This window comes from Hemicordylus capensis, chromosome 2, assembly GCF_027244095.1.
Source record: "Hemicordylus capensis ecotype Gifberg chromosome 2, rHemCap1.1.pri, whole genome shotgun sequence".
Taxonomy (NCBI): domain Eukaryota; kingdom Metazoa; phylum Chordata; class Lepidosauria; order Squamata; family Cordylidae; genus Hemicordylus; species Hemicordylus capensis.
In genome coordinates, this window is record NC_069658.1 from 298,450,556 (window position 1) to 298,564,520 (window position 113,965).

A 113,965-nucleotide genomic window follows, 5' to 3' on the forward strand; every position below is an offset into this window, starting at 1 on the left:
GGACTTTTGAAGGCCTTTAACTTGCATCTCCTCTAGAATAGAAGGTGTGCGTTCACATGTCGGGCAGATTTATCCTGAAGTCCCTGTGAGCTATTGGAGAGCACTTCACACACACTTTGGGTTTCTCACTGCGCATTAGAGTGCAGTCTCATTTATATCCAGGTTTAAAAAAGCCCACTTTAGTTGTTGGGTTTTTGGGATAACTTTGAGTTTGCAGTAAAGCCTTGCAGAAAACATATGGTAAAACTTGCTGCATGGAGAACTCCCGGGTAGCCACAGCATCCTTGAACAAACTGAGTCACTTCTGCATGCCAGTCTCAAAGACTTTGATGAGATGTACATGTGCCTAAATGATAGGAACTAGTAAAAGAATAGGAAATAAATGAAAGTAGAAAATACCCCCCTCCCCCAAAATAGAGACCCTCTGTAAATAAATGATACAGGCACACTCAAAATGTGTCTCGTGGTTTCAGTCCAGAAAGCATTGGGCTTGGATATATGAAGGAACAATGCCAATGCACACTTAATCAATGGCTACATAATATGTGCCAGATCCACTAGGAACTTCTTCTGTGCAAACCCTATTGAAACAAGTAACAGCAACACAGGAGAACATTTCACTTGGTTTTGAATTATTCCTGTTTAAAGCAAAAGCTTGGAACCTTGTAAGCCTAGATGTCTCAATTGCCAATCAGTTTGTTATGTTTCTTTTAGAGTTGGTTTGGACCAGATTTCATGCTCTTCTGCTGCCACCTACAGTCAGAACTGGGGCTCCACACATTTATTGAAAAGTTAATATTGACTTAACATCAAAAGCAAAATAGGAACATAGGAAGCTGCCTTATACCAAGTCAGATCATTGGTCTATTCTAGCTCAGTATTGTCTACACAGACTGGCTGGCAGCAGCTTCTCCAAGGTTTCGAGCAGGAATCTCTCTCAGCCCTATCTTGGAGATGCTGCCAGGGAGGGAACTTGGAACCTTCTGCATGCAAGCATACAGATGCTCTTCCTAGGACAGCCCCATCCCCTAAGGGAATATTTTACAATGTTCACATGTAGTCTCCCATTAAAATGCAAACCAGGGTGGACCCCTTTTAGGTGAGGGAACAATTCATGCTTGCTGCCACATGACCAGCCACTGCAGTGGGGAAGTAACTTGCCTAGGGAGCAAGAGGTTGCTGGTTCAAAACACCTATATCGGGCAGCAGCAATATAGGAAGATGCTGAAAAGCATCATCTCATACTGCATGAAAACCGCAGTTTTCCAAAAACCACATGGCTCTGTGGCTGCCAGGAGTTGACACCGACTCAACGGCACAACTTTACCTTACTTTACCACAAGAACAGCTCTCCTCCCATCCAGTGAAGAAAATGAGAGCATTTAAAAGCAGCAAAAGAGAAATAAAATCTAGTGCCTTGTGGATACATACGGTATGCATTATTATATTGACTGCAACTTATATTATTGGTTTAAAATGTTGAAAATCAATAAGGCTATGCACATGAGCAGCCAAACCCAGGCTAGGGCAGCCCTGCCTCAGTTTGGCAATCCATGTGCACCGCTGGGATTGAACCCAGTCCCGGCACTGCCCTCAAGGGTAGCCCGACTTGTGGTGCATGAGCATACACAGAGTCCCCCAATGCTACAGAATATCATATACATCTCATCAGTCTTGCATGCACAGAGGTGGCCCAGTCTGTTGAAGGATGCTGTGGTGAACCGGGAAACGTTTTCTTGCCCTGGACCTCCCACAGGTTTGTTTAAAAATCCTGCTGTCTCCTATGAAAGAAAACTAACTTTAAAACCTTTGAAAGAGCATGTAGGCCGAGCAGGCACATAGGAGACAGAATGGAGCACGTTTCCAGCCCAGATCAAGTTTAAAACAATCAAAATCAAATTTATTGAAGTAGATATGAAAAGCAGGACACTTTACAGGCAAACAAGGCAAAGTGGTTGAAATGCACACACGGGTTAGCTCTCATCCTGTCTGGTGTTCGGCAGGAGGCTCGGTAGATCTTAGCTCTTAAGTTGCAGTTCACAAAACAAAAGCTTGCACCATGGTGAACTCTGCATGCAGCCTGAGCAGACACTGAGTCCGGCACCTAGAGCACCTGACCCAGGGGAATCCCCCAGTGCACCACACTCATCACATGGTACATTATGGGATTCCTGGAGACTAGGAAAATGAGCCCTGGCCTCCACTGATCCACACTGCCGGGAGCAGCACAGATTGTGTGGGCATGCAGCAGTGCAACACAGAATTCAATTCAGCCATTGTCATCTGGGGGGAAGGTAGGTTCATCCCTGCCTTCCCCCCTGCCCACCTGCCCGGTTGTGTGAATAGCCATAATATTTCTCAAAACATCATCTTTTCCAAGTCTAGGTTTAAAAGGCTTTCTGGAGGGGTGCTGTTATAGAAACCTAGTTATGCCCCTGCTAACTTGGCAAAGAGGCACCTTTTAACATGGTGATTCTCTTTATTTAGCAGGGGGAGAGTAACAGGCTCTATCCACTCCCAGTACAGTACTTCCAGTGACTGTTGCTGGTGTCTATCTTATGTTTCATTTTAGAATGTGAGCCCTTTGGGGACAGGGAGCCATCTAAATTATTTATTATTTCTCTGTGTAAACCGCCCTGAGCCATTTTTGGAAGTGCAGTATAGAAATCGAATAAATAAAATAAAATAAAATTGTGAGGTGGGCCTCCCTAGGACAGTATGGACAAGCTTCTTCCTGAGCTCTCTCCAGAGTATGTCCACACTGAGACAAGGGACATAATTCCATTCCACCTCCTTCCAAAATGTCACCAGTCTGTAGCAGCCGTTGAAAAAGGTAAAGTGCATGCAAGGGATCATTAGAAAGTGGATCACAAATAAAACTACCAACATTATAATGCCCTTCTACAAATTTATGGTGCAGGCACATATGGAAAACTGCATATAGTTCTTGTCACTGCAGCTCTAAATGGGTATTATAGCGCTGGAAAAGTGTAGAAGTGGGGAACCAAAATGATCAGGGGACTGGAGTACCTTCCGTATGAGGAAAGGCTAGAATATTTGTGGCTTTTGGCGGGGTAGTGACTAAGGAGGAACATAACTGAGACTTACAACATAATGCATGATGTGGACAAAGCAGATACAGATGGGACTGTAGCTTAGTAGTAGAACATCTGCTTTGCATACAGAAGTTCCCAGGTACAATCTCTGGTCCCTCCAGGTAAGGGTGAAAAAGACTCCTGCCTGAAACCTTGGAGAAGCAGCTCCCAATCCGTGTAGACAAAACTGAGCTAGATGGACCAAGGGTCTGACTCACTATCAGGCAGCTTCCTGTGTTCTTTTGCTCTTTCTCTCTCTCCACAACCCTAGAACCAGGGGTCATCAAATGGGTTTTTATAGTTCTTAGTTTTTAGCTTTAAGGTTTTAATTCAGAATTTTAAAAGCTAATTTTGATTGTGGTTTTAACTTGGATTTTTAAACTTGTTTAATTGGGTTGATTTTATTAGTCTGGTTTTATATTGTAACTTTATAAAATGTTGTGAGCCGCCCCGAGTAGTAATGTACTGGAGGGGCGGGATATAAATCTTTTAAACAAACAAACAAACAAACAAACAAACAAATAACATGAAAATGACTGGCAGGAGATTAAGGACCAACAAAAGGAAGTACTTCTTCATACAGTGCATAATTAATTTATGGAATTTGCTGTCACAGGATGTAGTGATGGACACTAGCCATTCAGAAGCAGGATCCCAGTTCCCGGGGAGCAATGGTGGGAGATGAGCTATACCTTCACCTCCTGCTTTTGGGTTTGCCCAGAGGCACTGTGGGAAACAGAAACCTAGACTTTATAGGCCCTGACTTAATCCAGCAGAGCTCTTGTGTTCTCAGATACTTCATCTTTTCTATTGCAGGATGTGTGTGTGTGTGTGTGTGTGTGTGAGAGAGAGAGAGAGAGAGAGAGAGAGAGCACTTGAGCTTTTTCCCAAGCTGAAGACAAAAGTTAGTGCTGTCAGGTTGTCTTGTTTCATTTTTGTCCTCCTTCAGTACAAGCAGCAGGCTTCTCTTCTAGTGCTTCACTGCATAGCCTGTAAGCTGTATTTGAAACAAGAACCAGCAGAGTCTTGTCAATTTCATTTCCTTCTTTTCACAAAGAAGAGTGAAATCAACAATGCCCCACTGCAAGCTATTAATTTCTTCTGTTCTGGCTCTTGGGATCTGAGGAAGTGGGAACGTGCAAAGGATTTAAAAATACAGTCATGACGTGCTTTGTGCATATGTCCTTGTAATAAGCCTACCTACTAGGAGGAAATACAGTATGCTCTGTACAGAATAAAAATCTGAGTCACCCACCACCACCAACTTCTACTTGCTAAGAGTCTGCCCCTTTCAAGGACTGTTGGGAAGTAGACAAAGGCCGGTTCACACAGTCATTTGAATCTAGTTTTAATGTGCATTACCGACATTAGTGTGGATGTGTGAATCTAAGGTGAGAATATCAGATTCATCTTGGGCCATAAACCACCTTGGCATGGGTTCACACAATAGCTAATGTTGGTAACTCACATTAAACCTAGATTCAAATGACTGTGCGAACCAGGCCAATACCATTCTGTGGGCTAGACAATGCTGATGGTTGGCCATCTGTGTCCTAGTATTCCACAGCTTATCTGAAGTGTTAATGAACTGGGTCATCATGTTACCCAAATCCTGGGGAGCTGATCCAGTTCCTTCAGATGAGCAGCAAGCAGTAAGTGCTAGCAGATGGTGCACACTCCACAAAAAAAAAATAAAAAAAATCTAGTATACATTTTCTGTTTCCAATCATATAGAAAATATCATATTCATAATTTTTTCAAGGATCAAGTTCACATGATTTCAAATAGTTCCCATAAGTGGTAGCTTTCATGTGCTATAATGTCCACATGCTTAAAAGCTAATCCAAATGGATACTGTAGTGCCTGTGTCTGACTTGGTTAGTGTGACTGGAAAATATAACTCAGCTCAAGCCACTCACTAGCTCTGTGAACAGGGTTCTCTTCTTTCTTCTTCTTCACTCCTTCGAGATTTCCATGGCTTTACAAGTTTCCTGCTCATGTAAGAATTAATTGTTTAAACATGGTTGAGGGCTTGATCAGTGTAAAAACCTGATGGGGAAATGCCTCTGAAACAGATACGTTTTCTAGAGTAAGATACCTGATGCCCTTCCAAGCCCCTTCAGAGCAAAACAAAATTGGTGTCTTTCCAGTTCATGAAGGGAGATCTCTTACACTGTATTACAGGGACAAAATTTATGCTAAATAGGGGTCTTTCAGTCCAATTTGTGCCTGAAATTGGACTCAGAAAATGCTGACTTTTCATAATGTTGAGCAAAAGGAGTTTGTGTATGTGTTATACCTAATAGCGCATCAGGGAAATGACTTGCCTAGCGAGCAAGAGGTTGCTGGTTCGAATCTGATAGTATGGTTGATAGAATGATAGAAACGGGAATATCTGATAGAATATGAGAAACACCTATATCGGGCAGCAGCGATATAGGAAGGTACTGAAAGGCATCATCTCACACTGTGCGGGAGGAGGCAATGGTAGACCCCTCCTGTATTCTACCAAAGACAACCGCAGGGCTCTGTGGGCGCCAGGAGTCAACACCGACTCGAGGGCACAACTTTACTTTACTTTATAGCATCTAAAGAAAGAGGTCAGTTACAGGACAAACTGTTACTTGTACCTGATACTTGTAAATAATAATATGCCTCTTCTCATGACCAATGAGAAGGGCTAGAGGGTGGGCTGCAGGGAAGGCTCCCTTCCCCTCAGACGAGCAGTCCTCCTTCCTTGGGTGAGTGGATCACCTGCCCAGACAAGTACTGGCTTCTGCCAGTAGCTCCAAGGGTTGGTATGCCAGGACATCCTCCCCCCCACCATATCTCCCCACTCCCCGGAGCTCCAAGAATGCAAGTGTGCAGTGCATTATTGGGACCCCCCTCTTGCCCGAGTCTCCCAGCCATGGCTGCAAGCAGCCACAGCTGATACATGACTGGCAAAATGGGGTTAGGAGAACGCTCGCTCTCCTAACCTCATATTGAGGGGAGCCTCCACAAGTGGATTTGCTGCTGTGGTGCTGCCAGGACTGGGCGCGATCCCGGAGGTTCACACGCACATGCAAAACCAGGCTGGGCTCCCTTAGCCCAGTTTTGCACGTGCGTTTGAATAGCCTCAGTAAAAGACTAAAGCAATGAACAATTGTGATTAATGGGGCCCTGTTCTGTTCCAGTTCTTGTCTGTAATTCTTCCCCCAGCTGGTAAACAGGCCAACAGATTGCTCTGCACACTAGTGGGACAGGTCTACATGATCTAGAAGTCAATACAACAATACCCCATTACCACCACCACCACCACATGTACAAGCGGCTGTTCTCACTCTTGACAAGTAGCTGCCTTGTATATACTGGTGTGACCTGGGGCTACAGCACTGGAGCATCAGTGTCTCCAGTGAGAGAAGTAGCTCCATGGGAAGAGTGGAGAACAGAATTAACAAGTGTATATGAAATTTAAGGGGGAAGGATCCAAGTATCAAGATTAGTGATAGCTAACATCTTTAGCCTAAGTGTGCAGATTGGAGGTGGTGCATGCACACTAGTTAGCTATCTCTGGCACAGTCCATTGCACAAGCGCAATCCAGCCCACAGCTATGGCTGAGCCAAAAGTACTCACTGCATGTTGAGCATATTTTGTTGAATAGTATTACTTCTTCTTGAAATGGTTTTTCAGCAAAGACTCCCAGAATGTTGACCTATCCATTTGCATTTTCCCCTCTTGTTGTCTCTCTCAATTGACTTCATTGCGCTCAATGATGCAGAAGAATGATGCTACATGTTATTAGCTATGAAGCATAATGTTATTGTGTTCAGAACATGATCCTTGATTGGTTGAGAATGAGATCACTTCATTCTCAGCTCATTTTGTACGTCCTCAGTGAAGTCAACACATGACCAAATCCGACTGGATACATAACATCATGGTGCCATTTTATTGACTATGTAATTCCTGATTGGCTGACATCCCCCTAGGACTAATCTAGGAAGAAGAAAGAAGTGATAGCTAGAAGGAAATGAATGCAGATGGAGCAGCAGATATAGCAAACAATGGCAGTGAAAGGGGTTTTTTTAAAAAAGCTGAAAATTCTCACAGATAAGGAGTTTATACCCTCCTAAAACTAGTAGCTAATCTCCAGAGCAATGGAGCACTTGTGGGATGAGCACAAGCACATTTGCGGTCACACATGTAGTTAGCTTAGTTGTGCTAAAAAACAGAATTTGTGCAAGAGCACTATTGTGCTCCAGCCCTGTAGTGTTCTTGTGCAGAAATCCCAGTTAAAACAAAACAGGCATGACACACTTGGACAACTGCAAGCTAGGGATGTGCACTGACTGTGGTTCGACCCAGATTCAAGCACAGTTCAGGATTGCAGTACAGGAGCTTTAAGAAAGAGGAGAGCAGGTCCTTATCTGCTCTCTGCCACCCCATGCAGCTTCCTGCTGGGGCTGTATGCTTCCCCAAAAGCCCTGCACAGCACCAGCTCGCACATGGCATCCGTGCATGCGTGGTCAGCAACACCATACTGACCACACAAATGGCACCCACACATGCGTGGAGATCATGTGCATGCTGGGACCTGCTCTCCTCTATCTTAAAGGGTAAGGACCTGCTCTCCTCTTTCTTAAAGCTCTCAAACTGCAGTCCTGAACTGTGTTCAAATTGTGGGTTGAATCGCGGTCCGTGCACATCCCTACTGCAAACATGTTTGCAGTAGTGCAAAACTAGTCAGGAGTGTGAGCTCCAGACATTATGCAAGTAATAGCTGCAGTTTTGCACTAGCCCCGCATCCTCCCGCAACCTCTCCATTACGCTGGATGTCAGCTAGTATTTATCCCCCACACCGAAAAATATTTGGTACAATCCTATTTTGGAAAAGGGGGAGAGTGTGCGTGTCTCATCTCTTCATCCCTGTGGCCACACACATGCACACAATGCACATTTGAACCATTCGGGTCACCAGCTGGTTTAATGTCAGTGTGACAGTAATATAAATACCCCCAACAGTACATGTGGTGTTTGCATAAAGTCATGTTATTAGAGAACAACCTTATTGCTCTGCAGTATTGTGGATACAAAAAGTGTTGTGATGCCTTAGAAATGTATTGGGCATGAGCCTGTGTTAGCAGATGTGTGAGCTAATCTGAGAAGCTGGTAGGCATACATGCAAATATGTTGAGGTGTGCTAGATGATAAACCACATCAACAAGGTGAGCATTAAAGAAACTGGATTAAACACTACTGGACCCAGTTAGTGTGCTCCATGGGATTCAAGCAGCCTAACTGTGTGCAGAATGGGAGCCCATCGGGATAAAGAATACATTCTGCTTGCTGAAGTACAAAGATAAGGCATAGCCTGAAATATTGAATATGATACTACATCACTGCAGGAACATTTAGCATGGATAAGCTGCATAAGCAAATGGGAAACAATACTTTTTATAATGAGACCACAACAATAAGACTTGCTGAGACTCGGAGAAATGTTACGGAACTCCAGTTCTGCAGTCCCCGATTTGTTTTGCTTTTCTGAGAACCAGGATGGGGTTTCTAGGGACCATGTCACTCAGGGCTGATTCTCACTTGACATTTTGTATTTCTGCAGCAATGTTGCAACATTCAGTGGTTTGTATTTTAAATTGTTTTATTTCTGTTGTTAGCCACCATGGGAACTACTGAGGTGGGGTCAAAAGGTGGGGTTTAAATGTCTGCATAAATAAACAAAATACAGATTTACTAGCTGGGCTGGGTGCAGAGCCTCTGTGGCTCTGGCCGGCCCACCCATCCAAAGCTGCCTTTTTCTCCGCCCGCCCCCCACCTGCAGTTTTCTGGCCAGCCGGCCCGCGCTTCTTCTCTCCACCGCTTCTCACCCCCTAGCCGCTTTCTGGCTGGTGGCTGGCTGGCCTGCTTCTTCTTCCCCCTGCCTGCTTCTTGCTCCCCCACCGGCACTTTTTGGCTGGCAGGCGGGCCGGCCTGCTTCTTCTCCCCCCTGCCTGGCCAACCAGGTTTTCCGCTTTCCGGCCGGCCGCTCATGCCGTAGATATCATGCCGTTCATTGTTTAACGTCTAAACCTAGCAAGTCATCACAACTTACTGGGCTTGTCCATGGCCTTTTCCCCACTTACTATGTTTTGACATTTGCAAAATCAATATCCTAGATTTTGACACTGTATAATAAATAAATAAAAATTTTCAGAAACAACATGCTTTGATATGTTTTCGTTTTGTTTTGGCTGGATTTGCTCAATCTGGCATTGGTAGTACAGGTTGAGTATCCCTTATCCGGACATCCAAAATCTGGAATGCTCCAAAATCCAGAGACCACCACAGCGTGTGCTGTAACAAAACAAAAAACAAAACGCCTCAGCTCACTAGCTCACAGATTCCCAATTTTGCTGCTTTTAAACATGCAGTCAAAACTTAATTGTTTCTGAAGGCTGTTAGTGACAGGAGTTTTGTCTGTAATTCTCTCTAGTAGCAGCTCTGTTTTTATTGTGAAGCTTTTTTATGTTTTTTATGTTCTCTAATAGATCCATATTTGAACTTTATACACACTTCTAAAGTTACTATAAAGAACTACTAAATTTCAATAGGCTTTTCCTACTGAGATTTGGTAGTTTAGTAATTCCTGAGTAACACTATTGAGAAATTTAGTTAGGGTGTCAGCCATAAAATTTAAAACATAAAAATTAAAAGATGAGATTTGGCCCCCAAATGAGTAGAGTATAAAATTCAGGGTTGCATTTTAGTGGCGGAGAGAGAGAGAGAGAGAGAGAGAGACAGAGAGAGAGAGAGATTATCACCAGTTTTCTGGCTGCACTGTTGAGAGCAGAAATCACCCCATTTTCAACATCTACTAAAGCTGTTCTTATGTATTCATATTTCTATACCGCCCAAAACTTGTGTCTCTAGGCTCTGTATTGGTTAAAAGTCACCAATTTGGCAAAAGGTCCCAGGTTCAATCCCTGGCAACATCTCCAAGTAGGCCTGTGAAAGACCTCTTTCTGAATCCTTGGAGAACTGCAGTCAGTGTGGATGGGCCCGAACTAGATACAGCAAGGATGGGACTCAGTATAAGGCAGCATCATATGTTCAGTCTCCAAAGGAAGGATTTTGCATAACTATTGTATTGTCAACAGTGGCTGGCTGTGACCTTTTGTGAGCAGATGCTAAATTGCTAGTAAAATCCAGACACGAAGACCCCATAAGGCAACAACACTCATAGAGAGTGCCTTTTTTTACATGATCCCCACCACACATTAAGGTCATCTGAGGAGGTCTGTCTCCAGTTACCACTGGTTCGTTTGGTGGCGGCTCAGAGGCGGGCCTTCTCTGTAGCTGCTCCCGGGCTGTGGAATGCACTCCCAGCAGAAATTCGTAATCTTAATTCCTTACTGACCTTCAAGAGAGCCCTTAAAACCCATCTGTTTGGCCTGGCCTTTTAGGATTTTTAAATAGTTTTAATTGTTTTAATGTTAACCTGGTTTTCAGGGTTTTAATTGTTCTGATAGTTTAATTGTTTTTTAAGATGTGTTTTAATTGGTGTTCATATTTATATTTCTGTTTTAATTGTTATTGGTTTTAATGGTTTCTGTTTTTAATTGTAAACCGCCCTAAGCCATTTCGGAAGGGCAGTATAAAAATCAAATAAATAAATAAATAAATAATAACAAGACCTGGCTGTTGCATATTATTAGCAATGGACCAGAAATGGGCTTCTCTCTCTCTCTGCCTTTCTGGAGGTATTTCCTTCTTGGTTTTTCTAAAACTCAGTTGAAAACTGATAGCATAAAGCATAACACTTCTAAAAAATTGTCTTGGTAAGACCCCCTACTATTTTTAACAAGGAATTTCTCTCTTCTCTTTACCTAAGCCAGTTCTCATAACAGCTCATGGAGCAAGATAGAAATATGTGCAGCCATTGGGGTCCAGTGAGTTCTCTGACTGATAAAAAGTTTCCCTTGCCTCAGATTACAAAGTGTGAGAGCATCACTTAGGACGATGTAATTATGTCAAGCGATGTGAAATCTAAGCTGTTTGGTTTAGAAGTGACGCTCCAAGATGATGCCCAGCTCCAGAACACAGCAGCTGCAGGGTTGAGTTACAGTCACTTCCAAACCTTGCAACTCTTTTGCGACTGTGCAGTTCAAGCCCTAATCTGAAAGGACCATGCGAAACACCACTTTGGCACTAAGAAAGAGCCTTGCTTCCTGAACTGGACTTCCTCAAGATCACAGTCAGATCTAAGGTAATGGCTCTCAAGCCTGCTATATCTAAAGAATATAAAAGGCATGACTCCATATCATTTTGCATGAGTATAGCTTTCAGAATGTTTCTCATGCTTAAACATTATTATTATTTATTTTACACAGTCAGACAGGTGTTATTGACTGCTTTATTTTTATCCAGACATCGAGTCCTTCCCAAGGACCAGGGATGGCTGAATTTTATTGTCAATGTTGTTGCTGTTGTTATAGATATCATCGCAGAATATAGGCTGTTCCCAGTAAATTTGCTTTTTGTAATTGGCTGATGGTGATTTCTGTGCCCCTATGGTATTGAGGTGCTCTTCAAGGTCTTTTGGAACTGCACCCAGGGCACCAATTACCACTGGGATTATTATTATTATTATTTCTTGTTTACACATTGTTGTTATTATTGTTATTGTTGTTGTTATTATTATTACTATTTTAAACAACATCTGTGAATGATGGGACAAGAATATCTCCTTTCAAATCTAAAGAGATACAAATTAGTTAGTATCTAATTTGTCAAAGATCGAATTTTGTTGTGGAACTGATACACATTGTTCCTGTTACTAAATATAATCTCCCATCAGGAGAGTGCGGGTGTTGGGTAGGTAGATTCACAATAGGTGTTTGGCTAGAGGGCCGGTTTGGGGGGGGGTCCAAGGAACCGCCCCTCAGGGTTTTGGCGGCCCGGAGGGCTGGGAATTATTATTTCTTGTTTACACAGTCAGACAGGTGTTATTGACTGGTTTGTTTTATCCAGACATCGAGTCCTTCCCAAGGACCTGGGATGGCTGAATTTTATCATCAATACTGTTGGTTATTACAGATATCGTCACAAAATATAGGCTGTTCCCAGTAAAGCTGCTTTTTGTAATTGGCTGATGGTGATTTCTGTGGCCCCTATGGTGTTGAGGTGCTCTTCAAGGTCTTTTGGAACTGCACCCAGGGCGCCAATTACCACTGGGATTACTTTGGTCTTTTTCTGCCACAGCCTTTCAATTTCAATTTGTAGATCTTTGTGATTTTTTTTTTCTATTTCTTTTTCTTCTATTCTGCTATCCCCTGGTATTGCTATGTCGATTATTTTAACTTGTTCTTCTTTCTTCTCAACTACAGTTATATCTGGTGTATTGTGTGGCAGATGTTTGTCTGTTTGTAGTCGGAAGTCCCATAATATTTTTACATCTTCATTTTCTACCACTTTTTCAGTTTTATGGTCCCACCAATTTTTGGCTACAGGTAGCTTGTGTTTTTTTGCAGATGTTCCAGTGTATCATCCCTGCTACCTTGTCATGCCTTTGCTTGTGGTCAGTCTGTGCGATCTTTTGACAACAGCTGATTAGGTGGTCCACTGTTTCATCTGCTTCTTTACAAAGGCAGCACTTGCTGTTTGTTGTGGATTTTTCTACTTTTGCTCTTATTGTATTTGTTCTCAGTGCCTGTTCTTGTGCAGCCAGTATTAAACCCTCTGTTTCTTTCTTCAAGTTGCCATTCTTAAGCCATTGCCAGGTCTTGGTGATGTCTGATTTTCCACTTATATTGTCCAAATATTGACCATGCAGGGGCTTATTTCTCCATTTTTCTGCTTGGTTCTTGACTTGTTCTTTCTTGTAGGCCTGCTTTGTTTCATTGGTGTTGAATAGTTTCGTGTTATTGACCATTTTAAGTGCATCTTCTTCACTGTCCTTTATATATTCTTCAAGGCCTCTTTTCTCCTCCTCTACTGTTTGATGGACTTGTAGCATTCCTCTTCCGCCTGAGCTGCGAGGGAGGTATAGCCTATCGACATCACTGTGGGGGTGCAGAGCATGATTGATGGTCATTATTTTCCTGGTCTTACGATCCAGCGTCTCTAGCTCTGCCTGGGTCCAGTCTATTATTCCTGCAGTGTATCTGATGACAGGTATAGCCCAGGTGTTTATGGCTTGTATGATGTTCCCGCCATTGAGTTTGGACTTGAGGATTTTTCTAACTCTCCTGATGTATTCATTTCCAATTTTTCTTTTAACTTCAGTGTGTGCGATGTTATCAGCCTTGAGAATGCCCAAGTATTTGTAATGTTCTTTCTCTTCCAGATTCTTGATGTTGCTTCCATTGAGCAGTTCTATTCCTTCTGTTTTTCTTATTTTCCCTCTGTTCATTATTAATGCAGCACACTTGTCTAGTCCAAACTCCATTGCTATATCGCTACTGAATATACGGAGAGTCCTTAGCAGTGATTCGATTTCTGACTGGGACTTTCCATACAACTTCAGATCGTCCATGTACAGCAGATGGTTGATTTTACTGGATGTTTTAGATGTTTGGTATCCAAGGCCTGTTTTGTTTAGTATTTGTGAAAGTGGGGTCGTGGCGATTACAAACAACAGGGGATAGCGAGTCCCCTTGGAAAATGCCTCTTCTAATGCTAACCTGTCCAAGTGTCTCCCCATTGATTGTTAACTGTGTACTCCACATGCTCATTGCTTTTTAAAATAAATATCTGAATGTTTTGGTTGATACCAGTAGCCTGACCGAATCAGGACCCAGCCCTTCGCCCTGGTGTAGGATGGCCCTCACTAGGAGGGTCCACCACACAAGAGGAGTACCCGCACTCTGATTAGTTAGGGACCTCGTTGCAAGTTTGTTATCACTGTACAATAATAAAGTGGCCCTTATTTACTCCAACTAAGCATGCCCTGTCTTCATTGGGGCCTGGGAGTTAAATCTCCCATTCACTGAGACTACAGCTACAGGCCTTTGTTACTGCAGCAGAATACTAGAATGTTGAGCTTTAAAATAGGCATTATGAAGATCCTATTTTGATTATTTTCCAGGGACAAGTATATCACAATGCTCCTCCCAGAATATGTTTTGGCACACAAAACAGCATAATTTTAAATGTAACTTATGAATTTCCCCTCATTCTTTGAAAAGACTACTATGTACTCTACTAGGATTACAACTATGGTTAAACATCATGCTGTTACTGGTGGATAATGTTTTCCTGTTATACAGGCTGCATCCTACTAAATGAACCATGCAACTCTGAGGTTAGAAAATGCTGGCTTGGATGGAGGAAAGTATACCCATTGCATAAAGTGCAGTTCATCTCATTCAGACTTCTAGATGAGATGGTCATGAACACTTGCAGAACAGCAATAATAATTTATACCAAGTGATTCCAGATTCAGTCATCAAATTCTACTACTACATGAATGCATATCAACAAAATGTGTGCACATTTACTTAGCTTGTATAGGTGTAATCAGCTGGATGTGGGTTATTTTGCTTATTTGAAGGTTTTGCTGTAACGTGTGGCTTTTGGACCCAAAGTAGGGTGATTTCATGAAGGGACCTTAAGTACGTAAGGAAGAATAGGGAGTGACTGAGGACTATGAAGAAACAGCTGGCAAGTAATAAATGCTCCTTTAATAAAGTATCTTTTGCAGACCAATACTGATAAACCTATGAAGCTTCCCTGCTGAGTCAGATCAGCATTTCAACAGCATTTCCCCCCTACACAAACCGTTTTGAGGATTTTTAAATTGCTTTTGAAAAGTGATACTATAGACAATATTACTAAAAGCACCGTCATACTGAACAGTGTGCAAACCACCCCACAGAGCTCCTGCAGGAATATGGGCCCCATGTCACTTCAATCCATGGATCAGCTTCCATGGATTGAAATGACTAGGGACCCATACACCCACAGGAGCTCTATGAGGCAGTTTGCACACTGTTAAATATGACTGTGCTTGTATTTGTATATAGCTTTTCAACAGCATGGAAAAAAATTTTCAAAACAGTTTCTGCAGAAAAAAATAAGATGTTTCCCTTTCCTCAAAGGACTTAAAAACTAAAAAGAAACACAAAAGAGACACCAACTATACAAAAGTGGCTATTGGAATGAATAGGGACAATAGCTTCCCCTCTGCTGGATATATGAGAGGCAGCTCTTTAAATATGACTCTTCTTTTGTTGTTGTTATTATTAACATTCTGTTGCGAGAAATTTCATAAACAATAAATGCATGTATTAATTTGACCAGTTAAAGTCCCTATACACACTACAGTGCCAATCCAATTCTAAAATCCTTCATCTGGAGAGAGGCCCTGTGGGTGCTGGAAAATGTGCTGCCATGTTTTTGCAAATCATCCCTGGGAAGCAGGGCTCACCCCTGACGTTCTCAATGTAGCTGCACCCATGGGGCCACTCTGTGCATAAGGTTTTAAAACAGATGAACCAGCTCTAGATTTGTGTCAAAGCACATCTGGTTTGTGGAATCAGAGCAAAACCTGCCTTTCCCCAAACATATTGCACAACCAGTTCCATAAATGCACAACCTGTTCCATAAAATTAATGTCCCTAAATACTTACGGAACATTAACTTTGCATCCTGGCTATTAACAAGGATTCTCCCTTAGAAAAAATTGTTGGCCTTCTGCTATAGCAGTACATCATTTCTTGTGCTGAATCTTTTTCTCAGCTTTAGCAACAGTCTAAAACATTAAGCTCCGTACTAGGCACTGTAGTGGTTGAAGTCGTGGGAAGCATTTTCTTTAGATAGTTTTTGCTTGGACCTTTTGATTTGTGTTGATTTTCTCTTTGCTCAATTGCAGATGAGTACACTAGTACAACGTCATAAACTTTCAGGGCTGCATTGGTTTTGGAGAGGACCAATGACATCCCAGCAGTGTGCTGCTATGCTGGCAATATTCATCATGGTCAGAAGCATTGCATCAGTACCGTGCAAAACCACTTTGTGACACAGAATTGATCCAAGATGGTATGGGGATCATCTACTGACATTTATCCTCATAGCATTGACTACCCTAGCTCCAGCTACATTGGCATAACCAGACACACCTGATAGCATTATTTAATGATGGAGTTGTTGCAAAGGTTACTTTGGCTCAGGAGGTCACTGCAGCCAGGCTGCAGCAATACAGCAGACACTGAACCCTTTCTCACAATCTGTAAGAAGGGCTTAAAGGGGCTAGGGGAGGAAGCCTCGAAAAACTTACCTCCCCTGCAGACAATCCTCTCCTTGTTGCAGGGCACCACTTGGGTGTGAGGGAGTGTGACTCTGTTGGTCCTTTTGGATCTCTCAGTGGCTTTCGATAACTATTGACCATAGTATCCTTCTGGAATGTCTGAAGGGATTGGGGGTGGGAGGCACTGCTTTGCAGTGGTTCCGCTCCTACCTCATGGGCAGGTTCCAGATGGTGTCTCTTGGAGACTGTTGTTCTTCAAAATCTGAACTTTGTATGGTGCCCCTCAAGGCTTCATATTGTCTCCAATGTTGTTTAACATCTACATGAAACCACTGGGAGAGATCATCAGGAGATTTGGCGCAGGGTGTTTATCAATATGCTGATGATACCCAAATCTATTTCTCTGTGTCAACATCATCAGGAGAAGGCATAACCTCCCTAAATGCCTGCCTGGAGGCAGTAATGGACTGGATGAGGGACGACAAACTGAGGCTGAATCCAGATAAGACGGAGGTGCTTATTGTGCGGGGTCAGAACTCTGGAGACAATTTTGATCTGCCAGTTCTGGATGGGGTCATGCTCCCCCGGAAGGAACAGATACGCAGTCTGGGGGTGCTTCTGGATTTGAACTGGTGTCCCAGGTTGAGGTGGTGGCCAGAAATGTTGTTTATTAGCTTCAGCTGATACTCCAGCTGCGTCCGTTTCTTGAGATGAACAACCTCCAAACGGTGATATATATGCTGGTAACCTCTAAGCTGGATTACTGCAATGTGCTCTATGTGGGGCTGCCTTTGTATGTAGTCCGAAAACTGCAGCAGTTGGTACAGAATACGGCAGCCAGGTTGGTCTCTGGGTCATCTAGGAGAGACCATATTACTCCTGTGTTGAAAGAACTACACTGGCTGCCGATACGTTTCCAGGCAAAATACAAGGTCCTGGTTATTACCTATAAAGTTGCAAATGAAGAGACAAAAGTCCCACGGTGCTGTAAACTTTTTATTTGAGCCCAACGCATTTCGGCCGGAGCTTTCTTCAGGGGCAAAATCTTACCCAATGTAATCCTGTTTAAAAAAAAACACCTTTCTTCAAAAACAGGAAACAATATCTTGGACTACCAAAGTTGATGGAGCACATTTGCTGCTGTTTTACTGAGTATCTTACTAAGTTGCTGCCCCTGGACTCTGGAATGCGCTCCCTGGTGAAATAAGAGCCTCCCCATCTCTGGCAACTTTTAAAAAAGCACTGAAGACATAATTATTCACCCAGGCTTTTAATTAGATTCATGATTTTAATTTTCAACGTTCGTTTTAAATGATTTAAATGTTAATGATTTTAATGTTTAAATGATTTTAATTGTTTTAATGTTTTTAATGATTTTAATTGTAAACTGCCCAGAGAAGGAAGTTTTGGGTGGTATGAAAATATGTTAAATAAATAAATAAATTATGGGGAGTCTTTCAGTGCCAGCTGGGAGGCTGCTCGTGTGTGGGTGCTGTGCAGAGCCACGCAGCACCGACACATAATCAGTTAACCCAGGCTAATGGCACGTTTGTGCCCTTACCTGGGCTAACAGCTGGGGCTCCCTTGTGGGCATGTCACTGCACTACTGCCAGGAGCTGTGCAAAGGCAAAACCAGGATGGCCTTCCTTAGCCATGTTTTGCCTGTGTGTGAGAACAGACTCACAGCCTCTATCGTCCATGCATCAGGCATATATTGTCAACTGTATTGTTATAGGTGGCTGTGGCAGCAGGAAAAGACAACAGCATGCCAGCAAGGTAACTGATAACAATTCGGCTAGGGATGTGCGAAACAGAACGATCCGTACCTGAAACTGCCTGTTTTGGGTGATTCGTTGCCGAAACGAATCACCGAGGTCATTCACACAATCAAAAACTGTGTTCTACCCAGGTTTGGGAGCTGTGTGTACTCCCAATTTTTGATTGTGTGGAAGCAAGGTTAGAGGAAAACCTGGGTAGAAGTGATTGTGTGGAAGCAAGGTTAGAGGGAAACTTGGGTAGCTTTTTCTTCTACCTTACTTCCACACAATCACTTCTACCCAGGTTTTCCTCTAACCTTGCTTCCACACAATCAGAAATTGGGAGTACACACAGCTCCCAAACCCAGGTAGAACACAGTTTTCAGTTGTGTGAATGACCTCACCCTTTTGCCCTCCCAAAATGTTTTGGAGCCAAAATGAATCATCCCCGTTTTGACTCAGAATTATTTGGCGTTTTGGCCCTCCATTTTGTGGCCAATAAAGTGTTTCTTCTTCCTCCTCCATTTTGAGTTCTGACGTCTATTTGAATTTCCCACCTTTTTACCTCCCATTGACTTCAATGCAAAAAGGTCCAATCTGATGTCTACTCGAATATTGGGTCCCAGGGCCAAAAGAGTGGGGTGGGGTGGTAGTGCCTAATGGGTGGAGGCTACCACCCAAATTGCAGAGGGATTGGGCAAAGGGCTGATTTTTGGTGAATTGAAGTTTACACGGCTTTAAGGGTTTTCCCCATAAGGTATAATGGAGGTGTATCGCTTCACGTCAGGGGCAAAGGGGTGGCCTAGAGCGGTGTGAGGTAGGTGATTTGCTGAAGTTTGGTAGCAAATGAGAGTGGATTCATGTTTTGTATTGAAAATCTCATTTGCTACCAAAGATTCTACACTCAGAACACCTCAGAAACAACAGAACCCTGTACCCCATGGGGTAGAAACCCATGGGGGTGGTTGGCACCCTATGTGCACTACACCACCACTCACTCTGGGCCGCCCCAGCACCCCACAAGTGCAGTTATGGGGCTGCTGAAACCTCCATTATACCTCATGAGCAAAAACCTTAAAGATGCATAAACTCCAACAAATCACCAAAAATCAGCTCTCTGCCTAAATCCTTTGAAAAAATTCTGGTAGTTTCCTTGCCCCCCTTGGGCACTACCACCAGCCCCACACCACTCTAGGTCACCCCTTTCCCCCCGACATGAAGCGATACACTTCCATTATACCTTATGGGGGAAACCTTTAAAGACGCGTAAACTTCAACAATTCACCAAAAATCAGCCCTTTGCCCAATCCCTCTGCAATTTGGGTGGTAGCCTCCACGCATTAGGCACTACCACCCCACTCCACTCTTTTGGCTGTGGGACCTGTTTTCTTGATCCGAATCTATTCCGATTCGGATTAATTCGGATCCGAATCGAATCTGGGTTGATTCGGATGGGTCAGATTTGGACCCAAAATGAATAGGGGGTGTTTTGTTTAGGATCCGAATTGAAACACCGAAAATCCAAATTGCATACCCCTAATTACGGCTGTTCAAAATCTACTGCCCCTGAAATTGCCCCAGAATCTACTGCCTAAAGCAGGGCCTTCATACTTTGCTTGGTTATGAGGCTGCCCTTGACTATTTGATGGCACACAAGTTGCTTTGGGTGTGACCCTGTGCCCAGTTAAGATTTCAGTAGAACTGAAGCAGTCTCTGAGCCAAGATGGGCTAGCTGGAGTGCTTGGTTGCTAATGATATAGTGGGCATAACAGAAACCTGGTGGAACAGTGAGAACCAATGGGACACTATTATTCCTGGATACAAACTTTACAGAAAGGGCAGGGAAGGGAGGATTGGGGGTGGAGTAGCTCTTTATATTAAAGAAGGGATAGATTCCAACAAGCTAGAAAACCTAGAAGGACCTGAGTCCTCCAGAGAAACATTATGGGTGACAATATGAGGACTGAAAGGAAATGTGTCACTAGGGACATGCTATCGTCCTCCAGATCAAAACGCTGAGAGTGACCTGGAGTTGGAGAAGGAAATCAGAGAGGCATCAAAGAGAGACAGAGCTGTAATAATGAGTGACTTCAATCAACCATACATAGACTAAGCAAATTCACATTCAGATAATGACAGAGAGGCCAAATTTCTAGACACATTAAATGACTGCACCAGTTGGTCATGGAACCAACCAGAGAGAAGGCAACCTTGGCTTAATCCTGAGTGGCGCCCAGGACCTGGTGTGAGATGTCAGAGTTATAGATCCATTGGAAGCAGTGACCATAGTTTGTTCCTATTTAACTTTTATATGAGTGGAGTATTGCCAAGGAAGTTCAACATGTATTTGTTGGATTTCAGAAGAGGAAACTTGGAAAGGTGCTGAATAGGGCAACCAAGATGATCAGGTGCCTGGAGCACCTTCCTTATGAAGCAAGGCTACAGCATCTGGGGCTCTTTAGTTTGTTACTGTGTGAAACAGGATGCTGGACTAGATAGGCCTTGGGCCTGATCCTGCAGGGCTGTTCTTATAGGCTGGCTGTTCACAGGATTACAGCCTAAGTCACAGTTCCCTGAGATCTATTGATTTACTTTTTAAAGATTTCTACACTGCTCCATTATTTGTTAATAATTTATAGTAATGCATTGTACAATTATTGCAGTGGGCAAACCGTAACTCATATTATACCCTATGTCTCTATAGGACTGGAGCAGTAATCTCATAAGTTCCAGATGTCCCTACTGAACCAGGGAGAGTCCTGCTGCAGGCCTGTAGTTAAATCTCAGAGTGACAGGTAGGATGGCTCCAGATGACATGGTAAAAATTGAACTGCTGGTTCCCAGAGTTAGATGGTGAGCCCAACATCACTGGTGGTGGTTGTGAGATAAGCTAACATTGGTCATAACTTCTGAGCCTGCCAATGTCAGTTTCCCCAGTCCTACTTATAGTTCCAGAGCTGATATATGTAACCCAGAGCTGAAGTTGGTTACAGGTGTTGGCTCACTGTAAGTAGGGCTGGGGAAGTCAACATTGGTGGGTTCAGACGACACAACCAATATCGGCTTATTGCTTCCCCCACTGGAAGTTTGGCTTGCTGCTGAACCCTAGGAACCAGAGGTTTGGCTTTTAGCATGTTATATGAAGGTGCCTGTAGATTAATCTTGATTTTAGTGTACATGCATGTAGAAGCACACAGATGGATCCAAAGGCCAGCACACTGCTTCCACTCTACCAACACCTTCACCCCTCGCCCATATGCAACATATACTATAACATACTAGCTGATCAGGCTCATAGTATCTGCGCCCCTAGTTTGACTCTTCCCACCCCCCCCCTTCAGCCTCTTCTCCCTGACTCTGTCTTCTGGTGGGTGTCTCTGATGCCCGCCTGCCCGGCTTCTCTCCCCGCTGCCTCGCCCATGGTTTCTCCTGCCTCCTGTCAGTTTTTCTGTCCCCTCTGGCCACCACCTCCTGACCCCGGAGGGCGCGCAGGCCGCCGCAGCTGCCTCACTGTGGCTGGGGCCGCAGCCACCTCCTCGCTGCAGCTGCCGCCATTTCCCCCGGCAGAAGCTCAACAGCCTCATGCCGCACATGAGCTCCCGCTGCCCAGCCAATCCGGTGCCTCCGCCGCCCAGCCAATCTGCCGGGCGCTGGGATGCATCCCCATGGGCACGTTTTCAAGGATTAATTATAAAGATAGCAGTGGGGAAGATCTTTTAGTAATGTGAAAGCTCAGACAATTGTCCTTGGCACGAGAATAGGAGGGTTACAAGAACATAAGAGTGTGCCCCTATTTTCGTCTGCAAAATGTTGAGGCTATCTCATCTGTGTTTAGCAGAATCCTAAAGACAGAGATTTTTTTTAGCCTACTTTCCAGTAGGCTTATGAGAGCACCTGGCACTCCGTGTGTGTGTGTCCCCCACATCCGTCCATGTGTCCGACTGTCCATGTCCCTCCCATCAACTTTGCAACGCCTGGACCAATATGAACCAAATCAGGTACAGTTGTAGGGACACCTCAATTGCGGTGTTTGTGATAATGTCATCCACCCCAATTCAAGATGGCAGACGCATAAACTTTTGAGGTGCAAGTGGACAAACGTGAACTGCCTAACTGATTTGAACCAAATTTGCTACAGCTGTAGGAACACATAGGGATCCCCAATGGCATAGTTTGTAATGATGTAATCCACCCCAATCCAAGATGGCAGACACGTGAACACTTCAGGTGCAAGTGGGCTAACGTGGACCATCTAGCCGATTTGAACCAAATTAGGTACAGTTGTAGCGAGTGGCATACAGGGACACCTCAATGGCATAGTCTGTGATGATGTAATCCACCCTGATTCAAGATGGCAGACATGTGAACATTTGAGGCATAAGTGGGCTGATCTGTGGACCACCTAAACGATTTGAACCAAATTTGCTACAGTTGTAGTGAGTGACACACAGGGACACCTCAGTGATGTATGAAATGTCATCCACCCTGATCCAATCTGGCGGATGCATGAACGCTTGAGCACAAGAGGTCTAACTTGTGGATCACCTAACCGATTTCAACTGAATTTAGTCCATTAGTAGGGATCGTGAAAGGAAAGCTGGCAGATTAATTATTAATTCTTACTAGAACAACTTGTTTTCTTTTGTTGGGGACTATGAGGAATAAAAAACTAAAAAGGGAGCAAAATAAACAAATTTTCCATAAGTTGTGACATGTGTAGCCTGAACTCGTGGTATAAATAGAAAGCCACTACTGGCTGTGATTCTCTAGAGGTGCCATAGACTTCATTAAGTTAGACGTGGTGACAATGTGTAACCCATCAAACTGAACACAGCCCCCCTCCACCATATACTGTGGTCTGCCAGCTTTTTGCAAGGGCGGGAGTGGAAAATGTAAGGCTGCACTACTAGCAAGAAAGATGCACAAGGTAGGGTTGACATGGTGTAGTAATAACTGAATAGATAATTCCCGTTGTAATTGGGGTGTCTTTTGAGACACAAAATTGCATTCCATCCTAATATACCACATGCAGAGATTTATTTCTTCCCAGCTTTGTACCATCAGGACCTTCTTCCAGTTTCTGCAGGCAGCAAAAGCAAGAAGTGCATTAAACTTCTTGGAACCTGTTGTGTATGGCTACGTCCATCTGCATTCACACAAACGGTGTGGCCTTACGTGGCTGCTTGTTATTTCATCTTTAGTGGGCTGTTTTTGTTCTTGTTTTTAAATTAATGGAATCCTCTGTAACACCACAACAGTGAAAATAACTTGCTCACTCCTGCTGCTACTCTTATTGGGGTGACTCAACATTTCACAGAATCAGAGAATTGGAGGAAACTTTGTAGGCTCTCTTATCCACCACCCTGATTGATACAGGAAAACGTCATTCAGTTCATTCACGCAAAAGGATGTGCTAGCCATGCAGTGATTACTGATCCCTTTTCGGGAAGGGCACCTATGTTCAATAAAAGATAACTTTTAAAAACACAGGTAAAACACCAGACAGTCCTGCAGAGAAGAAACAGGCCACCAAACATAACCTATTGGTATAATGGCTCATTAAATATAACAAATATTGCAGAACAACACAAATTATTAGTGAAGTGGGAGTTATGTGTGCGGTCAAAGAAGCATTGTCAGAGCTTTAACTTTTTTCTTCTTTTTGCATTTCCCCTTGGTATGTTTTCTTTTTTCAGAAGAGCCTTTAAACCCTGGGCTAGCACATGTGGATGTAATGTTAACAATTCAGAAGAGACACTGCTTCAGAGTTTTACCTCTACTGTTCTTGTGATTATTAATCCCATAAGGTTTGCAACACAGGATTTATTTGGCAGTGGTCTCCCCCAACCCTAATGTAAATGCTCCAAGAAAATTTATACATCAAATAAGAAGGAAAGGTTATGAATATAAAGTCTGTATAAGATTGCAACAAATACAAACCACAAACTGATACTATATTAAAAAAAATTGCCGATTCTGTATATGCAGTTTGAACAAAACATTTTGCATTTGGCAGACTTCTGTGCTGGCCAGCAACCAATATTTCAAGATCTCTGAATGTATTTATAAACATAGTCCCCCAAAGCGTGCTGTTCAGTTTAGCATGCACAGACACAAATGCTGTCCTGAAGCATTTGTAATAATGTGCCTAGGTAAGCATTTGTTCAGTGGACCCAGAAGAAAAAGCCTAGACTTATAGCCATGAACTTTCTGGATAGCTTTAGGCAAATAATTTCAGCCTTTTCCAGCCAATCAGTTTGCAATAGTTACACACATTCATGGGAGGATCCCAGGTGCCTTTGCTCAAGGTAATTTTTCTCTTGCATAGTCCAGAATATTGTATTTCCCCCAGCACTAAAACAACAACATGTTGCCACTGTAAAAATGTGATTCACATGTCCATTGTGATTGGTAGTGCTGTTCAAAATCAATGACTGTGCAGTTGACACAGGCTCCTCTTGGACAGTGCCTCTGACATCATGTGTGATGAGTAAAAGCGCTCCTGACCCCATGGTCCATACCATAACAGTGGCTTACATACTGCGCAGTATGGGTGTTTTATCATGTAGAAAGGCCTCCTCAGTCTCAGTTCCCATCTGATTATATGTCTGCTCCACAAAAGAAAGGGAGGGAAATACACACACACACACACACACACACACACACACACCCCTGCTGTAAAATGAGTCAGACCATTGGTCTATCTAGCTCAGTATTGTCTACACAGACTGGCAGCAGCTTATCTAAGGTTGCAGACAGGAATCTCTCTCAGCCCTATCTTGGAGAAGCCAGGGAGGGAACTTGGAACATTCTGCACTTCCCAGAGCGGCTCCATCCCCTGAGGGGAATATTTTACAGTGCTCACATGTGGTCTCCCATTCAAATGCAACCAAGGCAGACCCTGCTTACCTAGGGGGACAATTCATGCTTGCCAGGGGTATAGCAAGGTTGAAGCGGGCCCAGAGACAAGATTTTAAAAAGCCCACCCCCACTCCGCTGAAGCTTAGCTCATGAAGTAAAGAAATCTTAAATGAGGCTGAATAGTAGTAACAAAAAGCATAGTAATATATATATGTATGTATATGTATGTATGTATGTATGTGTATATGTATGTATATGTGTATATGTATGTGTGTCTGTGTGTGTGTACACACACACACACACACACACACACACACACACACACACACCCCTATGTGCCACAATAGAACATCATCCTAAAATTTTTTTTTAAGGTTTTGTAAATTGTGGACGATGCAAGTCATTTAATGGTACCAGAGAAAGACATGCTGTTCTGGTAGCTCCAGCTCTTAACACTCACATCAATTTCGGAGGATGAATACAACTGAAGGAAACCCGGGCAGGCGCATGGCTGGGGGAGTCAGTCATGTGACTTGCCTCGGGGGGGGGGCAAGGCAGTAGGCCCCCAGACAACTGTCTCCCCTTGCCCTATTATAGTTACGCCTCTGATGCTTGCTACCACAAGACCAGCTCCCCCTCCCTCCCTCCCTCTCTCTAATGAAGAGAAAAGCATGTTCCTAATGTTCTCAGTTCCTCCTTTAAGTGAATTCTCCCCTGAATGAGACATAAGACAGGGAATAGAATTAGATTAGACACAGTAACTGTGAACAGGAACAGAACAACTCGATCTGTTGTATTACATCATTTTTCTTTTAGTCTGTGCTTCGCCTTCTGTGTTTCCCTGTTTCCCCCCCGAATCTTCAGCATAAAAATGCTTTTTTAAACATGCTGGAAATGTTATTAAGGCTGGAAAGTTTAGTTTCCTCGAGAAGTAGCTATAGTATCAGAAGTCTTCATTAAATAATTTGAATTAAAAATAGTGTTCTACCTCACAAGCTTGTCATACAGATAAATAAGATTAAAGAATGTTGTAATTAAATTCTGATATGGAAGACATGTGTTGCTCTACCTACCTACCTACCTACCTAGTATCACTTGTCAGAAAATATTACTGTTATTTGCTTGAGTCTGAAAATAACACAAAAATATTGTCAAATCTATAAGAATCACCCACTTTGAGACTACTTAAATGGTTCATCCACATGGCAACTGCTACATGCCTCTGATTCAGTGTTATAACACACACCTGGGAGGATGGGAACAACATCCCTATAAAATAATCCTAATTGAAACTAAGAAACCAGTTATTAGACTTCATCACACACAACAGAACTGTCAACAATAAGTCAAGGAACGGGCATGGGTAAAAGCTCCCAGCAGGGGGAAACAGACATATTAAGGATGTGCACAAATCAATTTCTTGATTGATTTGTGCACAAATCAATTCCCCCTTATTTGTTTTGTGTCTGAATCTGTCCCCCCGAATCACCTGATTAGATTTGGATTTGATTAAATTCAGATTCAGATTGATTCGTAACTCTTATAATGGTCCTAGGGGCACCGAATTTTGGTAGTGGGTTGGTCCCCATGGGTGCTGCCTACCACCCAAATGTCACGGCAGTGGGGCACTAGGTTGATTTTTGTGCACACCTAAAAGAAAGTAAACTCAATTAAAGTCAGTGGGATTTGCTTCCATATAATGAGGGAAGAATTTAAACAATCCCTTTAAAAAGGGGTTGGAAGAGGGGAGAATAATGGTAAGGTCTTTTAAAATATGTGAGTGGAAAACAATATAAAAATCCTGTGAGGTAAACGCACCACCATCCCCCCTAGCACCCAGCACAAGGACTGTTCTCACAGAATCTGACATTAGCCAAAGCATCCCACAGGGCATAAGATCTGATAGTATATTTAAAACAAAAATGACAATATATCCTACAATGTAGAGAATACAGCAAGAAAGAGATAGCAACGGACATAATGAGGAACACTACACAAAGTTATACTACTGGAATTAAAAGAACATGTTAAAGAATGCCTAACGTTCTTTTAATTTCAATGAGAGTACTGTGAGTAAGAGCCCCCTAATGGTGCAGTGGGGAAATTACTTGACTAGCAAGCCAGAGGCTGCCTGTTTGAATCTCCACTGATATGTTTCCCAGACTATGGGAAACACCCATATCAGGCAGCAGCGATATAGGAAGATGCTGAAAGGTATCATCTCATACTGTGTGGGAGATGGCAATGGTGAGCCCCTCCTGTATTCTACCTACCAAAGATAACTACAGGGCTCTGTGGTCACCAGGAGTCGACACCGACTTGATGGCACACTTTACTGTGAGTAAGCCATTATCTTGTCAGTCATTAACCATTAAGCGGAGGCATGAGGCTTAAAGAGAAGAAATCTACTCTGTCTATGCTCAGAGGCTATGTCACTTTTGTACAACAATTAAAATATACTACTTTCTAGACAGAAGTAAGACAAACTGCCCAGAGACGTAAGTTTTGGGTGGTATAAAGATATGTTAAATTAATTTTTTAAAAAATAAGTATCATTAAAATATGCCACAACTTTATTAGAAGAGGAAGAAGAGCTAAGGCCAGAAGAGCTCATATCAGCTACCCAGGACTCTACTCTAGCCAGAGATCAGGCCCTGGAAAGGTGGGAGGAGGGCTGCTGCTCAAGGCCTGGGTGTCCTGAGTGAAGGAGGAAGGAGAAAAAGGAGAAAATAAGGGCTCCTCTAGGTTTCCATCCCTGGGCTTGCAAGAAATGGGCTTTTTTCTTCTTCTCTAGGGGGCTCATAAAGAAGAGTATGACTCACTATATATGTTAAAAAGGCACAATTCAGAGGCTTAATTCATTAAGGCTCTCCTCACCTACAGACAGCCTTGGTCGGCCTGATGTATGAGCTATATCAAAGAATTGACAGAGGGAGTACAACTTTGCTGTTTCTTTTGGATCTCTCTGCAGCTTTCAATACCATCGGCCATGGTATCTTTCTGAATCTTCTGAAGGATTTGAGATTTGGGTATACGACTTTGCAGTACCCATTCTGTTCCTTTCTCTCAGGCAGATTTCAGATGGTGTCACTCGGGGATAGTTGCTCTGTGAAAGGAGAGCTAATGTATGGTGTCTCTCAGGGCTCCTCCATCTTATCCCAGATGCTTTTTAACACCTACATTAAACCGCTGGGTGAGATCATCAGGGGATTTGGAGCAGGGTGTTATCAATATAATAACACCCTGCTCCAAAATAAAAATAAATAAATATGCTGATATGCATACAAATATGACAAATATCTATATACCACTTTTCAACAAAAGTTCTCAAAGCAGATAAATAAATAAATAATGCTGTAAAAAAACAACCATAAAAATATAAGCTGCAAATACTTTGTACAGTATGGTATATGATGATGGCTTTAGAAATGAGGCTTAATGCACCCACTTTGCCTTGGTCTTTCAGTTGGACAATGGGGCTGGGAAGAGAAGCATCCAGGAAGACATTTAACAAATGTGATTCCCCTAATAACTTCCTAGAGGTCCCCTAGAAATGCCCGATTAATTTCTGCCTGGATGCATCCACCTCTGATCAAGGCAAAGTGTGGGTGCATGAAGCCTCATTTCTAAAGCCATCATCTTATACCAGATTGTACATATGGTATGGTGTACATATTATATGGTGTGGAAGTTAAGATAGGCACCTTAAGTTGCAATTTGCATTCTTTTTAGAGCACGAGTGAAAATGTAAAGCATCTTAACTCTTATCTTAAACCTAAGGTTTTTCAATTACTGATTGTAGGGCAAAGGAGGGAAGACAGCAGGAAGACAGATTTGTTCAGAAATGATCCTTTTAAAAATTAATTATTGGAATGATAACCTCAGGATGATGCACAACTATTCATATTATTAGGAGCAATTTAACAAAAGGTTAGTTGCAGTGTAAAAATATTGTTTTAATTTAAAATAAGCATGTATGTTTTGGTGTGTGTCCCCCGCCCCCTCAATTTAAAATAATGCTAAGCAAATCATCTCCCCCCCCCCGTTTTACATTTGCATCTTTGTTTTGCATTCTATCTTCCTGTCCTTGATGATGTATTTTTAAATGTTTTGCTTAAAATGTATATATCATATTTACCCAAATCATATTTACCCTGAATTTAAGATGACTCCCTTTAAAAATATGGGTTAAATATAGGGTATACTATTTACTCAAAGAGAAGAGGGCCCTGAATTTATGGGCAATCATCCCCCATCCCCCAATTTCTAACATCAAAGAACTTGGGGAAAGCCTAGTCAGATTCAGGTAAATACAGTAATTGTAAAGGAGAGGACTCATCTTATTTCAGAACATCACTCTGCCATAACTCTTATCCAAAACACCATATCTCTTATCCAAAACACCACACAGTGTGTCTTTTATTTTGAAACTATGCTTCAGAAGCAGTTCTTCAAAGGTATGGAGAGTAACCAGAATTAGTGAGAGAAGACCTGTTTTCCAACAGCCAGAACTCAACCGTGGCATGTATGAAGTAATAAAAAAGAAAGCAGTGCCTCTGCACATATGAAAAGTGATTTTTCAGAACTAAGGATGGAACCACAATGTGCCTACAAAGCTTCCAGATCACTCAGGGTTGGAAGTCCAGCACGATCTCATTCCAGAAATCAAAACATGAAGTAACAAATGTCTGTTTTGAGAGCGCTACCCCTTCTCTTTCCATAGGAGAAGCCGTGTTACTGTACATCAGGGTTTCCCAACCTGTGGTACTCCAGGTGTTGATGAACTACAACTCCTGTCAGCCTCAGCTATAATTTATTGTGGCTGGGGATTATGGGAGGCAGGGGCGTAACTACTATTAGGCAAGGGGAGGCGGCTGCCTGGGGGCCCCCACGCCTCGAGGGGCCCCCCAGAGGCAAGTCACATGTGAAGTGTGTGTGTGTATCAACGAGGGGCCCATTTTAAAATTTTGTCTCTGGGCCCACTCCAGCCTTGTTACGCCCCTGATGGGAGGTGTAGTTCAACATCTGGAATATCACAGGTTGGGAAACCCTGCCATACATCCATGGTATCACCTTCTGCCAAAGGGCACCACTGGTTTTCATGTCAAAGCTTTTGACCATTGCCAGCAATATTATCAGAACATCTTCTCTCCTGAAACTGCTACATGGAGTTTTCTTGCATTGTGTTTGTCATGATTTGCAGGGGCAAGCTTTTCTTTTTGCTGTGGTATGACCAGGGCTTCAGCGGAGCAAAGGTGCATGTTCAAAATCTATGTTCAGTACTAGCCCAACTGTCTTACCAGCAGATTATGTGAGGCAATGTGAGCATGTGCAGAGTGGTCTCGCCTTCTCCGACTAACTATAGGCCGCCATTTGAGATTGAAAATAAGCTTCCAGTCCCTCAGGCTCTGGACCCGGCACTCGTCCTAGTTGAAAAACTGGCCTCCCGTCCCGATATGTCATTCAAAATATTGCATTGCAAGCCGGGCTGCCTGATTTAGCTTAGCTTTCCTTGTGGGCAGCTGCAGAGTCAGAGTGGTGCGGGGATGGGCGGGGGGGGGGGGCGTCCCAAGGCAAGCACGAAAGGGGCGGCACCTTCCCTCCTGCGCCGCCGTGCGTCCCTCTCAGCGTGTCCGCCCGTCCTCCCTCGTCGCCTCCCGCCTTCTGCTTTAGGGTGCTTCCTTTTCCGCTTGCCCTCGCCATGGAGCCGCCGGGTAAAGCTACGCTGTCTCGAACAGCATAGCGGAGGCAGAAGAATCAATGCAGGCCGGTCTTTCCAGATGTGGACGAGGCCACGCCCCCTTCATTTGCATGCCCGTCGCCCTGCTTTGCATGTGTTCCAGATGTGAGCGATGCCGGCCTTGGGTTCCAGGGGGCGATCAGATCCTGGCAAGGAAGGACGGAGGAGCTGGGTGAGTGCTCGAGGCTTTGGAGGAGCGTGTGCCTCTCTGTGGCTTACGGAAAGCGTAGAGGAGTGAGGAGGGGACCCTGGAGGGTTATCTGCTGTTATACCTCTGCTTTCTCACTGTTTGGTTCCTTCTTGCTTTTTGCCCACACAGAAGTGACAGTCGTGCCACCATAGTAACATCGAACTGTTGCCTGATTCAAGAAACCTTTGTCAGCTAATCATATGAGTTTTAGGCAATTAACTGATGAATGGGTTGATTAAATTTGCATATGATGCTAGGTAGTGTTGCTTGGGGATCCAGTGATCCAGGTGGAGGTGTGCAGCCTGTTTTGGACAATATTAGAACATGGCCAGCAATAGACTTGATGTGGGGCTGCCCTTACAGTCAGGATACTTCAGCTGGTCCCGAATGTGATCCAGAGTGTATTATTTGGGAGCAAGTGATTAGAGGGTTTCTTAACCTTGGGCCCCCAGATGTTGTTGGACTACAACTCCCAGAATCCCCAGACATGGCCTTTGTAGCTGGGGATTCTGGGACGTGTAGTCCAACGACATCTGGGGGCCAAGGTTCAGAAACCCTGGATTAGACTGCGTACCAGGTCACCTCGTTACCAACTTCATTGGTTTCTAGTTTGTTTCAGGGCTGAATTCAAGGCTCTGGCTTTTATCTTGAAATCCCTAAGTAACCAGCAATCAGAGTATCACAAGATGTACCTCATCCAGTGTTCCCTCTAACAGGGATTCCCAGATGTTGTTGACTACAACTCACATAATCCCCAAGCAAAAGCAATTGCAGCTGTGGATTCTGGGAGTTGTAGTCAACAACATCTGGGAATCCCTGTTAGAGGGAACACGGACCTCCTCCTTAACAAATCCCCCTGTGTACTGAAACCCTTCACTGTGTTTCCTATGACAGGCGTGCACAAGACAGGTTGTAGTGCCCAAGCTGTGGAATGGACTCCCTAAAGAGATGCACTCCTGGTCCCATCATTTCCCACTTTTCAGATGGGCAGTGAAGATTGCTCTGTTTCATCAAGCCTTTCAAAACTTGTTGCCTCTAGGATGCTTGTTCTCATCTGCACTTGTGAATGAGGTTGTTTTTACTGGTGTAGATGTTTAAGTTTTTATTTGAACTTTTTTTTGGTAAGCTGCCTTGCTTGTTTTATTATTCAGAAGAAGGGGAGTACATGTTATGCAAATAAATGTGGATTAAAAACAATTGTTCTGAGGCAAAAAGCATATATTCTTTGTTTTTCAATGATGCACACAGCAGACGTCATATGCTGTTGGTAGTTGTTGAGTACTTCTGTTCAAAAGAATACAGAATAGTCTGTTAAGTCTGTTAACAGACTATTAATGTTAACAGACTATTCTTAACAGACTAGTAATTAACTGTTAACAGACTATTCTTAACAGACTAGTAATAGTCTGTTAAGAATAGTTGTTTACTCCATTAACCTGACCAACTAAATGATTAAATGTGGCAGCCCTTCTAATGTAGGAATTGGTCCCATGAGATGAGCCACGAATTCTGCTCAAAATTTAGCTCTGTCCACTGGTTCATTCTCCGTTGGGATGCATAGGATTGCTTTGTTGGTGAATTAGAGCAAAATGTGATGTAAACTTTGGCATCCAAGGGGATGGCTTGTTTCCCACAGATGCATACATTTTCCGGGAATTAGTCATTCATACAACTTCATAAATGAGCCCATTCATGCAGTCTTGGGCTACATATTTAATTTAATTAGTACACTTCTGTGCAGGGGCGTAGCTAGGGGAGAGGGGGCCCATGTTCATCCCTCTCTCTGGTGGCCCCCCAGAGTGAGGGAGACAATGAAGAAAATAGGGAGGGATGGAGCTGGAGTGTCCCCAGGAGCTGGGGGCCCGTGTTCTTTGAACCCTTTTGCTCAATTATAGCTACGCCCCTGCTTCTGTGCCAGTCTTCCTTTGGGAAGTTCAGAGCAGCTTGTGTGGGACTCTTATTCGGGCAGTTTTCTATCCAAGCACAGACCAGACTAAAACCTGCTTAATATTATATGTTCAAAGATCAAGTTCACTTATGAGCATGTTGTATGAATAACTGTCTCTATTGAAATGTGTGCTCAATGGGAATCGCTATAGGAGCCAGGATAGTAAAATAAGCAGGGGGTGAGGGAATACCAAGATGCTTTTCTTCTTAATAAATGCTCCTCACTCCCCTTTCTCTCTGGTCTGTTTCTCTCATCTCACCCCTGCCCCAAAGGACTGCTGAACTGAAATAACTAACATGAAAGGTGAAGAAACTCGGCAGCGGCGGAAGGAAGGCAGGACTAGAAATGGAGAGCGTTCCAGGCACAAAGCAAAGAGCAAGAGCAAACACAAAGACAGCAGACTTGGCAGCCAGGGGACAGAGGATGGCCCTTTGCTCCTGCCTCAGAAGCAGCCTCCGGAGGCAAAAGTGGCTATGGCAAAGCTTCAGGAGGAATCTGCCATTACGATGGGCCTGCAGGTGGTCCTGCCTTGCCTACTAGCAGGCACGGGCATGGTCTTCGCAGGGATGGTCTTGGATTATGTTCAGGTAAGAAGTACAGAAAGTTCTGTGCATTTGCTTCAGTGTGTTCATTCATTTACTGCAGAACAGGCTCTGTTGTGTTTCTCTTGGAGGGGCCCTCAGCCTTAGGGCAGCTAAACAGCAAGGGCTTGTTGTCTTATTTTAGGTGGTGACTTCGCTCCCACCGCATTTGATAGAGTAACTCAGAAGTATTCTACGGAATGCCTTCACCTATAGCTCGTTCAAGACCAAGGGTGCAATCCTGTGCATACTTACTTAGGAGCAAGCCCCATTGAGGTCAGTGCGATTTATTGCTTAGTGAACATGCATAGGGTCAGGCTGTAAGAATGCAATCCTGAGTGTATTTTCTTGAGAGTCAGTCCTATTAAACTTAGTGGGACTTACTTCTGAATAGACATGCATGCAATTGGGCTGTTCGTGCATGTTCCAAGGACTTCCAAGCATCTTAGCTGAGACGTGGATTGGGACTCCCTTAGAACAGCGTTTGGCTAGAACTGATCAAAATTGATCATCATGTTACTTCCTAGGCTGTTAACAGATGCCTTTTAGTGATACTATAATCTGTGCCTTTCTCTCCTAATTTTACAGAACTATCCTAAACAAGTTTACTTATCCTACTGCTTATTTTTATTGTAAACAACCCAGAGATGCAAGTTTGGGCCAGTGTACAAATATACTTAATAAATAAATAAGTACTGATTTCAATGAGATTTTTGTACAAGTAAGTATTTAGGATTACAGTCTTAAATGAACAAGGCTTAAGACGTGCAAAATCAAGTCTCAAAAGTATAAAACCCTTAACCAGAGAGAACTGGACTTTCCCCAAGAATTTTATATTTTAAATTTAAGCTTTATTTTATTCTGTAACATTAAAAAAGAGCAAGTTTTTTCTAATAGCTATCTTTTGCTGTACTACAGTCCTCCCTACTCCCCACCCCCACCATGTTTTGATTTATTTACCCAGCAAACCAGGAGGTCAAGCTGCCCCTTTTTCATTGGATAGGATGACACTAAAAGCCCTGTTGCCTGCCCTGACAACCTTCAGAGACCTGGAGTTAATATTTCTCTCTTGCATCTGTCTTCAGTTGATAAAACAGGCCTTTTAAAAAGCCAGGTCTATGAAAATGAAGTTATTGTTAAATTCTCAAAACTCGCAAAATAATAGGATTACCTCCAACAAGATGGTAATCCCCTTAACATATGATGCATATTCCCCTGCGATTGAGGATGTGATTTGTCAGCATTGGCACCTATTACAAAATTTACCAAGGTGCGTGAATAAACCTCTGCTAGGTTTATTCACGCTAGGAAACACACTGTTAATTTACAAGACATGCTGGGGCACAGTGCCTTAGAGCAGTCATGTGCATAGACATCTAATACTCTTGATGCACAGATCCCAAAAGGCCAATATATTTGTGGGAGCTGTACTGTTTGTAAGAACTGTGTTAAATGTAAAGGTTTTTGTAACCAAAAGATTCAAAAGAATATCAATTGTGGGATTTGTTTACATGTAATAGCAGGGGGGTTATATATGCCATCAGGTGTCTGTTCTCTTATGTATGTTGCCGGTATGACCTTTAGGCAAATTAGGACTCTCATTATATAGAGCATAAGAGTTGCATATGCAAAGGTGGGGCACAGGCCCCAATGGAACATAACTGTTCAGCAGACCAGTTACAGTTCTGGTGTACTGAAAAGGTCAAGCCTGCTGCGGGTGATATGAATAGAGCCCTACTAAAACAAGAGTTGTTCTGGATCCGTACCCTTAAAACTGAGGCTCCTTGGGAGTTGAATGAAGATGCAATTTGGTACATTGTTATTAGCTAGATAGCTATATGAATTTGTGGATGATATTAATCGAGTTCTATTCGAACAGAAGCTGTTATGGCTTGCTCCATACCATCAAAACTGAGGTATCCTGAGGGTAGGAGAATGTAAACTGATACAGTGTTACCAACTGAATAGTTACGGATATATATGTAAATTGGTGTCTAAATATGTGGCCATTGTTTTTATCTTATATTGTTTATTGTGATTGGTACTACACTTTTGTATTTTCCTGTAATTTGATGTATTTGCAGAATTAGTTTTTTCAGACTGGAGTTAGGAGTCTCAGCTCATGAAAGTGGACCATAATATTATGATTTGTATTTAACTCTAAAAGGAGTGGAAAGTTGGTGTGATTATTAGGCTGAGATAATTACAGGAGAACCCTGTTATTCATGGGATTTCCGTTCTGTGAGGGGGCAGGGTGGATGGCAAATCCATGAATAATGGGGCATTAGGGCAATGGGAACTGGGGGATTAGGTTCCCGGATGCCCAAAATCACAATTGTTGCCCTGATTCCCCCCACTTACCCCCAGTTGACCCCAAATGACCCCAAAGTGCCCCATGGCACAGAAAATCAACAGAAAAGCATGGTTTTTATCCCATTTTTGAGCCATAAAATGGCTCCCAATATATTGGGCAGTCAAAATAGTGGCCAGAAATAACTTCCAAGGTCATTTCCAGCCACCCTGACCTGCGGATACATGGGTTTAATCCCCCCCCTTTCCCCCCACATATACCAGGTCAGATGTTAATTACCCAGCCACAGATACACGGAACCATGAGTGCTGGACCTGCAATAATTGAAGTCCCTCTGTATATAACCGAGTTTGCAATGTAAGAGTTTCTTCGTGGATATAAGATTTGTTGAGTGGTGGTTGCAGTATATTTTTGGGTGTGTGTGTTTATTTTTTTGGTAGATGTTATATTGGTTATGATTCGAAGCATCTCTTGACTGTTTGTTCTATTAGCCTTCCTTATTGTGATATTGTGAATAAATGATGCCACTGAGGAAGGCCTGAATAGGCCAAAATGCGTTTGGTGATCTAGTACTGCTGGCCATCAGATGATGCAGAAACCACAGGATCATAATGATTAAGTCCTGTGGCAATGAATACAGCTTTTACTTGAAGGATTTCTGTTTATTTATTTGCACTAGCTCCTGTAGAACATATCAGGAGGCTATATTTGAATATTAATGTTTTTGTGTTTTATAATGCTGTGTATATTATTGTATTTCTGAAATGTTTATCCATTTTTGTGAATAGAGTTGTATGTTTTTTTGGCCATATTGGTATTAATTTGTATTTGTATCATAATTTGAATGAGTTATTGTTTTATGGTTAATAATAATTGTTATTATTAATACAAATTTGTAATTATATCAATCTGGGTTCTTTTGGATTCTGTTTTCACCAGATAGGATCACACTAAAAGCCCTGTTGCCTGCCCTGACAACTTTCACAGAACTGAAGTTAATATTTCTCCTTTGCATCAGTCTTGTACTGCTCTTCAGGATTAAGGAGATCAATTTGATTAGCAGTTCTGCCTAGTTCTGACTGGCATTGTGTTCCACAACTAACGCTATTATACTAGACTGTGAGGAACATACTGTCCGTCCTAAGAATGTTCAGAATAAAGTAGCATGCTGTAGTGCCTGGTAATAACCAGGCACCAAAATTTTAACATATACCCCTTTAAGACCATTAAATCAACATTCCTCTTAGGTCTCTGTTCATTGTTCCCTCTAACAGGGATTCCCAGATGTTGTTGACTACAACTCCCATAATCCCCAAGCAGAAGCCAGTGCAGCTGGGGATTCTGGGAGTTGTAATCAACAACATCTGGGAAAACCTGTTAGAGGGAACAGAAGGAACATTGTCCTTGTTCTGTGCAGCCAGAAACTGACAGCAGCCTGTTCTGAATATTTTAGAAGTGTGTGAGAATGAGAATGTGAAGCTCTTCTCTTAGCTAGGGCAGCTAAGCCCAGGCTTGGCTGCCTGTGAATATTGCCAGGAGCTCCATGGCTCCCTGTAGCATCTTTGTGGCAAACCCACCTATGGAGCCCACCAGTATGGAAGTGCAAGCAAGTTCGAAACCGAACCAGCAGCTTGTCCACATCCTCACGAGTCACAAACTGAAACTGATTCTGCCTAACTACCTAAGAGGAGTCGCTGGACACCTCCGATTCAGATACTGCAGTAATTGTGGTGTCTAAATCCAAGTCGGCCTGAATACGAGAAATTTTATCCACACACAAAAATCATTAAACACGTCACAGTGGATAATATAGATGGTTCCAAATTCTGATTCAAGGGAGAAAAGGCACTCACTAGTCCTCTCACAACCCTGAACAGCTCCACTGGACATGAACGTGCGGACACAATACGGGCCAAAAAGAATCGCTTCTTTGCCACCCATATTGCCAGAGCATAGATCTTCAAATGTGTTCTATGTTGTAATCTTTCAGATTCAAGTCGAGTCTTCCTCCACTTGCGCTCCAGTTGTCTACCTCGCTGCTTAAGCCCCCGTAATTCTTCTGTATACCAGTGGGCCAATTTTGAAGTAGATCGGAGAGGATGCTTAGGTGTGATCATGTCTACTGCCCTGGTGAGCTTGCTGTTCCAGTTCTCCACCAGGGCATCAATAGGATCAGCAGCAGAGTGGACACTAAATCCCTCCAAGGCTTCTTGGAACCCTGTCAGATCCAATAACCTTATCAGGCAGATCATTCTAATGGGTCCCTCGCCCTTGCAAAGGTGGGGTGTCACTGTGAGTCCAACCTTAACCAAACGGTGGTCCGTCCATAACAATGGGGAAATCTCAGGAGTCCCCACTCACGGAACACCACCCTGATCAGAGTGAAAGACCAAATCAAGCGTGTGACCTGCAGTGTGCGTCGGTCCCGAGACTCTTTGGGATAGGCCCATAGTTGTCATGACTCCTGAGCCACCCCAGACAAATTGGCACACGCAGGTGCGTCGGGGGACTTCTAGCCATATCCGGCCAATGGGGGCAACAGGGCGGCAGGGAGGTACACGGCTGCCTCGATTAGCTTTCTAAACAAAGGACGCCGGGGGGGGGATGGCGGGAGGGGTAAGTGACCCTCCCCCGCTCTTAAAGCGACACCACTTCCGCCTTAGAACCAGCGGAATCGCCGGCTCTTTGAACTGGTTCAAAAGCCCATAAAGGGCCTCCGAACTGGTTCTGTGCACATCTCTATTTCTTTATAGTTGTTGCCTGTAAAAGTTCATGCCACAACTAAAATCAGGGCCAGTTCACAAGACTCAGCTTGCACTTTTTGGCATATGGTGAGCAGTCACCCAATTGCATGATTGCTGACCATATGCCAAAAGTGCCTATAACCTGAAAAATGTATGTAGGCACCATATAAATTGTTTTTCATGTGAATTGGCTCAAAGGTGAGGGTGGCAGCAAGACCTCTAGCTATCTCACATTACTGCTTTGCTGCCCTTTAAAACCTGCAAAGCACTCCTAGATCACATACATGGTACCACAACTTCCCCCTCGCCCTGATCCCTTCTTATAACCAGTTTCTGTGAAGCCTTTGCTTAATTGGAGCCAGCATGGTGTAGTGGTTAGAGTGCTGGATTAGGACCGGGGAGACCCGAGTTCAAATCCCCATTCAGCCAGGATACTTGCTGGGTGACTCCGGGCCAGTCACTTCTCTCTCAGCCTAACCTACTTCACAGGGTTGTTGTGAGGAGAAACTTAAATATGTAGTATGTAGCTCCTTGGACGAAGAGCAGGATATGAAATGTAAAATAAAATAAATAATTGCCCTGCCTTCATCCATAACGACAACAAAATCCAAGTATGTGATCTAATCATTACTTACATTCATTGCTTGTTACTCTTTTCTTTCCCACCCTTCTGCTCCCTTTATTAAAATGTTATAAATTGTAAGATCTTCGGAGCAGAGACTTGTTTGTGCGTGTGTATTTTTGCTTAGGCTGCAAAGTGCCTTGTACTTTGATAGTGCTTCATGAGATGATCATTCAAAGTGACAGCAGTGCAGATAACAGCTATATTGTCTACAGTATCTGATCCAACTATTAAAACCTAGTCTGATTATTGTTTCTTTTGTGTGCATTCAGATTCTTCTTTGGAATTTTTGCACCTTGAGAGTTGCACAGCACAGTCCTATGCATGTTTTCTCAGAAGCAAGTCCCATTGTATTCACTTGGGCTTACTCTTTGGAAGTATGCATAGGAATACAGCCTTAGTTTTTATTTAATACTTTTAAACCAACTTTCTAGCCATCATGGTTGCAGGGAAAAATTTCAAAACCCTTGGCCAGTGTTTAGTGACAGTTCAGAAACCAGAGGAAGCCAGTCAGATTTTCCAGTGGTTGGTAGCCTGTACAGTTTGATTATTATTTATTGTTATATTTATATACTGCCTTTCATTAAAATTATCTCAAGGTGGTTTACACATTTCAAAAGAAAACTATTAAACAGTTAAAACAATACAAATATTAAATTGGAATATAAAGACACATCTAATTAATTTTTTTTTTAAAAAAAAATCACAATAAAACCATGGAACACAACACAAAGTAGCAACAATATTGGAAAGAAAGCCATGATTTCACTTGTTTTCTAAAAGCTGTAATGGAGACTGAGGAGCGGATGCCCACCAAGAGAGCATTCCAAGGTCTGGGGGCAATAACTGAGAAGGCCCCGTTCTGCGTACATGACAACTGTCATGTACACAGGACGGGGCCTTCTCAGTTATTAATGAGCCTCCCTGATTGTCGGCACGCGGAGCAGAGTCCCCTCGGATGACCTTGGGAGCAGGTGGCCCCTCAGGTATCTAGGGTCCAAATCTTTGAGGGCTTTAAAGGTCAAAACCAGCACCTTGAATTGGACCCAGCAACAAATTCACAGCCAATGTCACTCTTTCAACATGGATGTGATATAGTCTCAGCGGACAGCTCCGGAAAAAATTCTGCCTGCTACATTTTGCACTAGCTGCAGTTTCCCAATATTCTGCCAGGGGAGCCCCATGTAAAGCGCATTACAGCAATCCAGCTGTGATATGGCTAAGGTCCCCGTGGTTAGCGTTCCCTCTCATGCTAGCTCTCTGAGTTCAGCTCCATGCTTCTCTCTTCCTCTAGTTCACACTGCCCCCACAACCCTCAGAGACATTTTTTTTACTTTAAGACTTCGGACTTAGGAAGCAGGATATGTTCTGCAAAACAAATACATATGAGGCTGGGTGGCAATCTGTCAGGGATGCTGTAGCAGATTTCTGTCCTGATCAGTGGGTTAGACTAGAAGACCTTCAGGGTCCCTTCCATCTCTAAAATTCTACTTCCCACATTCTCCTCAGCCTTATGAGGATGGAGCAGGAACTATGCCCTTGCAGGTAGACTAGCTGTGCTACAGGCTTGCCTCACGGCACAGCACAAGGGAAAGGGGATCAGGAAGCAATTTTCACTTTTCTTTCCTACTAGCAAAACACAGTTCACTGCCAAGAATATGTCCCCTTTGGCCCTCTTGGTGTATCTTCAGGCAAATTCAGTTCCTATTTTGGAAACAGATTATTAATGGCCTACTTCATAGTGAGACAGCCATTGCAAAATGCTTTGGAGTACTGGAATACCCTATAGCAATGATAGAATGATAATCAGATACATAGGAATAAATTTTCATACTTTATTCTGAGAGCATAATTTAGCTTTTTTTTTTTTGGCATCAATTATAGAGGGGCCTGAATCTAATCTATCTATTGGGTGTTTTTAAATCTAGTGATTTGGAAGCAATCCTTTCATTACTGTTGGCTTGGGTTTTTGTTTTCTTTCAGTGACATTTCTTTTTTATTTGTCTTATAATGGTGTATTTTTTTACCTCTTTCCCTTCCTAATGAAATAAGAGTTAACTATTCTCTGAATGTTGTTAAGAAGGAACTAAAAACATACCTGTTTAGTCAGGCTTTTGGTTTATAGTTTTAAAGTTTGAGATTTTAGTGTTATTTTATTTTAAATTTATTTTAAATTTCTTTAATTCTTAATGTTTTAATGGTTTTTATATTGTGAACCACCCAGGGACTTTTTGTATAGGGCAGCATATAAATGCACTAGATAGCTAAATAGTGCAGGATGCTGGGTGCTATACAGGTGTTATAATAAGAAGATTTTTCTTTCTCCAGATTGTTCACAGACACAAAAGTGCAGTATTTCCACACTTGCAGATTTCTGCCTCTCTTCTGGAGGCACCTTAAATGTGTCATAAAAACATGAATTGTACACTCCCATCTTTCCTGAGTTAAGCGTGTGTTCTGCACGTTGATTCGTTAACTGTAGGTGTTTTATGGTGCTTGCTTAATGATGGAGGGAGACAGAGAGCAGTGAACTCATTCCCCCCTGACGAAGGAACCTCAGTAAAGGTCATTTGCTACTACATCCTCTCATGACTCCCTGCTTTAACGTCTGCCTGCGCAACCGAACCTCAGAGAGGGAAATATCAGAGATCAAAGTGATTTGGCAGCTAAATGCCATCTTGGGGCTTTGCTTCCTCTGCTTAGAGGTGCTGTGGCAGGATGTGATAACTAAGGTTGAATTGCTTCCTCGCTCATTTCTAATGGGGAGTTCACATGATGAAGTTGCCAAATAGTTGCAGACCAATGTTTTCTCTGCTGTCTGGTGATGTTTCAGATTTGGAGCCATTTTTCTTACTTTTACAGCATGACAACCCCAGCCTTTCATGTGTAGTCTGGCAAAGTGCTACTGATCCACTTGCACTTCCACCATTTCTGCAGATTTTATTTTAGTTGCTCAGCTATTGCTTCAAGGAGGGAGGGAGGGGAAGCGGAGGGGTGGCTTTACTCCGGGGTGCTGAACTATGGAGAGGCTTGTAAAATATATTTCTGCCTTCCAAGCCTCTCCAGAATTCTCTGTGATAAAAGAGATTTCTTTCTCTGCCTATCTAACAGCCGTTCTCTCAAGTTAGGTGAAGAGCCCAGGAATCTCATAGTGCAGCACAGCTCCAAATGGGTGTGAGATTCCTGGCAGAGCATACTTAGGTTGAAAAGAAGATTAATGACAGACAGGTTGATGATGTAGGGAGAATGTTTGGGAATTGTAGTCATAACCTTCCACACAATGGGGCTGTTCTCACGATTAACAAAAATCGGGCTAGGATAACCTAGCCCAATTTTTGTTAATCGTAAGAACCACTGGGCTCGGCTGCGAGCCCAGTGGTTCTAGAGCAGGTAACCCGCTCGAGAACCCCTGGTCAAAAACCAGGTTTGTGGAGCGAGCGCGCCGCAAACCTGGTTTTCAGTATCGTGAGTAGCCGTGGCGCGGCTTCGCACCTCACCTACTCACATGTAGATCCCCAGAGGGGAGGCGAAAAGCCGCCTCCCGGCTCCGGGGGTCTCCCCAGTATGCCCTGTGCACTCGCACAGGGCATACTGGGGCTTCCGGGGACCATTTGGTCCCCGCTCCCCCCAGCCCCCGCCGGCTCCGTCACAGAGCCGGCAATTGTGTGGGCGGCCAATCCAGCCACCCAGGGCTCCCTCCCCACTCACCGCCCCAAACCGGGTCTCTCAGATTGCAAGACCCGGCTCATTATGTTTTCATTTTTTATTTGCATTTCATTCTGTGTATGTGTGCTGTCCAGCTAGCATTTTCTGCAGTGAGCATGTTACAAGTATAGATGTGTTCCTGGATGTCCCTGAAATGCTGTCTCCCCAACATTCCCCCCCCCCGCAATCTGAGAATGCTAAAGCACATAAAGTGGAAACCTTCATGTTCTGTTGTCCCTGATGTGTGGTTTGCCCCATTTTCAGACTTATGCTTCTGGCTGCCCCTGAAAATTATTTATTTATTATTACTATTATTATTATTTTTATCCAGCTCTTCCTCCAAGGAGCCCAGAGCGGTGTACTACATACTTCGGTTTCTCCTCACAACAACCCTGTGAAGTAGGTTAGGCTGAGAGAGAAGTGATTGGCCCAGAGTCACCCAGCAAGTATCATGGCTGAATGGGGATTTGAATTCGGGTCTCCCCGGTCCTAATCCAGCACTCTAACCACTACACCACGCTGGTTCTCCCCTTGCTCCCAATCTACAGCTGGATTAAGTGTGTGAAGAAAGATTCCACATGCTTCTGTTTTGTTTCGTGTGTGAAAAAAATGAGGGATATGAGGACTGAGGGTTTTTTTAGATATGACAAATGGGATCTGCAACAAAAGGTTGCAGTGTATCTCCAGACCCTAAGGAGAGTGTTCCTGTTCACGAGTCCTACAGCCATCCTGTTCAGGCCTTGTGATGGGTGGGGAGAGTTTTAGAAGAGGAAGTAGAAAAGGAAACCGTTCTCAACTTGCCATTCCTCTGCCGTAGTATAGTACTAGAGGGTCACTATTTGAGGCTGGCTGCAGTCCCCAAATTGAGTTTTTTATTGCTGGGGTTGGTTGGCAAGTGAATGGGTGTGGTTGTCTAGAGGGTGGAGAAAAGGAAGGTGTCCTTTCTTCTCTCCTCTAGAAATATGTAGAGTGCAGGGAAGGAAACTTTTCATCTCACAGCCCCTTCTAATCCCTTCCTATCCCAAGGAAACTTGTTTTTACCCCAAGGATACTTGAGGAGTCAAAAATCCCCGCTCCCCACCTCTGCCCTCCATTTTCCTCAGGCTTCCTGTTTCTATGCAACATCATCATCATTCCTGTTTCTATGCAACGTCAAAGGCGGGTGGGGGACCCAACTGCCTGAACAACTCTGAACATTCTGTGGGTCACATAGTAAGTCACAGCCCTGGAAACTCACAAGACCATTTTGAAGTTCTTTTTCTTTCAGTTTAGAAACATTTATTCTCCTGCATACCTAGGGAGTCCCCTGAGTCTATAGGAACCACTCCCTGAGTTTTGGGTGTCCCTTTTTCACATCCAGGTTGGGAGGCAGTCAGTCATCTGAGTTTGCTTCTAGAGGGAGGGGAAGATGATGATGTTGCATAGAAACAGGAAGCCTGAGGAGGCTGTACTTCCTGTTCCTGCACAACAAGGTAAGGTCTGCAGGGGACCCACAGAGATCCTGTTTCAGCTGACACAGGAGGCAGGACTTTTAGGTTTTAGCCAAGTACTCTTGTCATTGAATAGATTAGCTCTTCACTGAGGAAAAGGAAGCAGCTAAAAAAAGGGGCGAGGGTTGGGATCCATAACTAGTTAGACGATAGATGGCAGCACAAAAAGCTTTTGTTATGACACTTGGCCTATACCAGAAAGACTGTCTTAGGGCCAAACTTTGCGGTATGTTGTCACTGAGGCGGATGTGTTTGATATTTTTTTCTAAATAGGAGCTATGGAGGGCCCTGTTCGGATCAGGACTGTAGTGTCGGGGGAAGGAGGCTTTAATCCTTTGCTCTTACAATTTAGGGTTGCCATATTTTGGCTTTCCAAACCCGGCTGCCTAATTTGCATATTATGTAAATTGGCTTGAAAATAATATTTGAGCAGAATAAAAATAATAATAATAATATAATGTGATTTCTATACCGCCCTTCCAAAAATGGCTCAGGGCAGTTTACACAGAGAAATAATAAACAAATAAGATGGATCCCTGTCCCCAAAGGGCTCACACTCTAAAAAGAAACATAAGATAGACACCAGCAACAGTCACTGGAAGTCACTGGAACAGTCACTGGATAATGACTGCACGTTTTGCCCCATAACTCTGCTTCTACAAGGGCTAGAGCTTAGTTTGTTGTTTTTGTTGTTTTTTAAAGAAAGCTGAAATCCAGGCAGATCTGGTGGACTAAGCAATCTGGGTGAGATGCTTAAAATCTGGGTGAAACCCAGAATTTCGGGGGGCATGGCAATTCTATCCCAATTCAACATGGGTATTCCTGTGGCTCCTGTTTGCCCCAAAAGAAAGTTCTTATTGATGTGGAGGGGTCTGATCTGGATCAGAACCATTACAAGGCAACTACTCTCCTGTGTGGTTATTTTAGCAAAAAAACCAAACCACTAAGCAGTGGCACATCTACTCTATGACATGCTTAATGTAACATGTAGTTTAGCCCTTAATTGTCATGACTGACCCACTTTTAGCATTCAGAGTATCACCAAACATTGCTTGGTGGGGTAGGAGCCAGTGGCTGACATGCAGAGCAAGGATGCACCAGGACGCTTTCCAGATTACATTCTGTTCAGCAGTAAAATTCTTTAGCTTGGCAGGATTGTGTTGAAAACTTACATAGCTTCTGCAACCCCCCTGACAATGGGAAAATATAGCTATTTATTTGTGATGCACTTACAACGTTGTAGGACTAAAGCGTAAGGATAAAATCCGAAAGAAGGCATTGGAAATGTGAATGGCACCTTGCTGGCAGTGCAGGGACTGCTATGTCAAAACACAGGCAGTACGGAAGCACATAATGGAAAGTAGTGACACTGTTGTAAGCTTGTAATCTGGAAACCACCCAGTGCAGAGAGAGAGGGCTGCAGAGCCCTTGGGGACATAGTTTTGTGTGGCACAGAAGGCTTCCTGAGGGAGGGAAGCATGTCAAAAATTGCCCGCTCCCCACTGCACTAGTGCAGGTAGCTGGGAAGTTCTGTTAGGCTGCTCTCTTGCTGTCTGTATGTCAGGCAGTATGGTATAGTATTATGGGCAGAGTACTTGACTTCTACCAGGAAGACCTGGGTACAAATCCGTGCTCAGTTTTGAAGCCCACTGGGTAATTCCGGACAATTTATCTTCTCTCTTTCTAACCCTGCACACAGTCTTGTGAGGAAGAAAGGGAATCCTTGAAGGAAAGCAAGATATTAATCTAATAGAAAATTTGTCTGAAATGTCTAGTGGTCCAAATTCCTATTTATCCTAACAATCTGTGTCAATGCAGACAATTCTTTTTAAAATGAAACGGTCAAAAGTTCTTAATTTCCAGTGCTATTAAGCTACTTTTAAAAATGTGCGTCTCACATTTTAAACATGCATTGCAAAGGCAGTTTACTGGCCTTGGACAGCCAATTAATGTCCACCACCCCATGTTAGGGATGTGCCCGGACCAGTCTGGAGGCCATTCTACAGGCCTCCGGAACGGTCCAGACATGGGTGGTTCGGATTCGGATGATCCAGTGGGGGGGTTGCTTTAAGAGCAGGGGGAGGGTTTACTTACCCCTCCCGCCACTTTCTACCTCTGGCGCCCGTAGTTCTATTAATAATTGGGGCGGCAGGATACCTCCCTGCCGCCCTTTTCCCCGCTTGGCTGGCTGCTGGAGCTGCAGCTGTGCTATAAAAGGCTTCAGTGTTGCGCGCGCTTCACGTCTCTAGGCAATTTACCTAGCTTAGGCAGTAGTAGTAAAAGATTTCTGCACTTTATTTACAAGAACATTCATCATTTCTCCATATGCATATGTAAAAGGCTTCAATAAGCCTTTTGCGCGCGCGCACATCGCACGCGCTTCACCTCTCCTCCAAGTGTGCCTACAGACAGACCCCCGTGCTCCCACTGTTGCCGCCAGCCCTCCAGCCACCTCGGGGGAGAAGGGAGCACGCAGTCCTCCATGGCCCGAGTCCCGAGCGCACCCCTTTCCCTCCGCCGCCCTAGCACCGCAAGCAGCACCTTGTCCTTGCCCTCTGCCAGCGGAGTGCACGTGGGCCCCAGCGCGAAAGACTCGCGGTCGCCACCGCAGCTGCAGCCGCAGTTACAGCAGCCCCCTCGCCTCCCTGTCCTGGGGCCGAGTCCGCTGATGACCTCCTCGGAGGAGAGGTGAAGCGCGTGCGATGTGCGCGCGCGCAAAAGGCTTATTGAAGCCTTTTACATATGCATATGGAGATTCTTGTAAATAATGTGCAGAAATCTTTTACTACTACTGCCTAAGCTAGGTAAATTGCCTAGAGACGTGAAGCGTGTGCAACATTGAAGCCTTTTACAGCACAGCTGCCGCTCCAGCTTGCTCCAGCAGCCAGCCAAGCGGCAAAAGGGGCGGCAGGGAGGTATCCTGCCACTCCAATTATTAACAGAACTACGGGCGCCAGAGGTGGAAAGCAGCGGAGGGGTAAGTAAACCCGCCCCCTGCTCTTAAAGCAACACCCCACCCCAGTGCCGGACCGCAGTTCCGCGGTTCCGTGCACACCCTTACCCCATGTCACTGACCTTCTCACTTGTCATAGAGAATATTATTTAAGAGAGTTTGCTCTTAAACAATTGGTCAAAGCAAAAACAAAATATCTCAGGCAGAAACAGGCCACATCCATACTCCCACACAGCTGACTAAGTCTGAACACAGGGGTCAGAACTTTCTCTTCCGATCCAGCAAGGGCTTAGACGTATACAATTCCACTGATGATCTTTAGCCTACTTTCGGAAGGCTTATGATATCACCATGTCTGTGTGTGTGCCATGTGCCCCCCTCTAATATGTTTTGCATTTATCTCTGATGCAAACAAAATTCACAGCACATGGGAGGGGCTCCTACAGCGGCGTGGTTTTGCCACTCTGCCAGCCATTCATCTTGGCAGCACCCCTTTCTAACTCCTGTATTGACTGTTGGATACAAACCAACCGCACATGGGAAGGTGGATGCAAGGGTATTTTGGTCTTTTTTGCCTGATCTGCCATGTTGTTTCAAGAAGGCATCAGCCACTCAAAATATAGACAGCACCCCTTTGTAACTCATGTGCTAACAGTCATTGACCAAATTCTCATCGCATGGGAGGGGGTCCTAGGTAAGAGTCATCATGTTAAAAGAAGCAGAAAGGATAGAGTCTCAATTGGTTCTACTTAGAACTACTTGTTGTGCTTCTGTGCAAGCCAAATGTCCTTGCCTATGGATTGTTAAGCCACCATGGACAATGTTGCTCTTTTCTTCTCCTCCTTCTTTCCCCCAGCTATGTATGACAACATTTTGCAGACTTTTAGAACAGGAAGTAAAAAGCCACACAGAAGCCACTGGAAACTTTTCCACTGACTAACAAGACGATAGTACTACCTTAAATAAAGCTCTTGCCAAGACTCTTATCACGGCCTTTGCATAGTAGCTGAAAGTTGAAGTGATGACAGCAGATAAGGGTGTTAGCCTTTGAAGCTCATTGGCTTTTACTGTGGAAATTTTCCCCCCTGAAAGTCAGTCATTTAGAGATAGAGACCACATATTTCCTGAACTCATACACAGTTAGTAAGGCTGGGGAAAGGAAGAGGAAAGAGGAAGCAGAGGAACAAGAGCACCCTTTCAGCCAAATACATCTTCCTAACTTTTCCTGTTGACCCCTTCTGCAGTATCCATAGCTTCAGCAGGATTAGGCTCATGTTCCTGGCGACCTTTTTTGCCCTTGAGGAAACAAGAGGGAAAACAAAATGAGACCAAAGAATTAACCTGCTATCCCTCCTTGTCTTGGAACGGTAAGAAAAGTTCAACATCGCACGTGGTGAGCTTGAAGTAGTTGTGGCTATTTCAGCTGTTCAGGCTTATATTTTAAACCACCTTATTGTAACTTGAGGAGAAAGGACACCCGTGACTTGAAGTATTCAGAGGGATTCCCAAGCAACTTGTCACTTTCCATGCCGATACTTTTCAATGTCGTAGCTCAAACAGGTCTTTCTGGTTTCCAGCCAGGTGATAATAGCTGAAGAAGTGATTTTGTATGTATTTATCCACAAACATCACAACAATAAAATCCCTTCCTTGGGATTTTATTTTGTTCCTGGAGTATAATGTAAAGAAGGAGCTGCCCCAAAGCTTTGTGAAGGCTGAGCTCGGCTAAGCTGAACAAATTTTGGAAAATCACCTCGGAACTCTTTTGTGGAGGAGGAAGAGGAAGACAGGAAACACAAGTGGCATAGCAGTAACTTCAAAGTACCTTAAACTCTGAAATGCGCAGCTGAGAGTGAGAACCACCTGCATTCCTGGATTTCTCCCTGCCCTCTTGCTTCTTGAGTATGGGTTAGTGGCTTTTCATCATGGTGGTGACCCAGCTGCAATTGGAGCTGTGTTTCCATGGAAAGAAACTGAGAGGTTTCACCTGTAAGTTCTTCAGATCAGCTACTGGATTTCTTCCAGAAACATCCTTCTCCATTGCATCACAGATCTTGGTGCCATTCTTATTGGCAGGTTTTGGCATGGTATCTGCTGGCCTGGTGATGGATATTATTCAAGTATGTATATGCTTTCAAGTCTCTTAGTAACAAGAGGAGTAGATAACTGGTCTGCCTGGGTGACCCTGAGTATTCAGTTTTAATGTAAGTGTATAATAGCTAAGATCAGTGTACTGTGTTGCCTGTCTTTGGGGAAAGTATCCTTATGAGTATGCTGGAGACAGAGCTTTGGGAGCCATTTCTAAAAGGGGTCTAGTGGGCAGAGATATCAGAGGAAAGAGCTCTCTCATTCATCTTCAGGGCTTACTATTTTGTTTAACTATTTTGTCCTGGTGCATAGATAGATACTGGAATTCAGCTGATGTGAGGGCATCCTCATCAGTTGTATAACAGTAACAAGCTGGGGGCCCATAAGGAATTGTGTGGGGAGAGAGAAAACTTGATTTGAAAATCCCCTCTTCCCATGGTGTGAGGTAAGTAGGAAACTACTCATCTAATCCCAAACTTGAGCAGTACAGTGTGAGGGGCGTTTTTATTGTTACCTCTTCCTCTCTATGGTTTGGAGGGATGTGAGCATTCTCTGATCCAAATTTCAGTTTTCCTTCCAGGATACTATAAGGATGCTTCCAGGATGCTTTTAGAGGTTTATGCAGGCCAGTTTCTCCCCCCACCCTTCTTTCTTTTTATTCGTTTTTTTTAAAAAGGAAAACAAAACAAAACAAAACCCTGTAATTTAAACTGCCCTCAACATTCCATGGGTCCTGGAGAGCCACAAGCATGCTCACTCCTGATAGGGTTAGTTTTCTCTGAGTGAGGAGTTTGGTTTGGTGTTTTTTTTAACAGTGTATGAACTGATATTTTTATTCATACCTGGGGAGTCCCCTGAGAATGTAGAAAAGCTTACTATGTCTTGGGTGGCTTTGTTCTCCTCCTCCACTGCATTCTGTGGTAAAATAATAATAAATAATACAAAAAAGAAATATTTATATCCTGCCGCTCCAGTACAATACTGCTTAGGGCAGCTCACAAGAAGTAAGACAATAACATATTGAAACAAATTAAACTATAAAAATTTAAAAGTTAGCTAAAAACAGGACCTATGAAAGACCAACCGTAACAGTTTAAAAATTTAGAAACCCATCACACACAGACTGCAGATAAAAACACCAAAAAGCCTCTCTAAAAAGACAGGCCTTTAGATGCTTTTTGAAGATCCTGAGAGAGGAGACATGGCAAAGCAGCAGTCTTCCGTGTGTGTTGCTGTGCACTGCACACACAATAGGAGGAATTCTCTTAATCTTGTAAGCAAAGGTATCCTTGCTTAGTTATCATTAGCAATAAGGGGACCAGTTCCCGAATCTTGAGACTTTCTTATATGTCTGTGTATATGTTAATTTGGGGTGCACATTTTTTCTTTATTAATTTTCTGAACTTGATGGGAACTGTGGAACATTGTGTATTAGTTATTATGTTTATATCCCACCCTTCCTTCCAAAGAGCTTGTAGTGCTCTTGGAGAAGCCGCTGCCAGTCTGTGTAGACAATACTGAGCGAGATGGAGATGGACCTATGGTCTGACTCAGTATATGGCAGCTTCCTGTGTGCCCTGTGTTCCTAACACCCGTGAGCTTCATACCTGGGTGAGGATTTGAACCCAGATCTCTCTTGTGCTAGTCTAACATTCTAATCAGTGTACTCTGCTGGCATCTTGCTTTAGGAGTAATACCAAGGATAATTTAGTCAAAATTGTCAGTGTGCCAAGAATGCTCCTGTGGCCTTCCCCTCAACAGCATCTGATGAATAACAATACAATAGGAGATGGAAGCAGTCAGTTTGTTCATTATATATAAGCCATGAAAACAAGACACACACTATTTATCTCTGGTAACACTGCTCTTCTCACTTCTTCTGCCATGTCTTCCCTCTCCACCTTCAGATTTTCAGAGCCATATGCCACAAACACAACACTCTCTTGTACTCTCTGTTAATTAATCTGCAATAGCAATTTCCTGCTCAAAGGTCTTTGTGCACCTCAGCATGCTGATCACTACCTCAAACAGGAGGCATGTTGTACTACTTTATACAGCTCTTTCTTTTCAGCCCAAGGGCCCAGAATTCACCTTATGTTTGAAGTGGTGATAGTAGAACTTATGAATATACTTCTGGTTGGGCTGGTTCAGTCAATATTCTCTCCGTCACACGAGAGAGAAGTGTGGACATGCATATTCCCCACAGCCCACGCTAATCGCAAGAGGAACAGTTTGTCTGAAACTCCCCTCAGCACATAGATTAGGTTGGATGGAGCACCCAATGGAGATGTGGGATCGTGTCCCCCCCCACCCCCATGATTAGGATGGGCTGGTGGACGTAATATGAGCCAGTCCATTGTGAGCATGAGTCTCCCCAATACTGGCATATAGCTTTGTAAGATTGCAGGCCGTGTGGATGAGAGGATGTAGAGGTGGCTATATTGGATACAGGCATGTAAATAAATCCCAAGTTTGTCCTAATTGAGCAGAAAGCCATATATGAGACCTAACACCACTTGTTATGAACTGCAGCAGCCAGGCTATGTTACTCACAAGTAGTCCCATTGAAATTGATAAGGCAAGTTAGTCATGACTAACTTGTCATCTTAAATTTTCAGTCGGACTGCTCATGAATAATTTAGTTTGGCAATGTCTGCTTTACAGAGGGTTTCTCGTTTGTCACCACTTTATGAACTGAATGGTGTTATGAGGAAGACAAAATTAAGAGGCGCAGACAAGGGAGGAATGAGAAGTTTCCAGCTCCAGTTTGAAAAGAATGTCGAGTCACTGAACCCATCTGTGCAGCTGATAGTAATACTGTCAATTCAGATCAATTGTTTAAAGGTTTAAAAGGAAAGGATGAATGGGGCCATGCAGGGGACTAGAAAGTGGTGGCAGTGGGTGGGTGTGAGGTTGAGCAACTGACCTTTCTTCTTTTGCTTCCCTCTAGTGCTTTTTACTTTCTTGTAGGTTCTCACCTGTAAACGTATAATTCCAACTTTCTTTTGCTGTGTTATCTTTTTCTCTGCTATGTACTTTTTGGACACATTCTTCCAAGGACCAGGTCTTCATATTTGGTAGTTGTTAGCAATGCGCAGGGTTGTTCTTGTCCTGTCCACTTTCTGAAATGTATAGTTTGCAGCCTGGATGGTCCCCATTAGAATGTTCAGTTGCTTCATCGGGATGATCAGCTGGCAGTAAATAGAGAAGTGCAGCTCTTCAGGTATACATTCCCACCTGAAAAATGTTCCACAAACTCCATAGCCAGTCATATTGTTTATCCTTTCTTCAGAAACTGCTTCTTCAGATGATTGTATTGCCATAATTTCCTGCCTTTCCTACTGAGACTGTATAAAAACTAGGATAGGTGAATATGCCAAATAGAAAAAAGTGGAAGTTTGGGGGTGCTTTGTTTTGTTGAAGACTTACATTTAAGTCCTATTCAGGCATTATGTGTGCAGATGTCTGTACACTTGTACATCTTTTTTTGTGAATGACTGTACCTGCATTCATTTTCAAAGTGAATCTGAGTACAGGCCCCTCCAGTACATGGTACACATAGGAAATGTACTATTGTACCTGCATTGAACATAACATGTGAATAACTGTACCTATATGCAGATCTGTATTTATGTACACTCATAATGTGTGAATAGGGCTATATATACACAGATAAATCTTAAGAATAAGGTCAAGTCTTTATTATTACAGCCATTGACCAAAATTTTTAAATTAATTTTAAAAAATAAGGCAAAAGGAGAAAGCTAAACAGAAGTATACTAATAGTACTAATCTTAAAATACTACAACTGAATATTAACCACTTCTATCCGAATCCTTAGAATAAGGAAAGGAGCAAGAGAAAGGTTATATTAAAATGTGATTTATAAAGCTTTCTCTTGCTGTCTCCAAAGCTGAATTCCAAGATACCACAATCCTCCTCTTTTATCTCCAACAACAGTTTGAATAAGATCCCGCATAAGGAACTTTGCAGAAGACCAGTGGTCCAGAATCAGACCAATGGTCCATCCAGATCAGTGCTTTCTGCTCTGAATCAAGGATTTCAAGGCTCCCAATCATAGACTTTTAATCTTTTACATGATTAATTGAACCATAGGAAATGGGTGCTCCACATTGGACCTGTACACTTAGGAAGTACAGAGCCTTCCCCAATTTTTTTTAATGATAATTTTTGTAAAAAGTCTCAAAACGATGGAGCCAGAGAGAAAAGGAGGGGTTATGTCAGTCATCATTAATGACCATCATTAATCACCATTTAAAAAGTGCTTATGAACCAATGAATATATTGGTCTGATACTTACCCGTCTGATATTTAATCAGACCAGTGGTTCACTTAGCAGGGTAGACAATACAGTACTGGGCTAGATGGACCTATGATCTGACTCAGTGCAAGGCAGATTCATGGGGATGTGTTCAGGCAGGAATCCAACAGGTGCAGTTTCCACTCAATTGCTAGAGATGCACCTGAAAAATGCCTACCTGATACATCTCTACAAGGCACAGTGCTCCCCCAAAATGCCACCAGGTTATAAAACTCCAGCCAGAAATGCAACAGGTACTTCACCATCTCACTTATGTTACTACAACAGAAGTAAATATAGTTGGCATGTCAGTGGATTAACCTTCTCTCTTATCCCTTTCTCTTAGCACTGGATTGTGTTTAAGAAAATCACAGACATATTTATCCTGGTCCCCGCCCTGATTGGCTTGAAGGGCAATCTTGAAATGACCTTGGCATCTAGACTTTCTACTGCTGTAAGTATTGACCTTGTAGTTGCATTTTGCAGAAATGTATTCATTGCTTTTGTAGCTGAGCTTTAATTGAAAGAGTCTCCTCAGTTGCCCTGTATTTCACTGCTTCTTGTTAAGCTGCAAAGCAGTGTTCCCTCTAAGGCGTGCACAAGTTTTTTTAATGTCCGCTCAGTTAATTTTAGATCCTGCTCAGGTTGAATCAGGAAGGCCCCATTCTGAATGCAGGTGTGCACACAATGCCTTGATACTGCCACCCAGAACAAAACTCATTCCGCGCACAGATCATAAAAATTAGAGAGAACAGTGCTGCAAAATAAGAACTAGTAGGAGTTAATGCATGGTGGACGAGAATCCTTATCTTATTCTATGGAGCAAAAATAGCATTTCTCTTGTTTTTACTCTCCCTGCTAGCTTAATCAGCTACTAACATCACATGAAAAACAAGTGATCAATTGCCACAACTGACACTGGCAACTGCTCTTATACTGAAAAGAGTCTGTCAAGGAGGGTCCTTATTCACAAGCCACACCTGTCTTGTTCTTTGTGCTTGTTTACAAACTGTGCATGCATAAAAAACAGGATGAGGCTATTCACACACTTATGCAAAACTGGGTCAAGGTACCGCCGGGATCGGGCCCGAACCTGGAGGCACCGCAGCAGCAAACCTGCTTACTGAGCCGCCCTCTAAAAAAAGTTAGATGAGTGAGCACTCTCGTAACCTAATTTTTCCGATCATCTGTCAGCCGCGGTGCATTATGGGATTTCCAGGGGCCGGGACAACACATCTCGGCCCTCCCCGCTGCCTGGGCCAGCGGAGAATCTTCTGGGCATGCGAGGAGCACACCCAGCAATAGCAGAGTGATCATCTGTGGGAGAGGTAAGTTTAATCTGCCTTCCCCACAGCCCATCCTCTAGCCATTCTCACTGCTCGTGAGAAAAGGCTTGATATCTACTTATAGGGACTAAGAGGGCCATTCCCCAAGTGTTTTCCCTTCCTTCTCAGTAGGAACCAAGCTTGTTAGCACATGCCCTACAAAACTCTGCTCATCTGCACTCCTTGTTAAAATTGGTTTCTAGCATCTACATGATCTGAAGACATTAAGAAAAACAAGTTGTCCTGGCAAAAACTAATCTGCCTACTTTCCTTTCAACTAGACTAAATTTGGTCCGAATCAGTTAAGCAGTTCACAAGTTAGCCACTTGTGCCTCAGATGTTCACATGTCTGCCTTCTTGGACTGGGGTGGATGACATAATCACAAACTATGCCACTGAGATGTCCCTGTATATCTGCACCTAATTTGGCCTGCTTTTTGGCGGTCGTGTGCTGCAACGGGAGCTGCGCGGCTCCCGGCAGCAAACTCCACTAATTCTCCCTCCTCTTAACCCAGTTAGCGGAGCGAGCGCTCCTCTAACCCGGATTTTTTGGTCGTGTGTTGCCGCGGCGTGGCTCACACGAGGAGACCCCCGGCCGGAAGGACAGCAATTTACTGTGTATTGGAATCCAAATAACTCTACAGGGGGGATATATTTCCAAAGATTGTCAGTACATGGATGGAAGGTATGCATAAAGGGAAATCATCAAAGCTAATTACATATGTTTTGATGTTGTAATTCATTCTTTCTGATTAAAAACAAGATTAGAAAAACCAATCCAATGAGCAGGACTCCACAGTCATGGTCATGAGCTGCCCTTCATGTGCGCTCTCTCTCTCTCTCTCTCTCTCTCTCTCTCTCTCTCTCAATCTCTGCCTTGTACCAAATCAAACTACTGGTCTGTCTAGCTCAGTACAGTCTATACTGGCTGGCCAGGGTTTCAGATAGCTATTTCCCGAACATAAGAACAGCCCTGCTAGATTGGGCCCAAGGCCCATCCTGTTTCACACAGTGGCCCACCTCCTTCCAAGAGAAGCCAAAGATGGAACCTGGGACTTCCTGAAGGCAAAGCATGGGCTCTACACTGGAACTACAGCCGCACTTGTCTAGCAGGCAGCCCTTCCCTTATACCCAGCACAAGCATCATCTCCCCTACTCCAGCTGAGCAAGGCTTGAGACACAGGACTGCTCTGACTTTGTGAGGAGGTTTGGAGGAGTTAAAAAAGCCCCAGTCTCTCTCTTGCACCTTGAAGAAGATTCCTGCTGTTTCTTACTTCTTTACCTCCCTTACTTTCTCTGTTGCCCTGGACAAACTAGAAGAGAGCCCCTTCTCTTCCCCACAAACCTTCTGTGTGCTCCAGAAGAGTTAAGGTGGAAGAGGGGGTAGGGGGTGGCCACACACAAAAAAGACTAGTGAATAAGGCAAGCCAACATTGCAGATCTCTGCTCACATGGTAGTCTGCTCTCAGTATTCCACCTATATACATCCCAGGTTGATGCAATGCAGATGAAGCGGTGGGGCTATGCATTTAGGCGCAGGTTTACTTCTCTACATTTTGTGGGGTGAGTGGGGCAGTGTTCCCTCTAACAGGGATTCCCAGATGTTGTTGACTACAACTCCCAGCATCCACAGCTGCAGTAGCCTTTGCTTGGGGATTATGGGAGTTCTAGTTAACATCTGGGAATCCCTGTTAGGGGGAACACTGGAGTGGAGCCGCCCAGAGATGTAAGTTTGGGCGGGGTATAAATTTGATAGATAAAATAAAACAAACAAACAAATAAACTTGCTTCCTGTCTAGTCCCTACCTCAGTAGTATCACTAACTGCATCATTTACATTCTCTCACATGAATGGTTGCCAGCCACTCTCATAGGGAAATTATTTTTAGAGTCAAGTTTAAAATAAGGGGTACAATCTATTTGGAAGTTCTTGTGTGCAGTCCTGATGGGAAGAAAAAGGAGGGGAGCTGTGCAAGAGCAAATCCTGTGTATCATCATTATTATTATTAATTCAATTTCTATACCGCCCTTCCAAAAATGGCTCAGGGCGGTTTACATAGAGAAAGAAAGATTAAATAAATAAATAATGTGTAGCTCCAGGGTTCCCCACTTTTGCTTACCCCACTTGCCATGGCAAATAGTTTTTAATTGTTAATTTTTTTTAATTGTTTTTATCATGCTGTGAACCGCCCTGAGCCATTTTGGAAGGGCTGTATATAAATCTAATAAATAAATAAATAAATAATATTCCACCACCCTCTGGCAAGCACGATGAGCCCCAATGTTCTTCATAATTGGCCAGAGTGTGGAAGTTGCCCAGGCTCTAGTTGTACCCAAAGAGAGTATGGATTGGTAGGCAGGTGAATGCACCTGTGTAGACACAATCTAGACCAGTGTTTTTTAACTGCCGGGCCGTGAGGCGTTGAGTACTGGTCCATAACGAATTTAACCCCCCCACAAAAAATCTATCTTCAGGCTGGCGGGAGTTGACACCACCAGGAGCTCTGCAGAGCTCATTTCTAGGCAGGCAGCCCTTGCTGCTGGATAACATTCATTTCGAGGAAGCAAAATGAACATTACCCAACAACGAGGGCTGCCTGCCTAGAAATGAGCTCTGGAGAGCTTGCCCAGGCTCCACCCACTTCGTGCATGACATCACGTGCAAAGGGGGCAGGGCCCGGGATCCATGGAGCCCGGGTGAGCTCTACAGAGCTCATTTCTAGGAAGGCATCCCTTGCTGTTGGTTAACATTCGTTTCGCTTCCTCGAAATGGACGTTATCCAGCAACGAGGGCTGCCTGCCTAGAAGAGAGCTCCTGGCAGCGGCAGCCCGTCAGCCCGTAATTGGGGTTTTTTTGTGGGGGGTGTGCCTGGGGGTGGGGGTGAGGGGGGCAGCCCCTTTACTAACTGCTGGTCTGGGAAACTGTGCACAAAGAATGTACCAGTCCAGTACTCCAAAAATGTTGAGGAACACTGATCTAGACCACTGCTCTTGACAATCTAGCCCCACATGTCTGTTGGTATCCTGGCTGTATTGCTGGTGTGGGGGGGAATAATGTCCATATCCTGCAGGGGCAGTTATGGGAGAGCTCAGATTAACAAGAGAAGGGCAGGAGTCAGACCAGTGACAATGACTGGCATCTACCACATAAGGTGTAACCCTATTGTGGCAGGTTTGGTCCTCTGTGGTACCTGTCATGTGTGAGATTTGTTTTTACTCTCCAGGCTAATACTGGACAGCTGGATGATACCCAGGAACAGTGGAAAATGGCTACCTGTAATTTGGCCTTGATTCAGGTGAGCAGATCTAACTTTTGCTTCTGAAGTCTTGATAGGATTGGTTAAACTATACCTCTGAAGATCACTCCCACAGGAGTTTGGGCTGGTGCAAGTGTTAAGCCTAAGAATACCAGCTAATTCTAACATTACAGGTCTGTACCTTTAAAGATAAAAGACAATGATGCTTTGGGAGAGGGGGTTCCTCAGAAAAACATCACTGGGCAAAGGGTGATGCACCTTCCACCCCAGTGCAGTCCAGTTTGCCCAGGAGCTGCTACTTAAAGTTTATTTATTATGTATTTATTTAACATATTTTTATACCGCCCAAAACTTTTGTCTCTGGGCGGTTTACAACAAAATAAAAACAGAAAAAGTAAAACATTAGTTAAAAAGCAATAAGTGCCAACATACATTTAATGCCATGTGTTGTTTGATCCAACATTGTGCCCATGACAGTCTCAGTGTTAACAAAACACGCCGGCCAATGCACACATAAAAGGCTGCTCCAGGGCTATAATGGAGGCGAACTGTTGTGAAAAAACTGCATGTGGGCACTTGCTTCACACTACTTCCTCTGCAAGTACCCACACACTGTTTTAAGAAGTTACACAACAGCCTGCCTCTTTTTGTTGGCCACTGATGGGCGTCCCTCTTTTCATGCGCAAAATCCTGTTGACTCTGTGAGCCTCTTTTCATAATCCATGAGAAGGGCTTGCGGGTGGGCTGCAGGGAAAGTGGGTGGAACCTACCTTCCCCACAGACAATCATCCTTGCTTCCCTGGGCAGGCAGATCACCCACCCATACAAGTGGCGGCTGCTCCCAGCAGCTCTGAGGGTAGGGGTGCCAGGACTTGGCACTCCCATTAGAGGGTACAGGTGTCTTTGGTGTTCATCATATATTGAATACTTCATGTGTGATCACTTTTTTGTAGAGTTAAATGCTTTTAGACTTACTAAAGGCTTTGCCTAGAGTCTGTTGTTTTGAAATTGTATCCACCCTTACAGGAATGTGACCCTGAATTCTTCTGTGTCTGTATTCCACTAGGAACTGATTGCCATTCCTGTTCTTTATGCTGTAGCGGTTAAGTCTGCACCTGCAAATAGAGCTAGAACCTTAGAGTTCCCGTCTCCAAAAGTACATGCCAGTTGACTTGAAGATCAATATATTTTAAGAAATAATTGCTATGAAAGATGGCTATTTTGGCTAGAAGCATCAATTTATCCATTGGTGATGATTAACTGAGTAGTTGGTTGATTGCAAGATTTAATTTGTTACATATTCAATTAGTTCTACCTGTCTTCATAACATGATTGTAAATCCTCTAACTTTCTAGTCCCAACCAAACATATGGTATGAAAATAATTCCCATAGAATTATGGAAAATTACTTCCCCACAAAATATTTGGGATCGTATTTTGCATACTTGTGATCAAATCTTTAGCATTTCTATTGTTTAAGAAAATATGCTTGATATAATGGTTTGAAGGTTAAATTGTTAACCTGAGTAATTGTGAACTGTCATCTTCATTTAAATATCCTCACAATATCTACTGCACTGAGGTACTGCTTAGTTAATTGACTGGTCTGTTTAAAAAAGACCATTAATTAACTCGAATACCTTTACAGAATAATATATAATTGGTCACAAAAAAGCCAAAAAAGGATCCCTCATATAATAACCAAAAGATTGATAAATACCACAATAAGATAGAAATTGCTATATTGTGAAATATATACAATATGAATCAATTAAATATGCATAATACAGTGATATATACCAACAATAGATGCCATAATATTGTCATCTATTGTTGGTACATACCATTGTATTGTGCATATTTAATTGATTCATATTGTATATATTTCACGATATAGCAATTTCTATCTTATTGTGGTATTTCTTAATCTGTTGGTTATTATATGAGGGATCCTTTATTTGGCGTTTTTGTGACATATTTAGATCCCAGTCCGCTATACATATTTCATAATAGTTAATTGGATCCGTGTCTAGTAGTAAATGAGTAATCAAAATGTTAAGTTACACAAATGTTAATTAGAACTTAAAGGTAATTTTGTAATTGATAAATGCACTTTTTAAAATTACCAAATGAAACTATGTACTGAGAAATTCTAACTCCTTTAGTCTACAGGTAAAGGTAGTATGCCACGATTTCGACTCTGGCACCCACAGAGCCCTGTGGTTTTCTTTGGTAGAATACAGGAGGGGTTTACCATTGCCTCCTCCTGTGTGGTATGAGTTGATGCCTTTCAGCATCTTCCTATATCTCGGCTGCTCTATATAGTACCAGCGGGGATTTGAACCGGCAACCTTCTGCTTATTAGTAAATCATTTCCCCGCTGTGCCACTTAAGGTGCATATCCTCCTCACTACAGACTTAAATTGGTTCAACAGTCATTCTCTTTTCCCAGGGAATCCTAGGAATTTCAGTTCTGTGAAGGGCAGTAGGCATCTCCGAAAGGGAACTCTCAGCACCTTGTTCAACTACGATTCCCAAGATTCTTTGGGTGAAACCAGGATACTTATAAATTGGATATACGATGGTAGTATAGATATCCCCAGAATCTGATGCTCCTATTTTCCTCCACCAGGGGGCAGAAATGTCCTTTTGTGGACAATGTTAAGGTATCTAGATTTTATCAGGATACCAAATGCTATTGAGGGTGAGAGCTGCTTCACACATTGAATTTTTGGGCCTGTACCGTGCACACAGCATATTACCCACTGTGTACCTCTGAAATCTATAATGTTATTGATGCTTTTATTTTGCAGTTAAAACATGTTGCATGGAGGTGTGGGCCAACCTTGGCTGCAGCATGTTTTTGTAGTGAATATGCTGTAAAATGTAAGCATGTAAAATATAAGCAAGGCATCAGATACTATGGCGGGTGCATTACAGGTAGTACCTGCTGGAAAGCCACATGGGAAGCAGCCCTTAGGATTGCTGAAAATAAACAGAACTCTTTCCGGAATCTCATGTTGCTGATGCACTAGTTGGATGATCGTTTCCTTGTGGATAGGTATTGAGGGTTCTGATCTAAGCCATAACTGTCTGAGGGACAAACACTGCATTGCCTGCAAACATATGTAAAGAAGTCCTGATGCACATCCTCTCTCCCTCCCTCTCTCTGAAAAGCAACTTTGTGAGATGTGTCAGGGGAGCCATTTCCTGGCAGCCGTTATTCTGTCTCCCCCTGATCTCTTCTCTTCTTCCCCCTCTCACACACCCCAGCTGCTTTTCCCACAGTGGAGTTCCAGACATGTGTTTGCCCTGACAAACGTGTCTAGAATCCCACAAGAGACAAAGCAGGCAGCTCGTGTATGCACATGAGATCTGAAACGGGGCAATGACTGGACCGGAAAGAGCTATGCATGCTTGCACATGGGGACATACTGCCACTTTTCTGCTCAAAATGGCCTCTTGAGGTTGTTTTTTGTTTGCAAACCAACCAACCCTACATCGGGGCTTCCTCTCACACATTGTAACATGTAGTTTGTTCCTGTGCTGCCTAGATTAGAAGCCTGCCTGAGAGCTTTCCCTAGACCCCGAAAGTTCCTGCCCTTTGCTGTTCTTGCTCAACAGGTACAGGCCACAGTGGTTGGACTCCTGGCATCTGTCGCGGCCCTCCTCCTCGGGGCAATCTCCAGGGGGCACGTGGAGCTGAGTGAGGCAGCCGTGCTGTGTGCCAGCAGCGTGACGACAGCATTCATAGCTGCCCTCTCACTTGGTGAGTTTTCCCAGATGTGCTTCACTCCTCACTCAAAGCCAGCTGCACTCTTAACTGCCTTTGAAAGTGGGTTTTTCTTCCTTACTCGACACAGTCTCCTCCTTCTCCTTGGCAGCTGTTCTGTAGCTGACATCAACAGCCATCTGCAGCTCTGCCTGCCCCTCCATCTGGAGGAGAGGATCTGGAGCCCAGACTGTATCGCCAACTGCCGAGGGCCAGAAGAAACTGCCATACACACATGCACCAACATATCCCTAATTATGGTGTAGATTTTAATTATAAGTTGCTGGTCTTGACTGAAAAGCAGGTTGTGCATATTAATTAATGATGGGTTTTTGGATCTTGGGCCGCATTTTCAAGTTCCTCAGACCAATGCCTGCCGATTAGGCGCTTGGTTGTTGATGGCTCTGAAATTCTAATGGGTTCTTTATTGAGTCCTAGTTTTTATACCTTTAGCAGTTCTTGTGAAGTCATCTTTGTTAATGGAGGGCATGGAAGCTAAGATTAAGATGGAACTTTAGAAGAGAAGACATGGCATAACACAAGATGCCCGGAAGGAGGCACAAAGGATCTGTGGGATGCCAGGAAGGCTAGTGCTAGTCTCTTCAAAGTCTAAAGCAGTGTTTGCTTCAAAGCAGACAGTGAGGCGCTTCACACGATTGGTGTGAAGTGCCAGACGGAGTTTGTGCAAGGAGAGCTGTCGATCGTTGCTGGGCGGCTAGATCAGCTGCCTAGATGAGTGGCTGCTGCAGTTTGGCGCTCCTGCTCCTAGCCGCCGCTCTGTCGAGAACTTTGGGGGAAGGGGGCGGCACTGTGCAGCGCCCCGGCCCCCCACACCCCAGGAAGGCACCACCCAAGTGCGCAGTGCCTTCCTGGGATCTCCCCTTCCCACCCCACCCCCACTCCAGTGTGTCAGCTCTGCCTGCAAGCAGCCACAGCTGACACATGATCAAATAAACAAGGTTAATGGAGTGCTTGCTCTGTTAACCTCATTTAGGGTGAGGGGTAGTTGTTTGTTTGTTTGATTTTTATACCGCCCTTCCAAAATGGCTAGCCGGGTGGGTTAGGCGGGCTAGCTGCCAGAGAACCATCGGGCTCGCCCGCAATGGAGTCCAGCCCGGTTTTGAGCAATCCTGTGAATAACTTCAGTTTTTGGCCTCTTGCGCTTGCCTTTTAGTAGGGTCTCAGTGGACATTCTCCATAACATCATGCCACTCCATCATGTTTTTGTATTTTTTGTCTTTTGCAAAACCCACCAAAGATGTCTCATATCTTGTTTCAGGCAAAGTTCAGTGGCAAACTTAACTCTAGCACAAACAAACATTGTGGGCATATCGAGGTGAGATGTTCTTGCTTCAGGGTGCATGCTTGTCAGGACAAGTCCCAGTGAGCAGTCTCTGTTAGTAGGTCAGAGTTCCTAGTTGTTATTAACCGAGCCTCTCTTCCTTCAGCAACTCAGTCCTGATCCAGGCTTATAATTACCATTGTTTAGAAGGATGCTCTGTGCTCCATGCTGGGATACCTTCTGCCTCTTCAATCACATTTTTCTGTTCCTGTCTCCCCCAGCGATTTCAGTTCTTACAGCTCCCATAACAATGTGTAACCCACACATGCACACATTTGTGTTATATTGTTGACTACACACATGCAGAAACAAGCCCTTCTGTACTTGAGTAGTGTGCACCCACAACTGTCAATTACATATGAACATTCATTTAAAATGATTTTCTTCCCATTTAGGCTGACTCTTATGCTCAGTTATGCTTATCTGCAGCTTTATTAGGACTGTCTGCTTGCTATTCACTTTATAGACTGCTAAATGTGTAGAAGTTTAGGAAAGCAAATTCACCCTCAGCTTTCTTGCCCCCTCTAGATTCCCCACCTTCTGCCTTTCCTCTTTTGGGATAAAGTCATCCACTTGAAGAAAACTCTGTCATAGTCTAGATCAGCAGCATTGGGCTGAATTACTATGTGCATTCAGCCTTCTGTTTCTGATCCTGTTATTTCAGCTCTTCCTCTAAGGTATTCTTCACAATGGGGATTACTCCTGAAAGACTGTTTCCTAATGCTGTTGCCAAAGGAAGCATCACAGCTACTTAAAGGAGAAACTTGCAGGTCTTCCACAAGAGGAAGACCTGCAAGATCAGGAGAGCCCTTAAAACCTATCTGTTTGGACTGGCCTTCCAGGGTTTTAAAACTGTTTTTAAAGGTTTGGCCTGGTTTTCCAGGGTTTTGAAAACTGTTTTAATTGTTTTGCTAATGGTTTTATGTTGTTTTTACAGTTTTTGATCAAATAAATAACTAAATAATAAATAAAAAGAGAGCAACCCAAGGCCTTTAAAAAGATGGAAGCAGTAGTGAGCAGCAGTGTATCACTGGTGCATCAATTAAAAGAGAGAATGGAGGAGGAGGATGGAGATCTCTGTGCTAGCAAGAAAAGTTCTTGGATGATTTTAAAGACTGAAGAGTTCTTGCCATTAGTATATATCCAAGACATTACTGGATATGAAAGGGAAAGAAATTACTGACACAATTTATGGAGAATAGGTCTATCAATAGCTCTTAGCTATGATATTTATGTTCTGCCTCCATGTTCCAGTATAGTGTGCCTCTGTCTACGAGACACAAAGAAGATGGCCCTTGCCCCTGTGCTCTGCTTCCTGGAGTGGCTGGCTGGTGGGCTGACTTGCTATTATTGGAAACTGAACGTTGGACTAGTTAGCAAGGACCTTCTTATCACTTTTGTCCTTAAGTATGTCCTCAGGATGATCACAAGCTGAGTGAGTGAGTAAGATAATTAGGAGGAAAATGACAATTTACCTTTCTTTTTTCTTATACACCTAGGCTAGGTTTGCAAAGTATACTATCATTGCTTTCCACTCCTTTTACAAAGGAGACCTGTAAACTGATGTTTTCTAACCTATCTGCCAGTCACAGCCAGGGATGTTGCCATGTTCAGAAATTGAGGGGGATAGTCAGAAAAGAGTATCTCCCACTCCATTTAGAAATAATGAACTTTTTACCATCCAAACCAACATTCCAGGTTCAGTTGGGCTTATATAAGTTGTCCTGCCCGGCCTCCTTTTTCTTTTTTCTTTTCCTCTCCCTCTCTCTTTCCTTTCCCCAAAATATACCTACTAACAGCAGCATGAGAAGCATCAGAGAGGGTTGTGCTTCAAGCCTTAAATTGGCCCAAAAGCCTTCTCAATAAGAAGTTCTGACTGCAAAGCTCCCTCCAGTAAGCTCAACATTCTTACCAGTAGGAAGTTCCCAGTGCGAAGCTCCCTGAGTACTGTCATGTGCCAGGGCTTCTAGACCTTTCTAGACCCCAAAGATATGGCAAACCATAATGTCCAGGAATCTTTGCACTGGGAACTTCCTGTAGGTAGGGATGTTGAACCTACTGCAGGCCCAAGAAGGAACCCTCCACTTTGTTTGCTGGAAGGCAAGCCTTGGAGGAAGAGAGGCAGGATTGTGGGGGCGGGAACTAGCTGAAGGGAAGACAAGACAGGGGAGAGTGGAGAGCTAGCCTGGAGGAAAGCATTTGGAATAGGCCAGGTCTTTCCAAACCTTCAGAGAGCTCTTGGAAAATGCCCACACTTTTATCTGGAAAGGATGAGCCTCTTCCAAAGGGGAAAGGGGCAGGTTTGCCCATCATGCAACCCCTACAACTTTGATGCTGCATTGCCATCCAGACTCCCTGTTGGCAACCTAGGGCCGCCACAATCCATTATTCTGATCCACTGGTTGAGAGTCGTACTCTAGACCATGACCTTATTCTAGAGCTACTAATATGAAGAAGGGCCTGCAAAAATGTTCGTGCCTGTATTGCTTCTCCTCAGTCACCATAACAGCTACCTTCACTGCTCCTTTTCTTCCAGAGGGGCACCCGTGTTAGTCTGTTGCAGCAAAAATGTTTCTTTTTTTAATCTTTCTCCAGCAGGCCTTTCAGGCTCCCTCATCCCTGTTTCTAGCCTTTGCAAGCCAGATACCACTCTTGTTCTGTCTCTCCATTCCAGTCTGAACACACTGCAGTGATTCCACTGAGACTGTTGCTGTCATCTGCTCTGGGAGAGTAGGGGTGGGGAGAAGTCTCCATCTTGGGTATTGCACTTTCCCCAAGCCACTCTTAGTCTGATCCTCTGATCTTGCTCTTTCCTCTAGGTCTGGTAATGATTGGCGTAATCATTGGTGCAAGAAAGATAGGGATAAATCCAGACAACGTTGCCACCCCCATAGCAGCAAGTCTTGGAGACCTGATAACTCTTGCCCTGCTGGCTGGAATCAGCAGCACCCTCTACAGATACAGAGGTACGTTAATGAGGGCAACCTCAAAGCTCTGCCAGAAGATATAATTAAAGCATGGTCCTTCCCAAGGCTGCTCCCCACATTGGTAGGAAGATGTATTTGCTTATCTGAATACAACCTGGTGGAAAGGGAGAAAACCTGGAGGCTCTGTGAATCTCCACTATTAGGTATGTTTGATTCTGTGACTGGACTCAATCTCAGAATTGATCAATCTAAGAATTGAAAATATATGGATTGGTAGTTGTAGAAGAAAACTGAGCTTCAACAGTTCAGCACTCTAAGGTCCCACAAATGATCTAGTCCATACTCCTGCTCTGAGCAGACTGAACAAATAGAAACAGAGGCACCAGATTCTGGCACCCATAACAGTGGTGCTAGAAGGACTTTGGCAGATTCCGCTTGTCATAACATTGCAGATATAAGCAAAACTGCACTTGGTATAGGATCCCTGATCTCCTTTGTCTTTTGAAACCTGATGTTTGGGTAACCCATAATACCTGCTGAGGCTATTCACACGCGCATGCAAAACCGGGCTAAGGGAGCCTAGCCCAGTTTTGCATGCACGTGTGAACCACTGGGATCGGGCCAATCCTGGTGGCAACATGGCGGCAAACCCTCCTAAGTAGCCTCCCTTGAAAACCAGGTTAAGAGAGTGAGCGCTCCTTTAACCTCATTTTTTTGCTCATGTGTCAGCTGCAGCTGCTTGCAGGCAGGCAATCTGCCCATTCAGGGAAGGGGAGATTATCGTCTCCAGGGAAGTTAGGTTTAACCCACCTTCCCCGCAGCCCACCAACAAGCCATTCTCACTGCTTGTGAGAAGAGGCTCTCTGTGTATTTACAGTTACTATTAGCTGCATATTTATTTATTTGGTTTTTAAAAAATTTATCAAATTTGTACACCGCCCCAAACTTTCGTCTCTGGGCGGTTTACAATAGCATAAAACCAGTTAAAAACATATACAAAACACTTAAAACAATTTAATGATTTAAAAATAAACCAGAGATTAAATCCCAAAAAAATTTTTTAGGAAGCTGAGAAAGCTTGGGTGAAATGATGGGTTTTCAGGTGTTTTTTGACAATTGCCAGAGATGGGGAGGATCGTATCTCAGCAGGGCGTGCATTCCACAGTCTCGGGGCAGCTACCGAGAAGGTCCGTTTCTGTGTAGCCACCAAACGAGTTGGCGGTAACTGGAGACGGACTTCCTCAGATGACCTCAATGGGCAGTGGGGCTTGTAGTGAAGAAGACGCTCTCTTAGATACGCAGGGCCTAAGCCGTTTAGGGCTTTGTACGTTATAACTAGCACTTTGTATTTTGCCCAGAAACCTATTGGCAGCCAATGTAACTCCATCAACAGAGGAGTAATATGGTCTCTCCGAGATGACCCAGAGACCAACCTGGCTGCCGCATTCTGAACCAACTGAAGTTTCCGGACTACATAAAAAGGCAGCCGTACATAGAGCGCATTACAAAAGTCAAGTCTGGAGGTTACCAACAGATATGTTGAGGTTACCAACAGATATGTTGAGGTTACCAACAGATATGTTGAGGTTACCAACAGATATGTTGAGGTTACCAACAGATATGTTGAGGTTACCAACAGATATGTTGAGGTTACCAACAGATATGTTGAGGTTACTGATCTCGAGAAATGGGCGTAGCCAGAGCTCATGAAAAGCACCCCAGTCACCGCCTCAACATGAGAAACCAGGGAGGGGTGTGAATCCAGAAGTACTCCCTAACTGTGAACCTGTTACTGCCCATATTACATAGGAAGTAGGTTTAATTTGATGTTAAGCCTCCTTGTAATATCTGATATATGAAATTTTCAATCTGAAAAGCAGTATATTAGTAGTAGTAGTAGTAGTAGTAGTAGTAGTAGTAGTAGTAGTAGTAGTATACTCTGTCATTGAAATTTGGAAATAGTCAAAAAAGTTAAATTGTAGCTGAACTATATTGGATTCAGAGGATAACAGTTGGGACTTTGGCTTGCGTTTTTTATTTATAAAGATATTTTTTGGAAGTTTATAGCAATAACTGCCCAAACTGTTAACTGAAAATTGAAAGCAGAGAATGTGGGCTACTTAGTGGTTTCCTGTATCCTGTTACTCATTCCACAGGCCGACAGGCGTGGCATGGCCCAGCAGAAAAGGTTGGCCAACTAATTCTACCTTAGTTCAGCCCTCTTGCACTTCAGAAATCAAAGAGCCGCTATGGTGTAAGGGATAGATGATTGGACTGAGGCTGTGGAAATGCAGGATCAAATCCCTGCTCAGCCATGAAGCTCGCCGGGTGACCTTGGGCTAGTTTACTACCACTTAGTCTTACCCACCTCGTAAGGTTGTTGTTGGGCTAAAATCAGTGCATGGCGGGGGTGAGGGAGGGGCACTCAACCCATCCTGAATTCCTTGGAGATAGGACAAAAATGTAGTATAAAAGCATCATGAGTTAATATAAATGAGATATAAAAGTAATGTAATGATGCAATATAAAAGCAGTATGAGAACACAAGCAAAGAGCAATGGCATCCCTGTGCCTTCAGTAAGTGCATGGAAAAAAGATTGTCAACAGATCTCTTCTTATCCTAGCAGTGCTGCAATGTCAAAACTAGCACCTGTTTCAATCCCAGATGGTCCCCATTCCCTATCAGGGTTTTAGCTGTCAGATCCTGTATTTAGGGTTTGACAGCTAAATAAACCGGCCTGTCTGGAAGCATCGAGACTTATTTGTGTTGCTGAGAGTCGAACATTGCCTTCCTCTCCCCAATTCCAGCACCCCGTTACAAAAACAAGCAGATAACAAAGAAGTCCTCCACCCCTTCTTTTGCCGCCTCTGCATCAGAAAGTAAGCTTCCTGCTCTGTGTAATCTGCAGTGGTGATGTGTGTTGTTGAATTCGATCCTACGTTCTCCAGAGAAGGCTGCGTTTCTTAGTTATTTGACATTGTCTGTGACTGATAAAAATGTTGTGATTAAAGGCCTTGATAACTTTATACTTCAAGCTGGAGGCTTTGCCAAGATCTTTTCTAGAAAAATAAAAAAGCACATTTCATGAATGCTTCCTTTGCCCCATTACCTGCACAACGTGTTGCAACTGGCCCAGTTTTGAACCAGTTACAAAGAGCAGATGGTGGAGAGCCCTCCAAAAAAGGGCATTAGCATATCAAAGGCCTGGCACACACCCCACTGCTGGGAGGTGTTTCCGAGGCTTGCTTCCTCCTCCTCCTGCGTCATGCTTAGTTTCTCTTCATGTAGCATGCCCTCTCCCTCTTTTGTGAAGTTCCCTGCATTTCTAAAGGGCATTTCAAGGGGTTTTGCCCTCTCACAAAAGGAAGAGAAAGAAAAACATTTTATTTTGAAAACGACCTTGATATCATAACACATCAAATTTGATGGGACAAATTATGTCTGTTGAATACTGTTAGCGTTATCCAAAAGACTTGGCCAGCAGTTTTAAAAATGTGTAACATAGTCAGGGTAGCGAGAGGTTACTTTAACATCAAATTAAAGCAAGCTCTCATCAGCAGTGGTAGTAGTAGTAGTAGCAGCAGCAATATCACCAGCATTGAAAGCTGGTGAAGCACTCCAGCTGGCATCCTGCTCAGCGGCAGCACATCTCTGAAGCTCACCTGGCCTCTGCACATGTGCAGAGGCCAGGTGAGCTCCAGAGATATGCCACTGCCACGCAAGATGCCAGCAGGGCACCGCAGCAGCAGCTTTCAGTATTGGTGGTAGTGGGGAAAAGTGCCATCAAAAGTGAGACCTCAACACTGTGGAGGGATGTTCACAACAAAACTGAGATGGGTTATTCAGACATACATCTGAGGCTGCCATTCTAAGGCTTGCCATTACTACATGTAGCCCACATGGTCTGCTCTGACGGGCAGTAGCTTCCCAGAGTCTCAGGCAGGGGTCTTTCTCATCACTTGCTACCTGACCCTTTTAACGGGAGATGCCAGGAATTGGACCGGAGACTTTCAGCATGCAAAGCATGTACCCTAACATGGAGCTGCAGCCCTTCTCTCACTCTCTTGCATCTGCTAATCCACATGGTTTGTCATGAGGACTGCAAAGGGGTAGCCTAGGATTAGCACAGGTTCTATGTAGCTTACAGGCCTCAGGAACATTGAGTCAGTTTACTAGACACACAAATCCAGAATTTTCCATCTGGAAACCCCCTCCCAGTACTCTCTAGTTCGGGCATACCCAAGAGGAACATAGGAAGCTGCATTATACCAAGTCAGACCATTGGTTTATCTAGCTCAGTATTGTCTATGTTGACTGGCAGCAACTCTCCAAGGTTTCAGGCAGGAAAATCTCTCCCAGCCCTGCCTGGAGATACCAGAAAGTTTTCCACACAGGGCTTTTAAAGCCCTTTAACTCGCATCTCCTCCAGAATGGAGGGGGTGCGTTCAAATATGCGAGTTATCGGAGAGCAGTTCACACACAATTTGGGTTTTTCACAGCGCGTTAGAGTGCAGCCCGATATGTATCCAGGGTTAAAAAATCCACTATTTGTGTCGGTTTGGGGGGACAACTTTGGGTTTGCAGTAAAGCCTCCCAGTAAACTCACGGTAAAGCCTGCTGTGTGTCTGTCTGATCTACGATCATAATAAAGTTAATCTAATCTAATCTAATCTTGCTGTGTGTAAAAGTCCCAGGGAGTGAATCTGAGACCTTCTGCATGCAAAGCAGATGCTCTACCTCTGAGCTACAGCCCCATTGGGGAATGTCATACAGTAGACAGTGTTCACACGTAGTCAGTCACCCATTCAAATGCAAATTATGGCAGAACTTGCTTAGCAGAGGGGACAATTCATGCTCACTACCACAAGGCCACATCTCCTCTCCTAATGCACAGGGGAAAGCTGCATTCTTTCTAGGGATGTGCACAAATTATTTTTTTTATTTGATTTGTACCCGAATTAAATCACCCCCAGTTTGTTTTGAGTCCAAATCTCCCCCCTCCGAATCATCCCAGATTTGATTTGGATCCGAATCAATCCAAATATGAATCAATTTGGGGCAAAAAAGGAGTTCTGGGGGCAAGAGTGGGGTGGTATTGCCCAGTGGGTGGAAGCTACTGAGAGTGGGTTCTTTGGTGTAAAATGATAGTGGATTCTCTGGTCATTCATCATTTTGCACCAAAGATGAATGAACAAAGATGTTCGTTCATCATCTTTGGTGCAAAATGAGGAATGAACTAAGAATCCACTAATTTTGCATCAAAGAATCGACTCTCGGAACACCTAAAAAATTGAAAATAACAACAAAACCCATCACCCCAAGAGCTTGTGGTTTGGGGGGTGGTTGGCACCCCATGTGCACTACACCACAACGTGCTCTGAGACACCCTGGTGCCTCCCATGTGGAGTGATGGGGCTGCTGAAACCCCCATTATTCCCTATGGGAAAAAGCTTAAGGACACACACACCTCAGATTTTTTTTAAAAAATCACCCCTTTGGCCAATTTCTTTGAAATTTGGGTGGTAGCTTCCTTCCACCCATTGGGCACTACCGCCCACCACAACCCATGTTGGGCCACCCTGGTGCCCCCCCCCAGTGGAGTTATGGGGCTGCTGAAATCCCCATTATTCCTTATGAGGAAAAGCTTAAAGACATGCAAACTTGAAAAAAAAAATTTTTTTAATCACCCCTTTGCCCTTTCTTTGAAATTTGGGTGGCTGATTCCACCCATTGGGCACTACCACCCAACCCACTGTGGCCACAAAATGGAGGTCCAAATCTCTGAATATTTTTGGGTCCGAATCTGGGTGATTTGTTTTGTACCCAAATCTGGGCAATTGAGCACTGGGGCGATTCGTTCTGTCTACAAATTGCCCAAATCAGCTAGATTCAGATACAGATTGTTTTGTTCCCGAATTGTTTTGCACATCCCCAATTCTATCCTTGTATTCTGAAGTATACATATATTTCTGAAATGTGTTCAAATACAAATCCCAAGGTGGTTCTTTTCTTGGGAATGCTGCTTAGTTAACATTAATTTTCACAGTTATGAAACTGAAAGGGGATCTAATTCATGTTGTAGCCAGCCTCCTTAGTGCCCACCTCCGGCACATCTACCTTAAACTGTTAAGTGTATTGCTTTCCCACATGCTGGTTTTAAAAGTGTTCTTCAGTGTGATTCTTCTCTTCATGCAGACTCCTTGGTGGCTTCTTTTAAGATGCATCGGTTTTCCTCTCTTCAAATGAATTATCTGTTTTTAGGTGGTGCATCCTTTGCTAACTGAGCAAAGAGACATCTTTTAAAAGTGGTGATTCTCTTTATTGAGCAGGGGGAGAGCAACTGGCCCTATCCAGCCCCAGCACAGCATCCCTCCAGTGGCTGTTGCTGGTCTGTCTATCTATCTATCTACCTACCTATCTATCTATCTATCTAAAATGAATGAAAGATTGTGAGCCCTTTGGGGACAAGGAGCCATTTTATTTATTTGATTGTTTATATCTATATAAACCACTTGGGGAGCTTCTGTTGAAAAGCAGTATATAAGTACTCGTCATATAACAAAAGTACTGCTCAGATGCAGTGATGTGCTTGTTATGTCATCCCATGAGTGCGTGCTATATTCAGTTGTTGTTGTTTTTTAATTTTCGCCTTCAGAAAATTTACTTTCTTCAGCTCCATTCTTGCCAGCATGACAGGAGACTCCTATTTAAAGATTAGTGGCAAATTCAGTTAGTGAGTGCACACGTGATGTTTATATAGAGATGGAACAAGAAAACACACTGACCCCAATCCAGCTGAAATCCATTATACTTAAGTCCCATATAAGTAGTGGAACTTGAGGGAGAATAACTTCTCCCCTATGACTGTGAGGCTCTACACACGATTAGTGTGTAAGAGCCTGCAGAGCATCTGCCGGGAGAGCAGGCTAAGCCTGTTTTCCCCAAGGATGAGTAAGGAGCCATCCCTGGGTGGCTGAATCGGTCGCCCATATGATTACCGGCTCCTTCATGGAGCCGGTAGGGGTGGCGGGGATCGGGGGCTGCCCAGCCCTCAGAAGTCCCAGGATGCCCCACACAAGTTGGAGCCCCATGGTCGGGGGTCTCCTCATGAGTCGCCATGGTGTGGAATCGCCCGTGGCAACTCAAATCACCAAAATGGGGTTAGTGGAGTACTTGTTCCGCTAACCTCATTGAAACGGGGGGGGGGGTACTTGCTGCGGGGAGCCACATGGATTCTGTGGCAGCACACAACCGCGGGAAAGTGGGCTCAGCTCCCTTAGCCCAGCTCCCTGAATTGCCTCAGTATCTGTTTACCTGATCACCTTGGTCCCTAGTTCTTTGCTGTCTGATCTGCAGTGGATGGCTGGACAAAACAGGACCTTCTCAATGGTGGTGTGCAGATCAAGAAACCATCCTGCAGGAGACTCATTTAACCCTCTATTTTGGAGGGCGTTTGAAGCAATTAGCATCCCAGACTCTGGAATACTCTCCCGGTGGCTATTCGCTCCTGGGTCTCCATAACAGTTTTTAGAAAGGCTTTTTATCCAGGCTTTTATATGACTTTCTCTACTGCTGCTTCTTTGTATTTTGTACAGTTTTTATGCTTGTACTTTAAATCTTTTTAGTCAGACTTGTTTTATATTTTTAGCTTAATCTTTTAATTGTGTCATTTTTATAGGCTTGTTTTTAATTTTTGTGTAAACCGCCTTGGGATTGTTTTAATGAAAGGTGGCATACAAATTTAACAATAAATAAAAATTAATTTGAAGCAATGGATGACTAGTTGTTGCTTTTATGTCCACATTCAGCTCTGTTTCATTGCTGCTGTTTTGTTTTCTGCTATAATTTATTTTTGTTTTTGTATTGGTGTTAAGCTTGCTTGTGGATCCTTTTGGATGAAAAGACTGGATATGAATTTTTTAAATGAATGTTAATCATTAACTTGTCCCATTGGTTTCAATGGGACTTCAGGATGATTAATGTTTTCTGGTTTGAGGCATATACATATGTGTGTGTGTGTGTATTCCTTATATGCTTCTCTCCTGCCAGATGCAACAGTGAGTATTCATATTTGATATGTAACATTTACCATTCTGATAATATATTGGCATCCTCAGCCAGTTCTACTGGTTGATTACAGGCAGTGAAAGGGGTGGGAGAGGGCGGAGATCTGGTTTATATGACTCTCATTCTGGGAGCAAACAGACGGGTACTCATCATTGTATTCATTTCACTCAGAAAAATAGGATGGTTTTGTACACAAAATGAGGTTTTTGTAGACTGAAGTTTCACACATTTAAGCTGGAATCTCCTTTTCTTTGGCAGATGAGGGATATATTTCTCCCTTGCTCTGCATCATCTTTATCATTTTGATTCCCCTGTGGGTTGCTGTTGCCAAACAGAGTGCGCCCATTGCTGAAGTCTTGAGGTCTGGATGGCAGCCAGTCATTGTTGCAATGACCATCAGCAGGTAATTAGCACTAAAGAGGGACGGAGCTTAGACAGTCCAGAATTTAAGGGACTGATTTCAGTGACTGTCCCTAGCACTAGCCATGAGAAGATCACTTTAATCTGCTTGGTCAGTTTCCTACTTGTACCAGAGATAGTTTCTCTTTGTGTTTTTGGAATGTATAGAGGCAGTTTTGGGGCTGCCTCACAGATGTTCATCAGGTGGTGATGTGCACTTGTGAATGAGCTATCAGTCACCAGAAATGGGACTTGTGCATTTCCTCAAGCATGATTCTTTTCATTGGGTCGGTCCAATTCACATATTCAGCTGTGTTTCACCCAGTGTTCAGCTGAGCGACCTGCTTGCTTTTTTTAGACTAGTTCTTTCCCTCCAGGGCATTCTGCAGCTGGAGTCACATGCATGCAACAGCCTTATGGGCTTTCCCCAAAGCTCATTATATTATTTGTTTGTTTGTTGAATTATACCCTGCTTCATCAAGGGAATTTCAAGGTAGCTTACACTTACAATTAAAAGTCTAAATACTGTAGTATCTCTCTGTTCATTTACAGCCACTTGACCATCCCAATATTTATATAATTCCAATATAAATATTCAGAGCTAAACTAAATTAACACTAAAATACACAAGCAGTAAAACTTTAACACAGCAATTTATTCAGATTATTAGAACTTCCATGGCATTAGACAATGCAATGGATTTAAAAGGTCTGAGTGAATAAAGTTGACATTACCTGATGCCTGGAATTCATAAAGCTAGTTACCAGTATGTAGATGGACCTAGGGAGGGCACTCCAAGACAGGGTGCCACCACTGAGAAGGCCTGACCACCACCTGCCTGGCCTCAATAGGCATGTGTACCTATAGGAGGGCCTTCCGAGATGCAGTCATAGATTGGCTGGATGGTGGGGACTAAGGGACAGCAGGGGGGGAAGGCCAATTCCATGCTCAGGATTATTAGGAAGGGGTTTGAAAATAAAACTGCTAATATTATAATGCCCTTATACAAATCTATGTTGCGACCACATTTGGAGTATTGCGTACATTCTGGTCACCACATCTAAAAAAAGGACATTGTAGAATTGGAAAAGGTGCAGAAGAGGGCGACCAAGATGATCAGGGGCCTGGAGCACCTTCTTTATGGGGCAAGGCTACAACACCTGGGGCTATTTAGTTTAGAAAAAAGACGACTGAGGGGAGACATGATAGAGGCCTATAAAATTATGATAGAGGTATATGGAATTATGCATGGTGTGGACAGAGCAGAGAGAGAGAGAGATTTTTCTCCCTTTCTCACAACACCAGAACCAGGGATTATCCCACCAACCTGATTGCCGGGCTATTTAGGACCAAGAAAAGAAGGTACTTTTTCACACAGTGCATAATTAATCAGTGGAATCCTCTGCCACAGGATGTGGTGTCGGCCACAGCTTGGATGGCTTTAAAAAGGGCGTAGACAAATTCATGGAGGTGAGGTCTATCAGTGGCTTCTAGTCTTGATGGTTATAGGCTACCTCCAGGATCAAAGGCAGGATGCTCCTGAATAACAGTTGCAGGGCAGCAACAGCTGGAACTTTCCCCGACTGCAGGCTTTACTGCAAGATTAAGAGGGGTGAAATACTGGAAGTTATGGGGCATATTGGATATTTCAAACTTGACCAGAAACCCAACGCAAAAAGTGGGCTTTTTTTTACCCCGGACATACCCAAATCGTGTATAGAGTGCTCCACGATAACTCGCAGGGACTTCAGTGTAAATCTGGACAATATGTGAATGCATAACTGCCCTTCCAAAGTAAAATTGCCCTCTGGCAGGGCTCCAGGAGAGACAGCATGCCTGCACCCCTTGCTTGTGGGCTTTCCAGAGGTATCTGGTGGGCCACTGTGGGAAACAAGATGCTGGACTAGATGGGCTTTTATTAATTATTTATTCAAAATATTTATACCCTGCCCCTCCAGTACACTGCTGCTCGGGGCGGCTCACAACATTAATAAAATAGATACAACGTAAAATAAAAGATCAATAAACTTAAACAAGTGAAAAGACCAAGCTAAAACCACATTTAAAATTACAATTTTTAAAAAGGGTTCAAATTACAAATTATTAATAAAAAGCTAAAAACGGAGGACTATAAAAACTAAAGACCCTACCAGATATCAGCAGCAGATAAAACATTTAAAAGCCTCTTTTAAAAGATGTTAAATTGTTGTTGTTGTTGTTTTAAAAAAAAAACCCCACCACTGACAGAGGCAGAATGGTGAAGCTCTTGGGCCTGATTCATCAAAGCTATTCTTATGTACTTACGTGCACTCATATTGTGTTCTTCTTTTTTAAAAACAGCATTGGAGGACTAATCTTGGACAAAACTGTGACTGACCCCAACTTTGAAGGCATGGCTGTTTTCACCCCTGTGATCAATGGTAGGTTGATTCTTCTTTTGATTTGCAGGTTAATAGAGGGGCATGGAGATTGGGGTTATGAGTTTGCAAATCAAACATGCACACCCCCACAATCTATAGATGAACAAGTGAAATAAGCCCCAATGCTCACATACAGCATCATCTACCTGTAGCATGTAGTCTAGCAGCTTCAAATATGGGGAAATGTGAGTGACAGTTTGTCTCTCTGATTGAATAATTCCATTCACCAGGATGCAAGACATTGATTTCCAGCGGAAGATTAAATTTCTTAAAGCTGTGCATGGGCCTGTGGGCTCTGGAATCAGTTGCTTCTGTGGAATCAGATTTGTAGCATTGAAGCTGTGCTGGACTGTATCATAGGATTAAAAAAAAAAAAAGATTTGGCACAAACATCATTGTAAGAGTACAGTAAGGACGTGATCCAGTTGGACCATGGATGCAAGATTCAGTCTGTTTCCCAATCCCTACTCCTTCCTCTTGTCTGTGCATGCATATAAGCAGACAGAACGTGGGACTGGGAGGTCTTCCATATGCCTGCCTAGCCTTCCATTTCTGCATCAAGCAAGAACTGCAGTCCTAAGCCTAAATCACTCATCTAGTACACAGGCAGAAGGCTGGCTGATTATTTGGGAGGTGATCATAGAACCTCCCATTCTCTGCAATGGCATCTCATGTTACCTGTGCATGCATAGGCAGGGATGGAGGTGGGGTGAGCACGAAAGGGCTTTTCTGAACCCTGTGGGAGCCCTCGGCATGCAGGTGCTGTACCACCACTCTGACTGGATTGGATTCTATAAATATTGCAGTAGCAAATAAAAATCCACACAGCATGTTTTCTTGAATTGCCGCTTAAAGTTGCAATTAATTCTAAAGTGGGTAGAATTTTCAGAATGATATTCCTTGTCAGAACCTTTGTTTTCAGCTGAAATCCTGCTGAGTTGTGGATTTCAGCAGCTGCGCTAGTTGCTCTCAGTTTGCCTACCCACTGACTCCTCTCGAAGCATGTTCTCATATGAAATGCCAGCACTGCCAGTTCAGCACCTTAGCAGTAAACCAGAAACGGGAGGCGTATCCAGGACAAAGAGGTAGTGTTTGAGTAGTTCTGCAAATAATGTCCCCCCCACCACCATTGTGGAGCTCACCATCCTGCTGAGCTATTTCACCAGAACTGTATTCCATCCTCTCTGCAAGGAGATGAGGGTGGCAAACACAGGTGCAATCCTCTTTTATACTCACAGCAATCTTGAGAGGTGAGGTGGACTGAGAGATAGTGACTGGTCCAGTGAACTTCATGACTGAGGAAGTTGCAGCTAGTGAACGCTGGGGGGGCGGCAGGCGGTGGGGGGCAGGAAGTGATACCTTTATTACAATGCTTACCTCAGTGCCGCGGACATCCGGCTGACCCATCCACCTGTGAGAGGCTGCCCTGCCCTTGCCACTCAGTTGGCCTCTCTGCATGTGCGGCAGCCATTTGAGTGGACAGCACATGCTTTCTGTCAGGTGCCTGCGGCGGCGAGGTTAGCATTTTATTTAAGGTCTTGCTTCCCACCCTCACCACCCCAACCCCAGGAACAGCACTCACCGGCCACAACTGCCTCAGCCATGAAATTCACTGGACCCGGCACTATCTCTCAGCCCAACCTACCTCACAGGATTGCTGTGAGTATAAAAGAGAATTGCACCTATGTTTGCCACCCTTTTGCCACTGCAGAGAGAGCGCTCACTGGTCGCTACTAGGCTGTGGGGGGATTTGAACTCCCACCAGGCAGTTCAGTGCTAACGCTGTATCCACTGCACCACATGGACTCATGGATCCCAGCACAGACCAGCCCAGTGGCCACCTGGCCTGTAGAGATGGAATGCATGTGTCCAAGCCCTGAGGCCCTAGCCAGTATTCATTTGCAGATGCGAATTCATTAGCCTGTGCCTCTCCTTACGCTTTGAAACGGTGAGGCTGAATGGGCAACTCAGCAATGCGGCAGGTTTATGGGGGGTGGGGCGGGAAGCAGAGAGTGGTCTCTGGACCTTGCCTGTCACTCTTTCCCTAGGATGAATGCTCCTGCTGAATGGAAAAAAGGGAGTTCCTCCTTCCACTTTGTCCAAATGAATGTGTTCGGACAGAACAAATTGATCTTACAAGCTTGCCCTACATGGGTAGAACTGATTCCACTCTTTGCTGAATCATTGTCCACTGCCTCCGGGACAGAATGTGATTATGCCCTATTGTGCTTACTTCCAACATCTGCTAAAATTGAAAGAGTCTTCTGGCTTTGTTCATTTCTGAGAAGCAGAATCAAAAGCAGCTGCTGGCTTTGCAGGGATGGCGGTTGTGGTAGAGACTTCCTGAGGAGAGCTCCAGATTATATGACAGCAACCTCATCTCAGAAGTGGGAGAACACAGAACGTGGCTGAGAAGGAGATGTTCACTTATGGGCAAGGGCGGGGGCGCTTCCTCTTTCAGTCATTTTACGGCTGAAATTCTCTCATGCTCCGAGTCGGTTAGAAACTAGTGCTGTGGCACAACATGCTAGAAGGGATGTGTTGGTAGGGAGAGAATTTGAATTCCCTTCCTCAAATAGCATTCCTTGAGTTGCTGCAGATTTTCTGTGTAATCTTTTGGTATGTCTTCAGCACAGAGCAGGTGTAAGCAGTGTAGTTTTACAGGAGGACTCACAAGGAGGGAGGGAGCTAGCTGGAATCCAGTCGGCATGCTAATTGGCCCAAGTCCTGGGAAGGTTGCCTTGATGCCAAAGGCTAGGCTTCGTGGGTGCTTCTGGACCTGCCTGTCCTCCCCTTGCATCAAGGCAGACAATCCCATCTTCCCTTGTATCAGAATAGGCATTACCTATGCAGTGGCTGTAACAGTACTGGTATGCGGCGAGTGGTTTTGCAGTCCACCACTGCAGGAGCTGTCATATAATGAAGAGCTGCTTGTGGTGCCTGTGGGAATGTGTCCACAAACAAGGGCACAAGGGTCAAACCTGTTGTGTGCATATAGGCACCACTGATGAGCACCTGTGCTGCTAACAGTGATTCCTGAATACCCTGAAACAATGTTGCGTGATAAATAAGGGGGAAATGCCTCTTTTTTTAGAACCAGAAGTACTTGGTTATATATCTGGTCCCAGAGAAATAGTGGACTGGAGAGGCCTCCATTGCATCTCATGCAGGGTAGCTCTACACCAGTAATGCATGGAGGGTATGGCTGAAAATATCTGAATGTGACAAATATTTATATACCACTTTTCAACAAAAGTTCCCAAAGCGGTATGTGTACGTTCACACACACACACACACACACACACACGACAGGCAACAGCCACTGGAGGGATGCTCTGCTGGAGATGGATAGGGCCAGTTGCTCTCCCCCTGCTCATAAAAGAGAATCACCACTTTTAAAAGGTACCTCTTTGCTCAATTAGCAGGGGTGATATATGGACAGTCCTCCTCTCTCCTTGGAGGCTCTAGGAGAAGCATTACTGTAGCACTGAGTTGTAGTCTTCCCTGTGGCCTCTGTGTGTGTGTGTGTGCGCGTGTGTGTGTGTGTGTAGGCTCCCCGTGGAGCCAGAGGAACATGTGTTGCCATCCTGGTGCCTCTCCCACCTGTCCACCTCATTCTAGAAGATGAGCACTAGTGTTCCTGGTGAGACTGAAACCCTGAGCAGGATTTTATGAACTGGACAGGTATGCTTGTGCACCTCCCATGCAGAAGGTAGGCTCCTGTTGCAACAGTGGTAGTTTGTGTGTGAAGCACTGGCACCCATTCATTCTGTCTCTGTAGCACTGATCTGGTTGTGTGTTAGTGGCTTACCTCCACAACGATGACAGCAGCATTTGTGGGCATCACTGTAATGGATATTGGGAGGAGGCTGGATGCTGTGACAGTGTAGGCTCTGCAAGTTCCCAACACAGATCAGCAGTTCATGGGCCAGACTTATGTTTGTCCCTCACAAATCTTTGTGTCCAGAGAACATCGGAGTGGATGCTGATTGACCACCATCCTTCCAGTGAGCCCTGAGCATATTCCTTGGGAAAAGTGTTCTAGATGAAATGCCATTTTTGTCGCTGAAGCATATAGGTTTTGTTGTGATGCATGGGGCCAGACTCTTGTGTCTTGCTAGGGAATCTTTGAACCAAAGGCTAACCTTTGGTTCAAAGAGGAAGACCTTTTTCACACAGCACATGATTAATGATTAACACGATTCATAGGCATTCTCTCTCTGGGTGGTCAGGCTGGTCTGCTCTGGATGGACTACTGAAAGTGCTGGCTCTAAGCTGGAGTCCTTCTACCTCAAAATTTGATGGGGAATATCAAAAGGATTGAATAGATTCAGCCTCATCTTCCATTCAGAAGAGTAAGGGCAAAAAGGGGCGATTCTAACGGAAGAGTTTCTACTTTACTGTAGAATGGTAGGAAAGAAGTGGGCTCCTTGGTGGATCCAGAGCTTTGCTTCTGAGTCTGTTGTCTTGGAAATTCAAGCTGGTTGAAATACCAAAGGTTATGGAGGTGATTCAGGGCTTGATTCAATCATGGAATGCCAGACTTCTGTTTTTAACTCAACCAGACAATAAATCTCATTAACACCAGGGAGGGGATTGCCCTGGCTGAGGAATATTTTTTGTGCTTCAGTTTAATTGAGTGAAGGTGTTTTAGCATATGCATACCAGATTCAGGTGCTGTTGCACCGCCAGGGTCTTCCCAGGTCACTGATCCCGCAAAGACCTATTCAGCCCATTGTTAGCAGAGGAGCTGACAGTTTGCTCTCAAAGCTCCGTGTTAAAAACATCATTCTCTCTTTGGTCTTGGGTGGCATCAGTCTGGACCTAAGGGGCTTGGTTCTGCCTGGAAGACCCTCAAGAATAGTTCGGGCTGAAAGGAGGGCTATTCTTATATGTTGTGTTTCTCCCCTTGCACTTTGCTTTACAGGTGTTGGTGGCAATTTGGTAGCCATCCAGGCCAGCCGCATTTCCACGTTTCTGCATTTCTGGAGCTTGCCTGGAGTCCTGCCATACAAGATGAGGCAGCACTGGCCTAATCCATGCACCACTTTCTTCGGTGCAGGTAAGGACCCGTGTTTAGGTACTGACTCCTAATACTCCACACATCTAAAGCCCTAGGTAGCACTGTAGTTGCCACCCAGTGTGTCTTGAAGCCTACACTTTCAACAGGGCCCTAAAGGTGAGGATGGATGAATACTGAGGCGGAAGGTCACCATTTGAATGGAGGAGATAAAATCCTCCTCCTTTACTAGCTAGACCAGAGTTCTCTATTAGGCAGCAGACTCTTGTCTGGGAATGTGGATTCCTGCCAAACAGCTGGAAAGTGGTGGCAGGCAGGAAAGGGGTGCTTAACACTTCCAAATCTGCCAGTTATTTCCTGTTCTCCCCCTGCCAGTTATCACCCCTTCAAGCGGCAGCAGAGAGAGGGATGGGGGGGAGCATTGGGTGGAGGAAGAATGAAATGCTCCCTCCGCTCCCATGCTCTGAATTTCTCTGCTGGAAATCAGCCTTCTATCCTCCTGCTTTCAAGCTCTTCAGTAGTGACCTGGGTTCCTGGACCTGGATCTGCTTCCAGTCTGAAATCCTGAAGTGTCATGGTCTGATCATGGATCTGATCTCGATTGTGCCCCTGCGTTGACTTCAGTGGCATAATGGAGATGCAGGCTAAATCAAAAGCCCATCTATGCCCATTTGCTTGTTTAAGTTCAGAAGAGACGAACAGAAATGTTGTGAGCTGAGTGGTCATGCTAGATGGAGCAGCAATGATGCCCACAGCCAAGAGAGTAGGTGAGAAAGCTGTCTGGCCAATGTCTAGAAGACGGGAATGAGAGGGAGGAGGAAGAGCCTTTGATGAAGATGTAGCAGTTTCTGTTGACATCACTGATTCACTATATACCAAAGGGGCACCCAGCAGACTAATCGAAGAAGCAGATAATTACCACATTACTCAGTGCCATCCTGCACGCAGTCCTGCACACAGTTTGGTTGTTCAGATGCCACCCATGTAAAGCATGGGTGTCCTAAGCATACCAACTCATGAACTCATACCAACCCTTTAAACTTGGTGGAGTTCAGATTTCACTGTTTGAGAGATTTCTCTAAGGGGTGTACAATTTTCAGAAAAATTCAAAGGTGTGCACTGGGCCACATTCAAGACTAGCAGTACAATCCAAAGCATGTCTATTCAGAAGTACATCCACTTGTATTCTTAAGGACATAGATCCTAGCAAAAAAACCCAAAAGCAAATAATGTTTAAGAGCATTTGTTTGTGGTCACCTTTTTCTGTCTCATATTAAATACAGAAAAGTCATCAGTACAGGTTCAAAAAAGCATCCCTTTAATTAGTTGGCCAATGTACTTATCTGTAACTGTACTTAGTAAAACCAGACATATGAGTATTCCTGATCCTGGAAAATCATGTAGGGCATGATTCTGCTCCCATATCATGCCATTTCATTTTTTTTTTATTTTTTTTTAAGCTAAGCTCTAGCCCTTGTAGAAGTGGAGTTATGGAGCAAAAAGTGCGGTCACTATTTTTCAACAGTTTAGATTATTTGGTATATAATAACTTTTCCTCAATGAATTCCTGTGAGGATTCATTACACACCTTCATTTCTTCTATACATTTTGGCTGTCTTTGGACAGTGCCAAATGTCAACTACAATGTGCCAACTACACCCCACCCCCACCTGCAAGGCGATGGGGTACAACTCAGTTTATGTTCTAGTAATCTTTTCAAGTGTTTAGACTCTTTGGCATCTAATAACCTTTCCTCATAATGAATCCCTATAAGGATTCATTACACACCAAAGAGTCTAAACACCTCAACAATTACTAAAAATAAACTGAGTAACCCAGTGTGTGTGTGTGTAGTTGACACATGGCAGTTGGCACTGTCCAAAGACAGTCAAAATGAACAGAAAAATGAAGGTGTGCAATGAATCCCCATAGGGATTCATTATGAGGAAAAGTTATTATACACCAAATAATCCAAACTGTTGAATAATAGTGACCACACTTTTTGCTCCATAACTTCTCTTCTACAAGGGCTAGAGCTTAGCTTTAAAAAAAAAAAGATTAAAGCTGCGGATTTGTGTTAGGGTTAGGGATTGGGCAACTTCAAATCTCCATTATTACCTATGATGGAAATACACAAAATCAGTAAAAACTTTTTAAAATAATTAAAAAATCAACCTAGTGCCCCTCTGCATTGAAATTTGGGTAGTAGGTGGTACCCATGGTGACCTACCCACGATCCAAATTTGGACCTTTGAACCTTTAGAAGTGGTCCGAATCGAGCTGAATTAAATCTGATCAGATTTGAGTCTGCAGATTCGAGTTAGAATCAAATCTGGCTTATTCAATTCGACCTCAAATCGGCACTTTTGAGGCACATCCCTAGAAACTATGACTACAAATTGAGAGAGATGTGTGATGGACACCAACTTTTTTGCACAGAGCTCACAATGCTGTTGCCTCTAATTTATCATGATGCAGGTTTTAATTTTTACATAAAATAAATTTTGAAACCCTCTGTGTCATGTCTGGTGTGACATGAAGACAATCTTCCAATCCATGTGGAGGTTAGCTGTACAGAAAGAGTTTGCCATTGGAGATGGTCATCAGTGGAGGCCACTTAAAGTGGCCTTCATATGAGACCCATTTGGAGGCACCAGCCAGATTATTCTGAAAGATTGTTTGTATCTTTTATAAATTAGTTGCCAGCTATTTGTACTGCTGAGGTCACTGGACACACAGTCCATAGTAACACGTGTAAAACTCATAGGAACATAGGAAGCTGCCATATACCAAATTGGATCTTTGGTCCATCTAGCTCAGTATTGTCTACCCAGACTGGCAGTGGGTTCTCCAAGGTTGCAGGCTGGAGTTTCTCCCAGCCCTATCCTGGAGATGCCAGGGAGGGAACTTGGAACCTAGATGCTCTTCCCAGAGCAGCTCCATTCCCTGAGAGGAATATCTTACAGTATTCACACTCATTATCCCAGTCAAATGCAAACCAGGGTGGACCCTGCTTAGCAAAGGGAAAGGAGAGCTGGTCTTGTGGTAACAAGCATGACTTGTCCCCTTAGCTAAGCAGGGTCTGCCCTGGTTGCATATGCATGGGAGACTAGAAGTGTGAGCACTATAAGATATTCCCCTCAGGGGATGGAGCCACTCAGAGAAGAGCTTCCCTCCCTGGCTTCTCCAAGATAGGGCTGAGAGAGATTCCTGCCTGCAACCTTGGAGAAGCTGCTGCCAGTCTGTGAAGACAATACTGAGCTAGATAGACCAATGGTCTGACTCAGTATATGGCAGCTTCCTATGTTCGTGCTTGCTTCTACAAGACCAGCTGTCCTCCCTTAGAGGGAGGAGAGCTGATCATGTCTTTTTCCACTTAATACAACTTTGGTTACTAACATCATTTGCTTTTCATTCTTTGTAGGGGTAAATTCCAGAGCAGCTCGCGTCCTGATCCTGTTAGTGATCCCAGGGCATCTGGTGTTCCTCTATATCATCAGTTTGTTTAAGGCAGGCCATATACCATTGTCCGTCACTTTCGTGATGTTTTACTTGCTGGCTGCTCTCCTGCAGGTAATGAGAAGCTGACTTTCAGAATGAGACTGGGACTTGCAATGTACAAATGTGCTCATGACTGACCCTTTCCTACTAAGATCATGCCACCATTCTGATCTCAGTGAGTTTTTGATGTCTAGATTTACAGCATTCACTTGTAGCAGTAGCAATAGCAATAGCACTTACATTTATATACCTCTCTATAGCCAGAGCTCTCTAAGCGGTTTGCAATGATTTTAGCATATTGCCCCCAACATTCTGGGTATACTTGTAGTACTTCTTATACTGGATTTCTGGTGGAAACAGATCTAGAGATGGCAGTGCTGCACTGAGAGACATTACATTGAAAATCCTCTCTAAAAATGCAGAGAGAGACCAGTAGACTAACCTATGGCTACAGTTTTGAGCATTCACCAAAGATGCATGGGATTGTTAAGTATCCACCACTGTGGATAACTCCCCAGTGCATGTCCAAAACGCAGACTATCCCTTCTTGATAGTGTGCAGTTTGGACATTAGGGCAACCATTGGGTAGCATCCACAGTGGTGCTCATGGAAGGTCTTTTTGTGGTTGTGGTGCTCCACAAAGTTGCCCTATCACTAGTGGTAGAGGAACCACACGGTGCATGTTGCACAAGGAATTCCCCACTTGCACATATACAGCTTGTGCTTGAGGGTGGGAAACATATCGCACTAATGCAAGAACCTATCTGCAGTAGAGGTGGATTTCTTCAGGGACCGTACACTGTCCTTGCACTATAGTGGAATAGCATTTGTGCTAGTGCAAGGCAAGTCTGGATGCTACCTTGTATCACTGTAGCTCCCAGGGTAAACGCTTTGCTCTTGTTCTGCTTCAGGCTTCTCATAGGGATTATGTACATTTCCTCTCAGGTAGGTCCATAGCAGCTCAACATGTTGTGGATGTTTTGGAGGGAGGGATTGTGGGGCTTTTTGAATCTACAGATTCAAGGAGTTGCATGTAAATTGAAATCAAACTTGAACATTTTGATGCAAAATCAAAATTTTGATGCAGAGTCTTGGATTTTTCTCCTTCACTGTTTATTTTAGATTTTAATCTCTTTGGGAGTCTAGACTTAGGTTACCTGTGTAAGGTACCATGTATGTTGATGGCATCATAGAAGTTACAATTTCATATCTAGCTTTTCAGCACCATCATCAGCCCATGCAATCTTTTAGAATTATTCTGTTATGCCATCATGTTTGCTTAAGAAAGGCCTGTAGGAAAATGGAAAGGCATCCCCTCTGACTCCTCTTAGTTGTTACCTTAATGTCCCACTTCTCTTACTGGTAAGACCTTAGAGGCTTCTTCCCATGGAACACATGTCTTCTTTCCTATATAATAAACGGCAACAGTCCGATTCCTTACTGCCCTTTGGGACAGGCTCCTCTAGCCCATGGAACTGATGGTAAATTTCTTCTGTGTTTCATTGTTTGCCGATTTAGTACTATAATTGCTCCCAGTACAAAACACCATGCAAAAAAAAAAAAAATACAATGGCTAATTTGTATGCTGATAAGACACCAATAACTGTAAACATTTTTCTGTTTACAGGTGATAATTCTGCTCTACATGGCTGACCTGCTTGTGCGGCTGATGTGGAGAAAGGGTCTGGATCCTGACAATTTCTCCATCCCCTACCTCACTGCAATGGGAGACCTCCTGGGCACTGGGTTTCTTGCACTTTGCTTTCATGTGGTTTGGTGGTTCAAGGGCTTTTCTTGAAGATGAAACTGAGAAACTCAGGGGACTTCTGCTACAGTGCTGACCTGCCTACTGCTAATGACAAGCAAAACTTTCACTATGGTGCTTTTGATACGGTCCAACAGGGTATTGAAAAAGAGGACTTCCAGGTCCTTAAACTGGAATGGATTGGATATCCCTTTCTTTTGACTTTGACAGTGCATAGCTGGAAAGTTTGAAATAAATTATCTACCAATGAAGTAGTATCAACAGGGACTTCAGCTTTGAAGTGGCAGCAGTATCTATCAGTGAAGGAGTTGTGATACACTCTACTCCAACCTCCCTCTCAGTTGGTTAAGTGTTATTGAAAAGGTCTGGTCAGCCAGGTCCAATGGACTCTGAAAAGTCCATTGACATGAATGCGGGGAGGCTATCTCTTGCGATTTAGATTATGTCCTAGATGAGGATGTTGCATTGTCTCTGCCACCAGAGAAGACATTTTACTGCCTGTCTTTCTTCCACAAGGTCTCATAGAAAAAGAGAACTATATCTAGGGCTGTTCACACACTACACCAAAAAATCCAAAACGGACACTAGAAAAACCAAAGCTTTGTGCTTCCATAGCTCAGATTCTGTTTCACAGTGGCCTATTCATAGTAATAATACACATGGGCACATTTGTATATTTTGCCCTACATTTCATTATGATTGCATGTTTATGCTTTATTTCAGCTTTTGCAGCATTTTGGAACTGTTGGGATTGTGGTAGTAGAAAGAGTATTAATTGGAAACTGGCAAAAGATAGGCAGTTTAGCTGGAAGCCAAGAAACAGACATAGTAGTGCCACTACTGAAGCCTTTTATTGGCGTTTTGCATGCTTTCAAATATATTTACGCATCTATAAAATCCTGAGAAATAGAGCAATTTTGTAAGCAAGGCAGGAGAAACAGGAAAGGAAGTAATTTCCTGTTTATCCATATCTCTGTCTTGTCCTAATGGAACATTCTCATGCTCTGCAGAGGTGTGCAATATGCCTCCACATCAGGTATCATCCTAGATGGAGGTGAAATACAAAAGTTCTATTTTGGACAAGACATATGCTGAAGAGGAAGTTTCAAAGTGAGAATGAGGCAGCTGAGCTTCCAACCCCCCCACCCCCCCCCCATGTCAGTGTCAAATCTGAAGCGGCTGTCAGAGTATGCATATGTTTGCGCATAAAGACTTGTCGAGATGAACAGCCCTGATCATAGAATTGGTAAATGCTTTAAAAAAGAACCCAGGCAGTCCGTTTCAGCATACTCCATATTGGACCATAGCTGATTTGGAGTCTCATCTAGGGTAGGGGGGAGTTTTCCCTGTCCTGGATGGAGTTCAATGGCTGACATACTGAGAAATGTTCAGTGTGTGTCGTAATGTAATGTGCATGCAGTTGTGTAAATGCAGTCTTACACAAATGCGGCCTTGCACAAACAGAGTTTGTGTGATTGTATAGACATTGGAAATAATGGCTGTTCTTTCACGCAACCGCATTTGTGCAATTTTTGAGCACACCTGTGCAACTGTGTGCATGTTGCATTAAAACACTCATTGAATTTTTCACATGTCAGCCATTGTTCTTAAGACTCTGCCGGGAAGAACAGGTCTTCTCTTCTCAGTCCTTTAAGAGTTCTGTGCCAGAGAGAAAATTGGCCATCATCTGCTTAAACCAACCTTCTTAGGGCAGGAAAGTTTCACCCTGATGCAGAGTTCTTAAAGCCCAATAAGCTTTTGCTTAAGGGGGCCCTGACCAATAGAAAGCCAGGGAGACTGAAGGGTAGAATTTCACTCTGCCCTCAGCATCTGTGCCTAGTTTGGTAAGATTTGGATTCTATGCTTTTTGTTTTAGAACGTCAAAACTGATAGCAGTTGTATGGTTTATAGAAAGAAATACACATACAATAAAATGTTTTTAAAAATGGTTAGTGTTTCATTTATTATTTATTTATTACATGTATAAACTGCCCCATCCAAAGACTCTGGGTGGTGTACAACAAATTTAAAAAGACATAAAAACACAAACCATTTAAAACACAATGCTAAAAGCAATATAAAACCAATTAAAAACCATTTAAAACTAATTAAAATACTACAAAAAACAATTTACAAACCTTGGAAGGTCAGGCCAAAGAAGTAAGTTTTTAGGGTTCTCTTAAAGGCCAATAGCGAGCCTAAACTCTGGGTATCTGCCGGAAGTGCATTCCATAGGCCAGGAGCAGCTACAGAAAAGGCCTAGTTCCGAGTCGCCAGCAGACATACCGGTGGTAACTGGAGATGGACCTTTCCAGATGACCTCAACAAGTGATGGGGATTGTACCTAAGAAGGCACTTTCTAAGGTAGCCTGGACCCAAGCCGTTCAGAGTTTAAAGGTAATGACCAGCACTTTATAGTTTGCCTGGAAACATATTGGCAGCCAGTACAACTGTTTTAAGACTGGCATAATATGGTCTCTCCGAGTTACCCCAGAGACTAATCTGGCTGCTGCATTTTGAACTAACTGAAGTTTCTGAACTACATACAAAGGCAGGCCCATGTAGAGTGCATTGCAGTCGTCGAGCCTGGAGGTTACCAGCTGGTGCACCGCTGTTTTGAGATCATTCTCTTCAAGGAATAGACACAGCTGTCGAATCAACCAAAGCTGATAAAAAGTGCTCCTGGCCATAGCCTCCACCTGAGATACCAGGATGAGGCCTGGATACAACAGCACCCCCAAGCTGCGTGCCTGTTCCTTCTGGGGGAGTGTTACCCCATCCAGCACAGGAAGATCTAACTCGTCCCTTAAATTTCGATCCCCTACAATGAGCACCTTCATTTTGCTTGGATTCAGCTTTCATTTGTTATCCCTCATCCAGCCCATTACTGCCCATAGGCAGGCATTTCAGGAGTGAATGCCATTTCATGATGATGATGATGATGATGATGATGATAAGGAGAGATAGATTTGGGTGGCATCGGCGTACTTGTAACACCCTGCACCCAATCTGATGACATCACCCAGCGGTTTCATGTAAATGTTAAAAAGCATTGGTGACGGAATGGAGCCCTGAAGGACTCCATATAATAGCTCCCATTTTGAGGGTTTTATTTTGTGACCGTGCCTTAGATGTATGAGATAATGAAACTATTCACGCGTGCAGGCAAAACTGGGCTAAGGAAGCCCAGTCCGGTTTTGCCTGCATGTATGTACTGCTGAGAGTGGGCCCAATCCCAGCAGTGCCTCCGCAGCAAACCCACCTCCGTAGCCACCCTTTAAAACGAGGTTAGGATAGAGCGCTCTCTCCTAACCCTGTTCCGGTCATGGTCTGCCAGCCCTGGCTGCTTGCAGCCAAGGCTGGCAGACTGCAGGGCTCCTGGCCAGTTGCAGGGAAGCGATGGGAGATCCCCATAATTCACTGTGCACTTGCGCGATGCATTATGGGAGCTCCAAGGTTGGGGGGCCGATGCATCGCGGCACCCCAACCCTCCGAGTTACTGGCAGCAGCCGATAATGGTCTGGGCGGGCAATCCACCTGCTAAAGAGGGAGCCCTCGGTCGTCTGTGGTGAGGTAAGCTTTTTAAGCTTCTTCCCTGCTAGCCCTGTTGCCCCTTCTCACTGCTCATGAGCAAGGACTCAATAACAGACTTGGCAGGCAAGATTCTGCGGGGAGTAATTCTGTTAATCTGATCACTGTTGTTTCTCTCTCTCTCTCTCCATCATAAACAGGGATTAAGAACAGCAAGAAGCATTCTGGTTCAGGCAGATAAGTAGCTTGAGGTGGGGAGCCCATCCCTTCCCAAAGACGCATAACTTTGGCTCCCATATTTTCCACCCTGGGTTTAAAAAAAAACCTGGGTGGGGTGGGGTGGGGTCAACATTTGCAAGTAAAGTCTTATAGTTTTATGCCAGAAGCACACCTATAACTGGTGTGACTTAATGACACGAGAAGGCACTAGTCTGTAGCCCGAATATGTGTTGAGCTGAAACACTCATAAGAGTGGGATGTCGGTGCATAGCTGATATCAGCTAAATGGGAAAAAAAACCCCAACAGAATAGCAGAGGGTGGGAGTGTCAAGAGAATCAATCTAAGGCTACCAGGTTTTATTGTGGGTTTAGACCAATTTAACTGTCATGGCTAAAGAGTCCTGGGAAGTGCATTTTGTACTTTGTAGGGCTCACCCCAACTCTTCTGCTTAGAGATCTTGTCTGTAGCATGTTATAGATAAAGCCATGATGATAGAAGGCACCAAAACCCCTTTTCAGTCCAAGCCATGAGGTGGGGCTACTGGAAGCTACAAGCAGAAAGCAGTTGCATTGCAGATAGGTGAGGGGAGAGATGTCTTGCTTGTGTTAACTGAGTCAAATCCTGCAGAATAGAGAAAAAAATACCAGGGCCACTAGTCAAACTGAATGTGTGATAAATTCCTTCCCAACTCCATTTCTAGTTACAAATCAGGTCTTGAACATAAACACATTCCTTAACTAAATCACTGCAAGAGACATTTGAGGGCACATCTCCATGCAAGCCCCACATCTAAGAGGGATACATACTTGCTGTTCCTGAGTCAGCCAAGAGCCTCTCCACGCAGCTTCTGAAGATGAGGGCTTTAGCATTAGCAGCACAGTAGCAATGACGTAGAGGTTGGGAACATAGGAAGCTGCCATATACTGAGTCAGGCCATTGGTCAATCTAGCTCAGTATTGTCTACACAGACTGGCAGCGGCTTCTCCAAGATTGCAGGCAGAAATCTCTCTCAGCCCTATCTTAGAGAAGCCAGAGAGGGAACTTGAAACCTTCACCTTTGGAAGCTGCACAGACAGGCTCTTGGCTGACTCAGAAGCCATGAGCATGCACCCCTCTTGGATGGGCAGTGCCCTGCACAATATGGTAGCCTGTGTGTGTTCATGTTCATACAGGAGATAAGAACCTTCCAGACCAGTGTTCCGAGTTAACAGGGATCCCCAGCCAAAGGTCATTGCCACTGGGAGTTGTCAACAACATCTGGGAATCCCTGTTACAGGGGAGACTGTTGCAGACTCCAGGGGCAAATAGCGGGGCATCCCATGAGCCCACCATAACCTTTCTTACCAACATGTGACTCTGCCTCCCCTCCTGTTCGTTCCATAACAAAATGTCCTGAACTGATGAAACCCAAAGGTGGCCATCCCAGCAACATTTGGAATGTTTTAGTAAAACATCTGCATGTGTTTGAGCATGAAACTGGAATTACAGAGTTCCAGCCGTGTTCAACCACAAGCACAGATGTGCTGCAATGGCTGTGGTATATACAAAGCTACTACCAGTAATTTAAAGGGCATGCTAGGAGAATGGTAACTTGTATGGTGTTTTATACCATAGAAAACTGGAGCCATGCACCCCCTCTTACATGAACACTGCTGGGAAGGGGGGGAAAGTATTCCTCTGACAGGCCTGGTGAGTAAAGGCTTTCATCCACAGAGCCAGCTCCAGTGAAGTGGCAATTCAGATGTGTCCCTTTGTGCTTATTGTGCCATTGTGTCCAGTAGTGACATTTAAGGACTTGGTGACTTTGCCATTGCTGTGTATCATTCTGCTACTGTGGTGTCTGTTTTACATTAGGCCAGCCCCACTGTGCCACAAAATCCCTGTAAGGGCTCACACAATCCCTTCCCTTGGAATCCTAACAAGAAATCATCTCCTTATTAGTGGAGAAACAACAGTGAGCATTTTCTCCTCATCCAAACCTAGTGTTTCCACCTTGGGCATGTTCCAGAGAGAACATCTGTTGAAATTTCAGCTGGGCTCTTGTGTAACTCCACTTGAGTAAGGCAGGGACAGGAAAGGTTCTTAATGTCAAAGCATATTACACAGAATGCTTCCGTGGTGAACAATTCCCACAATCCTTGGCTATTGGCCACTGTGGCTGGGGATTATGGGAGTTGTAGTTCAAAAACAGCTCGGGGGGGGGCTAAGTTGAGCAGGCCTGCTCTAGGTCCATCTGTTGGTTTCCCACTGATAGGCACCGTTTCCTGTTAAGAGAACCAGACTTAGAGCCCTGTCTCCTGTGTTGGTTGGTATTGGACCCGATCCCCTGCCTCAATAATACGAGGGAATTGCTATCTAGAAGTAGTAGGGAGGCTACCGCCGTTCCAAGTAAATGTTCACACTTGCATTTGTGTGCCTGCACCACCTCCCCCCCAGCCCGGCATCCAGATAAGTACCTTTGCAGGTGCTGTGCTGGCAAGCCTAATGGGTTGGGCTTGGAACATGACAGCCAGGACAGAGGCAAACCATCTCTCTCCCTACCACCGTTGCCCATATTATGTACTTTGCAAAACACGTGTTTGGCGTTTTATTATTATTTTTTCCCTGAGCTCATTTTTGGTAGGCCATGTCAGCTACTAATTGATGCCAGCTGCTGGCCTATTTGCTTCAAACATGTAAGAGCCTTCAGCTAACAATGATAGATGGTGGAAGGGGGGTGATCTCTGCCCCCCCCATCCCCCTGAGGGTTAGCCATACCCCAAAGAGCTGGAAACAGCGCTTTGGTTGTGAGACGTTCTCTGAAAGCACAAGTCTTTGGCTTTGAGAGTTCCAAGGGCTGAAAGCTGTAGATATATCTCCTGTATTATTAAGCTGCAATTCTGTAAGGGCAGACATCTAGGACATACAGTAACTTTTCTGTCCTCCAGAGATATGATATAACAGAAGGAAATGCTTTCAATAAAAAGGGATTTTTAAGCCACATATTCAAGGTTGTTTGTCCCGTAGAGCTGTCTGCTGTTATCGGCATATTTCTGGAGGCCCCCTGCATTGTTGAACTCTTAGACTCTTTGAGAGAGTTGACAGATTCAAGACCTATCCATTGTGTTTTATTTTCTCCTATGCGTAACTTTTCAACCATACTAGTTTCTAAAGCAGGTCAAAATAACACCATCAGACCTACAGGTGAAACTCGGAAAATTAGAATATCGTGCAAAAGTCCATTAATTTCAGTAATGCAAATTAAAAGGTGAAACTGATATATGAGACAGACGCATTACATGCAAAGCGAGATAAGTCAAGCCTTAATTTGTTATAATTGTGATGATCATGGCGTACAGCTCATGAAAACCCCAAATCCACAATCCCAGAAAATTAGAATATTACATAGAACCAAGAAGACAAGGATTGAAGAACAGAACAATATCGGACCTCTGAAAAGTATACAGTGTACTGTGCTTGATTGGCCAGCAAACTCGCCTGACCTGACCCCATAGAGAATCTATGGGGCATTGCCGAGAGAAGGATGAGAGACATGAGACCAAACAATGCAGAAGAGCTGAAGGCCGCTAATGAAGCATCCTGGTCTTCCATAATACCTCATCAGTGCCACAGGCTGATAGCATCCATGCCACGCCGCATTGAGGCAGTAATTGCTGCAAAAGGGGCCCAAACCAAGTACTGAATACATATGCATGCTTATACTTTTCAGAGGTCCGATATTGTTCTATTCTACAATCCTTGTCTTCTTGGTTCCATGTAATATTCTAATTTTCTGGGATTGTGGATTTGGGGTTTTCATGAGCTGTACGCCATGATCATCACAATTATAACAAATTAAGGCTTGACTTATCTCGCTTTGCATGTAATGCGTCTGTCTCATATATCAGTTTCACCTTTTAATTTGCATTACTGAAATTAATGGACTTTTGCATGATATTCTAATTTTCCGAGTTTCACCTGTATAGGCAAATGATACTGTCCTAACCACAGATACTGGGTGCTGTCAGTGATATGAAACAATGGTATCAAGTGGCTCTTGCTTCTGCTCCCCTGAAAGGTGGCAGCAGCAAAAGAGGGGTACCGGGGCAGTTGTTCTTTGGCATTCTTTCCCCAGTCCACAAAACACTTGTTAATGCTATTGTTGCTACTACTTCGGGTCATGCACATTCCCATTTAGTGAGATACTAAATTTGCTCCTACTCTGCATCCACTTGGCTGAGCAAGAAGCCTTCAGCACAGGCACCCTGCAAACGTTCAGCCCTTCTCCCGTGGACTTACTGCTGCATATCATGTTAGCCGCCCTGTTTAATGATTCTCCCTCCCTAGGAAATGTATTTAGGACTGCAGCCTTGGTTGATAGGGATGCTTCCATATGGGTACAGAGAAAGAAAGTTTCAATCGGTGGCAAAGGTCTGTCAGTTCTATGTAGAACTGGTATGTTGTTGTTGTTGTTGTTTTTAAAAAAATCTGTCTTTCAACCCAGATGTTTCCAAACAAGATAATATAAAAACAACAAAAATTAAAATGTAGAGATCAACAGCACTGAAATTACAGGAGCGAAAACTGTAACAGCTTAGCATAACAACTGTCAGAGCTCTGAGCTGCAATAAAAACAAGCAATCAAGGCAGAAAACAGCGTAGCAAAACATCATCATTTAAAAGCTTGAGGGAACAAAATTCGTTCTAACTGGTGCCTTAAAACGAAAAGCGTTAAGAGCTAGCCAAGGGTCTTTTGGGAGATGAGACCCCAGGTGCCACAATGGCCCCTTGTTTCTGGTCTCTGGGAATGGGGAGCATGCCGAGCAGTGGGACTCGGAAGCAGAGTGTAAGCAGCACCAAGCCTCTCACTTCCTTTGCTGATGGATCACCAAAAGGAGAGGAACTACATGGGCTTTCTGGAGTGGAAAAGATACTTCCAAAGAGACTGTGAGTGAGAGTGTGTGTGCGTGTGCACCTGGTATGTGTATCTCTAGGTGGCGTACACAATTTAAAACACAACAAATATAAAACAGAGTAAAACCAATTGGAACAATTTCACAGAACCAACAGTGAAATGTTCCTAAGTTCTTAAGAGAATCTAAGTTCCCTAAGAGATGCAAATTTGCCCAGGACTGCTAGCTCAGCACTTCACACTGGATCTTTCCTCTGAAGCCTCTTTGCTGAAGTACGAGGTATGACGACTTGCAGGCAAACAGCAGCTGCTGGACACTCTGCTGCTGACCTCAGTGCCACCCTGCAGTCAACCTTGGGGGAGTGGGACCACTAGACCCATACACATTCTGTGCTCTCCCCAGTATGGCTACCCTCTTCATTGTGTTTTTCAGCAAGTCCTAGCTGTTTATTTTCACATTTATACCCTGCATTTTTATGATAGCATACTCAAGGCAGCTTGCAATAAAAATCTAAGCCCAAACAAATCAAAATGATGACATGTATGAAGTCCCACTGGGTGGCTCTAGCTCACCAAAAGCCTAGGTTCACTGGACCCTTTGCCCAGTTCCTCCTGTAGCTCCTGAGGTCTCCTCCATCTGGTGCTGCCTCTAGTGGTAGGTCCATCTATGGATAAGAGCTGCCCCTAGATCAGCCCATGTGCCAGACTGAGCCATTATTCATCCATCCATCCATCCATCCATTCATTAGGAGCCTCCCTGAAGTTACAAAAAAATGTTCTCTAGATAAAGCTAGAAGAGAAGATCAAGTTCCCCCCAAATCTGGACTCCCCAGAAGACGGGGGTGGGGGAGGAGAGTAGAGCCATCCCCAGAGAAACAGAAAGAGAGAACCTCTGGTGCCTCACAAGAGTCTCTATTCAGCCTGATGCATTTCTGATTTACTGTTTATTACTATAACTACTATTGCTATTCAACAAAAGTTTGCAAAACAGTTTATGTAGAAAAATAAATAATATGATGTATACAAATAAGATGAAAAGTATATCCCTTTTCAAAAGGTACTAGAACATAACAAACTATACCTTTATCATAATATGATTTCTAGATCCAACTATGGAGAAGAATACATAAAAAGGTAAGTCTATCCAAAATGTGTCGGGCTCAGTAAAGAATCTTGTGAGGCACCTGAGGCGTCCCTCGGTTTGTTTCTGTCCAAATGACAACACAGACACGTTCACCATTACAGAGCTCCACTCTCCAAGCATCAGCAAGTAGTTTTCCAGAAGGAATCATTTGATAGAAATGCAACATTCTTTTAACAGAGAGCAAGTAAAATGCCAAACAGTAAATACTGTCAGAGATGAATAACCTCCTTCAGAAATGCCATGTGCGCCCTGCGCAGTATTTTCCACCTTCAGGGAAGGCTGCGTCCTCCTTCTACCAGGTAAAACAGTCAAAGCTGTGTTACTTAACAGCTAGCTCTGAAAAGGAACCTCGGGACTGATGCATTTCATTCACTCACAAACACTTCTCCTTGACCCAGGTTGGCAGGAAAGACCACTTTTTTTAAAAGCAAGCAAGAAGGGATGGTGTCCTGTTTGCTAAAATACCAAGCAGTATAAGAAATGTATTTGCAAATCAAGAGGGGGAAGATCAGGCTGTTGCTTCTTACAACCGATAGGAAGGTTTTATAGCTGCTTCCTTCACAAACACAAAGTAATCTTGCATAGATCCAGCTAAGAGTTTATTCAGAAACAACTACATTTTCCCCTTCTCCTTTCCCTCCCCTTTCATTTATAACTCCACTCCCCCCACTCTCTACAGCAGGGGTGCAAAGCTCAAATGCCCCAGTGGGCTGAAACCAACCATGACTTGCCATGTGAGGGCAGAAGTCAATTTTAATTTTTTTTAAAAAAAAGATTAAATCCATCTTTAAATAATTCAATAATTTAAAAAAAATTTTTATTAGCCACATTATATATCATAAATAAAATATTGTTGGTTTAAAAAAAAAATACTGACATTTTTAATAGCTAGGGGAGGGTGGGCCTGTGTTTGACTTGGGAAGGGTGGGCCTGTGTTTGACTGTGCAGGGCTGCAAGCTGACCCTGGCAAGGTGGCTGGGGGAAAGGGAGGCAGGGGTGGTGCTGAGGCAGCGTGGGGCTGGGGGCGTGGGTGCTGCCGCTGGGCCGCCTTCACACCACTACCCACCCTTGCTCCTGGGCCCTTCTCCTGCTGTTGTGAACATTCACAAGCTTTGCAGGCTCACATTCTTAAAGTAAAGGTCAAGTGTGCCGTCAAGTCGATCTCGACTCCTGCCACCCACAGAGCCCTGTGGTTTTCTGAGGAGGGGTTGACCATTGCCTCCTCCTGTGCAGTATGTGATGATGCCTTTCAGCACCTTCCTATATTGCTGCCGCCTGATAAAGTACCAGTGGGGAGTCGAACTGGCAACCTTCTGCTTGTTAGTCAAGCATTTCCCCACTGTGCCACTTAAGGTGGTTCACATGCTTAGGTGGTTCAGAATCTCATTGCCAAATGTTTTATAGCTGCTTCCCTCACAAACAGAAAGTAATCTTATGTAAATTTAACTAAGAGTTTATCCAGAAACCACTCCATTTTCTCCTTCCTCTCCCTTTGCCTTTCTGACTGCACCCCCCACACCCTCTATGGGATCCCCATTGGGACACACTTCCCAGCAACAAAACATAGAAGAGTACTAGACAGAATACAACAGAAGGCTCCATTTTTTTGGCTTTGGCACTGGAGACTTAAAACCATTTTGCCTCTGAGTCAACAGAGTTGCACGATTGTCAGTGAAGGTGGGAATTGGGACTTCCTCTTCATTCATTACTATCTGCACTGCAATAAGTCCAGAGACACCATGTAACCACAGACACTGGAAGGAATGGCTTCTGCCCCATAAAACCTGAAGGTTAACTGGAATCATGTGCTAACTTCTCACATCAGCACTGCACCTCCAGCAGGCTCACTGATGTGGGCAATAACAATGCAAGCTGGGTGACCATGGCTGCCATCTCTTACCTTGGAACTTACCTGCTCCCGTTGGAGCAGAAGAAAAGGCAGGGCTACTAGCAGAGCTTTTCTGTCAGGCTCCCAGAAGCCTCCCTGCTTAGGTTCAAGTCTCCAGGCTTAGAGATCTCTCTCTCTGTAGATGCTCAGGAGCCTCACAGCAATTGTGAGCCCTCCGTTTGTACACATGGGGACAGGTCACTTAGTGGCACTGGGCTAGTCGCCAGTAGATTTCGCTGGAACAGAGCAAATTGGAATTGGGAGCAGATTCATGCCTTTCCTATATGGGAACCCTCTAAGTAGACCTCAGACGTAACTCAAAGCAATTTAACTCAAAACAGTGGTACATCTGCTGGTAAACTACAGACTGGATTACTGCAATGCACTCTATGTGGGGCTGCCCTTGTACGTAGTCCGGAAACTATAGTTCGTCCAGAATGCGGCAGCCAGGCTGGTCTCTGGGTCATCTCAGAGAGACTGTATTACTCCCATATTGAAGGAGCTACACTGACTGCTGATAGGTTTTCCGGGCAAAATACAAGGTGTTGGTTATAACCTATAAAGCCCTAAACAGCTGGGGCCCTGGGTATTTAAAAGAATGTCTTCTTCATCATGAACCACGCCACCCACTGAGATCAACTGGAGAGGTTTGTCTGCATTTGCCACCGGCTCGTCTGGTGGCTACTCAGGGACGGGCCTTCTCCGTTGCTGCCCCGAGGCTTTGGAATGCGCTCCCTAGTGAAATAAGAGCCTCCCCATCTCTGACAGCTTTTTAAAAGTCTTTAAAGACGCATCTGTTCACCCAGGCTATTAATTAATATTGTTTTAATGGTTTTAATGCTGTTTTAAAATATTATTTTCAAAAATTTAAATTTTGTTTTAAACTTGTTTTTGTTTTAACTAATGTTTTACTTTCTGTTTTAATTTTGTTGTAAACTGCCCAGAGATATAAGTTTTGGGTGGTATAAAAATATGCTAAATAAATAAATAAATAAATAAATAAATAAATAAATAAATAAATAAATAAATAACTAACTAACTCTCTGTCAAGGCCATCCTGCACTCAGGGTGAACAGTCCTAGCTTTCCCTCTCCTTACACAAAAAAGATAGCAGTGAGCTAATGCGCTAATTGGTTCAGCAGGAAGAGACAGATAAGCATGTGAAGGTAAACCTTCCCTCACACCGGAGACTGAGCAAGCAAGGAACCTAAGGAATGCACCTATCAACATCTCTTAGATTACAAGACTTCACCCTTTCGGCAGATCTCCTTTCTCATCTATACACTCTCTTTCTCACGACAAAAGCCTTGGCATGCCTACAGGATTCACACATGGTTACACTTGGGAAGAATGATCAGCAACAATGCATTCCGTGCAGGTCCATCCTGGCACTTCTAATCAGAAGGGAAGGTCAAGAAGAATTTGCCCCAAGGCATCTTTTGGGATATAAGAATCCCCAGTTACATGAGGAGACACACAAGCCCGACAGCAGCCGGGTTAAGGGAGCACTTGCCCCCTTCAGCTCGGCTTAGAGCCAGGCTTGGGAGCAGGTTCGGCTGGGTGGGAGTGCTGGGATCCACCTTGCCCTGCCCTAGCCTGGGCGGGGCTGCCCGTGAGAATAGCCTCTTGCTCACTGCAGGGACAACTAGACGCCCAATTGCCCACTTCTGCAAAAAGCACGGCTCGAAGAGGGCTGAGAAGCCCTGCTCTAGGGTCACCCCTAGTAATCTGCTCCTTCAGATTTGGCAGTGGGTCTTTGCATTGCTTGGCTCAGAACATCCTTCAGAACCAGTTTCGAACAGGGGCCATACAGAGAATATCAGTTGGGGACATCTCTTTTGTGCTCCGTTTGATGCCACTTAGTCCATGAAGCCAGCTCATACCTTTCTAAGTTGTTGTCCTTCTTGTCTTGTCACATGGAGCGAGAACTGTGCCCTGCCTGGAAAACAGTGCCACTAAGTCTGTTTTTCAGGAGGAGTGTTGGCTTCCTAAGTGCAGGGGGGCGTTTTCTGTTCACAGAAGGGCTGCTTTGCACTCTGTGCTGGAGTGTAAAAACTCTGCTCTGTGAAAACTTGAAACTGATTCCAATTATGCTATTCCATTTGTCAAAGAACTTGTATAGCTTCTCATGCAAAGAGAAGCATGAAAACAGCTATAGAACCTAATTATTAGTGCACTGCATGAACTCTTCATGAGCACTGCATGAACTCATGGTACTGCAAATGTGAGCATTTGCAGTGCAGCACTATCTTCCACTTCCTGTTTTAAATCCAGTCCATTATGCTATCGGAGTGCATGGTGCTTTCCAAAGCATATGAGGGCAGCCCCTTGCCCCGAGGAGCTTACAGTCCAAAATTCTACATAGGAGAGACCACAGAGAAAGCAGGGCAGGGGTGGGTGGGATGAAGGCAGGGTAAAGAGGGAGGAGTCTGCATTTATCACACTTCCTTGAGGTTAAGGAAGTTCCAATTCCTTAAGGTTAGTTACTCTGGGGTATTGGGGCTAGGGTTTGATGTCAACGACTTCAGTGAAAAGGAGGGATTTGAAGGAGGGATTAGAGAGAAGCTAAGCACAGCTGTTCTGGCATCGGTTGCAGGCATAGGGAGCAATAAGGGAGGATGGCAGAATCTCTTGAGAGAGCAAGAGGCCTTTGGACAACTAAGGGCAGTGGTGCTGGAGGAGTGAAGGTTGCCAACAGGGACCCATCAGGATATAAGAGGGAAGAAATGTGGGTATGCTTACAGCATGAAGCAATGGCAACCACATAAGGGCTGAGAGAGTCGGCCATTCAAGTCATGGGATCTATCTCCCCCCACCTGGCACTTGAGGTGAAAGAGCAAATGGCCTCCCGCTCCCCCAGGGGTGTGCAAAGTGCATTGCAACCCATTTCTCCCCACCATGATCTTCTCCCCCTCCCCCGAGTCACAGTGTGCTCCCAATTTCGCCCACCCCTCAACCATCACCCTCCCCCCTCGCCCGGCTTATCTGGTTGTGCTAGCCTGTTCCCTCCGCCCCTGCAATTCCCTATCATTGGGGCGGGGGCAGGGAAGGAAGCAGAAGGAAATGGGTGGAGAGCCCACACTTCCTTCCACTCAACTCCCCATCCCTGGAACTTCCAGCAGCCTGGGAGCGGGGGTGGGGGGAGGAAAGGCATTGCAGTGGCAGCAGGGACAGGAGCGCTTTCCACTGCGGGCCAGGGAGGGGCAGCTTACTGGCCACTCATGGGGCAGTAAAGGTGGGGCTGGTGGATTAAGGGAGCGGGCCAGTCGCCTTGCCACATCTCACATCTAGCAGGCTGGGCCTGTCTTGAAGGCAGGCCGGAGGCAGCATCTGCACCACTTTTTGTTTGTTAAACAAACACACCACAGGACCCTGAGCCCCTTGGAAATTCTGGCCACACTGCAGTTCTCTTTCTCTATTAACTGTTTCAAAGGGTGAAAGTTAGAGCAACAGCCCCTTCTGCATCTTGCAGTAATTAGATCAGTTTTTTACATCTTTGCAGGGGGAAAACGAAGATTTATTACTAAGCCAAAACCTTTGGTGTTCTGCTGAAACAAAATGATTAAAGTCCCCATTTCGAGAGCCTTCTGGAGAGCAGTGCGTCCTCCCGCTGAGCGAGATAGAGAAAGCGTGGCCGTTTGGTGGCAGTTTATTGATTAATTCAGCCAGTGAGAGGGCAGATTAAATCCATTTTACGCAATGTACTCTAACCTAATTGACAAAGATTGAAACCACATGAGATTCTTCAGACTTTTCAGCGGAGGAGAGATGATAAATGGTTTCACTGGTCCTGCTCCAAAAGCAAGAGACAAAAGAGAATTAGTGTCATTCTGCCCATGAACCAGAACAGGGAAAGGGGGATTCTGCAATCCACAGCGATACACCAGAAGCGATACACAGCAATACAGCAGAAGCCAGCCATGTTCAGGAGAGTGAACATGTAAAAACGGGCCCTAATTGACTCAGATCTACTTAGATTTTAGGTCACAGCTGCCAAACTTCTGGTAAAAACCAGTTTTATTCTTGGTAGCTTATAGGCAATATTGGCAAGCCAGCTGCCCCCCCCCCAAATAAATCAGATTTTTTCCTTTAGGAGATCAACAGATTCTGTCCTTGGAACCACAGCTGTAGGTCAATCATATGTCTACCCCTATCAATGCAACTTTATGCCTGGAGCAAACTACATCTGTTGGATTGCTGCCTGCCACACAGCTGTTAAAGGCGCAGGAGTGTTGCCAACTTGCCGGGGGTGTGTGACTTCTGTGCCAGTTCCTAGCATAAGAGTAAGTATTCTGAGAGAACACCGCACAAAGTGTTGCATGTAGAAGTATGCACATTTATTATTGAAACAATTGCAGATGTTTTCACATAACAGAATTTGCACATCTGTTCACTGATCATTCTCTGCACTGATATAGCTCTTCTTCCGTGTTCAGAGCTCTTCACATATGTTATCATAATCATTTTTACAGGCTGTACCTCTTGAATTTCATGGACATTTGGCCCTCACTGTTTATCCTATTATACTATTTGTACTATTTTCATCTATATGCATGTATATTTATATATCTGTCACACTTCATACATCTGGTGAATGTATGCCTAGCATACAAAAGCTTCTGCCACAATAAATCTGTTAGTCTTTAAGGTGCTAAAAGATGCCTCATTGTATTTCTGTAAAGAAGGTCAATAGAACTAAAATGCTTCTGCTGAATGTGGGTGGGGGTGGGGAGACTAATACTCAAATAGTGGCGTGCCTAAGATCTCCTAATGAGTTTGTGTCAGAGGTGATATTTGAACTGGGAACTTCCTGGCCCACCACTACAGAATGCCACATTCCAACCACCACGTTTCTGTAACGTATAGGACTCCCCTGCCCCATTTTATTTCCTTCCAAAACTTGCATCTCTTGGAATCTGCTGATGTTCCATTTATGGAAAACGCTGCCTGGGGAAGGAGAGGAGTTCTTTGACTGCCTTCTTGCTTGAATATCTTTTCAGACATGCAGGCACTGAACACATGATGCAGTTGGCTTGTCTGCGTCTTTGTTCCTTTTCTAATCACAGGGTTTTGAGGGAGGGACATAGAAAGAATATATCAGACTCTGCCTCAGGCTAAGCCCTATCCCTTTGAGAGTGCCTCTCCAACAAAGCCTTAACAGAAGCTTCACTGAAGAGATGTGCCTCCTCCTTGCACATATCAGCCTGCACTTTGGGTGACAAAGTAGTCTCAGAAAAAGGCACTACCAGTGCCTGCTAACATCCAAGAAACGCAAGGATTCAAGCAAAGCAGAGATGTGAAACTGGGGGAGGAGGTGTGCCTGCTTCTTAAAAACCCTGGAACCTCTACATGAAATTGGGGTGGCATCAGGACCTAAAGGTCTACCATCCCTGGAAGTTTCAGTCCATCCTGCGTTACTCTATATATTCATTACAGCAGATTTCTGCACTGTACAGGGGGGCTGGGCTAAAAGTCCCCTCGTCCAACTCTTTATGTTTGATGATCCATTCCCTCCATTCATTCGGCTACTCACAACACATTCTGGGATATTCTAGATTAATCAAGCTCAAAAATAGCCTGTACAAAGCAGTTTCCATTAAAAACATGTTTTGTTCCATGAACACAAAGGCTCCTGAAAGGAAATGGAATTTCTGCCTGGTGCACCTGAATTCATTTTCATGGAAATAGCAGCACAAACAACAAAAGGTCTAAGCAGCCATTTGAAGTGACCTATAATCATTTGCATTGTTATATAAATGCCCCTACATGGGCAGGCTTGCAGGAAAATATTCTGTGTCAAAAGGGTCTGAACAAATCAGGGGGCCATCCTCTTTCTCAATATCCCCTGAGCTTCTATACAAAGGATAGGAAGCATACCATATTTTCAAGATGCTTTATTGAAGTTTGTTATGTCTTCGCCCTATAACTACCGTCTCCGAGTCAGTTTCCTACGCAGAAAGGTTTGGCCACTTATTAACTTGAAATGACATCAGAATTACCCAGTCATTTTAAACAGCAGGAGAAGAAATTCTTACAGAGAACGTGGCAGAGAACAGACCTGTAATTACCATATAGAAATCCCAGAGGTGTCAACGCCTACATTACATTCAAATGGCTGCAGTTCATCAAACTGGCCTCAAGGTGTCCCCATAGGTCTATGATGGTACACCTTTGTCATTATGGACCTCTGAAGCTTCCACACAAAAATTATCAGAGCTTCCATCAGTTACAGTTTGAGCTGCCAGTAGGTCAATACCTTTATTAGGGCCAGCTAAAATGCCACACAACAGAGAGTAAGCTTTCAGGTAGAGTTGTACAAAACCAGTTGGATTTTGAACCAGGTTCAATTCAAACTGGCCTGGTTCGACCGGTTTGAACGCAAACCAAACTGGCTTCAAAAAAGGGCGGCTGGTCCAAATTCGAACCGAGCCGGGCCCTGTCCGGTATGGACCGGTTTATCCCGATTCAAGGGACGATGCTTGTAAAGGGGAATCCTGCCTTTAAAAGGTTTCTAAGGGCAGCTGGGTGGGCAAGAGGGCACCTTACCAGTACTGGCAGTGGCTCCTCTAAACCCCTGTGCTCCCCGCAGCAGTGGCAAAGTTCCAGCCTCTGAGGAAGCATGGAGGCCATTTGTGAGACCTCTATGCATGTGCAGAAGTCACACACGTGGCCTCCAGGCATCCACAGAGGCCACAACCGCACCACTGCCGCTCGGGCCGCACTGCTGGGAGGAGTGTTGGGGTTTAGAGGAGCCACCACACTGGGCCCCCCTGCCCCGACTGCCCTTAGAGATGTTTTAAAGGCAGGATTCCCAGTTGCTAGTAAAGGGGAATCCTCACTGGATTCCCTGTCACAAGCATAGCTCCTCAAACTGGGTCAACCAGTTCAATTGGATAGGACTGCTGGCTGGTTCAACCGAACCTGTTTACAGACTGGCAGTTTGGTTTGAATTCAAACCAAAGCGGCCACAATAGTTTTGTGCACACCCTGACTTTCATGTTGTTCAGACCTCTTCTTCAGGCTGGTTGTGAAGTAATATCAGGGAGAGGGTGTGTAAAGAGAAACCAAGTTGTGCATGACTGGAAAGTGTCCTGCGGTTTGTGAGCCTTTCCACTAATAAATTGTGGGGTGTTAAAAACTGTTGTGCAAGTTCCGGGTACAATCTTACTCACGATACATATGCTGCTGCAGGCTTATGTGCTATTTTCCTAGTGTGATCTTGCCCTCGGTGCACACTCTAAGCAGAGGCCTCTCACAATTTCTACAGCGCCACCTGTTGGGCAGTCTGTCCTTGCATTCAGAGAAGAACCTGCACTTTTCTCTAGTTGCCACAAAAGTGGTCATGAAAAGGGATGAGTTCTTCATGCAAGAGCTGGCCAGGAAGTGGCGCCACAAAATAATTGTGCAAGGTCCCTCCTCAGCATGTGCACAGAGTGTGAGATTGTGCTAGGAACTCGTGCAGAAGCCTGTGGCAGGCTGTATACAAGGAACAGGACTACACTTGGGACATTTGCAAAAGCATTCCACATCCTACAGTTTATTGCTGCCTGGAAAGGCCAACAGCCTGGAGTTGGCCTGCAGGAGGTTTTATGCAGACCTGATTAGATTAGGTTCTGTTAGGCATGCTGTGGTGATGCAGCAGGGAAGCAGCTTGCCTAGAGTGCAAAAGGCTGTTAGTTCAAATCCCCGCTGGTCTGCTTCCCAGACAGTGCCCAGTAAATACATTTGTAGTCACCTATATTGGGCAGCAGCAATATAGGGAGGTGCTGAAAGGCATCATCTCATACTGTGTGGGAGGAGGCACTGATAAACCACTCCTGTATTCTACCAAGAAAATCATATGGAATGTGATCACTAGGAGTCAACACCGCCTTGACGGCACAATCTTTCCTTTTTCTTTTTCTGTTAGGCACAGGCCAGATTTCACTATGCTCTGAGGGCGACTGGGTGAAAGAAACTTTTCATTTTTATGTTTTTGAAAAACAGAAATTCTTACAGTTCCTTGGAATGGCAGTGAGTGCTTTGCTCTTATCAATACTGAAGCAAGTGGGAGAAGCAACACATACAAGAGGATACTTTCAGAATGCCCAAGGAAAACCCATTTGTACTTAAAATGGAATGGAACTTTTACATGCATCCTGCCATCATACGGCTTCCTGGCACCTCTTTGAAGGTCTGCATTCTTGCCTGCTCCTGTCTTTTTGGTGATGCCCTCCCTTTCCTTTCTCCTTTTCTTCTACTGATAGGTACTCCTGTGGTCACCTGAAAACAGGCCTTTCCCAAGATCCCACCCAAGTGCTTATTATAGGACATGCTAAAACACGACACCCTCTAACCCATCCTCACTGCCATATAATGGGGTGGGGGGTGAGGGGAGTCCAGCCTTCTGTTTGGCCGACTGGGGCTGAGCTGTGTTCCAGCTTGAAGCAAGGAAGCAGCCCACAGTTCAGAAACAAAAGAACACAGAGCTTTTACCAGAAATAATTTGGGTCAGAGCTACGTAAATATAGCAACCAGTGCCCTTGGAAAAGAAATTAAAACATGTTGTACTTCCTTTCGGCTTCTGATCCAAAATAGGCCTTGCGCGCATTAGCAGTGCTGCAAGAAGACGTTCCAAGTACACACCTCCTTCCATTCAAGACCTGCAACTATGCACAGGCACACCCTTGAAATCACTGGCTGTTTAGCAGATATTCAAGAGCAAGGGCTACCCATTGGAGAGAGAGACTGTGCAGGCAAGCCTGGCAGTGGCAGAGGTTAGCACTGGAAAGCCAGAAAGTGGCCTTGTGTGTACATGTTTGAACATGCAATATTTTACATGATTTTTGTAGCATTCCCATTATCTTGAGTTCTTGTCCCGTCAACACAGTTGACTCTCTTAAACCCTATTCACATGTGATGTTCAACACTTGTATGAGAGTACGGTGTGCCAAGGTACAGATCTGCACAGTTATTCACATGTTATGTTGAACATGGGTACAGAAGAGTACCCTCCCTGTCTGCACCATGCATTTGAGGGGCTTTAAAAATGAACACAATTACAGTCATTCACACAAAAACATGTATGAGTGTACAGGAGAACCTGTTATCTGCGGGGGGTTCCATTCCACGGGATGGGGGGAGGCGTGGATAGTGCAACTGTGGATAATCAGGCTTTAGAGCAATGGGAATTGGGAGGTTAGGTTCCTGAGGCAGGACAAAAATAACAAAAATGCCACGGTGTGTGTGTGTGTGTGCCTACCATGCTCTGAGTCACCATTGCTATCCAGCAGTGCCACCAAAAGTTTAAAAATTGTGGTTTCCCCCCACAACACTTGTTTCTCCTTTTTTAAAAAAACAAACAAAAAGAAACCACAAAATAGCTTCTGCCCACAAAATGGGCAGGGTCTTCCTAAAAGCAAACAGAGAGGGTGATGCTTTCAGCAGGGAGTGCATTCCAAAGCCCCCCCCCGGGGTAGCCACAGAGAAGGCCTGGTCCTGAGTTCCCACCAAACAAGTCAACAGCAACTGTAACCAGACCTCTCCAGATGATCTCAATAGGCGACAGGGTTCACGACAGAGAAGGTGTGCTCTTAAATACCCTGGACCTAAGCTGTTAAGGACTTTATAGGTAATAACTAGCACTCTGTATTTTATTCGGAAACATATTGGCAGCCAGTGCAGTTCTTTCAAAATTGGTGTTATATAGTCCCTTCGGGAACACTCAGAGACCAATCTGGCTGCTGCATTCTATACCAATTGTAATTTCTGAACTACATACAAAGGCAGCCCCACGAAGAGTTGATTACAGGAGTCAAGCCTAGAGGCTACCAGCAAATGTAATACTTCCATTGCTTCATGTGCTTCCATTGAAATTGCTTGGGGACTGGGTTATAGGAGTTTAACTTTGTCTATGAGGCCATGTTAGCAGAAACAGCCTTCTGCTGTGGGAATACATATACTAGCTGTTCAGTAAGAAGTCCTAACAGTGGGATGTGTATATCACTTTCAAGTGTTCAAAACACTTTACATATCTTGCTATCCTTACAATAACCCTGTCAGGCAAGTGAGTGGTGTTATCCCCATGCTGCAGCTGGGGAGTTGGAATTAAGAGGGAGGGGTTACCTAAGGCCGTCTAGTGAGTTTATGATGGCAGAAGTGAGACTGAAATTGTGGAAGTTCAATTCACAGCTCTGTCTCTGGGTGCCACAATCTTAAACAGGCTTACCTGGAAGTGTGACAGCCTTCCAGGAGGAGGAGGGCTGGTCTTGTGGTAGCAAGCATGAATTGTCCCCTTTGTTTAGCAGGGCCCACACTGGTTTGCATTTGAATGGGAGACTACTGTAAGATATTCCCCTCAGGGAATGGGGGTCGCTCTGGGAAGAGCACCTGCATGCTTGCCTGCAGAAGGTTCAAATTTCCCTCCCTGGCAACTCCAGGATAAGGCTGGGAGAGACTCCTGCCTGCAGTCTTGGAGAAGCCACTGCAGGTCTGCATATAGACAATATTGAGCTAGATGGACCTATGGTCTGACTCAGGATATGGCAGCTTCCCGTTTGATTTCAGTGGGCCTTGTATTCAAATAAACATGGTTAAGATCATGCTTCATTCTCAGTGTTCTTAAAACTGTTTTGACAATTAGCTAACACTTCCTTCCTACACTGCATTGCTCATGGGGCTGCCACAATGGCAAACATTTGTTTTGGTTGTGGAAACCCTTGCTTCATTAACTTGGAAGATTGCAGTTGCTTGTTTCAACCATCCAGTAATGTGGGTTCTAATTCATCCATCGCTGAGTGCAACAAATCAACAGCAAAGTTCAGATAACATCCAGAGACTGAACAGAGAATAATACAAGGAGCAACTTCAAGAATTCAATACCATGCCCAAACTAACACATCTTTGATGTTGCAAACAGAACTGTGGAACTATAGACCTACGGAGGGAGGTTTGGCAGATGAGTCCACATGCACAATTCAGTATTGCCCTTCACAGGTTCATCACCATTTTTGCCCCTCAGCCACCCAGCCTCCAAAGCTTGCTTCTTCACCCACTTCCTGTCACCACATCTCTTGTTTCTAGGCCCCAGGTGAGGCTTTATCCCCCAGCAGCACTTTGGGCTATCCTTCCTTCAGCTTCCTCCATTCAAACCTTTGCTTCTCAGCACATCAGCGTCTGGGTCCCTTCACTCATCTCGCCTCCGAGCTCATTAGTCTCCTTCCATCCCCAGTCCTCTTTCCATTCAGCCTCCTCACCATCAGCATCCCTATCTGCTCAGCATTCCCGCATGTACCCTGCCCTCTTGCCTGCAGCACAACATGGTGTCCCCACCACCACTCAATCCCAAATAATCTTTCACAGAACTTTCCCTGCTGGTCAACATTCTATCACAGAACATTTTCCCCATGAGCAGTTAAGAATGCCTGTGAACATCATCCCTTCATCATAGGAGCTCAGACATTGGCTACTGGGAAGAGGCCCATAAGCAATAGCCAGGGTTTAGCCCTATGGTGAGTAGCAATTGTGCACCATAATGCCTGTCCCTTGCCTAGCATTCACAAGACAGTTGGGCAGCAGTGTTTCTTTTAAGGCATCTCTGTGTGTGTGCGCGCACACACACACAAAGTTTTTTTTAATGTCTGCTCAGTTAACTTCAGATCTCACTCAGGGTGAATCAGGAAGGCCCCACTCTGAATGCACGTATGCACACACTATCTTGATATTGCTGCTCAGAACAAAACTCATTCCACACATAAATGGGAAAAACATTAGAGGAAACATTGGTGGGCAGAGAGATTAATGGGGCAGAGAGATTGGGTACCTGCCATGCTTTAACCTTTCGAAAGGCTGTTGATACAGAATACACTACAGTCGTCTCTCGCCAATGACGGTTTTCCCAATTGCAGTTTTGAGTATCCATGACTGGGAAATGGTGAATGGTCTCGCCAACCGTGACCTGAGTATCCATGGTTTGGTGAGATTTTTTTTTTTTTGTGATTTTGGGGTGGTTTCTGCAATTTGTGCAGGGTGTGTGTGTGTTCAGAAGTTCAACCCAATCATTCATCCAGCTGGCCCTGCCAACTACTCATGATTTAAAGGGGGTTCACAATTTTCCAGAGGTTCAATTTGCTCACTCCTCTTGTTTATTCTTGGTGGTTTTAAGGGATGCTTGGTTAATTTTTTGGTATTTTTTCTTTGATTTTCCAGTCTTTTTGCGACCCAACCCCCTGATTCCCACTGATTTTAATTGCTCACTAACTGTGAATTTGTCAACGGTGAGGTTTTGCCAGAAAGGAAACCTTGTGGTTGGTGAGGGACTGTGTTTGGGGAGTGCCCTAGGAGGAGGAGAAGCTACCAAAGCCATTGTGGTGTAGTGAATAGGAGTGTCACTCTGTGATTGAGGAGATCCAAGTTCGAATCACTGCTTAGCCATGAGGCCCCCTGGATGACCGTGGGCTAATCTCTCCCAGGCTAGCCTATCTCACAGGACTGTTGCGAGGATAAAATAGGGAAACTCACCATATAGCACTCTGAGTTCTTTGGAAGAAGGGCAGGATACACATATAATAAATAAAACAAGCAGGCCATGAGCAGAACATTTGTGCGCTAGGACTTTATTGCTCTCCTTAAAGTCCTGCCACAGCCCCTGCTTTATTGCTCAGTTTCAGCACCCCACTTGCAGCCCTCCCCAACCCTCCCCTCCCCCACTCTCAAGCACCCCACTCACAGCCACCCCCCCTTCATCTCCCACTCCCTCAGCTCACCCAACTGCCACTCAATCCCTCAGCTCCAACCACTGGCCTCTGACGCCCTGCTGAGTCTCCTCATGAGGAGGATGGCCAAGCCGGGGCGGGAGAGAGTACTGAGAGCGTTCCATTCTGGCTTGGCCATCCTCCTCACGAGGAGACTTGGCACGGCATCAGAGGCCAGCGGTTGGAGCAGAAGGAATGAGCTGCAGCTGGGTGAGCTGAGGGACCGAGTGAGTGCTGCTGCTGCTGCTCTTTCTTCAGCCTTCCTGCTCCTCCTTGGCAGCAGCTGCCCCTCCATCTGCTACTCAGCCTCCTCCTCCATGCCCCCCCCCCCGCCACTGAGTGTTGCCAGAACCCTCATGAGATGTGCCACATATGACAGGATTTGCTATATACCTCCTAAGGTGCATATTAGGAGGTACTGTATATAGCAAAATGATGCTGCCCACAATTGGGAGCTACTCCAGGTTAACTGGCCTTCCTAAATTAGATTTAATTCTAATTTAGAAGTTTAGTTTAATTCTAATTTAGGAAGTTTAGTTTAGTTTAGGAAGAATTAAATCTAATTTAGGAAGGCCAGTTAACCTGGAGTAGCTCCCAATTGTGGGCAGCATCATTTTCAAATTTTGCTTCCAAACCCTTTAAGACTTGCCCACTTATGCATTTCATTCTGGTCTAAAGGAATGTGATAACCTTGGGAGAGAATGAGGCCATACACATGGCCTGATTAGCCAACAGGAGGAAAGGACTGGTGGGGAGGCAGGCAGGAGCCTGCCCCCCCCCCCCAATCTCCCTCCCATAAGCTCTGCCACTTGCCATGGCACGCAACACGAGTGACCTCTGGCATCCCTCAATGCACCGTGCCAGGAGCACAGTGCATGGAATGATCCTCCCTCAGCTGGGTGTTCTTGCTATTAGGCTCTGTGTATGTGCAGGCTGCCTGCATGCACAGGCACCCAAAACTGGGATTAAGGGCGCACTTTCACCCTTAAACCCAGGTTAAAGCCTGGGGCAAATTCCCGGGCTTGGGGCTGAGTCAGTACCGGGATCGGGATCAATCCCAGTGCTTCACAAGGGCAGCTGGCTTGGCTGCTTGTGTGAACAGCTTCAATATTTTTCAAAAGAGTGAGCTCAGAAAGACCAAAATGATAATGCTTTTAATAGATAATCCGATAAGCTTTAAACAAGCTTTCAATACCATTGGCTATTAGGGTTGTGCAAACAGGTTTGAATTCGAACAGGTTCAGTTCAAAGGTGTGAACTCAAACCAAACAGGGCATTGAATTTACAATGCCAGTCTGAGTTGGAACCAAACAGAGCCTGGTTCTATTTGAACTGGTTTTAATAGGTTCAAAAATTCAAGCTTCCAAAACTGCATTGGAGTGGTAGCCATCCATGGGTGCCAACTACTGCCGAAACCCCAAAGCAATTGGACACTCCTGCAATTTTTAATGATTTTTTTGAAAAACAACATTGCATTTTCCCTATAGGGTTTAATGGGGACCCAAACTGGCCAATTACTCCCTATGCAGAGAACCTAGGGGCACAAACCCAGGGTGGGGATGCCTACCACCCATCAAACCACAGACACTCCTGTGATTTTAGAAGCAATTGGACACTCCTGCAATTTTAGATCATTTTTTGAGCATTTTTCAATCTTCTGCATTTCCCCCATAGGGTATAATGGGGACCCGAACTGGCCCATTGTTCCCTATGCAGAGCACCTGGGACACAAACCTGAAGTGGGTGGTAGGCAACCAGGGGTGCCCACCACCCATTGAACTCCGAAGCAATCGGACACTCCTGCAATTTTAGATTGTGTTTTTGAAGAATTTTCATTTTCATTTCCTTTTCCTTTTCTTTCTTTCTTTCTTTGCATTTCCCCTAGAGAATAATGGGGATTTGAGGATCCCCCAACAGCTCCCTGGGGGGTGCCTGGGCACAAAGGTCGGTTAGGGTGCAAGGCAGGTATGGCCACAACTCCTCCCGGGAGCCCCAAGCCGGTGGGGCTCATGGATTGTTTTTTTAAAATAAATTTGAAAAAGATTTTAGCCTGTTTCCAATGCAATGAATAGGAGTCCTTCCCCCATTCATAAGTAGAACAGTGTGTGACCTTAATTGCTGTGAACTCAGAGT

At 44.2% G+C, this 113,965-nt stretch overlaps 1 protein-coding gene across 14 annotated transcripts; it reads left to right on the forward strand.

Annotated features, from left to right (window-relative positions):
• Positions 1–11,185: 11,185 nt before the first annotated feature.
• Positions 11,186–89,375, forward strand: SLC41A3 (solute carrier family 41 member 3). Of its 14 annotated transcripts, XM_053294987.1 has the most exons (12): positions 11,199–11,341; positions 28,742–28,869; positions 33,090–33,404; positions 53,979–54,086; positions 58,181–58,252; positions 61,838–61,982; positions 66,147–66,293; positions 74,581–74,725; positions 77,062–77,141; positions 82,069–82,203; positions 85,586–85,734; positions 87,290–89,375. In XM_053294987.1, exons 3-12 carry the CDS (start codon positions 33,114–33,116, stop codon positions 87,458–87,460), a joined length of 1,443 nt encoding a protein of 480 aa, XP_053150962.1. In that variant the 5' UTR covers positions 11,199–11,341; positions 28,742–28,869; positions 33,090–33,113; the 3' UTR covers positions 87,461–89,375. The 14 variants fall into 14 exon arrangements, with proteins under 14 accessions (XP_053150961.1, XP_053150962.1, XP_053150960.1 ...); XM_053294986.1 differs by lacking the exon at positions 28,742–28,869 and having other exon boundaries at positions 11,186–11,341; XM_053294985.1 differs by lacking the exons at positions 11,199–11,341; positions 28,742–28,869 and adding an exon at positions 30,547–30,851.
• The last annotated feature ends 24,590 nt before the right edge of the window (positions 89,376–113,965 follow it).

What these genes read in the sequence shown, in the direction of transcription:
- SLC41A3 (XM_053294986.1), top strand. Translation starts at nt 33,114, where the DNA reads ATGAAAGGTGAAGAAACTCGGCAGCGGCGGAAGGAAGGCAGGACTAGA. An exon ending in CATCTAGACTTTCTACTGCT is followed by an intron (nt 54,087 to 58,180) that starts GTAAGTATTGAC and finishes TTTACTCTCCAG; the next exon opens with GCTAATACTGGACAGCTGGA. An exon ending in GTTGCAATGACCATCAGCAG is followed by an intron (nt 74,726 to 77,061) that starts GTAATTAGCACT and finishes TTTTAAAAACAG; the next exon opens with CATTGGAGGACTAATCTTGG.